This window comes from Cynocephalus volans, chromosome 1 (genome assembly GCF_027409185.1).
Source record: "Cynocephalus volans isolate mCynVol1 chromosome 1, mCynVol1.pri, whole genome shotgun sequence".
Lineage (NCBI taxonomy): Eukaryota > Metazoa > Chordata > Mammalia > Dermoptera > Cynocephalidae > Cynocephalus > Cynocephalus volans.
In genome coordinates, this window is record NC_084460.1 from 285778404 (window position 1) to 285900299 (window position 121896).

Consider the following 121896-nt stretch of genomic DNA (forward strand, 5'->3'; position numbering starts at 1 on the left):
AAAATCAATATATTTGTTTGCATGTATTTGCAATGTAGTGAATTTCCTTCTACCTGCAAAAGTCCTTTTAAAATGTGAATTATTCAAATGATCTTGTAATGAATCTCCACATCTCCAGCTTTTCCCTGGTTCCAAATACCATTTAGCAAACTTCCCAATTAATTTACTGGAAACACTGCTTTCCTCAAGTCCTCTATTTGATTTTAATGACTTCTCATTGCCCAAACATACACCATAAACTTCATAACCTGACATTTAGGACCCACTGCTGTGGAGAGAATTAATCTTCCCTAGATTATCTTCCATTACTCAAATACAGAAACTCTCCACTCTAACCAAAAACATTTGCTCACTGATGCCAGACACACCAAACATTCCCATTTTATTGAGGAGTTTTGACAAGAGAAAGTGTTAAATTTTTGTTGCTTTGCCTCCAACAGATTTGTCACCCCTTTTCCCCTGGGTGACTAAACCACCAAAGATTACTCAAAGCCCATCCTTTCTGAGCAGTGAGAAGCCCCCAAAAGAGGTTAATCTCCTGGAACCCTCAAGATAGAGGCATTCCTTCCATTTGGGAAATTAACCATGAATTGGTGTTCTCTTCCCACATTTATTCTCCAGACCAGGAAGTTATGAGAAGAGAACATAGGTGGGGTTTTTGCTAAGTACAGTTTAACAAGTTTAACAATAGACATTCCATAATGCAATTTTCAAGAAATTAAGTTGATACACCAACAAAAGCTTAATTTTGGCAAACATTCTCTTCTGATAGCAATTTCCCAGTATCTTTACATATCAATCAGTACCCTGTCTGCCTTTGAGCCAGCAACCTTGCTGTGTTACAATTCTCTATCTTACAACAGAGACGATATAGCCTGAGGAAAATATCCTGTCCTTTGCAAGGTCAATATTTGAAACTGTAAGGCTTTGGAAAACCAGACCCTGTGAAGTACATTTGCTTTATGCATACTTCATATCTCCCCCATTTTATTTATTTAAAAGCAAAAGAAAAAGCTATAGATCAGGTTTTCACAGTTAAGACCAAAGCATTTAAAGCAAAGTTGGTATCATTTAGCATGGCAAGTCCTTTTAACTTACTTCAGGTGAGGACTGATGATATCTCAGAGTGGCTGCATAAGCATCATTCCAGGTGCTGTGAATTGGGTGTAATTACCAATTGTTGAAACTCAGGAATGGGATTCTGCTCCATATAATAGTTGATTCTGAGTCCAGAGAGTTTGTTAATGTTCACCTGTCCAGGACATTACTGTTTTTAAAGCATCTAGTCTTTTGTAAAATTTTTGATCAATTACAAGTCTTTTGTTTAAGAACAGGATATCTCATCCAAGTTACAAATACCCTCTTTAAGGCCAGGAAACTTTAGAGGACTGCTTTTGTAGAGAACATGTTATTTCTCCCTTTATGATCAAGGCATTCTTCATAAAAGCATTGATGATCAATATCTTGATTAAAATGGTCTTACTTTTCTTTGTATAAATCCCCCACTGCTGGGAAGCCCTTTCTCAGGTGGTGATCTGTCCCATGTTGGTGGGGGGGGGGGTGAACAGCAGGATGAAGCACCACTTAGGCCAAATTAAGGAAACATGAAAGAGGAGTAAGCAACTTAGAAGTGAGAGATGCTATCTTATATCTAAAGTTTTATATTATATCCTATTATAAAGAGAGACTTAATTTTCATTGACTTTTCAAAAATAGACACATTGCCTTAATAATCATAAGGATACTTAAAGTTATTAAATTTGGGGGGGATCAAATAGGGATAAAACAAATACTTCTATCTCTGTTATAAATGATATTTTACCAAACTGTTGTTAGTTATAGATAGCTTAAGAGAGAGAGTTTTTTTTTTTAATTTGGAAAACAAAATATTAAGAGCACCAGCGGTGTTTCAAAATAAGGAAACTGTAGGGCCGAGCCCGTGGCGCACTCGGTAGCGTGCTGCACTGGCAGCGCGGCGACGCTCCCGCCGCGGGTTCGGATCCTATATAGGAATGGCCGGTGCACTCACTGGCTGAGTGCCGGTCACGAAAAAGACAAAAAAATAAAAATAAAAAAATAATAAAAAATAAAAAAAAAAATAAGGAAACTGTAAAAACCCATAAATCTTTTTAATTAGCTCACTAATTAACCTTTGTTGTTTTGACCTTTGTGAACAATTTCACAAACCCATCGGTTTCTTCATTAGAATTTTGGAACTTTAGTTTAAAGCTATGAACTCAAAGTTTATCAGGAAACTGTACCTATCAGAGTTTTTTCATGAAAAATTTGAAGACATAATATTTTAAAATTATAATTAAACCAAGATTATGACTGATAGCATTTATATCAAGACACAGATATTTAAGAACCTTACAAGATTTTGGAACACATATCCATAACACCTTCAGTACTGACAATGCTTTCTCATATAGTCTAATTTATTAAATAAGCCAATCAGTTTTGACACATTTTTTATATATCCTTTGAGAAGCTCCAGGGCCCTTGGAACTCCTCAAAGTTATTTGAAACCACCAAAAGGTTGAGCTTTCAGAATTTGGTTTTGGAAAGCTTTGTTAAATAAAAAAAAGGCTTAAAACACATAGTTGAATAAAATCACAAATTATTACAAAAATAAAACCAAAGTGACAAAGGGTTTCGAAGGCAGAGAGCACAAGAAATTATCATGAAATAAGTTTCTTAAACCAGTTATCTAAGAGACAAAGAAAACCTTTTACAATTTTGTATTAAGAGCAGTCAAGTGAAAAGACCTCTAGTAATCCTGTTTGATTAGTAAACCCAGGCAATGATGTGTACTGATAAGAACATTTTTATACATTTGGATTAGTAAATAGGCATCCATTTATCAGAGCAAATTATACAAAGCCCAGTTTGAGTTTTAGCTATTTCTACCAAATACATATTTACGGTTACCCAGCCAAAAACTTGGTGTATTAGATATATACCCTTAACAGTTAATGTTAACTAGGGCCTATGCAATATTGGGCATAGGTCTCTTTTCACTAGCCATTTTGGGTCCCAGGTTTACATGTGGCATTTGGAGCTTAAGACAGAAGGCAGTATTTACAAAGATAATGTCTAAAAGATATTGTTTCTCCCAGCATGGCCAGGAGGCAGAGCTGAGATAACAAGGAGACATATTGACTTAGAGACAAATTTAGGTAAAAGGTTTAAACCAAATTTTGAAAATATATTTATCAAAACTTTAGAAAATTTAAGTCACGTGAACTTGAAAAGTATACTTATTTATTTAATGAGCACACATTAATTATAAGCCAATTTGGTACCTTGCACATAACACAATTACATACACAAACATGAACATATAGACATAACATACAGCTTACACATGCATATATGCAGACATAAACAACAAGAACAAACAAGGATATTATGGGTTTGTTCAAGATGTAACAAAAAGCTCACTAGTAAAAAGAACAGTCAAGTTTAGATTGTGTTTTTTTAAAAAGAATTATTGGTGAGGCCTCATCCTGCCTTAAAGAAAGCAAGATAACAAATTTACATTGTAAAGCAAAGTATGCAAGCCTTTTAAAGAAGATGCAGGGAAGATTTTCTTCCTTTTAAGAAAATAGCATAGAATTCTACCATAGAATTTTGTGAAGAAATCCATAGATGAGATTAGAAGAAAATATAGAAGTCTGTTTAAGATAACCAGCTGGGCCAGCCCGTGGCTCACTCGGGAGAGTGTGGTGCTGATAACACCAAGGCCATGGGTTCGAATCCTATATAGGGATGGCTGGTTGGCTCACTTGCTGAGCGTGGTGCTGACAACACCAAGCCAAGGGTTGAGATCCCATTACTGGTCATCTTTAAAAAAAAATAAAATAAAATAACCAGCTGGATGCCAGAAAACTTGAGACCATTTACTTAAACAGGTAGATTTTAGGTTAGTTTTTCTCAAATGAGTTACTGAGCTTAAGGGCTGAGCTATTGAAAGCTATTTGATTGTTGAATTTTTTAAATTTACCCCATTTTCCTCGTGGATAGATGCGTCTTGAATTACCTGTAAGGCTCCAACTATGTAGGCAGAGTCAGCTACTAAACTAAGTGGCTGATTGTAAAAATGTAAAGCTGCAATGGCAGCTGCCAATTCAGCCCTTTGAGTGGACTTATGATGGACAGTAACACAATGTTTCCAGATTCCCTGTTCCTACCATGTTATAGATCCCTTTCCTGATCTGCCAGAACCATCAGTAAACACAGTGAGCACTTGAGGGAGGGGAATAGGGGATAAACAGGATTTTAATTGCATGGGCAGTATTTGGAGTCCTCGTAAAATTTTATCATGGGGTAATGAGAATTGTATCTTACCAACAAAATCAGGCATAGTTATCAGTAAAAACTGACTGTTCAAGGGCAGTGTAAAAATCAGTTTTAGAAAGACCAGGATTAATGATATCAGGATCATACCCAGTAAGTACTTGACAACGGTGTCTTCCCCTGCTGAGTAAATGAATACGTTTGCTCTAATTTAGTATATAATTCCTTTTTTTTGTCAATGGGGTAAGAAAATCCATTCAATGACACCTATTTGAGAAAGAAATTGGCAAAGCAAACCTGTGAGACTATGTGAGGTGCTTAAAATAATGAAATGAATGACTTGAGATTTAAAATTACATGTTAATTGTCTGGAACATAAAAAGGATTCAATGTGTTTTAATTCTAATTTTGCTTCTTCAGATAAGTAACAAGGGAAGGACAGATCAGGGTCTCCCTTCAAGGTATTAATCAAATGTTGTAATTGATAAGTAGGAACACCCATAGAAGGGCAAAGCCACTTAATGTGGCCAAGTAATTTTTGTAAATCATGTAGAGTAAAAGGCTCCTCAATATGGAAAGATATATTTTGTGGCCATATACTTCTCTGAGTGATTAAAAAATAAAGGTATTTCCAAGGCTCCTTTTTTTGAATTTTATCTGGAAATAAACTAGCATTATTAACTTGTTTAATTAAATGTAAATAAACTTGGGATAGCAGTTCTGGATTGTCATGAGCATTGTCAATTTGTCTAGTTATAGCATCTTGAAGAAAATTAATAAAATCTATATAAGTCTCAGTGGGTCCCTGTCTAACTGTAGCAAAAGATTTAGTGGGAGTATTCCAGGGACTATGCGATGGCTCTAAATGTCCCATTTGTAACTGTTGTTTAACAAGTAAAGTAGCTTGATTTAATTTCTCCCCTTTAAGAGGCCACTGTTCCACCCAAACTGGAGGACCAGGGGTCCACTGTAATTTGGATGGTGGGAGTGTGGCCGTGGCCATCATGATAAATTCTGAAGATGTCCCAATATAAACATCCCATTGAGCAGGGAGGTCTTGGCCCCATAGAGTTCGAGGGAGATCTGGAACATGAGTCATAATGGAGGCAGTTTGTCCCTCGGGGCCAGTACACAACAAAAGATTTTTACTTTGATAAGGAATTTTGAACCCACCTAATTTAGTAAGTGTAACTGGTGAAGAAGTTACTTTCCATAATGGAGTCCAATCCTTTTTAGCAATTATGGTAACATCAGCCCCCGAATCTGTAATTAATTTTTGTTCAACAGATAATGTCAACAGTGGCTGAGTCTTATCTAATCTTTGTATCCAAAACGCATCAGGGGAAGCAAGAGGTTGAAGTTTAGATTTTGTTTCAGGAATTTTGTTCAAAGCCTTTATGGCTGCTCTAGTTTTTTGACCAAGTAACATGTCCATGCTAATTTGAACTTCATTTCATAAATTTTTGAGTAAAATACAGCGTAAGGCTTCCCGATATTCTTGTAGCCATACAGTATATTGAGCAGGACTTAAAACAGTTTTTCCAAGTGTTTTCCAAACCCAAGTGGTCATATTATACCCATTAGCAATTGATTCTAAATATCCCTTAGTAAACGTACTATGTAAGCCATTTTCTGTTATGCTCTTTTTACATCTTTCAAACAAGAAGAGTGGGAGGTTTTCATGTCTCAATTGAGTCCCATTTCTTACAATGGGAAAGATATGATGAGCATCAACTCCCATGTTATATCCTTCTTTAAGACAGGACTCCATCATAGGAATAAATGAATTGTTTGCCTTCAAAGGTGGAGGTGGGGGGAGAGGAGGAGGAGGAGGCAAGGATTGTTTTTCATCCTCTTTAATGGCATAAACGTTTTTTCCTTTTGTTAAGGTTCTGAATAATTTTTAGAGCAATTCGACAAAATTTCCAAACCACTATAATCAATAATAATTTAGTTAGATGACGGTTAGTTACTTTATAACCTACTGCCTTAAGGAGACATAGAAGGACTGAACTATGCTGAACTTCCCTCTTAGACAGTAAACTACCCATAATTGCAAGAAGAGACAGAAAATTGAGAGAGTAAGAAAGCAAAACTTCTGGGCAAAGCCCTAGCTAGACACTGCAGCAGGCATTCAATCGCTTAATCAAAAGCCACCTCTGTGATCCCCTTTACTGGGGTGAGTCCCCTTTACCAGGATTTCCCTCTTGAGGGGATGAGTAGACATCCTGTTTCTTTTCTTGGTGTGCTCTTTCTTTTCCCCCTTTTTCAGGGCCTCCCTTTTGTCAGGATGAGTGGCAGATGTCCTGTTTCTTTTCCTTTCCAAGGCTTGGCAGGTCAGTCTCCAGTCCATGGACCCAGAATTTATCACGTCGGGGTCACCATTTGTTGCTTTGCCTCCCACAGATTTGTCACCCCTTTTCCCCTGGGTGATGGAGCTGCTAAAGATTACTCAAAGCCCATCTCTTCTGAGCAGTGAGAAGTCCCAAAAAGGGATCAATCTCCCGGAACCCTCAAGATAGAGGCATTCCTTCCATTTGGGAAATTAACCATGAATTGGGGTTCTCTTCCTGAATTTATTCTCCAGACCAGGAAGTTACGGGAAGAGAACATAGGTGGGGTTTTTACTAAGTACAGTTTAACAAGTTTAACAATAGAAGCTGGTAACATTCAGTAAGACAGGCAAGGTCACATTCCATAATGCAATTTGCAACAAAAGCTTGATTTTAGCAAACATTCTCTTCTTACAGCAATTTCCCAGTATCTTTACATATCAATCAATACCCTCTCTGTCTTTGAGCCAGCAACCTTGCTGTGTTACAATTCTTTATCTTACAACAGAGACTATATAGCCTGGGGAAAATTTCCTGTCCTTTGCAAGGTCAATATTTGAAACTGCAAGGCTTTGGAAAGCCAGGCCCTGTGAAGAACATTTGCCTTATGCATACTTCACAAATTTTGTCAAATAACTTTTCTACATGTATCAAAAAGATCATGTATTAGTTTCCTAGCGCTGCTGTAACAAAGTTCTACAAACTGGGTGGTTTAAAATAACAGAAATTTGTTGTCTCACAGTTCTGAAGGCTAGAAGTCCAAAATCAAGTGCATGCTCCCTCTGAAACTGTTGGGAAATCCTTCCTTGCCTCTTCCTAGCTTCAGGCTGCAAAGCTCCAGTCTCTGCCTTAATCATCAAATGGCCTTTTCCTTGTGTGTCTCTGTCTTCACATGGCCATCTAAGCACATAAGCACAAGTCATAATGTATTAGGGGTCCACTCTATTCCAGTATGACCTCATCTTGAATAATTACATCTGCAACAACCCTATTTCCACATAAGGTGACATTCTGAGGTATTGAGGGTTAGGATTTCAACATATCTTTTTCGAGGGGACACAATTCAATCCATAACATTATATAATTTTTCTCCTTAATCCTATCAATATGATGAATAATACTGATAGATTTTCTAATATTTAACTCCTTGCTTTACTGAAATAAGTCACACTTTAGGAAGTATTGTTTTCTAAATGAGGAGCTGGGTTCTGGCTGCTGATATTTTAAGAATTTTGAATCATATTCACAAGCATATTCTGTCACTTTCCTTTGGTACTATTTCAGGTTTTGAGATCAATATAATCATTTCATAAAAGGAATTATGAAAAATTTCTTCAATGATCTGAATAGGTTAAGTAACATTAAGATGATCCATTCTTTAGATGTTGAGTACAATGCTCCTGTGAAACCATTTAGCCTAATGCTTTTTATGGAGGAGTATTTTAACCCTTCTGTCTTGCTCTTCTATGATCGTCTGGTTAGATTTTCTTTATTGGGGTCCATTTTAGTAAGCTGAGTTTCCTTAAAAATACCTATTTCATTCACATTTTCAAATTTATTTTCATAAATGTGTGCAAAATAGTCTCTAAGGCTTTTAAAATTTTTCCCCTGCCATTTTTTTTGGCAGCCTGCCAGTAATGGAATCTGAACCCTTGACCTTGGTGTTATCAGCATCACACTCTCCCAATCCTCTGCTTTTGATGATTATTTTCTCTTTATTATTTTTAATTTTGTACTTTTGCAGTTTTCAGTCTGTTTTTTTTTTTTTTTGATTAGCTAATGGTTTGTCTATTTTGTTGATTTTTTTTTTCAAAGAACCATATTTTAAATTTTTAAATTAGTTAAAATTAGTTTCATTGTTCTCTTTTTAAATTTAACAATTTATGCTGTCTTTCTTTTGTTTTAAGGTATCTATAATTTTGGCAGATTTGTGAGGTAATTTTGGTCCCAGGTTTGGGAATTACAGCTATGGTACTTGTAGTTTTCTACTTGAAATTAGTCACCTGATGCCTTATTTCTTTTGTTACACTGTTGTTTTCATACTATTGCACTTTTTTTTTTTTCTGTGTGTGTATCTCATTTCTGCAACAGATGGAAACTCTCTGAGGCCAAGGCTAAGCATCATATTTCTTTGGGACAATAAATATTGATATTGCGGCTATGAAGATGGAGAATTAATGTAAATATGAAGAACCTGTAGTCGGCAGCTTCTGAAATGGCTCCTAATGACCCCTAACTCCTAGCATTCACACTCTTTCCCCCACCCCAGCCCGTCCTTGAGTGTGGACTGGACATAGTGACTTGCTTCTATGAAGCAGAATATGAAAAAAGTATTGGGATGTTATCTAGAAGACTAGGTTATAAAAGTCTGCTACTTTGTCTTGTTTGGACTCTTTCTTTATCTCTAGATTTTCTCGTTTGCTTTCTTTTTTGGCAAAAAGGTGAGGTCCTTTCAGGCCAACAGCCTCAAGGAACAAAAGTCTACCAATTATCACTTGAACGGTCACAGAAGCTGATCCTCTTCCAGTTGACTGTAGCATCTACCAATACCTGGTGATGGAGATTAGATGTGTTGTCCCCTCCAAAACTCATGTGGAAAGTTGATCTCCAGTGTGGCAGTGTTGGAAACTGATTGAGTCATAGGGGTGGATCCCTCATGAATGGATTAATGCTCTCCCTGGGGGAGGAGGGGTAGTGAGTGAGTTCTCGCTCTATTAGTTCCTGCGGGACCTGATTGTTTAAAGGTCCCTGGCACCTCCTCTCTCTCTTGCTTCCTCTCGCCATGTGATCTGCTCATACCCACCAGCAGCCTGCCACTTTCCACCATGAGTAGAAGCAGCCTGAGGCCCATGCCAGATGCAGCTGTCCCAGAATCGTAAGCCAAATAAACCTCTTTCCTTTATAAATTACCCAGCCTCAGGTATTTCTGTTATAGCAACACAAAATGGCCTAAAACACCTGGATTGCAGCCTGTGGGAAATCCAGAACCAGAGGAACCAGGTAAGGTGCACCTGGATTCTTGACCCACAGAAACTTCAAGATAATAAATGTTTCTGTAAGCCACTATTTGTGGAGTATTTTGTTATGCAGCAATGGATAACCAAAACAGAGCCCAATCTGTCTTGATCCAGGAAACACTGCCCAGTTGAAAACTGAATTATCTAGTTGTAATTTGGAAGTGACCTGCTCGGTAGAGAGATAACTCTACATCAGAATTTAAAATGCAATAATGCAATTAATCCCCCAATTTTTAATTTAAGAGAAGGTATTTTAACACTTTCTTTTAATTCCGTCATTTTAATTCATTAAAGGTATGTCAGTTGTCTCTTAAAATAACTTATTTTTAGCACCTTCTTTTAAAAATTGTATCTACCCATGAGTATTTAGAATGTGCAAAATTAATGACAGACTCCCTAGATAAAATGTGCAGATCAGGATTGAATTATAACATGGATTTTTATTGCACAACATTTTAACAAACATGAGTTTGTTTCCATACCCTGGTGGAGACTCCTGAGTTGTCCACAAACAAATTTGTCTTCTTCTTCCACCGTAATATGGTTTAAGCTGAACACAAGGCTGTCCTGCTAGAGATGATACTTCCAAGCCTTTCTTGAGGCCATGTGACTACAGTCTCAGCGACGGAATGTCCGTGGAAGTGATCTGTGAATTGCTGCCTCACTTGCTTAATAAGAAATTGCTGCTCAGGACACTTGTCCTCTTCTTTGCAGGTGCTGGACCTCAGATGTGCCTATAACCCAGCTTTAACATGCAAAAGAGGACAATGCCCTAGAGCTCAGTTCCAGGGCACAGTGGTGCAAAAAGGTAAAATGAACCCGAGTCACTGAGTTGAGACATGGAGCAGAGCTTTCTATCAACCTCAGCTGCTTGCCTTGGAACTGTTCCATGAAATAAACATCTGTATTCTTTAAGCCAGTGTATCTTGGAGTCTCTTTGTTACAGCAGCTTAAACTTGACCCTAACTAAGACATCCATCCTTGATTCCTTTAAAATATGTCATTTAGCAATTGTTACATATACACAATTAAGCAAAGTATAAGTAATTTGATTTCTGGGGGAAAAAAAAGCAGTAAAGTGTATTTCTCCCAGGCATGACTAATGCTAAACTATCAAAGAACTACAGGTTATTTCTCCAGCATCACCTTTTTGGGGGGGGCGGGGGGGCAGGGACGACTTCAGGCTTCTATTTAACATCTTCGTACCGCTGGAGCAGTCCTTCAGTCTCTGCTGAAGGTTGATTTTTGTTAGATTGGTTGGGAAACTGACGTTCAAAACATCAGCCTATGCCTTAGAAGGAAGGTTCTGGGGAAGCATACCTACCACCGCCCAGAAGCAACTGGCTTCTCAGACTCACTCAAGAAGTTCAGAACCAAATTCTCCCGAGGATTCCTTTCTAAACTGAACGACTCCAGCACAATATTGTTAATGCCTAATTCACCAGGTGCCTTATAGAGCTTATCCATGGGTTTTCCACAAAAGCCTTATAAGAAAGATAAGAAGCTGGTCCTGAGGCATGGAGCCAGGGGAAGCTGAACCCAACCGCAACTAGACAAGTTGCCGCCACTAGGCAAGCTGCCGCCACTGTCCCAGGTCCCTGTTATGGGCCTCAGGCATGGACCTGGGAGAAGCCAAACCCAGCCACAGCCGGGGCATCCACGACTCTTGTCCTCACTGTTTTCAGTGGATTCTATCTTCAGGAGTTCCAGCAGTACTGGTCCCCTGTTTAACACAGATGAGTAAATCTTTCTAGAAGCTCCTGGCCCTGGCATGGGGAGCAGAGGATGATCAGTGTACTTCAGGATCTCATAATAACTAAAAGGAAATATTTCATTTGATAAATTGAACCATGGAATAAAGCACTTTTAATAAACCAAAGGGGAAAAAAAGTGGGGATTATTTTATCACAGGAGGAAACTGAGACTCAAAGTGACTTACCTGAGGTGACATCACAAGTCACTGGAAGGTGGAGTCAGTACCTGGTCTGCTAAGGAGATAAAATGCTCTGGAAATACAATACTTTGGCATAATACATATGCTACATGTGCCATGTTTTACTTTGCCTCTTTTCTTTTTTTTTTTTTTAATTGAGAGAAAGGAAATTTGAAGCACTAAATTTGGGAGATTCATGATGCAAGTGACTTCGTGGGAGAACATACTTTTTTTTTAAACACATAACACAAAACAGATCCTGAGCTACTACCACTCCAGCTTTTAAAATGAAACTACAGGGTTTGGTCCTAGTGCCTGAATATGACAGCAAGCAGCACTGGGGACAAAGGCTTCTGCCTCCTGAGCCAGACATCTCTGTGTGTGACACAGCCTGGGTGTGGCAGCAGCTCTGTGCATCTTCCGTAAGAGGAAAATGGTATCTTCCAAGAGTTTCATCACTCTCAGCCACCTTAACCTTGCTCACCAGTCAGGACTGCGAAGGAAAGCAAAAACTACTGCAAATCAACCTTGAAAGTTACACCCCAAAGACTTTGGAGCCTAAAAGGACAACTGGATAAACAAGGTAGTGGAACGCGTTCGTTCTTCGTTATTTGTGCACCCAAATACTTAGTAGGCTTTGTATGGGCAGCTAGGAAGTACGCAGCGGGCTGCAGCAAACTGAACACGGAAGGGTTGGATTGCACATTTGCGGCAGGTTGGTCACCTGGGCCTAATATTTGAGAAAGTGCGGAGGTCTTCCTGCCATCTTAGAATCCCTGAGGGAAATTTTGGAGGGAAGAAGAAAAACCAAGGCCCACCCACCCGCAGGCTGTTTCCTTCCATGCTTTGCTGCTGAGAGCGCTAACGCAGGCGCGGTGCGGTGAGATTAACCCTAACCCTAACCCTAACCCTAACCCTCCTCCCAGTCCTTCAGCACCTTGTTCTCTTCGAGTCTAAAGTCCCCCGGCGGCCTTGCTCTGTCTCCCTAGTGTCATTTCTTAAACAGAGGCAGCGCGGAAGGTAGGAGGGAGTGGTGAGCACCTTCGTCCTCAATGCAGAAAGCCGAGAAGGGCGCGCGTCCGCTCCCCATCCACCTACTAGTGTCCCCCAGTTGCCACATCACAAGGGCAGGGGCCGCGACGCGGAGGATGACTCAGGGCCCAACTCGAACCTCCCCTGTTCTTGAGTAAGGCTGAGGGTGTCGGGCCGCTGGGGAGGCGTTGCATCACGCGCTTTGGAAAGAACTTGGCAGTGTTCCCTGGGGGGCTCGCTGTACTTACTGGGAACAAGTTCTGCAGCCGGCGGCAAAGGTCGGGGGCGGGGGCTGTTGGGAAATAAGACTTCACCTTGGGCTCAAGAGTTGAAAGGAAGGTCACTACGGGACCTGCCGGCGTCGGGAAGGGTGGATTTGTGTAGGTGCCCATGTGCTCGGCCGATTCCCGCTAGTGTCACTTCTGCGCCATCCCGGAGGGGGTGGGGGCGCGGCCGCGCGGAGGGAGGCGACCTTCAGCCACCTGTACTTCCAGGTCCAGTTGAGGGCGGGACCCGGAGGTCGCCCGAGCCCGCCCGAGCCTGCCGGGACGGAAGGGAGGACGTGCCTTGCGCAAGGTGGAGTCGGACACCTGGGCGGCCGCGCGCCGGGGCGGGCGCTAGGACCCGGGCGGCGCACCTGTTGGCTGGCCCCGGGGCCCCGCCCGCCCGTCCTCCGCCCCAAGTGCGGGACCGGCGTGTGCGACACGGGAGTGGCTGCGCCAGCGGAGGACTCCGGCCCGGCGTGGCGGCGGCGCGCGGCCCCGGGCTCACCATGGCCGAGCTGCTGCGGAGCCTGCAGGATTCGCAGCTCGTCGCCCGCTTCCAGCGCCGCTGCGGGCTCTTCCCGGCGCCCGACGAAGGCCCCCGGGAGAACGGCGCGGGCCCCGCGGAGGGCGCGGCGCGGGCCCCTGGGCTCGGGCATCTCCCTGCGGCCAAGCGCGAGATTGGCGGCGGGCCGCCCAATGGGCTGCGGAGAGCCGCGACCCCGCAGGTAACCGTGGGCAGGTGTTCGCGGCCACCGGGGAGGGGGCCGCCGTTCCGCAGCCTGCGGACGGGCTGGTCCAGGCGACTCCGCGACGCGGGGACCGCCTTGCGGCCGGCCGGCCAGGCGGAGAGGGCGTCCCAGGCGGCGGCGACTGGGCTCCTGCCGCTGTGTGTGGCAGCGGAGGCCTGGGGGATCCAGTCACCGGGATGCCGTCCTTTAACGCTGCCAGGTGGCATCCAGGTCCATTCAGACTTGAAATGCACCAAGAGCCTTTAAATGCAGTCTGCTTAGAGACTGTGGTAATAAGGAGTTACATCCACGTTCGTGTATGTATATTCCGCCAAGTAGGTAAGGATTACGTAATTGAAAAGAGAGGGGATGTCCTTGGCACTTTTCTGTAAAGACGTTCCGAGAATCACCCCCACCCCACCCCCACGGTGTTCTTGACTTTCCGACCCGTCCTCCTGCCCTGGTCTGCATGGCCGGGGGCGTAGCAGGGCTCAGCGCGCTCCTCACCGTGCTGCACCGCCCGCTCTAAGGAGGGAACTTCAGGTTTACATGCTGCTCGCAGAGAGACTTACGACCTCCCCGGGCCACCCCCAGAGCTGGTGTTCTGACAGCACCTCCCTCTCGCCCTCTCTCAGAGTCTTGGTGTCCCCCCTGCCACGTGGGTCTTGGCACCAGTGACCTTTAGCCGATCCTGTCGGGAGGGAAGCTCACCGCGCACCCCTCTCTGCGGTCAGAGTGTGGTTATACAACCCACTGCGGCTTTGGGGAAACCAGCGGGAGTTGTCGTCGCAGTGCACAGGGACTCCTGGCGGGAGGGACCAGACAGGCTGCGCATGGCTGCTGGGGAAGCATATCTACCCTGGGCACCAGCAGAAGCTGCCCTTTCCCTGCGCAAAATAACAAGTGTGGCAAATGAGGACAGAAGCAACATATTAACAATTCTAATTCCTTTCAAAAAGCCACGTTTTGTTCTTCCTAGAAGGTTTTGCTGACAGGATGGTTATATTTATTTATTTGTAGACTTCTAGTTCTAGTACCTGAGGAATTATGAAGAACCTGTCTTGTTTGTGGAATGGGGTGTTATGGGCATTGGATTACAGAATTTGGGAGGGTGGGGGTGGGTTGTGTGTTCCACTCCAGGGCAATCCTCCTCTATAATAAATTTTCTCCTTTTATTGTTCCTTCTCCATCTCATGTGACATTCTTGTAACTTTTAGATGGGTTTGAGACCCCACATTCCTTGTGTCTTGTCTTAAAAGGGGGGTACAGAAGGGGATAAGAACCAGTCACATGCCGGTAATGCACCTTGTCATTTTCTGTGCATGCACACTGTTTACATGCATGGGCTGCTTTCTCTTGCTCTCTTAAGCTTCTGTCCTGTTTTTCTAATTCAGGAAGCTGAAAGAGTTTTTCCATCAGTGCTTTTCAAAGTGTCTTAACTATTATCCTTGGTAACATTAACTAAATTCTGGAGAAGGATCCTCTTGCCCTTTAAAAGCATGATAAGCAGATTTCTTGCCTAGTGGTGTCTTCTTGTTGCTTGAAGAGCCTGGGTCTTTGATGAGCAAAATGGTGGGGATGTCCCCCTTCCATCCACCACAGGATTTCACCAACTATAGATCATGGAAAAGTAGGAGAGAGATAAAAATACAAGATAAGAAATTACTGTGCCGATGTATAGTGGGGGAAAAATGAACTTGAGAGCATCTGTTAAATGAGTGGTTAATGAAGGTTTTAAAGGCAGATCAGATTCCAAGTGACTTGGGAAGACACAAATACACATAGAGTTCCCAAAAGGAAATGATTGTGTACCTGCCTCCAGGTAATTTACAGGACTTTAAGGTACAGTTGAGAAAACTCTTCTCCAGCAACTGTGCTTCCTCTGTCTGCCTCAGGCCTTTGCCCAAGGTGCCTGTCCTTTCTCTAAATACCCTCCACCCATCCTTCAGTTTTCAGAGCTCAGATCCTCAAGAGGTAACTTCACTGACCTTCCGGGCTAGCTCTCCCATTTTTAGGCTCATTTTGCTTCCTGTGTTTCTTCATTACACCATTTATTGCATTGTATAAATATGCCATTATGTGGACATCTGATTACTGCCAATCTCCTCCTGTGAAGCTTTAAGAATGCAGGACACTTTCTGGTCTGCTCATTATTTTTCTTCCCATGGCCTGGCACATAGTAGGAGCTCTGAATTCTGTGAATACATGAGTGCAAATTGCACTATAAAATCAACAAATTTATTTTAAATTGTAGAGTGAATGCTGAAAATCGAATGATTTTTCCACATAGCTTAGAAGGACATTGATTTAAGACCCTTCAAACAATAGAGAAATTGTTGCCCTCATTTGAGTGACTTTAGATCTCAATGACTCTATTTCACCTCCCATATTTTGTGTATTTGTTTTAGTCCTTAGAACAGGACAAGTGTGGAAATGATTGAATAAGAGCTTCCTCTACAAATTCTTATAACACCACAAACTGCTAGCTTAAAGATTAACTATGTCTTTTACAAATCAGGGCTGGGCTCTGGGTACACAAACCTGTCCGAATAAATTGGACTGTGCCATAGAGATTACCCAGTAACCATGAATTTCACAGAAGACTTGAGTCCTGGGGCGTTAAGAGATTTGTTGAAAACTTCTGAGATATCTGCACAATCAGGGGAAGCCAGATCTTTTGATTCCAAGTCTAAACTTCTTTCCACTGTGCAGTTTCCAGGGAAAATTTTCAGGGCCTTACCTTATCTGACTTACTGAGAAGGCGTGAGGTATTGGTGCTGGCTAGGGGCAGGGTGGAGACTGGGTGGAAAGGGGTGGTATGGCTTTCAGTTTGCAAGGGTAACCATAGGAGGACATTTCTTGGTAGTCGCCTTAGGAAGCATTGCATCGTTATAGTAAACTGGTGATAATCTTTCCAAATATCACTGTGTTCAATAAATACTTTTTGAAAACTGCTCAAACATAATTTTAAAGTTGGGTTGGAGAGGGGATCAAAGATAGGTTGTTTTTAGAAGTCTTTGTATTCCTAGTTTCCATCTTGAAACATTTGGGGCCCTCCAAGTCTGTTAATCTACAAAATCCCATCCTTGATGTGATTGGCTTGCTAAAGTGCAAAGAATACGTCTTGGGCATCAGGAGACCTGAATCTGACTCTGACTCCATGCCATTTTGGACTTCTCTGGGCCTCAAATGTCCTATCTGCAAAATGGGCAGAGTTGGAAAAAAAATGTGGTTCTCCAATTATGGCTATACATTTTGATTACTTAAAGAAGCTTTAAAGACAAAACAAAGAAACAAACAAAAACAACATCCAGGGTCCAGGTCAGAAGTGAGGTCCAGAGAAACTGGCAAACAGAGATAGGAAGCTCTTAATTCTCTTCTTTGGGGATCCACCACCCTTAGTATGTTCAGTATGAGGGTAGAAATGGCTGGAGACAGCTGTCATGGCAGCTGTGACATTTTGGCATCATCATAACTAAATTGGCCATTAGGCCAATCTTCAAGTTTTGATTATCTTTAGTTGGATATTTTGGTTTGAAATGGCAAAATGAGCCACTTTGAAAATGTGCCTTTGGTCATTTTTTTCTTTAGTTACAGATATCATCATTATTCAGAGGAGTAAACTTGGAAAAACACAAAGAAAAAGTTAAATCCATGCCGATTATACCACTGCCTGAAGACAAACCCTAAGTAATGTTCAACCTGATTCTTAATGGCTGTATATTACTTCATAGCATGGATATTCTGTAATTTAGTTGGCCAATTGCTGGGCCATTGGGTTATTCTCAGTTTTTGCATTAAAAATAACAACATCTTTGTGCAAGTATCTTCCACCTGTCTTTGAGTATCTGCTCATTAATATCCAGGCTTGGAATTACTGAGTAAAAGATATGCATGTATTATGGCTTTTAATAGATATTGCCAAGTTGTCACACAGGAAGGGTGTGACAGTTGCTCTAAGATAAACAACTACGAGTGCAGGCTTTCCCACACCCACACCAATATTAGGTATTCATACTCTTTTTACTCTTTGCAGAAAATAGACCACTTCTGCTTCTATCTCATCTTTGCTCCCTTCATTTCCATCCAACATTTATCGATCAGCTACTAGGTTTCCGGGACAGTCCTCAGCCTTAGAGATACAAAGATAAATAAAAATTTAGTTCCTGACCTGGGAAAGCCCCAATAAAATGGTGCAATGCAAAAAACACTAGAATAGAAGGTTGAATACAGGAGAAGAAAGATAATAGTCACTCACTTTCCATTGGGAAGTCTGGAGTTGGGGCTTAAGGAACGAGTAGGAGTCAAATAGACAAAAATGGGAGCTCTTTGCTTTACTGGGATTCCCCTGTGCTGAAACATAAAGACACATGTCATTTTTGGTGAGTGGTGACAGTCTTACTTGGGTATCATCAGGGTCCCAGCAGGCAATAGATGGCCTACTTAAAAAGGATGATTGAAACACTTGAAAATAGTTAAAATGATAAATTTTGTGTATCTTTTGCTGCAATTAAAATCATATAAAATAAGAATAACATAGGCTCTATGTCACCTTTAGGGAGAGGAACCGTAGCTCTCTATGTAAGGACATGTGGGCCGCACATAGTGATATCCTTCCAAAGAACACAATATGGAAAATAGAGAAAAAGTAATTTTACGGTTAGAAACTTGACAGACACTACCTCGGACAGGTGATCAAAGTTAACATCAATAGTGATAAGCCATGTTGATATGTACTTTTTAAAAAATTTTAGTTTATTTTGAATTGATAAATAATAACTATATATATTTATGGGGTACAATGTGATGTTTTGATACATGTATGCATTGTGGAATGATCAAATTAGCCTAATTAGCAGATTCATTACCACAAATATTTATTATTTCTTTGTGGCAAGAACATTTAAAAACCTCTTTCAGCTATTTTTCATACATCTGAGGATACTTCAAAAAATTCATAGAAAAATAGAATTAAAAGATAATGTGAATCTTCCACGGACTTTTTGAAGTACCCTCATACAGTACTGGACCTTATTAACTAAAGTCACCATGCTATGCAATAGATCACCAGAACATGTTCCTCCTATCTAATCGAACCTTTGGACCTGTTGACCAGCATCTTCCCTTCGCCCGTCTACCCCACTGCCTTCCCACCTCTGGAAACCACCATTCTACTCTCTGCTTCTATGAGTTTAACTTCTTTTAGATTCCACACATAAATGAGATCATACAGTATTTGTCTCTCTATGCCCATCTCATTTCACTTAACATAGTGTCCTCTAGGTTCACCCATGCTGTAGCAAAACAGAATTTACTTGGGTTTTTCAGCTGCTGACCAGTATAGGGATCGGACTCTGGACCTTGGTGTTAGCACCACACTGTAACCAACTGAGCTAACCAGCCAGCCCTGTTTTTTGTTTGTTTGTTTGTTTGTTTGGTTGGTTGGTTGGTTGTTTTTAAGGCTGAATAGTAGTGTTCCATTCTGCATATATGCCATTTTCTTTAATTCATTCATCTGTTGGTGGACACTTAGGTTTTTTCTATATCTTGGCTATTGTAAATAATGCTGCAATGAACATGGGAGTGTAGATGTCTCTTTGACATATTTATTTCAAATCCTTTGAGTATATATGCAGAAGTGGAATTGCTGGATCATATGGTAATTCTATTCTATTTTAGGTTTTTTGAGGAACCTCTATATTGTTCTCCAAAATGGCTGTACTAATTTACAGTACCACCAGCAGGGTTCCCTTTTCTCCACATCCTCACCAATACCTGTCATCTTTCATCCTTTTGATAATAACCAATCTAACAGGTGTGAGGTGACATCTCATTGTGGTTTTACTTTGCATTTCTCTGATGATTAGAGAGGTTGAGCATTTTTTGATATATGTGTAGGCCATTTGTATGTCTTCTGAGAAATGTTTATTCAAGTCCTTTGCCCATTTTTAATAGGGTTATTTGTTTTCTCATTACTGAGTAGTTTGAGTTCCTCATATATTTTGGATATTAGCCCTTATCCAATGTATGATTTGCAAATATTTTGTCTCAATCTGTGAGTTGTCTTTTCACGCTAACCTCCCTCCCCCTCTGCCTTTGTCACCTCTCGTGGCCTCAGTTCTGTTCTCTCCTTTTGAAACTCCAATGAATTATTGTTCTTTCTTTCTTTCTTTCACTCCCACTTTTGAGCGAGGACGTGTGGTATTTCTTTCTGTGCCTGGCTTATTTCACTTAACATAATTTTCTCGAAGTCCATCTATGTTGCTGCAAATGGCAGAATTTCATTCTTTTTTATGGTAGAGTAGCATTCCATAGTGTATATATGTCACATATTCCTTATCTAGTTGTCTGTTGATGGACATTTAGATTAGTTCTTGGCTCCTGTAAATAGAGCTGTGATAAGCAAGGGAGTGCAAGTATCCCTTCAACAGGATGATTTCTATTCCTTTGGGTATATACCCAGTGGTGGGATTGCTGGGTTGTATGGCAGTTCTATCTGTAGCTGTTAGAGGAACCTGCATACTGTTTTCCATAATGAAAACTGTCACTTTTTTCTGTGGTCTAGATGGACTTGTATATACTTCGTCCCCAGTGCTCCCAGAGCTAGGAGGTTTAAGATTCAGTCCCTTAGGTAGGACAATACCAATCTACTTCTCAGGCTTTTGGTGGGTTAATACTTGTCTGTCCCTTTCACTCCCCAATGAAAGTTAGTTAGAAGCCAGGCTACCAAGCAGCCCCTTGAAAAGTGTGTCATAAACCCCTTCTGGGGAGAAACAGCAGGCTACATTGTTTAAGCCCCCTCTCTGTACTGCTGCCCTGAAAGTGCTGTCACCCAGTATACAATCACCATTTTTTTTCCTGTGGTCTAGAGACACTCACGTGTGTCTAACCCCCTCAGCTCCCAGAGTTGGTGAATTAAGAGCCAAACCATGGGGGACCTTACAGTGAAAGTGGTATACGTAGGTCCAAACCCTCCTGTCCCTAGGGAGAAGCTGGGCGTTGAGGATTCCTTTCTCAATTTTACAGCGCAGTGCCTAGGGCAGGGTCCATGCCTGAGGGTGCTTCAGTTTTTTCTACCTGTTCCATAGAGATGTTTTCTCAGTTGCCCAGTGGGTAAGAGTCTCTCAGCTGGTCTCTGACTTTCTGTCAGAGGGAACTGACCTGGGAACAAATGTTTATTTGGTGTGTCCGTGGGTGGAGAGAGCATTAGGAACTTCCTATTCTGCGACATTGCTGATGTCACTCTAATAGTATGTACTCTTGGTGTATATTGCAATTACACACTCCTGGTATGTGTTGAGGGACATGCTATGAAATACCTGACCAGTACTCTTCAAAACTGTCAAGGTTATCAAAAGCAAGGAAATTCGAAGAAACTGTCACAGTCAAGAGGAGCCTGAGGAGACACAATGACTGAATGTAATGGGGTATCCCGGATGGGACCATGGAACAGAAAAAAGGACATTAGGTAAAAAATAAGAAGTTCTGTATAAGGTATAGACATTATATCCATATTCATAATAATGTATCAATAATAATAATGCATCTGTATTATAACAAATAATGTGTCGATATTGTAACAAATGCTTCATGCGAATAATGTAAGATGTTAACAACGGGTACCTGGCTGCAGAGTATAGGGGCAGGATGTGGAATATTTGAGAATTCTGTATTATCTTCAAAATTTTTCTGTAAATTGAAAGCTGTTCTAAAAAAATGGTCTATTTAAAATATTTTTCAGGGGAGGGGGTAATTGAAGGGAGTTGAAAGATGGGATCATTGAGAAAGGTGTAGGCAGTTTGGAAAAAACAGACATGGGAGGTTGAAGCATCTTGGAGCAAGCAACTTTAGCCTAGAAAAGTAAGGAGAAGGCATAGAGTTCTGCTAACCCCAGACCAACGAGGGTGGGGGAAATATGTCTGGAACTCATTCTCCGTGTGCCTGCTCTCTCATATCCGCCCACTGCCGTCCTTTGGCCAAATTCACTCAGAATGCTGGAGCTTGAGACCCTGGCTGATGCCATCCATAAAGGTCAGCCTCCCTGGAGAAAGGTAGAGAGTAGACGTGGAAGGACAAATGGAGGCCGTCAGCACAGGTTGCATAAAGAAGTTGGTATGATAATACTGGCTAAAGTCTTGGGCTAGAGCCAGAGTTTTAGGCTGGAGCCTTAATGTGACTTACTGCAGAATTTGGACTTCATCCTGTAGACAGGGGGGTGGCAAAGCAATTTCATCCTGCATGCCAAATTAGAATTTGCAACTTGGAGCCCTGTGTTAAGAGGGGATCTCAGGGTGTCTGTGTGCTTAGTGGGAAAGACTGTGGGATTGATGGTGATGCCTGTGTGGGTATTGAGGGAGCCTGGTGTTGAAGCCCTTAATAAATGCTGATGTTAGATGCAAACAGCAGCGAATATAGGACTAACATGAAATCAAACCTTAAAGTCTCTTTTGGGTTCCTTATGATACTCAAATGTCTCTCTCACCTACAAACACTTTAGGAGGAAAGAGACCACGAATGCTTTCTTAAGAAAGCATAGCTTACTATGCTTTGAATCATTTTGGCTGCACCATCATGGCTATAAGCTGATTGGATCCATGACCAGGCCCTTGAGTCGAAGGCAGCCTTCCATAGGCTGATCCGTGTCTTATGGCTCAGCATGAGAATTTCATTCATCTGGGCTACTGCATGTCAGTTAGTGACCAACAGCCACGCAGAGCCCATCTCTTAGGAATCTGAATACACGACCCAGACATAGGGATATAAATGATAGAGTGCTGATGCACCTCAGAGAAACTGGGGAGGCAATAAATATAAGCTTTGAGGTAGAGAAAACAATAGGAATGCAGAAGGTGAGGTAGAGAGGAGAGCAGAAAGCATGTGGGAATGGTCAGAGCAGAAGGAAAAATTCCAAGTGGAGAAGGAAGCTGAGACTTGAAACTGGTAGATTCCACTTCTGAGCACGAGCTACTAGAGCAACTGTTGAGTGTCAGGATAGGATGTGCCAGGGGACCTCGGGAAAGAGGGCTGACTGTGAGTGCTGGTGCTGTTTCCTTCCTTCTTGAGGAATCATAACAAAACCCTCTCTCTGGAGGGGAACCAGGTAGGTCTCCCGTAAAACCTGAATGTTCTGGTCCCTACCACTGTAGAGGATTTGCACGCAATTGCAACTAGATCATTATTTCTATCACTTTTCTTCAGTTGGAAATGGTGGGTGGTGGGGAAGAATAACAGGAATCATGCCCACCTGTGTGCCCTTGGGGCCTAAATGTGCCTGGAACATGGCACGTACTTAGTACTATGTTGAATGGAAGTATGAAGAGTCTGCCAACCTGCCCTTTCTCTACTTGGCAGAAATGTGATCACCTGCTCTCTCCTCTCACAACAGAGGATAACTTTATCCCTGAGTACTTTACCTGGCTGCATTTTCTTTTAGCTTGAGAGTTTTGTATTGTTTTGTTTTGTTTTGTTTTCTCTAGTGTTGACGCCTTCCTTTTTATCTCGGAGATCAATGAAGTGTTTTGATTAATGAATAACTTTATAATTGCTTTGCTTTCTTCTTTTGGATACCAAGAAGGGAGTTTAGGTATTGCAAAAAAAAGTTGGTTGACAGTGAAACATCTGTCAAGCTTAAAAATATGATTAAATCACTATGATTAGGAAGGCTGTTGACAGCAAGCCTAGTCTAATTTTAACTTTCTTGACTTATAATTAAGATGTCAAGACTTTTACATTTTAAAAAAGCATTTTTTCACTTCTGTTGTTATAGTTTTTGTTAATAATTAAATTCTCTGTTGTCCTGATAAGAATTATGTCTTGAGCAAAGGCATTCTTGCATTTTACCCAGCAAATGTTTTTCTTATGAGAAAACACTGTCACGGTTTCCAGGCAACACATTCACAGTGCTCCTGTCTATGTTAGGAATCTATAAAAATATTAAAATTTGGGACATCCACTGGTCCTTATTATTTTTGCCTGGTAAGATACATTCCACATATTGAGAAAATGAAATATTGAAAAATCCAGTCAAGACTGATTCACAGTTTTGTCCCTTCATTCTTGCTTCAAACACGGTATGGATTAATTGACAAAGTGTTTTCAAAACAAAGAAAAAATTCCTTAGGCATGGACCCGAGTGGATGAAAAGGAAAGGGGTTAACCACCTATGATCTTGAGGGCAGGGCTTGGGAATATTGGGAAAAGGGATAATAGTTCCCTTGAACTATTTTGAATATTACCCCTTCCTCCCCTAATGCTCACTGGCAGTTGTATACCTCTACTGTTTAATTTAAGAAAATAAAATTAAAATAAAACACTGGATTCATTGTTGCTTTTGTTAATGCTGTTTACCTGGTAATTGTGTCTGCATGAGAAATGCCCTCTCTGTAATCTCCAGGTATCTTTTGATTTCTCCAAATGGCAAAAACTTTGTTTCCCTAGAATTTTATGGGTAATAGCCCACCAAAGCAGGAATTCCTAGGGGTTGGAGGAAGAGGGAATGATGGTGAATGAGAAGGTTCCTGGGAATAAAATGCAGGGAGCTGAAAGGACAGGGCTTATTTGGTGCAGAAAGGGCTTAGGTGAATGTTTTATTGTTATGGTTAAAAAAAAATCATCCTCTCTTGAAAGATGACTTAAGGGTATGCTGGTTAGCTCAGCTGGTTATACTGTAGTGTTATAACACAAAGGTCAAGTGTTTGGATCCTCTTACCAGCCAGCCACAAAAAAAAAAAAAAAAAAAGAAGAAGACTTAAAAGGTGACTGTGAAATAGAACATCAAAGATTTTGTTAAAAGAGTGGCAGGTGAAAGGAGGTGCTCTTAGAAGTTCGTTGTCTTTTCCTCTTTCTGAATTTTGATCTTTTGATGATCTTTAGCTAAGAAGATATCAAATTTTTAAAAATTAAGTTTTGTAATTTTCTACTATTAAAGTAATATATGCTTATGTCAGAAATAGTAGAAGACACCGAAAAGTATAAAGAAGAAAATAAAAATTCTTTCATAATTTTACATCCCAGAGAAAAATGTTATGAACACTTTCGAGTTCCTTACTTTACATTACTTTCTTTTCTTTCTATGCGTATATAGAATATTTAAGTTATGAACATACTATGTATATGCAATATTAGAATTAGCTTCTTTCAATCATGTCATGAGCATTTTCTCACATCACTGAACATTCTTTAATTATATGATTTTAATAGTTACATATTTATAATTTTTGTATATGTATTTAGATTGTTTCAATGTTCATCTTTGTATCTTTTTTTTTTTTTTTTTTTGACCAGTAAGTGGATCGCAACCCTCGGCACGGTGTGGTCTGCACCACGCTCAGCCAGTGAGCGCACCAGCCATCCCTATATAGGATTCGAACTCGCGGCCTTGGCGCTACCAGCGCTGCACTGACCCGAGTGAGCCACGGGGCTGGCGCATCTTTGTATCTTAATTTGAGTCTAAATATCAACAAGCTTATCTCACAGCTCTTCACACTTTAACTTCATACCTACTGCCAAATTGCCATCTGGAAAATGTATGTCAGTTATTGCTCCTAACAGCAGCCCAGGTCTGCTGGCCCATGGCCAGTATTTAGTATTATTTTCTTTTGTTGATTTTATTTTTAAGTTGTAATGTATCTTTTTAAAGTAAGTGAGCAGATCTTAAAGATATAACTTGATAAATTTGCTGGATGTGTGCATCCTTATAACTTCTGCGCAGATGAAGATATGGAGCAATTCCAGAAACTCAGAAGGCTCCATTAGGCTCCTGCTGGTCAGTACCATTCTCACTTTCCACCCCCATAACTGTTTTTCCCTGTATCTCTATAAATTATCTTTGTCTCATCTTGAACTTTACATGAATGGAACTATATAGGATGTGTAGTGATAGTGTTTTTATTTTACATGCTATGTAGTATCCATTGCATGAATATATGATAATTTATTTATTTTACTGTTTATGGAAATTTAGGTTATTAAGAATAAAGGGTAGCATCAAGTATTATCTTTAAATTTTTTTATTTTTAACTTTTAAATCATCTCAAAGTGATTTTAGACTAAAAAATTTACAAACGTAGTAAAAAAAATCCTGATCCATGTATTTCTAATGTTGGCATCATATATAAACACAGTACAATTATCAAAATGAGAAAATATTATGTAATCTGTGGACCTTATTCAGTTTTTGCCAATTGCCCTACTGACATCCTTTTGCTGTTCTAGGCTCAGTTCCAGAATCATAAATTGCATTTAGCTGACATGTCTCTTTAGTCCAATGTAGAAACATTCTTCAGTCTTTCTTTGTCTTTCCTTACTTTCACACTTAGTCCAGGCCAGTTATTTTGTATAATATCCCCCAATTTGGGTTTGCCTGATATTTAATCATGATTACGTTCAGATTCTATATTTTTGGTAGAAATAACACAGTGCATCATATCAAAATGCACATAATGTTAATTTATTCCATTACCGGTAATTTTAAACATCTTTAAAATGGTATCTTCTAGGTTACTACTTTTCTCTTTGTAATTAATAAGTATCTTATAGACTGATATTCTGAGGCATTATGAATATCTTTTTTCTCTGCATATTTCCATCCAGTAATTTTGGCATTCATTAGTGAAGTGTTATCTTTTAAAAACTAATCTGCCCATTTGATAGCAAAATAAAAATGTTTTATTATTTTACTTCTGAATTTTTTTTCATCACTAAAGGAGTTATTTTTTTTTAATGTTTAGTAGACACTTGTATTACTTTTTACATGAATGGTCTGATCATGGACTTTGACCACTTTTTGTACTGAGATCTTAGTGATGTTTTTTCTTATTGATTTTTCATAGTCTTTTTTGTTTATTCATTGTGAATCAAAATCTTCTGTTGTCTGAGGGTACTTCAAAAAGTTTATGGAAAAATAGAATTGAAAGATAATGCAAATCTTTCCATGAATTTCTAGAAGTCCCCTCATATATCAGTTAATAAAAGCTCGTGGCTAAAATATTTCCAATCTTTCTTTGTAAAAAGAAAATATTTGGAGTGTGAGGGAAAGAAGAGAGATAAAGAGGGAGTGGAAAATCCCTTCAAGGTGTCTGTGGAGTTAGATAAGTCATGCCTGGTCTCCTTGGGACAGTTCCTCCTGTGCTGTCCAGGCAGGCCCATCACCTGTGTCCTGTGAAATGTTTGTGGCATCTCAGTACCCCTGGGCAGGAACTCAGGATTCTGAGAGGGTTAGGGAAAGCCCATATTCCCTGGAAACTCCATGCCAGGAGGGCAATATATGAGGGGACTTCAAAAAGTTTGTGGAAAAATGGAACTAGAAGATAAAAATAAAAAATATAAGCTTTATTTCTCAACATTAGCTCCATCAAGTTCAAGACACTTTGTAAGAGATGATATCAGCCATTTAGTCCATTGCTAAAAAACTGAGGGTTCTGGTGAAAGCATAAGCAGCAGGCTAGAACAAGAAGAAGAAAGAATTTATGATCTTGATGATAGTCTTTTTGAAATAGCCCAGGCAGACAAAAAAAGGGAAATGAAGAAAATCTAAGTGAGCTAGCAGACAACCTTAAGCACAAAAACATTCGAATCATGGGTGTTACAGAAGGGAAGGAGAAAGGAAGAGGCATGGAATACTTATTCAATCAAATGATAGCGGAAAACTTCCCAGATATAGGGAGAGACATGGACCTTCAGATCCAGGAGGCTCAAAGATCCCCAAACAGATTTAACCCAAAAAGATCCTCTCTTAGACATGATAGTCAGACTGGAAAAGCTCAAAGACAAAGAGAGAACCTTAAAAGGAGCAAGAGAAAAGCATCAAGTCACCTATGAGGGAGCCCCTATCAGACTAACAGCAGACTTCTCAACAGCAACTCTACAGGGCAGAAGAAAATGGGATGATATATTCAAAATACTAAAAGAAAAAAAAAACTACCAGCCAAGAATACTATATATAGCAAGTCTGTCCTTCAGAAATGAGGGAAAAGTAGTGTATTTTCCAGACAAACAAAGGCTGTGGCAGTTCACCACCACACGAACAGCCCTACAAGAAATCCTCAAGGAAGTCCTGCATCTGGAATTCAAAAAACAATAATCACTACCATGAACACACAAGAAAGAGCAAAACCCATTGGTAGAACAAAAATGCAAATGAGAAAGAAAGAAACTAAATCTTCCCACCACAAAAAACCACAATGACAATGTAATAATGCCCCTGCTTTACTTCTGATTTTAGTAATTTTGGTCTTCTCTCTCTCTCTCTCTCTTTTTTTTTTTTTTTATTTTTGGTCAATCTAGATAAAAGTTTCAAAATTTTGTTGATCTTTTTAAAGAATCAACTTTTGGTTTTGCTGATTTTCTCTATTGTTTTTAAATTCCTTATTTCATATATTTCTGTTGTAATCTTTGTTATTTCCTACTAATATTTGCTTTTAGTTTAGTTTGCTCTTTTTCTATTTTCTTAACGTAGAAGTTTACATTACTGATTTGAGATTTTTGTTATTTTTAATATAGGTGTTGACAAGTATAAGTGTTCCTCTAAGCACTGCATGAGCTCTGCATTTTATAAATTTTGATATGTTGTGCTTTGATTTTTATCTCAAAGTACTCTCTAATTTCCCTGTGATTTTTCTTTTTACCCATTGTTTGTTTAGAGGAGTGTTTGATTTCCACACATTTGGGAATTTTCTAAATTTCCTTCCGTTATTGTGGTCAGAGAATGTATTTTCTGTGATCTTAGTTTTTTAAAATGTATTAAGACTTGTTTTTTGACGTAACAAAACAGAACAGAAACCCCAAGGGTCTTGGGAATTTAATCATGTCAACGTGGTCTTTTTTACATTATTAACTGAAGATAAATGGGTGCCCTTTAAAGATTTTTTAACATTAGGAAACAAGAAGAATTCAGTAGGAGCCAAATCAGGACTGGGAGGTGGATGCCTAATGATTTCCCACTGAAACTCACAAAATTGCCTTTGTTTGATGAGAGAAATGAGTAGGAGCATGCCATATAGAGAAGGACTCTTTGGTGAAGTCTTCCTGGCCATTTTTCTGCTGAAGCGTTGGCTAACTTTCTCTAAACACTCTCATAATAAGAAGATGTTTTTGTTCTTTGGCCTTGCAGAAAGTCAACAAGAGCAAACATTTTGAGCATCCCAAAAAACTGTTGCCATGATCTTTGCTCTTGACTAGTCTGCTTTTGCTTTCCCTGGACCACTCCCACCTCCTGGTGTCCATGGCTTTGACTGTGCTTTGTCTTCAGGGTCTTACTGGTAAAGCCATGTTTCATCCCCTGTTACAATTCTTCCAAGATACGCTTTAGGCTCTTTATCCCACTTGTTTAAAATTTCTATAGAAAGCTCTGCTCTTGTCTAAAGCTGATCTGGGTGCAGTAGTTTGGGCACCCGTCAAGCAGAAAGTTTGCTCAACTGTAGTTTTCCAGTCAGAATTGTGTAAGCTGCACCAGTGGGGATGTCTGTGGTGTTGGCTATTGTTTCTACTATTAATCATTGGTTCTCTTCAATTTGGTGACAAATAAGATGAAATTTTTCTTTGTAAATTGATGTGGATGGTCTGCTGCCGCAGGCTTCATCTTCAGCATTGTCTCGTCCCTTCTTAAAATGAATTATCCCTTTGTAAACTGCTGATTTCTTTGTCTCCTAGGGTGGCTTCAGGACTGCCTTCTTGCCATGCTCAGTTATGTCACATCTGTCCTCAAAACAGAATGGGATGACTGTCCCCCAATTCAGTAGTACCTGTATATTTCTGAATAATCATTACTTTTGGAGAGAAGGAACTAACATCCACTGACCATTCGATTTTGCTCCCATCCGTGCGCACATGAAGCCACATGTCATATTTTATTGTCTAAAAATTTTGATCCTCAATAAATTGTCTGAATTCTTTCAGTACGTTGGGCTATAAATGGTCTAGCCCTGATTTTTTCCTGCTTAACACCCCAGTACCACTGCAGGGATAGAAATGGGACTTCCCACGCTCATCCTGAGAACTTCCTGGCTGGCAGGTTGACCTGCACAGATTATCGTGCCCATGTGTTATAATAAGGCCCATAAACCACAATATCCTCTCGTACATTTAGAATGATTTATTTGATAATCAAAGCTTTTTCACCCCCCCACCCCCATGCGACCCCAGGCCCTGTTGACTTACCAGATAAATAATATATTAAGGGAAAATGTTACTTCTGAAAAGAGAAACTTATTTATTTAATATTTAAAAGCTAGTAGTAAACATATATTTACCATGCAACCCACAATTGCACTCGTGGGCCTTTATCACAGAGATATGAAAACTTGTTCACACAAAACCTGTACCTGATTGTTCGCAGCAGCTTTATTTGTAACAGACGAAGACTGGAAACAACTAAAGTGTCCCTCACTAACTGAATAGTTAAATACCATTTGGTCCATTCATACCATGGAGTACTACTCAAAAAGGAATGGAATATTGATACACACAACTTGGATGGATCTCAAGGGTATTATGCTCAGTGAAAAAGCTAATGTCATAAGATCATACACTACATGATTCCATTTATATAACATTCTTAAAATGACAAAATGTAAAGATGGAGAACAGATTAGTGGTTGCCGAGGGTCAAGGATGGGGAGATGACTATGAAGGGTTAATCTGGAGGAGAGCTTTGTGGTGATGCAATAGTTTTGTGTCCTGATTTTATCCACGTGGTAAAATGGCAAGAACTGTTTGAGGGCACTTCAAAATGTTCGTGAGAAAATAGAATTAAAAGATATTATGAATCCCCCCATGAACTATTTGAAGCACCCTTGTAGGAAAGCATTGTACCACTGTCAGATTGCTGGTTTTGACATTGTACTGTCATAGTTATGTAAGATGTAACCACTGGGAGAAAATGGCTGAAGGGTATGCAGGACCTCTCTGTACTACCCTTGCAGCTGCTTGTGAACCTAACGATTATTTCAAAATAAGGAGTTTTTAAAAAATCAATACTGCCTTATAAAAATTGGGCCGGCTGTCTTTCTCACAGCTTTTTCTGCAGGGTCTCTTTGCACAGTCTAGAAGAAACCGAGGACATGTAGAATAGCTTTCTGGAGATTTTCCTCTGAAGCACCTTTGAGCTGGCCACGCTGCTGTGTGCTTCCAGAGCCTTTAGGCTGGCTTGTAAACCTCTGGCTCACTGACCTCTGCTACATGCCAAGGTGAGCACAGAGCAGTGTTTGAGTGTCAAAAAAAAGCACATTTGTCCTTAATTTAGCTTGACTGACTGGTTTTATAGATGCAGGTTTTTTATAGATGCAGGTTTTTTATTTAATTTTTATTGTTTTGGTGTTTTATTTTGTTAAGCTACTTCGAATTGGTGTTGCAAGTAGGTCAAAATCGCACATCGCGTCTGTTCTCTCTTCCAGTTATCTTTTTTTTCCCCTCCCTCTGTCTACAAACATGCTCAAAACCACTAATACCCTTCTTTACCCCTCGCTGTAGAACACCAACTTTTAGTTTAGTGTCCCTGGAATCTGATGCTCTTGCCTTCCTTTAACCACAAAACATCTTTAAAGAGTCATCTGAACTGTGGTTACTAGAGATGGGAAAGGGGGAGGGGGAGGGAGGTTAGGGAGAAATTGGTTAATGGATACTAAGAATGATTACATTTCATAATGAAGAATATGCTAATGATCCTGATTTGATCATCACACACTGTACACAGGTATTGATAATCAACTCTGTACTACACAAATATGCATAGTCAATTATGTTTCAATAATAATAATAATAATAATAATAATAAGTCATCTGAGATCTACACTCCCACTTTTTCACCCATGTCTTGTTCCCGCTGCATGGCTTAGGCTGGTATAGTATGAACTAAAATGAAAACCAGGAGAGTGTATCTAGCGTAAGGTGAAATTTTTGAGGCTTCCTTTGCCCGTGTGTAATTTTATTGAGAATAGCAGACTAATTTTAAATTAAAAATTATAAGAGAATAAAAATTATGAGAGATAATGCTCTTCTGATATATATAAAAAGTAAAGTAGATTCCTCTTTATTTAAACTGTGTTCCAAATGGTCAGGGCCAGGGCTCCCACAAGGAAGCTGACTAACAGGTTCACGGCTGCTTTTCCTAGTCCAAGGTCAACAATATCGATTCCCCAAGTAAGATAACTATTTTTACATTTGTTTAATTGTTAGATTTGTGTTCTTCTCCCACAGGTAATTTTCTTTATTTTATTTTTTCCTACAGATAATTCTCATCACCAAGAAGTATTTGTTAAATATCTCATTGTAAAAGGTTTTTTCAACCATGGTTTTGCAAAGGGAAAAAATTAATCACAATATCCAAAGGATACTATGAAAGCAATTAAAATTCCATGTATTTCTAGACATGGAAGCACAGCCTTGATATACTGTTCAAACAAAAAAAAGCAGATTAAAAACTGAACTTTATAATATGATCAAATCTTAAAACTATAAACATTTGAATATATATTTTTAAAAGGTCTGGGGTAGTAAACCAAATGTTACCAATGATTTTCCTGAGTGTAGTGGACTTAAAAGTCATTTTTATTTTCTTATTTACACCTTTCTGTAACTTCTGCATTTTTTTGCAAAAAAGGCAATAGAAAAAAATAAACCATTTTCTGTTTATAAAAGGAAATTCTCTTATGAGGATGTTTTGTACTTTTGAGGAGTATTAGTTACTAAGATTACTAACATTGTTCCATATTAGAACTTTTTAAAATCATCATTGAAAAATTATCATTTGTAACAAAGACCCACATAACAGCTGCACTGGTTATGATCCTTACCTTGAGGGATGTTTGTTAAACCCTGTGAAGTACTCCAGTTGCCTTCTTAAATGAAACAAGTGGTTCTCCCTATGTCTCTACATAAAGATCTCATATGAAATTACAGTGTATCTTTCCCTGCTCTGTCCAAACAACCATAAAATGCCAAGAGCTTAAAATACTTAATGTTCTGGGCTGACCCTGTGGCGCACTCGGTAGAGTGCGGTGCTGGGAGCGCTGCAGCACTGCCGCCGCGGGTTCGGATCCTGTATAGGGATGGCCGGTGCGCTTGGTGAGGCCTGTCACAAAACAAACAAACAAACAAAAAACAAACATAATGTTCTTCTGCACTAGTGGGGACTTCTTAATGCATTAAAGGATTTTGGCCTTGAAAAGATCTTTTTTTGGCCAAAAACGTATTAGAGAGCTCAGGAACATCTTAACAAAAGCAGATGTTGAGTGTTATATCACCCCCTCCCTCTGGTAAATTTTTGGCATGTATTTTTTGTTGTTGTTTCTTTAAAAGTTGCTTTAGACTATCTCTTTTTATTATTGTGGGTCCTGATTTTAGCTATTTAGTTACCAGCAGGCAATGTCTTGGGCATGTTTGTGTTGGAACTTGGTTCCTTTTAATCCGATGGCAGTGGTTTGAAGTAAAGAGATTTTAAAGTACGAAGATACTTCAGGAAGTTTGTGGAAAACAGAATTAAAAGATAATATGAATCTTTCCACGAACTTTTCGAAGTCCCTCATAGAATTCAATTGAGAAGCATCTCAACTACCATTTTCAAATGTTCAATCTGTTTCTTAATTGAATGGTATAGGGATTTATCAATTTTTATTTTAAAATAAAATATTACTAATTTTAAAAAATATATTGAAAGGCTATTTTCTTTTTTTAAAAAACTAAAATTATAAGAATATAAATTTTTTCACTTTCTTAAAGAAATGTAAAATAATTTGTAGATGATATCGATCTTAATGTAATTTTAATTGGAATTGTATTAAAACTGGATTAATTTGGGCATAATTGACATCTTAAAGACATAGAATCTTCTTATTCCTGACTGTGGTATGTCTTTCCATTTATTTAACTATTTTTAAATGTCTATCAGTAGAATTTTGTAATTTTCTCCATAAAGTCCTGCCAGATTTATTCCTAGATACTTTACTTTCTGTTACTATTAAAACAATATTTGAAGTTGTATTTTTTATTTTTTACTGCTGTGTTAGGATGTAATTGAATTTTGTGTATTGATTTGGCAGCTTTACTAAACTTTTATTAATTCTAACAAATTGCCTCTCACAAGTTTTATTTCTTCTTTTTCAATTTCTATATCTTTTTTTCTCTTTCTTTCTTTTTTTTCTACCTTACTACACAAGCAAGGACCTCCAGTATAATCTTGTGTGGAAGTGGTGATACAAACATTCTTGTCTTGTTTTTAATTTTAAAGGAATGATTTTAACATTTCATCATAAAGTATTATATTTGATGTAGTTTTTTTCCTTTTAGAGCTCATTTGCTAAGAGATGTTTTTATGAATTATGGTTGAATTTTGCTATATTCTTTTTTTGTATCTAATGAGAGGATCATACACTATTTTCCCCTTTAATCTTTTTTTTTTTTTTTTTTAAGATGACCGGTAAGGGGATCTCAGTCCTTGGCTTGGTGTTGTCAGCACCACGCTCAGCCAGTGAGCACACCGGCCATCCCTATATAGGATCCGAACCCGTGGCCTTGGTGTTATCAGCACCGCACTCTACCAAGTGAGCCACGGGCCAGCCCTTTCCCCTTTAATCTTATAAAGAATGAGTTAGGAGATTTTATGTTATTGAATCAATCTTCCCTTCTTGGGATACACTCACTCTTTGTCATAATATAATCAATAGCAATATTTAGTGCTGATAGCAGACATTATAAAAAATTAACTAATAGACATTTTTGTATTAGTGTATTTTGAAAGTTATCTTCCCCAATCTTCTTTGGCTTTGTTGGGTGATGTTTTTTACAAGCTCAGAAAAACATTGGACATCTTAATTGTGTAATTCATCATTATGTGTCCATAAATATTGGACACTGGTATCATAAAATTTGCTTAATTATGCAAGTATCCTTGAACATATTAAATATCCAGTTCCTAGGAAAATAACTAAATTAGTTTCTTTTGGCTGAGAATCCAAAATGTTTTTTAAAAAATTCTTTTGGCAATGTGTTTTCTGTACTGATATTTGAACTCTGAGGTATCTAGCAGTTTATGAATGCAATGAAGTAACATTGGAAAGATTTGGCTCAGGGGACTCCTAACTTCATCCTTCCTCAGAGCAGACATGGTTTTATTGTGCTCAGTATTTAAAGGACTCAGACCACAAATGTAGTAAGAGTCAATAGACCAGTCAGAGTGGAGCCTGGCTGAACAAACCTGAAATCAACATGGTCAGATGTTGAATCACAATATTATACTGAGGAATGCCTCAGAAGGAATTGTCACATTTGTGTGTCGTGACCTTTATAAAATACCCACACTTGAAAATGACACTTTTAGTACTTATTCCTGTAAAAATTGTCACAATTTTAAAATTGAAAATATACCACCAGAGTGGTGATAGCCTTGTGAAATAGAAGTACTGCATCATAAAATCAAAGTACACTTGTCTTTGCCCTTTGAATCATATACTTCAAAAAATTTTTTAGCTTATGTTATTAATGAAGGAAAAGATTTATAAGGAGCCAGCACAGAGAGAAGGAGTAATGGTGATTTTCTTTCCTGTTGCTCTTTCCTGCCATTTCCTCTTCCCAGTGATCTTCTTGGAGATCGGTGTTATGCAGGAGCAGGTATTGCTATAGTTTGTTTTCCACATTTGTGGATTTCTTAACCCTTGGTTTTGGTGGTTTTGATCTGGGTTGTGTGTCCCAAGGATGTTGGTTGTAGTGAGCCCTTCATGGCTGCATGAGCCACTGGCAGAGGTCTGTGTGTTCGTGTCTGTGCTGTTGTTTGGGGGGAGGCACTGTAATGGGCTAAGGTGGTTCTCTGCTTCTTACACGTCCAAGCCACGTCACCTTGGGCATATTACATACCCTCTGCAGCCTGGGTTTCTTTATCTATGAAATGGGGGAAATAATCACATATACCTCCTAGAGTTCTGAGATGTGAATAAGATCATCACTGGGAGTATCCAATACGTGGTGACTGGCATCAAGTAAACCCTCAAAGATTGTTTTCATTATTGTCTCTATTATCCCACCACCACCAATGTTGCTGTTGCTGCTACTACTGCTAACGTTGCTACTGCTATTTTGACCCAACAGGTCTTTTCTGGAATGAATTTCATCTCTTTTGGCGGGGCGAGGGTGGTGGGGGACGAGGTTTAGGTAGTGCAAATCTACTTTCTTAGGCCACTTCAGAATGGTAGACCTGAAAATTTAGGCCAATCATATGCTTTAAATTTTTGCACTGCAGTATAATGAAACATTTAGCCGCATTGTTTTCTTTTCCTAGGATTTGCATGGTAGGCATTTTGCAGTTCTTCCTTCTGATTGTCTGTGGCACCCAATAATTTGCTATAAAAATGCTTTCCCAGGCCCTGCTTCCCCTCACCTGAACTTATCGTTTTATGGAAAGTGTATTTTAGAGTGTTTCTTATTCTGAGATAATACTACTAATATTCAGCCAATATCTGTCAAGTGTCTGTCATGTGCCAGACTCTGGATCAGACTCTGAGTCTTCAGGGATGGATGCACCTGCTGCCCCCTGCTCTGGAAGAGCTCTCAGTCCATCACGGAGCCCAGGTAAACAGATGAACATGACATAAGAGGAAAAAGGACAAATTCCTTCTCAAAGACCATCAAAGTTCAACTTCCTTTCTCAGATTCCTTGGTTCCCTATAAGAAAACACTAAACCAACATTTTGAAAGAAGTTGCTTCTGAGACTTCTGATGGAAACGTTAAGAAGATTTGAAATTTACCCAACATGGAATTAGGAACAGCAGAAGGTCTCAGGTTTTAGAAAACAATGAATATGGACTTTGTATGGGGAAAAAATCTTTGGAGATTTTTCTTATAGTCTATGACATATAGATTTTGTGCTTAAGACTAGAATATTATAAGTTAAGAGAATTTAAAAATGGGAAAAGAAATTGTAGCATGAGCAATAACACAAAGCTTTGAGCATGCAGGCGCATAGGCTCCTGTTAATCTCTGGCCAAACCCCTGACCCAGGAGAAAGTTAACTGTTCAGTGACCAGGAAAAGGAGGATCCTTTACTGGACTTTGATTATGTGCAGAGTTATGGGAGCAAGGCCACCCCTGTGGAGTAATGGTTATCCCATGTAGGGTGAAGATCGTAACGATCTGCTGCTGCTGGGACCCAGCCTTGCTGAAGTTGGTGGCCCTCCGTGAGCCTCAGAACAGGGGTCACACACCAGAAAGAACCAAAAGTTGGCCACATGTTTTGTTCACGTGTGGTTTTATTAATGGGAACTTTCTAGATTTTCTGGCTTCTGTTTTTTAAGAAAATGGGAGATGTGGTGGCCCTGGCTTGCATTCCTGCACAACCATAAGCGGCTGGTTTCCAGCAGCAGTTGTCTCCTTGCATCAAAGCAGGTTCCCGCAGTCCCCACCACCCCCTCTTGTCTCACACCTGCAGTTGCTTTGCTGATTGGCGTGGCTTGCTTGACCCATGTAGGCACTTGAATTTGAAATTCCAGAGAGAAGGAAAATAGCCAGGGTTCCCAGGGTAGAAGCCCTGTGCTACCTTGGGAACTAGTATGACTCTTTCTGGTGCTCTCTAGTATAGGTGGTGGTCCCCTGGGGAGAGGCTCAGAGTCACTCTCGAGTGATTAGGCTTGAAAACCATTGGTGTTGATGGGAGTATATGTGGAAAAGGCTGATGACTGCTGATCGGGTGTAAAGTCTTTGTTCTGTGTCTGCCCTGTGGACCACAGAGCCTTGAGTTTTGTCCCCTCCTCTGAATCCTCCAACACTGCCTGTCTCATCTATGTACCAACTCAGGAACTTCATTCTTGCACTAGGCTTGTGAGAAAGGACACAGTGGGTTCTGAAAAATGTAAAGGATTTGGATTGTTGGAAGAGTCAGAAAGAACATACCAGAAGGAGGGAACCACAGAGAAAAGAGCCAGTGGTGAGAATAAATGTGCCGTGAGGAAGAAACTTTTTTTTTCCTTTTTTTTCTTTTATGGGGTGGAAGAGGAGTTGGTGGCCAGCTGGCTGGTATGGGGATCTGCCCCTTGACCTTGGTGTTATCAGCGCCGTGCTCTACCAAGTGAACTAACTGGCCAGCCTTTTCTATGCATATGTTATATCCATCCTTAACAAAAATGCTGTTTTCAAGCCTGATTTTTCTAATTAACATATCTTAAGTTTTGTTCCACATCAATAAACATTCATTTACAGTATTTAGTGATGTATTAGTCAGGGTTCTCCAGAGAGGCAGAACCAGTAGGATATGTATTTAGATATATGAGAGGGGTTTAATAGGGGAATTGGCTTGCACAATTATGAAGGCTGAGAAGTCCCACAATAGGCCATCTGCAAACTAGATGCCAGTTCAAGTCTGGAAGCCTCAGACCCAGGGGAGCCAGTGGTGTAATTCTCAGTCCAAGGCCAAGGCCTGAGAGCCTGGAGGTGCTGCTGGTATAAGTCCTGGAACCGAAAGATTGAAGAGTCTCAAGTTCTGATGTCCAGAGAAGGAGAGAAGAGTGTATCCCAGCTCCAGCAGACAGAGAGAGAGATTTGCCTTTTCCTCTGTTTTTGTTCTCTCTGGGCCCCCAGCAGATTGGATGGTGCCCGCCCATATTGAGGGCAGACTTTTCCCATCTAGTCCACTTAGGCCCACATGCTTCTCTCTTGTGGAAGCACCCTCACAGACACACACACAAATAGTGCTTTAGCAAGTTTCTACGTATTCCTTAATCTAGTCAAGCTGATGCCTAAAATTAACTGTCACAAGTGACTATATAATATTCCATTTTCTGTCCATGATTTATCAAGATTTATCTTTGCCAATTAAGACCCTTCCCATTTTTTTCCAATGTAATCACTGTAATAAACATCTTTGTGCATACCCTCACAGATTTGATTGAGACACTTTGAACGGATTGACAGGCCTTGGAGATGGATCCTTTCTTTGTCCTTTGTGCACAAAGACAACTCAACATTTTGAGCCTGAAGGATGTGGGACATGACGTTATTGACATATAAATGAAAAATATGGAAAAAGGAAGATTTGTGGTAGTGAAGGAAGACTATAAACTCAGTGGATTAGTTGAGAATTTTTGCTATAGGTAACAGTACATCCTGTTAATAGCTGCTGGAAATTTTAATTTTTCTCATATAGCAAGAGGTCTGGGGTGGGAAATGCTGACATTTGTTTAGCTGTATCACAATGTCAAGGACTCAGGCTGCTTCTTTCTTTCTGCTCCTCCATTCTTAGCTTTTGGGCTTGTTGCCTCATGGTGCTAAGTTAGTTGCTACCGTTCCTGGCATCAAAAACATGTTCAAGTTAGGAAGAAGGTGGAAGTAGTGACAGCTGCCTCTATCCTTTTAATAAAGAAAACAAAACATACCTTGAAGGCATGCTCCCCTCCCTCCACTTCCACTGATGGGACTGGGTCACATGGCCACCCCTAATTGCAAAGGAGGTAAAGGGAGAGGAGGAAGTGGGATTGTCCAGATTGACTTGCTGTATTGCCTGAGGTTTGGCCTGAGTTTAGCTTCTGCTAACAAGCCCAAAGGGGTGGATGGTATCTAGAAAGCAATTAACGGAGTCTGTGTGCTATGCTTGAAGAAACTGAGTTGCTGGGACATTCAGAAGGAATTATTATAGGCAGCAAGGAACTCTGATATCCAGGCCAAGGCTCCACAATGAAAGAGCAGTTCGGAGTGATCGTTGCTTAACTTTAGAGGGAGCCGAGGCTGACAACTCAGACATTTAAGACAAAATAACAGATTGCTTGGTTTGAGGGAGAAAACTATGAGAAGTGAGAAGAGCTCATCTTCATTACATTTCACTTAGGTGGTTCCATTTAATCCTCCTAATGCTAACTTAGTCATTCTACAAATATTTTTTGAGCACTTACTATATGCCAGCCACTGAGCTAGGCACCAGGGACACAGTGGTGAGTAAAACAGGCAAAGCCCTTTCCCTGTTGAGCTTACAGGCTAGTGAAGGAGGCGAAAAAATAACCAGAGAAGCAAACCAAGGATAGTATAATGTCAGGGAGAGGTAAGTGCTGTGAGGAAACTTACAGCTTGACAAGGCGATAGAGAGGGGAGAGGTGTGCCATGAAGCAGCTTCTGCTGCCAACATTTTACTGCCAGGGACACAGAGGCAGGCAGGCCAGTGTCCAGAGCCACCAGGTGGTATTTGGCAGAGACTAGCTTCTGCTCTGGGTTGGACTCTGAAGCACATCCTTGGGAATACATTACACAGCTAGGAATTGGGGGACCATTTCATGTCTGCATGTAAGTAGAGACCAGGGTCTCTCGTGGCACTCTGTATATGGGAAGAATTCAATCTCAGTGACATAGAGCTCTTTTTAATTTTATCTTTGCATTATGCCCGGAGTACGACCCCTGATTTTTACCATGACTTCTTGGTCTCTGCTGGCTAAGTGTGGCTGTTGAAACAAAAGGACTGTATTCGACCATGTCATGAGCTACATCTGGTTTATGTGCAGGATGGAGGGATGGTCAAAAAAGCACAGGCTCTTGAGTCTGGTGCTTGGGTTTGGAAACTTAGTCTCCTACTCATTGGTATATAAATGTGGACAAGTTAGACTTGTTGGGCTAAAGTTCCTCACCTGCAAAATGGGACTGGTCCTAATCGCTAGTGTGTTGCTGTGAAGAGCACGAGAGATGACTCAGATAACGAGAGTACAGAAAGTGCTTAATAAATGCTAACTCTGAGTGTTGTTTTGTTGGCGGCATTTAGAGAATCTGCATTATTTGATGTTATGCTCACATTGCAGAGCTAGCCTCAGAAAAGCATGTTGTTTTTCCATGCAGAAATCTCACATTCACAAGTTTATAAACTGTGAACAGCCTGGTGGCATGACAAGGGACTGTGTTCCCCTGATGGCACATCTCTAAAGTGCAGCAGGCTCAAGATTTTATCTTCCCATTTTACATGCTTTTGCAGACAGCACAATATGGAATTGGTCAGACTCCTAATCATGACAGTGGTCCAGAGCCAGAATCCAATCATCCAGTTGACAAAGAACTTGGAAGAGAGAACAGTGACCAGCTGTTCCCCATTGCCAGTGAGCAGAGAGTAAGAGGAAATGGGTTTAAGCTGCGTGAAGGATTTGGGTTATTTATGGCAGAATTTCCTGATGGTGAAGGTTGCTCAGCATTAGGACTGGATTATGGAGAGAGGTTGTAGAATTCCCATCTGTGGACATTTTGAAAACATCTTCCTGTTTGTGAGATTACTACAGACGCTGCCTTCCAACTGTGCTCTCTGTTTTGTCTCTATCCCTTTCTACCCATATGGTCCTTGTAACCAAGTGAACCTTCTCTAAAAGACTAGGGAGGGGGACGCTGGTGTGTAGGGAAGGGAAGAGGGCTTCCAGTTATCCTGTTAGAATATCATCCACTCTGACCCTTCAATTGCAGGCTTTGGCATTCTGGATGAGAACATACAAATGCAAATTCATTTAGTTAACCTAGGACTGAAAAGCTCACCTGGGGCAGGTGAAAAACAAAAATGATCAGGTTCAGGACTTTGATGAACACAGAGAACACCCCCCCATCCTAAAGGATGCGGCCCTTACTTGCATCAGCCAGTACTTGGCACGAGTCCTGTGGGAATGTGTGCTGTTGCCAGACTGCGATTTCCAAGAGGCGTATGAGATCTGGGGGAGTTTTAAAATTCCACAACTAATTTGTAAAAAATCCATTATGTGTGCACCCAAGTGAGCACAGGTCTGTGGGTCATAATTCCGTGTGCAGGGTGCTCGCTGGTGACCTCCGATCTGTGAGGTCACATTGGCCCCGTTGGTAAGGAGGGGGATGAGCATCTCTTCAGGTTCAAACACAGACTCGAGGCAACAGAATTCCTCTTCTAAAATGAGAACTTCTATATTTACGTTTATAGATTGAACCATAAGAAATTGCCATTTTGTAGATCAGAAATAATCAAGTATTGTCAGTTTCGTATGCTTCAATCTGAAAGTAATTATCCACTGAAGAAAAGTAAGGATATAATATATAATCTGTGTTTGCTCCTGCAGCATCAAAAATTTCTGCCTCCTCTGAGATAAGGAAGCACTCACCTATTAGTCCAGCACCTCATTGTATTTATTAGTAAACTGTGCCTGGCGCATGGAGGTGACACCAGTGATTGCCTGAATAATCCATCACCTCATTTGCACCAGGCAGCTTGAAGAGTCTTCCCTTACTAGCACTGATGGCTTTAGCATTGTCGAAGCTCTTTTAACAGTAGCATAGGAATTTGTGGATATTTCCCAAAGAATCATCCTCTTCTTTTCTCTTTCCATCTTCCACTTAATTATGGGCTACCATTTTCTATAGATATCATTAGTTTGAAATCAAATGGGCATAGCTGAAGGTAAAACAATTGTTATCCAGAGAAAAGTGGACAGATTCCCACTACAAAGGCAAAATGGGTTTAGTGTCATCCAGGATCCACAACTGGAATGATTCAGATGGAAATCAAATTGCTTACTGATGCCATTGTCTTAAACAAAAGGTGTATTTGGGGAGATGTGGCTGGCAGACCTCCTCATAGGAACCTGGAGGGTAGGTTCTACCTCTGGTACTGTCTCCCTGTCATTCCCAGAATAGCTCCTGGGGCTGGGGTGGGGAGGGTGCCAAGCCTTTGTCATGTTGGAGGAGAAAGGCATGAGAAGAACCTCATTCCTCTCTCTGGCTTTCCCGTGTGTCCTAGGACTCTACCAAACTGATGAAAACACTTCTCCAGTTCCAAGAGTTCTCTAGATGAATAGGGTAACAGGTTGGTCCTTCCTTCCTTCCTTCCTTCCATCCATCCATTTGAGATCTACTCCATATTAATTTATAAGTATCAGCCCCTTTGCAGATATCCTTAATAATATAGAAAATATATTTTGACAAAATGCATAATGCATTCTTATTCTCTTAATTAAAATTTTATAACCCCCCGCATTTCTTCACTTTAAGTAGCAGCAAATGAGTAAAAACCATACTAAAGAAAAGAGAGAAGAAAAGGAGAGCTAGAATCAGAGACTTAACAAAACTCCTCACTAGCACAAAACTTCCCAGAAACAATTTTCAGACATTTATGCAATCAATCTGCAGGATATTTTAAAGGAAGAAGTATGATTAACTTATTTTCTTCATATGACCTAAAAAAAAAAAAAGTATAATCTCCTGATCCTACCAATGGTGAATACTTTGAAAATCATATTAATCATTTAGAGGACACCTGTGACCACACATGAAACTCTCCAGCTGCTTCTTTATCTAGTCTAATAAGTGAGTAAAGAATAATTTTGATGTGCCTAAAGAGCCTAAACCCTACGCATTCTGTGTGGCTGACTGAGAAAGTGCAGAGCAGATGCCCGAGGGCTGATGTGCTGAGCCCTGGGCTGACTTGGGAACCACAGCCATCTCCAGATACAACTGAGCGTCCTTTTATTCGAGGGTGCAGAATCCGATGCTTGTGATACTGCAAATCTTAGCAGATTTGTGCCCCCATTTTTAATTGATTGCATTACAAGGGCACTAAAAACGAAGGTAAATATCAAACTCTTAAGTGAATGAAAGGAAGGGGAGGGAAAAATAACAATACGTACATTTTAAAATATATTTTCATGTTTACTAAGCATGGTAGCAGGGATACATAGAAACCCATGGCCTACCAGTTGTTGTTTAATTTCTAATGGGTGGAATAACTATCATTAGTATCATCATCAACCACTTAATAGCATTGTCTAAATGCTTCACATGCATTGGTGCATTTACTTTTCACAGCTCTGTAAAGTAGATATTTTGTTTGCTGTAGTTGAGGAAACCGAGGCACAGAGAGATTAACTCACTTGTCCAGGAACACACAGCTAGTGAATGGCAGAGTAAGGACTGACATCTTGTTTTTTAAACATGGTGCTGACCTACCTCTTTGGATAAGGATGTTAGAGAACATTTGGTTTATTTCCAAAAGAGTAGACGCATTTTGTGATCTTTTTCTTTTGTTAACAGTTACCACTTAATTTTCCTCTATAAGGAGGAGGTCCTTTTGAAACCTCCAGAAATGGGACCTTTTTTACTTCGTGTCTCTTTTGCCAGGGCAAATCAGAAAATTTTCTCTTTAATCTGTCAGCCTGTCAAGATAAAGAGAGAAGAACTGGAGATTTTTACCTTTCCCAAAAAGGTAAGGGAAAATACAACCTGGGTAGCTCTTGGTGGATGCTGTTCCTATTGCCAATGTCCAGTGTTTTTTTATCTTTCTCTCTGGGTTGACTTTGGAGAAAAGCATCCAAGGTGAAACGTGCTACAGCTCCCTGCCAAGGTGGAAACCTGGATACTAGGAGAACTTGGGGGCGGATGGGGGGAGTTCATGGCTAACATGACTCTACTTTGTGCCCTGTCATGGAATGTCCTTCCAAACCCATGCTTCAGAATAGATTGTCTTTGGTGTGAACCACAGAGATTCCACTGATACAGTGTAATTAATAGAGGATCTGAAGCCCATGTAGGCTTGTTCCTGGATAGCTGAGCTTCTTAGACTTGACATCCAGGCTTTTGGCTTGACTGGCTAGAAACTCAGGCAAGTCTGTGCCTCATTACCATCTCTGAAAATGAGGCAATTGGACTAAACAGTGGAGCTTTTAAAAAATAGACCGATTTGGGTCTCACTCCAGATCTAGTAAATCAGATTCTAGGAGTGGGGTCCAGGAGTGTGTATTTACCAGAGATCCCCAGTGGTCATTAGAAACCCCTGTGTGGCTACCTTCCAACCGGAGTGTGTGCTTATGGTGGGCCCACCCTTTGCTTCTCTGCTGGTTCGCTCAACAAGTGTGTACTGGATACTTACTGTGTGGTGGGCAGAACAATTGACATGTGCTGCATGCCAAGAATTCCACAGGAACAGGGCGATCAAGGTCCCTGCCTTCAAGGAGCTTACAGTCTAATTCCGACAGGCAAATTAACAGGTACAAGAGTGTGAGAGTGACATGAGTTTTGGGAGGCCAGGGGCAGAATGATGGAGTTTGGATGTATTGTCTACTCAGAACTCATGTGGAAATCTGATCCCCAATGTGGCAGTGTTAGAAGCTTTTTGAGTCATGGGGATCCGTCACGAATGGATTAATGCTCTCCCTGGGAGTGTGAGGGGGTAGTGAGTGAGTTCTCACTCTATTAGTTCCCATGAAAGCTGGTTGTTTAAAAGACCCTGGCACCTTCTCTTTCTCTTGCTTCCTTTTGCCATATGATCTGCTTGTACCTGCCAGCTGCCTGCCACTTTCCACCATGAGTAGAAGCAACGTGAGGCCTGTACCAGATGCAGCTGCCCCAGAATTGTGAGCCAGATAAACCTCTGTTCTTAATGAATTACCCAGTCTCAGGTATTCTGTTATAGCAACACAAAATGAACTAATATAAAGAGTAAGAGAATTTCAGGTGGGATACAAAGCCTAAAAAATGTAGGGCAGGGTCCTGCATTGGATCTATTAGGTGGTGGCCAGAGAAGGCATCTCTGAGTGGGGACATCAGAGGCGAGGCTTCTCAGAAAGGAGAGGAGCCAGCCAGGAGAGCATGCTCAGGACGAAGGCCATAAGGCTAGGACGTGCTCCACCTGCTTGAGTAACAGGGAATAATAGAAGGCCAGGGTGGCTGGCGCATTAAAAAGGAGGTGGACAGAGAAGCAAGATAGTTAGGTAAGTGGGGGTCAGATCTCAGGCCCCTGACCATGGTCATGCACTTGGACTTGATTCTGAGTGCACTTGGGAGCCACTGGAGGTGGAAGCTGGTTGTTTTGTTTGTTTTTAGAGATGAATTGGTTCTCTCGGATTTACATTTAAGTAAGACCATTTTGGCTGCTCTGTATGATACTTGACAAGGTAGTTATGTAACTATTATTTTATATTTGACCAATTGTGCTTTATTTTTTTAGTTGAGATATAATTCACATCTCACCAAATTTTCCCTTTTAATATGTGTAATTCAGTGGTTTTAGGATATTCACAAAGCCGTGCAACTATCACCAGTCTCTACTTTCAGGATTTAAGAATGAGTTATTTAGGTTGCAGAACTGTGACAGTACCAATGACAGAGAAAAGAAGGCTTGAATGGAACTACAGAGAAAACATTCAAACTCTCACATTCAGCACATCCAGTAGAACTTTTCTGTCATGATGGGCATGTTCTACGTTGCGCTCTCCAAATTGGTAGCCACTGGCGACCTATGGCTACTGAGTACTCGAAATGTGACGAGTGCAACTAAGGAATTGGATTTTTTATTTCATGAAGTTGAAGTTTAAATAGCCACATATGGCTACCATATTGGACAGCACAGCTCTACGGCAGCTTATAAATGCACAGTCTTATCTGAGATCATTTTCCCCGATTCCCTTGCCTCCCCAGTTTCTAAAGTGATTGACATTTTGAGGCATATGCTATACAAATTGTTGTATTTAAACCTAATCCTTCCTACAGAGAAAAAGCTGGAGAGTTCCCACAAGGAATCCAGATGACAGGAGGCATAAAGGATGGGTAGCATGTTCTGGAAATATATGTTGGCACTGGGCACGAATAACATCTGCATGCTCACAGGAGGCCAAAGGAAGGCTGCGAGCTCGGCCTTGGCTTCACAACTCACAGAGAACAAAAACAATCCCCAAAGCAGAGTCTTTTGAGAGGACAATAAGATAAGGTTGTTTCTCCTGCTCGTGTTGTGTATTGCGTGTGAGGACAAGAACGAAACTGCCCCTTCTGGGATTCTGTCACCAAACTATTAGTTAAGACAAATCACAGAGCAATGAAAGGCTCTTTAAACTCTCTTGGGTTAAACTCATTAAGTTTTTAACGCTTCCCAAAGTTCCATTTAAGCTATTTCTGTCATTTAAAAAAAAAGTCTGCAAAGACTTGCGTTTTTTCTAGAGGATTTGTTTTTCCATCCTTTAGAAGAAGAAAAGTAGCCCAGAAGGAGCCTTAAATTTTATTAATGTTATAAAATATTCATTGGTTTGTTTCATTGTTCATTTTGTGTTTTTTTGTTTTTGTTTTAAACTACCATGTTTTGCAAATATGAGGCATATGTGAAGGCAAGCACATTTAAGATGCCTCTTGTCCTAAAACTTCCTATATTGTCTTGAAGCAAAAATAAATCCCTGGTGTCTATTATGTATGAAGTTATGAAAAGATGAGATGGGCTTTAATGAATAATTAATATTTACCTATAAAATATAGCATATTGGGGAGAAGACCAAAAATACTTCATTTCTTGCTTGACAAACTTAGAAGAAAAACGAATCAGGCTGACCTCTAAAATCACACGGTTTTAAGGCAAGCCTTAAAAGTAGACTGAAATTCTACAGGTCAAAATATTTAAGTTATTTATTAAGCTAACACAGCAGTAAATATAATATGTTTTGGCCTTCTACCCTGACGTCTATATCTTCATGGGACCTGAAGAGCAAGGTCTGAATTTAGAATTCTCAGACTTTCCAGAGTTCCATGCTGGAACAGGAACAGTAAGGGAGACAGCCTGTTGTCACCTGTCCAGGACTGTGCAAGGGCTCTGTCCAGGCTCTGTCCGTGTTCCCCATGAGCAGCCATCCCTTGGCCAGGCCTCAGGTCTAGGAGAGGGCACACCAGTGTTGTCATCCATTCTAGGGAAGGTAGACCTGGGGCAGAGATCTGCACAGGCCCAGGATGTGAGCTCAAACATTTGGGCAGGGAGTGCTGTGGTAGTCAGGAGAATGATCTAGAACACTGGGCATCTTCTCTTGCTCTGTGGGGAAGGACGCTGCTGGAGGATTGTCAGAGTGAGGTGTCTAAATCACAAAGTCCAGGACAGAAGCCCTGGTGGCTGGGTCTAGAGGCCACGCTGAACCTTTTCTGTTTTAGAAGCCAGTGACTCAGCGTCTTTTTGTTGAAAGAAACTCTGCTCCCTGACATTGCCCTTGCTAAACCTCACCACGTTGGGACAACAGAGCAGCCACTTGCAAGAGTTACGCTTTAGATCTGGTTCCACAGGTGGTCTCTTTTGCAGTCAGAAGTTTTCAGTTTGGTATTTCCCGGGCTCCTGAGTGCTTTTAATTTGTTTCAAGCTTTATTGAGACAGAGTTCACATAATATGCAATTCACGTCTTTAAATGGTTTTTAGTATATTCACAAAGTTGTGCAGCCATCACCACAATCAATTTTAGAATCTTTGCATCCCCCTCGAAAAAAGCCGTGCCCATTAGCAGTCACTTCCTTTCTCCCCAGCTCTCCCCAGCCCTAGACAACCACTGATCTACTTGCTGTCTCTGTAGACCTGCCTGTTCCTTGCTGAGTGCTTTTGCATTTTTAAAGCAGTTTCCCTATGCACTTGTACATATTAAATAGGCCCGGATAGAATAGTAAAGTCTCAGTACATTCAAGTATTTTGTTTTCTCAACAGATGTAGATGAGTGTGTCTCAAACTTCTATTTTCTCAAACTTTAATGTGCAGGAGAATCACAGAAGAACCTGGTTAAAATTCCCAGTGATCCTGGAGGTCTGGGGTGGGACCTGAAAGTCTGAATTTCTAATGAGTGATGTCCATGCTGCTGGTCTGGAGACCACACTCAAAGGACAAGGACATAAGTGATACTAAAATTATTGTGTTAACTAGAGCAGCCTCCACTTCAGAAAGCGTGTCAGGACCTGAAATTTACAAGTGGCTTAGTATGGCAGGTTCCCATGACAGCAAAGAAAGCAGGGAGGGAAGAGCATGTGTGTGCGTGTGTGTGTGTATGTGTGCACATGTGTGTGTGTGTGCGTGTGTGCGCACGTGTGTGTGTGCACGTGTGTGTGTGTGTGTGTGTGTGTGTGTGTGTGTGTATGAGAGAGAGAAAGTGAGAGAGAGAGAGAGAGGGATGTGGGCAGTGGGCAGGGGCTTGTGTACATGGACCTCTGTCTACTGTTCCGAAATGAGGGCTGTGAGGAACCCAAACATTCTTTTTCTCGCTTCTAGTCTTCAAGTCCATGCTCCTCCCCATCCACCATCATCCTTGTATACCCAGAGACACTGCAGGTTGCTTAACTTGGTCAGGTCTCCTTCCTTATCAAATCCACATTTCTCTAACCATCTCTGACGTATCAGGGTCACTGGTTCTGGTCACACAGCACTTTCTGGAAATTATGTTGTATCTTGTGAAAAGAAATGAGAACCACATTGGCCATACTTTGATATTTTCGATGAGTTCTGTTTGCTCGGGCGTAGGAACCTCAGTCGGTGTTTACAGAGGAGGAATCTGAAGCATGCTGCACTTGGTGACAGAGCTTAGTCACAACCCAGAGCCCCCGGTGTATTCGGGCTGGGTTGCTGCACAGCCTGTGGCATCCGGTTGCTGTCCATGGAGGAAGGACTCACATTCTCTGGGTTTCATCAAATTGTTTTTATTCCTGTGGTTTCTTGCTGAATAACTATCATCAGATCCCACATGGCAAAGCCAAGGCCAAACACAGAAACTAAGCTCTGTTCAACTTCCACGATGGCCCACAGGGACTCCCTGAGCTCCCAGCTTTTATTTCACGTAGGCAACGGTGACATAGGGAGGTTCACAGGGGGCTGCTGGACTATGGGTGGCAGAGGCCAGGTAGTGTGTAAAACCCTCTAGGAACATGATGTAGGATGTGGTCAAGCTCCATGGATGTGTAGCAGCATGCCTGTGACTTCTCCTTAAGACACAGTTGAATCTGAAAAAGTTGAAAACTTACTAAGCAAGGACAAGAATGGGAGTACAACTGTGCCCCTTTAGAGCAGCGCATCTCTGATCATGTCACTTCCTGGCTCAAGCACTCTCAGTGGCTTCTGTCATTGGAATGCTTCTCTCTGGCTCTGATCTCCACTTCTAGCATTGCCTACAGCTGTCCTTATAAATACCTTGCACTCCAGCTGCCCTATGCTGGACTAGGTACTGTTCCAGGGACACTGTGCCTTGCAGCTTCCAAGCCTCTCCTCACACTGTTCCCTTTAGCTGGAATATCCTCCTTCCTTTCTCTCTCTGTCAGAATTCGAGTCATCCTTCTGGGATGAATTACTTGCTTTCTCATCTATGATGTCTTTGTTGTTGTTTTTCATCTTCCTACGTTCTTTCTCTCCTCTGTGTTCCATTATAAATTGGACATTCCCCTGACATTTTCTTATTATTCATATTGTTAATAAAGACAATGCAATTGCAACTACCATTTATTGAGCATATACTGCATGTCTGAGACGGTTTGATGTGGATTACATAAGTGACTTTATTTCATCTTCCAAAAGCCTCGGTAAGGAAGCTGCTGTTGTACCCACTGCACAGGTGAGGAAGTTCAAACTTCACCAGAGTTGCCCAGCAGGTGTAGCATCGGACTGTGCCAATGTCCAGACCCTCTTAGATTCCATTCAGATCCATTTATCTCAGCCAGGGCTGGCTGGACTGGACAAAGGAGGGCTCTAGCTCTTGCACGAACTCCTAGGACTTCCACACCATAGAGGATTTGGCCTTACCTTTGTGAGATGGGTTAGGAGACTGTCCCTCTGCCTCTGTACAGTAAACAGCATGGGCCATGCCCATCCCCAGGTCATTCTTTAATTCTTCAGCAGTGTGGCCCTGAGCTGTGGCCTTTGGGAGTCCTTAAAGTATATACCTAAAAGCTTTGTAAAATATGGCAGAGAGACGTTAGGTCCTTGGGAAAACAAAACAAGCCAATAGCAGTAAGACTGAGAAATTTGAGCAGGTGATTGCAAGAACTGTTGTCAGTGTGGAGGCTTATTTGGTAGGTTAAGGATTGAGATGGGTTGAAAGGGTTCTGTGGGAATGAGACCTCCATGTGCCCTGCCAGAAGAGGACAGGGAGCTCTGGTTAGAAAGATTCTTGGGTGATAAGGTTCATGCTCATGTCAACACCGGTCATCGGTCAACTCTCAGATCTGCTTGAGATAAGTGAATGAGAAGGGGGAATGCAGTGGGAGTGGAGCTCAAAAGTTGAAAAGCCAAGTTCAACCAAAATCATGGTCTAAAATAACATTTAGGGACCTAGGGAAATGCTCACGATATAATAAATACTACTTCAAAATTTAAGATTTGGTGCAATCACCATTTTGTTGCAATGCATTCCACCACACAGTCTCCCATTTATGCACAGGAAAAAGCCCAGTGGGATTTTCAAAGGGGTTGAGAGTTAGGGGTGGGATAATGAGTGATTTTGATTTTGTGTGTATATAGTTTTTGAACTTCCAGCTGTTTCAAATGAAATGTGTTAATCAGAAAAAAAAAAAAAGATAATCATATAATTAGAAAAGAAAAACAAGTGATATTAAAAAGCCCAAAATTTTAACTCAAAAAATTAAGTTAAAAAAAAATCTTAGGGGACAAAACAATCAGCAGTATCATGGACCGGTTGGGCGGGAGGGACCATTGTTCCAACCCAGCATGACTTTCTTCTTAATGCTCTTTTATGTGAGTATACACAATTTCAAAGCTTTTCCTGAGTTTATTTTTGTGACCGGTGGTTTTAAGCTTCCCCAGAGATAGCCTTCCAGTGGGGAACCACCCTTTGAAAATGTGACGGAAATTGATGGAATGTCCCAAGAATCTGTCATGTAGACAAGGCTTAGGAGGAGCGTGGAGAGAGTGACACCCTCGTGGTAAAGTGTCCTTCCCCTTCCTCTGAAAAGTGGGCTGGCTTTAAGAAATAGGGAGAGGGTAGCATGAAGGTACCTTTTTGCTTCATTCTTCTTCTCCATATGCACACACCCCTACCAATGTGATAGTCTTGAATAAAGAAAATCTAAAGCTAAAAATCCTATGCCCACTTAACCCAAATAAGCAAGAAGGAGGGAAACAGGAAAGCCCTCAGATAAAACTTCCTTGACTCCGGTGGCAAATTAGACTTTAGTTTTGTTTTTATCTAAATTTAAATATTTGCTTTTAATGTTTGTACACAAAAAAATTATCAAGGAAAAAACCTTATATGTGCCCGAATAACTTTCTTACATTTTGGTGATGTTTTTCAAAGCTTTAGAAAATGTTTTTTTGAAGGGAATTAGGAATGGGTGGGGGCACGCTGGTAGAGCAGACTGAAATAACCCTCCCAAGTTCTGGATTCTGTGTGTGTGAGCATTGGGGCCAGGGCAGGGGGCCGGGGGCAGGGAGATGGGGTGGGTAGAATTCTTGGGTTAACACTAATGAGCCCAAGTTTATAAGACTCCATCTTGAACATCACATAGCTCTTCCAAATGTCATTTTGATAAGTTAATATAAATGAATCAGAAACATGTGCACCAAAAATCCAGCCGAACACACAAGGGCTTAACAATTAAATGGAAGAATGTTTGGCACAATGTGTTTCAGGTTTTAGTGGATCCAAAATATTTTGAAAAACAGTTAAGTTCTTAAGACATTTTGAGAATTTAAAGGGCAGCTGCTTCTCCCATCCCCTTTAAAAATGGCAATGGTTTTTCTGTTCTTTGTGTCATCTGCCATTGATCTTACTGCTTATGGAGAAAACTCTCCTAGGAGAAAGGCCCGCATCTCTGGTCTCTGATGGTGGCTGCAATTTGCTGTCCTATCCAGATAAATGGCTCACTTCTAACCCTCTCCCAACTGTTCCTAGATCTGATTCCTAAGCAAGTGCTGTGTGTTTCAAGCACAGAGTTTTGAAAGTGCTGATGAGGCAGCGTTTTGTCCAGTTGCAAGACCCATTTCTAGATTCAAGTGGAGCATGATGCCACCATGGGTCACTGTCTCATGATTTCTACATTTGTTGTCCTGTTCACCCTTTCTGATGGTGCCCAACGTGAATGCTGGCCCTTGTTGAAAAGAAAGGGTAGATAGACAGAAGATGAGCTGAAACCTGACAGATTGTCAGGAGGAAAACAGAGCTCAATTTGTGTGAAAGGCTACGCACAACTAAAATGCCACTGTAAATAAATGCCATGTTGGGCTCAGTCCCCTCAAACCTCCCTCTTTATTCTTAGACACAGATGGAGGGATCCCAACAAATGCCAGCTATGCAGACAAAAGTGATTAGCGTGAAGTTCTCCCTTATTTGAAGTTGTCCCTCCATTTATTGACTTTCAGTCTGCCATCTGAAATTTTAATCACCCGAGCACTGCGCAGACATCAGTTAGGTCACCCAACTTGTAATTCTATCTGGATGAAAGAAGAAACCCTTGCACAGTTGCATTCCTTGTTTTCCCCTTCCAGAGACACCATCAATCTTTCTTTGGCTTCCTAAATAATCATCATTTAATTTTCCTTATAGATTGGAAAGTCTTGATTCCCTAAACTTCAAAAAAAAAAAAAAATTAGAGTAATTAAAAGTGATGACAGCATATTAGTAAATAGACTGGTGAATTTGGGACAGACACCCCATGTCTCTGTCGTGGTAGAAATGATGTGACTCGGCCCCCAGTGGCTTTTCAATTCAGCACTGCTAATTAGTGATATTTCCCCACTAAGTGTAAGAAATCAAAAAGCAAAAGAATCAAAGCAGGGCTTCATCCCACTCTTTCTGAGCCAAAACTTGTTTTAGTCTCGCCAGAGTAGATCCAGTCACACACCCATTTAAAACCCTCAGTGACTTACTATTGCCTCAGTCCACACGTTGGTCTGTTGGCTACATCTCCTAGCTCTCTCTTCCACACCTGTCATGCCCCAGCACGCACAGCTGGAGCCTGCCTTTTACTAACTCTCAGACCCTGACAGAACCAGCTTTTCTCCTCATCCAGAGCTCAGCACAAATGGCTGTCCTTGGAGAGCATCCCTCAATGCATATATTTCACTCTGTAGCACACTGTTCTGCTTTAATTTCATCATAGTACTTTTTTTTTCTTTTGAGAATAAAGAATAGTCCTTTTTGTGTTCAGTTTTCTTTTTTCAAATTTACTTATTTTTAAATTGACATATAGAATTGTATTTATTGCATCCAACATGATGCTTTGAAATATATATGTGTTGTGGAATGGTTAAATCTAGCTAATGAACAAACACATTACCTCACATAGTTATTTTTGTGATGAGAGCATTTACCATCCATTCTCTTAGCATTTTTCAAGAATACAATATATCATCATTAACTACAGTCACCACTCTGTAAAATAGAACTCTTGAGCTTATTCTTCCTAACTGTAAATATGTATCCTTTGACCAACATCTCCCCAACCTACCCCAGCCTCTGGTAAGCACCATTCTACTTTTCTATGAGACCAACTTTTAGAGATTCCACAATTGAGTGAGATCATGTAGAATTTGTCTTTCTGTGCCCAGCTTATTTCACTTACTATAATGTCCTTCATATTCATCCATGTTGTCACAAATGACAGGATTTCCTTCTTTTTCATGGCTGAATAGTACTCCATTGTGTATATATGTCACGGTTTCTTTATTCATTTGTTGATGAACACTTAGGTTGATTCCATCTCTTGGCTATTGCGAATGGTGCTGCAATAAACAAACACAGAAGTGCACATATCTCTTTGACATACTGATTTTATTTCCTTTGGTTATATACCTAATAGTGGGATTGCTGGGTTATATGATAGTTTCCTAGTTTTTACAGTATGCAGGGGTCCCCTTTTCTCCACACATCATAGCACTACTGAACAAAATAATATTGTTTATTGTCACCCTTCCATCACTAAATCATAAGCAATCAATAAATGTTGTTTTAGTCCATTTCTGTTGCTTATAACAAAATACCTGAAACTGGGTGATTTATAAGAAAACAAAATTTATTGCTTACAGTTTCTGAGGCTGGGAAGTCTAAAGTCCAGGGAACACAGCTGGTGAAGACTTTCTTTGGCGACTTCAGTGACCTCAGGGTATCACATTGTGAAAATGGTGGAGCAGAGAAAGAGAGAGAATAAGACAGACTTTCTCTTCTTTTAAAGCCCTTAGAACCACACCCCTGACCACCATTTTTAATCCATTCACTACTGCACAGTCCTACAATCTAATCACCTCTTCAAGGCTCCACCTTTCAATTACCACAATAGGATTTCCTACCCTCTTAACAGTGGGGGCTAAGTTTCTAACACATAAAACTTGGGGGATACAATTCAAGCTTCAGTGAGTTTTGAGGGGACATAATTCAATCCACTACAAATGGTCTATGTAGACATGGCCTCTGTTTGGAAAAGATTTGCCACTTTCAATTTTTTTTTTTTTTAATTTGGACATTGCTGGGTTTGTACCTGGTGTGTTAGCATACTAGTTGGTTTCTTATAACAGCTTGGAGAAAGTATGTATTTTATAAATATTCCATCTCTGTGATGTAATGGCATGCCCACCAAAGCCCAGTGGCTTCCTTTCAGAGGGAGGAAGTGGGACTAAAACCCTGCAAAGTCTTAAGTTCTATCGAAAGAGACATCAGATTCCTTAGATTTACCCTTCCCGATGTCTAGGCTCTAGATTAGAATTTATGGCTGAATATACACAAAATATGAGAATCAATGAACAAGGAAATCTAGAATTTTAGTTCTTAATCTCCTTCCATTGGGAACACCACACTGACCTTGGAAGGAATTTTTCTGAGGAGGGTCTGGTCTCCATAAACGGCTATCAATCTGGAGACCATAGGCTGATAACCTGTCTCCTTCCACAAGCACCTGAAGATGTTGCCTACCTTGAGAATGATCTTGGGCAAGCGTGTGACAGTGTGACAGTGTGACACCTCAAGAGGTGATGAGAGTCAGTGTGTAGGCCTATTTAGATCAAGTGTGTATTATTGTAGATGTAGCTAGAAATGACAGAGAATGTCCCAGCCAGGTTGGGTTAAAGAATGAAACGTTTAAAACTTCCAAGAACCATTGATCTTAATGGGATACGCTCCTCTTAGTTTTTATTTTTTCTTTAAAAAAAAAATAAAAGTGAGGCTAGCCGATTAGCTCAGTTGGTTAGAGCGCTGTGCCGATAACACCAAGAGCAAGGGTTTGGATTCTGTACCGGCCAGCTGCCAAAAACCCCTAAAACAACAGCAAGTAAATTGCCGCCTCCGTCTTAGCAGAGAACATAATGACAGAGGTTGCTCCCTGAAGAGGTCTGAGAACTTTATTTCTAAGCCAGGATTCTGGATTCTGAAAGGGGTGCAAAAGCCCTTTGTAGGAAAACAAGGTTTGTCTGTATCATGATGGTCTGAGAGGTTAGGAACACTTTTCAAACCGCAAAGCACCTTCTCAACTAGTTTTGGATTTGTCAAGCAGGAATTTATGTAAAGCCCTCTTGGATCAAAGCAAGCAGCCCCAAGATGGCTTAATTTCTTTTTGCATAATCTGTTGGTCATTTGGTCAGGCTGCTCTTTCAGTGGGGCGTGTCCTATGCGTGTGCCCTTCCCTTTAGTACTTTCTGGGGCACAGGTGCTTGTCCAGGTGGCTGTTGCAGGATCCTCTGCAGAATTCACTAACTATTCCCCTCTGGCTTGTCACCAGTATTTTTGTTTTGTTTTGGTGGCTGGCCAGTATCAGGATCCAAACCCTTGACCTTGGTATTGTCAACACCACGCTCTAACCAACTGACCTAATTGGTTAGCCCTTCACCAGCCCTTCTTTTGCTTTGATCATGTTATCTTATTCTCTTAACTCCAGCTGAGGTTTCCTCTAACACTGAGGATTAAGTCTAAGAGCCTTACTTTCATGTTTAAAACCCTTTGCTGGGGTGTTCTTGAGTCTTGCTGCCTAAAGCATGGCCCGTGGGCTGGCAGTAAGGCAGCATCGGCACCAGCTGGGAGCTCCTTAGAACTCTCAGCCCTGCCCCTCATCAACTGAATCAAATTTGTGTATTAACAGGATCCTCAGGTGATTCATTTGTACATTAGAATCTAGAAGTGCTTTCCGGAATTCCCCACTGCCACCAGTATCGTCCTCACCATCATCATAGCCAACAGTTAAGTGGTACTGAGAAATTTTTTTGCCGAGCTCTGATCCGAGTACCTTGCACACACCCTCAACACTATCTTATTTAATTCTCCTAACCTCCCTGTGTGGTATGGACTGTTATTCTTCCTATTTGCAGATGGGGAAACTGAGGCTCAGGGAAATCAAGTAATTGATGTGTAATTATTCAGGAAGTGGGTGTAGGTAGCCTGCATTTGGTCTGAGACACTGCCTCCAGGATCCATGTTCCTACCCCTGGGCTCTGCAGCCTTCCCTTGCCCTGGCCTCTCTGGGTCAGTCCGCTCCGTATTCATTTGCTTCCTTCTCATCAGTCTGGAAAACTTCTCTAAAGCAAAACCATTGTGAAGGGAATGTTGCTGTTTGGTGCATTCTGTAAAAGAGCTTTGGTTCTTAAAATCATTTTAAATAAGACTGAGTTGCACCTTGTAGAGATTTGATCTCTCTCTGCCCCAAAGAATGAACTCTTTCTACCACTTCCAATTAAAGTGGACTGCTTAGAGCCACAGATGACCGTTCTCCTGGATGCGAACTCATTCCGGCTCTGTTGATAGTACAGTATCAGACTTGACCTTTGGAAGAACTCTTATGTTTATGGCTCTAATCTGAAAGAAACGGAGACAAGTAATATGACCTTGCAATGTCATTGGTCCAGAGTTTATCAAATTCTTTAAAGACTTCAAGGTCAGAGTACCAACAGTCTGTGTATTCAAGGCCAAAGGTTAATTACAGGAAGGTGTATCTGGAGTCTGGAAGAGATTAAGGTCAGTGGTTTTCAAACTAATCACTGAAGTGCTGCCCTGAGGGGATGCCCCAGAGAAAGACTGTTGGGGATTGGGGGGACCTGGCCTGAGATAGGGGTTTACTGGACCTTTCTTCACTTTCAACCAGTTAGTACACACTTTCAATCTTATATAATTTTATATAGTAGGTTCTGGGGTAACATTTTATTTAATGAGCTTTTCCCTGCTTTAAAAAAATTCTTGTATGTTAAAAAGCAACTGGACTAATGCTACTCCACCCTTTACCCTTGAGGCCCTTGAAGGTCAGAGAGGCGAATTGACTTCCCCGAGGTCACACATTGTTTTGACTAAAAGCTATTTCTTGTGTTCCTCCTTTGAAAGCACAAAAACTGGGCCAGCAGCCAAGTCTGCTGGGCATTTGCTCCTCTGCCATCTGGATCAGCCCTTATTATATTCAGTGGTGCTGACCTGGGCATTTTTCCTTTGCACTGAGGACCCTTCAGTGTGTGTTTGGAAAACAAAACACTGTTCAGGTGTTCATGGGCAGAGCTGAGGGCACAGCTGAGTCAAGAAGTCATACATTCATTCTCAGTGCTTTCTCTCTCACACCATGCACTCAATCTGCATGGCTCCCTTTCTTTTCTGATTTATTTATGCATTGCAGGCAGCCTTGCAGAGGACACTGAATACTCTGATATTGGCCATATAGAGAAGCTCTTCGGTAACCAAAAGGCTAAATTACTGAAAACCCCATTTTAGGAAAATATGAATTTGAAGAACTTATGAGCAAAAAGAAAATGGGATTGAGACACTGAGATCACGAGACCCTTTGAAAACACTTTTTGTTTTTTTTTTAACTTTCAGGAAAATATGCCAATAAATAAGATACAGTCATGAGACTATCAGTGACATTTGACAATTAGTAATGATGTATATGTGGGTAATTTCCATTTTATCCTCCCTTGTTGACCAGACACTTCATTTGGCTGGGTGACAGGTGACATGCATACTAAGAAGCATTTTACTTGTAAGAGTGCCTCTCCACCCACCTAATTGTTCAATGCTTTCCTGATCTTTTGTCTAAAACATGAGTTGCTAACCTGCCTTCTGAGTGTGCCCCAACAACTGCGCTAAACCTGGGCATTGGCCCCTGTGTGTGGCCAGCTGGAAATAGGAAGTTGAGTTCTGGGGCTTGGGTTCCTTCCTCTTGCCTCTTACCCGTCTTCTTCTTTCTGCCATTCACTGTACCTACCATGACCATTTCTAACCCCTGTTCCCTCTTTCTCTGATTGTTCCCAGTGGGACTAACACAAGAACTGAAACTCTTTTTATTTCCAAAGATGTTTTGAAGCCATACACACTGAGATTTTCTACAAAGGAAACTTAGCTTCTGGTTTATTTAGGTACATCTACCCCCAAGAAGTTGGAGGTAAATATTGATTGTCAAGCTATGTAATCACATATACAAACAAGTATATAAAAAAATCCTTTGGATGTCTGTCCTACATACATGCTGATATTTTAAATTTCTCCTTTGGTTCTTCTGTTCCAAAGAAGATTTAGAGAATATTTAGCTCTCCCCCCAAAACAAGAATTAAAGCATGTCTAAAGGTATTAATGATATGTAACACCAAAGCAGTTTGCTTTCATCCTTGACAATCTTTTCAGTTGTTTACTGGGATTAAGTATTGAACTCGGACTCAGGTAAATCTCTAGTGTAGGGAAATGATTATCACTGAGTATGTATAATGTCATATAACCCTCGAGTACCATGAAATGACACCAGGAAGGGGTTTGGCCCTTATTAGAGTTTGGCAAAATTTTTCCCTGTAAAGCTTCAAAGCAGGTCAGATTACCAGGTGTCCCTGGTAGCTGGAGGGATAAAATAACTAACCTGTAGGTAAAAAGGGGCTCTTGAACAGTGTTTGCCTCAAGGTCATGCCTGCTGGGTGTATGTTTATAAACCAGAAGCTGCAGAGATTACTTCTTACATCAGATAGTTAATGGTTCTACTCTAGAGAGAAAGAGAGATGAGTTTGTCACTTATTTTTCAAAGTTGTTGTCCTTATTTTGCAAATCAGGCCATAATATCTTAGTAAAGAGGTAAAAATACCATATGGTTCCTTAACTGATTCTTTTTGTGCCTTATTGTCCTTCCTATTTAGGATGGATCTATTGCCATTCTTTCTAATTTGAATTTACTTAGAAGTATAGTTTATCCTCAGTGAGAGAGCCCTTTTTAGTTTACAGCATGTGCTTGCCCTTGACCGGTAACCCTCTCCAGGGTCGTCCCGTGCACCCCTTGGCTTCAGGCTGAATTCTTGTGCTTACCATGACTCATTTAGACAAATCCAGATCCACTTCTGGAGTAGAGGGTGGTGTCAACTTTCTCCTGAGCCACAGGGCCCTGTGGGGGCTATAGAGATACTGGAATAAAATCTGGAACCTCTTAGATAGAGAGGAATGCACACTTGGGAGGCAGCCGACTGTGTCAAGTCAGCTTGAAATTTCCAAGGTCATCTTTCTTTTATTCTTCAAGTGTAATAGTACTCTTGGCCTTTTTTATGGCCTCAAACACAATTATTTCTTTAAAAATTCATTTTCCCAAATTATACTCTTTGACATTCCCCACCAGTCAAGAGCTCCTGGAAGCAGGGCATCGTGCCTGGCTCTTCTGAATATTCTCAGCACCCACAAAGGTGCTGGGTGTCATAGGCATGGGATGCATATTTGCAGAATAAGTACCTTTAACTGGTCTCTGAATCCCGCTGGGATTCAAGAACAGAACAAAACAAAAATCCAGACCTACAAGAGTCTTTGCAGTTATTCTGTAATAGCACTGTCTCTTTTCCATCCCATTTTCAATGTTGGCATTTTACTTTGATTTTATTTTTATACAGTTTATGACTACCTTAAGTAGCATAAAATTCTGCTTTTGATATTTATTTAACAAGGTGACAATGGTTTCGTTTTTTAACTTGTTGCTAGTGTACCGTAATATAAGGGTGTTTACCATATTTTCAAATAGATTGTCTGCTTATTCCTGTTTTAACTCCCTTAAGTCTTTTCTTTTTTTTTCTTTCTGCACACTAGGATAAGCAGGAGGGAAAGGATGATAGGAAATAGGGCTGCATTTTAACAGGCCCCATGTGTGCTTGCCGTAAGTGTTTCTCACCCCATCACTGTCGTGGGTTGACTTTACTAGTCCTGTTTAAAATGTAAACTTAAAAAGTTCAGAGGCAAGTGATTTTTCTAAAGCTTTTTAATTCATTATCTATCACTGCCATAACAAGATACTACAAACTTAGTGGCTTAAAACAAAAATGTATTATCTTATAGCTCTGGAGGTCAGAGGTCCAAAATAGGTCTAATTTGGCTAAAAATCAAGGTGTCTGCAGGGCTAATTTCCACCCGGAGGCTCAGGTGGAGAAGCTGTTTCCTTGTTCTTTTCAGCCTCTGCTGGAAGAGAGGCTGCCTGCATTCCTTGATGCGTGGCCCCTTCCTCCATCTGACTTGGACCTTTCTGCGTCCTTCTCCCATTTTTTTAGGGGCCCTTGTGATTACATTGAGCGTGCCCAGATAATCCAGGATAGTCTCTCCATCTCTAGATCATTAATTTAATTACATCTGCAAAGTGTCTTTTGCCATGTAAGGTAATATAGTCACAGGTTCTAGTGATTAGGGCATAGAAGTCTTCGAGGCGAGTACTATTCTGCCTGCCATATTCAGAGACCCATGTAGTGTCCTAACAGAGTTTACCTCACTCAAGTTTCTAGCCTTCTGTATACACAAGAAAAACTTTTTAGCTTTTTTGTGTGTCTTTGCCTGGTATTTCTGTTTGGATGTCCCCTGTTAATTTTATGAAGAACTAATGCATTCAGTATTTATTTGGACAAATTGAGGTTGATCGTGTTTAACAACGGTGTAGACTGATAGTAATGACACCATAATAACACAACCAGAGAGGAGCCAGCACCTTGGCAGTGGAGACCTACAAGTTTTAGATGGAGATTTTTAAAACTTGCCACATAGTGACATGTTGAATGAGCTCACAGAGTCTTCTAACTTTTATCTTTTAGGCTTATGTGCAGAAGTACATTGTGAAGAATTATTTCTACTATTGCCTATTCAAATTTTCAGCCGCCTTGGGTCAAGAAGTGTTCTACATCACATTTCTTCCATTCACTCACTGGAATATTGATCCTTATTTATCCAGAAGACTGGTCATCATATGGGTTGTGAGTATTATTATTACTTATGAACAACCGCTACTTCTAAGACAAATACCTGCTTTGGCATTTGAGTTCTTTGTGCATGTGTCCTTTTTTTTTTTTCTGCCACTTAGAGTTGAACTCGTTGCCTAATTTATTTTGGAAAAATTAAAAAGCTATGAATGTAACTTGTTTTGGGTGAATAAAAACTAGAAGAGAGGAGAAGTGACGAGCAGAGGAAAAAGGACCTTTCTAAGAAAACGTGTAGAGTATAAAATGCATTCTCCCAAGGGACCCATGGAAAATCTGATCAAAAACCAGACTTAGAAGCTGTTGACTAATAATTTCCAGCAGTATTAAGTGACTACTCTATATACATTGGAGACACCAAAACATGTAAGACAAGGCTCCTTCCTTGAGGGAACTTCTAGTGCAGTGGGGGCCACAAATACACAGAAACCCAGGGACAATTCCAGGTAGACAGGTGGAGACCTGTTCTGCTGTTTTGCTCGGGACCCTATGACTTAACTTTGTTCAGGGCCAAAATGAGGCCTGAGTTTTTGCTTAATTGGGGGAGATGGTGGTATTTGCAAGGCAGCGAGGCATGCTGGGAATATACAGGCCTTGGTGTCAGACAGGCCTGGGTCAAAATGCAGCTCAGCAACACCTGTGCACCCTGTCCTGAGCCTTACTTCACTCACTTGTCAAACGGAGTAAATAATGTGCATCCCCAGAGTCATCAAGACAGTGTCCCGAGTGGGCACAGAGCTCGGGGCCTGGCATGGGGGAGGACTCCACAAGTCACTATTTGAGTATAATGCATAGTGACTAGTCTGTGAGGGTGAAGGAGTCCTAAACATCAGCCAGTTCTGAGGTCAAAGATTGTTTAGCTCAGAGCCAAGATTGTTTCCCTGACTCAAGATTCTCTGCTAAAAGCAGAGGTTCAGAAGCATGTGGTTGGATATAAAGGAGAAGCTGTATGATCTTAAGCAGGCAACTTCCCCACACTTGGCTTTATTTTTCTCATTCATAGAACAAGTTAGAGTGGACTTGACCGGGGCCATAAATGCAAATGTCCTCATGGCAGGGGAGAGAAGTAACAGCAAAGTCCCAAGTGGGGAGGGGCGTCCATGCGAATCTTTCACCATGTGGCCACCTGGGGGCGCTAGGGATCACCTGCCCTTCTGGTCCACCTGTGACTTCCCTGAAGAAAAATGGGCCGAGTTGTGAGATCTTCCCATTTTTCATATGAGATCTCCCAGTTTTTAATTGTAAGCTTACATTTTAAAAACATTACATGCCAACTGAACAAAGAATCCTTGAAGTCCAAACATATGAACTGTGCTTTGAAGCTTCTGGTGTAAAGGACCACTAAAGCTTATAGTTATGATTATTTGACCCAAATTCTTCCTGACTCTTTCATCCTTTTCTTTCTAAAACTACAAGCCACTTTTTCTTTCCTCATCCCTGTGTCCTGCCTGGCCCTCTTCCCAAATCTAGCTTCTGTCTGAAAGTATGATCTGAGAGGTTGCAAAAGCATATACATCTTGCAAAAATCATGAAGGAAATGTCAACCCAACTGTCCCTTTCCCGAGCTGAAGCCTGCTTCTGTGTCTGCAAAGCAGCCATGTCTGCTGGAGCAGGCAGGATGGGGGCAGGAGAGAGAGGGAGCAGGGAGCATCCCCTCAGTTCTTAAGATTTGAAAACACACCAAACACCCAGGGTGCTTCAGTTTCTTTCCTGCTGTCATTTGTTTTCTGAGATAAAAAAAAAAAAAAAGACTCCCAAAACTTTTATGGTGCTTGGGTGAGACAAAAGTACTTTTAATAACTCAGGAGTATCTTATAATATGTATATTGTCATCTCAAAGCTGATTATCTCCTCCACTGAGAGTGGAAAACTTTTGCCCAGAGGCTGGGAAGACCTTTAGACTTGATAGGAGGCTGTGGTGAGGGGATGCTCTGATTGTCATTTTTGGTTGTCACTTTATTCTCTTCCTCATTTCAAAGTGCCCAAAGTGTGTGTTTGAGGCAGAATGACAAGTCTTTCGTCAGATAGTGAGCAAATAAAATCTTTGCCTGAGAAAGAAAGAGCAACCTTTGAGTCTGTGGTCTGTCCTGAGGTTTGGTGACCTCTTACTTGATTTTTCTAAATGGGTGCATAGCCTGGTCCACAAGGCACCCCTGCAGAGAGTCCCCTGGTTACTCTGGGTGTTCAGCTATATCCGTAAGGGCAGCATGGACAGGGTCAGGTAGAGTGCCAGTTCCTGGTGAAAAGAATTGAGGCCATTCCAAGGGGAAAGAGGGGGAGAGGGACGGGTGTAGGCGCACGTGTGTGTGTGTGTTTATGTGTGTATGCATGCATGTGTATGTGTGTGTATATGTATGTGTGTGTTGGGAATCGGGGTGCTCTCTGCTTGGTTGCAGAGGCAATAACGGAGGTTCCGGTGTTGAAGGTGGCCGAAGGGAAGGGAAATTCCTGGTGGCATTTGAGGGGTAGGTTGGGAGGAGCAGGGTGAGGTTCTTGTGTTCAGGCCAGCCAAAGCAATCAGCTTCCTGCTGAGGCTGCCTTTTTCATGGAAGGGATATCCCTAAATTAGTAGCTGTCTCTTCAAGGAGCCGGGGTTAAGAAATGTTAATTACGTAAGGGGCAGAGCTTGTAACTTGTAACTTTAAACATTTTATCTCACCCAAAATTCATTGGAGGTCAGCTGCGTTCAGGCGTGCCAAACCTTTTGTCAGATATTATATTAATTGGAGAGTTGTCATTGGATGAAGATCCACAGGTTTTATTGCTTTTAAAAATAATTTGTTATATTAGGGGGTGACTCATGCTTTCTGAAGTAGCTTAGCAGAATTTATGGAAGTATTAACTGCTCTCTCTTCACAATCATAATATTTTCTCCCCTCTACCATACATTTTTTATTGCTTTTCTTGGCATCTATGTTCATCATCTTATTTGAGCTTCATAACAATGGGTTAGTATCATTTTATAGATCGGGATAGTAATACTTAAAATAATAATAAGCCATATCATATGTGGAGCAGTTAGTATACATGCCTTTCACTGTAATAGAGCTTGACATATTTTATCTAATCCTGCCATCCATCCATCGCTGGCTAGTCCGTAGATTGACCGTACTTGGTTCAAACAGCTGTGTTAGGGATGGGGATAGACAATTAATAGATGCCACAGATCCATGGCCAGGTTCTGGAACATCAGAGACCTGGACTATAATGCTAGTTGTGAAACCTTGTTCAAGGCACTTCCTGGTTCTGGCCTGCAGTTTTCCTAGCTTTAAGATGAAAGGACCAGCTAGAGGATCCTTGGAGGCTTGTAACATGGTCATGAGTCTTCGTTATGTGTTTGCTCTGTGACACTTAAAAGAGGTCTGTCTGTGGTGTGAAAGAAGAAGGAAAAAACGAAAGTTGGGTGGGATAACAACAAAAGAATAGAAGGTATTTAATGTCTTTTGCAGACATTGCTAATGTGGCTTTACTTATTTTGTCTTGTGTTTTTAATCCCTTCACTATGAGACAGTCCATTTGAAATGCATATCAAATCCATTGCTAAATGATTATTAGATTGCCTTGTTGTTTTGTATTCAACATAATTTAAAAGAAAACATTTAACAGAAAAGGCTTAATTGCTCGGCAAATATCAATTTTATTTTTTTGTAGACTCAAAGTCCTGATGATAAGGAAGCCATGAAAGCAGAAGATTAAAATGATGGTTTTCCACATCTCTCACATTCTGATTATTAGCAACAAGCTTGCTGATAATTATAGTTAAAAAGCAGACCAGAAATTTACATTTAAATCGTGCCTACTGTCCAGATGCCGACTATCTGCTGTAGTGTTTAGGGTATTTTTTTATAAAACAGTCACATAAATTGGTTAAGAGGTGGACTTTGCGATAACATGTTAAAATGGAGTAGTGTCTTTTTGGATGTAGACAGGCTGCCATCTGGCTGTCTCACAGGAGAGTCTGTCACCTGGGTAGGGAGGAGAGGAAAACAGCCTGCCCACATCCCTGTAATTCACAACCCCTCGACTGGGGTCAATTTTAGTGCCGAAAGATGACTTTAAATGTGATTATCTCTTAATCCTCTGTTTAAACCACTACCACCAGTCACTTCAAAAGATTGCCCTGCTTGTTAAATTGGTTCTTGCTTGAGATTAATGAGTCTTTAAAAGTATTCAACAATGGCCAGATTGTAACCCTCACTAACTTGCATTGAGTGAACTAGAATTAGGCGTCAGAGATTCTACCCAGTCCCTCTGAAGTAGAATCTGTAATTTAGCCTTAGTTAAATATTAAGTAAATGTCTCTAGGGGGTTTGTTAAGCAAGCTGCACTGCTTTGGTTTTGAAACACAATAAGGAAAAGTTTGGGTTTTAGGGTTTTTTGTGTGTTGTTTTTAAAGCCTCAAAACTGATCTTGTGTGGTGAACCAAAAAATTTGGATTTTTCTGATTATCGTCATTATTACCTGAAAAGTGGTTTTCTCTCTTTCTCTCTCTCTGTTATGATCATGACTGGAAAATGTGCCCACATTCTTCCCCTTACGATGGTCCCTACTTCACAGCCCCTGAGACTGAGATGCTGTCGATTGAGCATAACTGTAGTCCCCCAACACAGACACCACTGCCCCCCACCCAAGCATCACTTCTTTTTCTTATTTTTAAATTGACAGATAAAATTGTGTGTACTGTATTTGTTGTGTACAAGTTGATGTTTTGAAGTATATATCCATTGTGGAATGGCTAGGTCCGGCTAATTAACAAATGTGTTATCTCACAGTTATAATTTTTGTGGTGAAAACATTTAACACCCACTCTCTGTGTTTTTCAAGAATACAATATGTCGTCATTGACTGTTGTCATCATGTTGTATAGTAGATCTCCTGAACTTTTTCCTCCTGTCTAACTGTAATTATGTATCCTTTGACCAACATCTCCCAATACCCTTCCTTCCCTCACCCACCCCAACCTGGCAGCCACCTGCTGTGAAATCAACTACTTGAGATTCCACATAAGAGTAAGATCACATGGTAGTCATCATTTCTAATGCTTTGTTTAGTTTGTATCATGTGGATGGCTGATTGTTTTAAAGTTTAGCTAGGTATAAAATTTTTCAAAACAACAGGGTCCTAGAGGCAGTATATCGGGAAATCAAATTGGATCTGCTAAAATGATGCAAACAACTAAACATTTCATGCAGAGTTTTGTTGTGGAGTAGTTCTTCTCCCATTCCTTTGGTTTTATTCTAGCTTTTAATTTCTTAATAAGAAAAATAAATAGCCTCTGCCAAGTCATCTCCAGACCCCCAAAAAACCAAGGAGCATCCTGGTTGGCAGAGCAGAGTGTAAGGAATTTAGTTTCTCTCCTTATGGATAACCCTGCCTTCTCCCCCAGTGGCCTGCAGGCAAATCAGTCCCTATGGTCTTTACAAAGGCACAGATTTTATTCCAGCTTCTCTCCCACTCATTGTAGAATGAAAGGACAGAGAATGAACTGATTAATAGGTGGGGTGGGGTGAGTGGCTTTCAGATGAGATTTTCACATAAAATCTTAATTCTCCCTCTCTTTTTAAAAGCCAATCAATTCTATGTGCAAAACTGCATTCTTGAGTGGATATGATTCCCATAGCATCTGCTTTACATGCAGGAACCCCATTTCACAGGTTAGAAAACCGAAGCCCAAAGAGATTAAGTGACATGCCCGGTCGGACACAAGCAGTAAATAGAATAGGTAGAGTTCATGCCTGGTTCTGTCTCTAGATCCCATCCGTTCCTTTTCACAGCACCACATTGCTTCAAATGGTTAAACTTTATTTTTTTCTCCAATCCGATTATTCAGAAGTGTGTTTTGCTTATTTGGTTGGAAAGGCTCCATTTAGCACCCTACCCTCATCTGCAAGTGCCCTGTATGGACAGCAGCCATATGTCACAGGTTTTCCAGACATTCTCCTTTCATTTCTCTGTGCTATGGTCCCTGTGAGTGCCCCTGCCGTGTGTCCAACCGTGTGTTCCTGATTTTTTACACTTACCCGGAAGGCCAGAGCATCACAGGGACCTAAGAGAATGGAAAAGGGCTTTGGCGCTTTTGTTTCAGAGCTGGAGGCCTGAAGAGGGCTGCCTGCTAATCCTGGGGGGTTGTCATTCCTGGGCCTGTGCTCTGCTTCCTTATCCCATTTTGCAAAGCAGCCAAGTGGAAAAGGAGGAATGAGGAAAAGAGTGGCCCTTTGTCCCTATTAGGAGGTGGGGATTTGACCTGAAGGGGACTAGGCATTTTTCTTGCTTCTCGCCTCTGGGTGCCTTCATCTTCCCTGCCTCCCGTCCCGTGCAGCCTCCACCGTGAGTGCTGAGCGCTCAAATTCCTCAGTGGCTCTTCTGTAGCATTTGAGGATCGGAACGTTTCCTTGTGCTGGGGAGGGGAAGGGGAGGCTTTTATCCGTTAAGTGCCCTTTCCATTCACAGCTGGAGAGGCCTCCATCTATTTCAGCCTGTGGAATTTTCTGCAATGTTCGGAAAGCTTGAGAACTACAAGAAAAACCTGGTCCTATTAACCGAATGGCTGTCAGTCATCTCTGCTCTCCCTCGCCTTTCCCCAGTGCGGGCTGGGCTTCCCCAGAGGAGCCTTTTGTAGCCTCTGCACCCAGGGCAGACAGCGTGGGAAGCCCTCTGTAGACAGAGGTCCCTGCAGCAGAAGACCAGCCCTGACCTCCCTTCCCTTCCTTCTAGGCCTAGCTGCCACCAGATGCCAGTCAGGCCCTCTTAAGAGTCCAGAGGCCTCAATGGGCAGGCACCACAGCCCATGCACGGGAAGCTCTGTGTTCGCTATAGGGAAGGCTGGGCCTCAGCCAGCTCTGAGGTTAATCCGGGAAACTGAGGCTTCCCAGCTCTGACTCCAGGGGTGCCAGCCCTCTCTCTCCAGGCCTCTTGCCTGCTCCAGTGATGCCTACCATCTCCTGGTGTCTCAGGCACAGCCTCAGCACTCTCCTTGCTGGGCTGAGTGCAGCTCATGCGCTCTTGTTAGATCCTGAAGGGTCTTGCTTAAGTAATTTGCAAGGAGCCACAGTGTAACTGCTTATGACTAAGTAACATTCTAAAATGTGTCAATGTAAGCCACGTGTGGCTGTGCCTGCACAGTCTATTCTTCAGATGAGCATAGACTATATGGCAGCTTTCAAGACAATAACAGCTCTCAGTGCAGTGATAGCCATAAGTCCTGACTATGTGCTAGACACGGGGCTGTGGCCTTTGTAAATATTACTGAGTGAAGTATAGCACTATTACTATTCTTTTCATTTTAAAGGTGAGGAAACATGAGAAGGCCAGCCAAGCTGACATAGCCAGAGGGAGTACAGTCGAGATTTGAACCCATAACTATTTGGTTCCAGAATCCTAGCTATAAACCTCTGTGCTCTGTGCTAACATTCCCCCTTAATTATGTTAAATTTGTTTGGCTTTTTTGTGTGTATTAAACCTGTTCAATTAATTTTATTTTTTATTTTGTAAGTAGTAAACCACATTAATAAAAAATTAGAAAAATGAGAAAAAAGTTTCCTTTTTATGTGGTATGTGCATAAAAATTCATTGTTTGCATTGCATATGATCAGATTTAACTAGGAAAAGATGTTGTGTTTTTATTCCTTTTAAAATTAAATTTCTTCTGGCATTCACCAGCACTGAGATCAGAAGGGAAAAAAAAATGCTTTATTAAATTTCAAAATGCTTTTTGAACACATAGCTCTTTGACTCTGAGGTTTGGAGAATGACATTCTGAAGGTTTTCCAAAAACCCTAAGATGGAAATTAGCAAGTTGTGAGCAGCTTGCTTCCTTTTAAATTAACACTGGTAAACAAAGGCTAAATGAGTGAAATAAGAGAGGTGATTTCTTTTATTAGGCCAAAATAGAAGATCCAGGCAAAGGAGAACATTAAATCCTACATTTAATACTAACTCTGCAATTGGTAGCACATCTGTAACACGGCTGCCAGTGGGCTGTGAACCCATCCCAGCCAGTCAAGAGGCCTTCTGAACTGTGTGTGTGTGAGGTAGAGGTTGAACAACTTTCAGTGTTTGTCTACATAATTGGGAAAAATATTTAGCTAGAAAGAATGGACACAGGGTGATGGACTGAAAGTCTCCATTTTTCTGTAGCCAACAAGGACTATACTTTGGATGTTTAATTAGAATTTTTTTTTTTTTCACTTGGGTGAGCATTCCAAACAAGCTAAATGTTCTCTGAGGCCTTTGCCTTTTTTGGAGGCTGGATTCAGAAATGTAAACCCAGATTTGTATTGTGGGAAGCATTTATGTTAAAAACTGGGATTTATACTTAGTATACTATGTCTACTAATCTACAAAGAATGTTTGACTATTTGTCCTAGAGGGCAATCAAAAGGGTGTGTCTTTAACACCAAAAGGATTAAATCATTAAAACTCTGTCAAGGCCTGAGTTACAGAAAACCAGGTGCCTGTCTTTATTTAAACTGCTTTAACTACCTAGAAGGAGGTGTTGAAGGATGTGCTCCTCTTATCTAGCTCTCTTATGGTTGTTAATTTTGAGTAGGTTTCTATATTCATTATAAATGTATTTTAAGGAAATTTTATATGAGAGATATGAAACCACCTAGAGCCTTTTTAAGATATCACCTTAAAGATTAAAATATAAAGAGCCACGTATGGGATGTACCCTTGTTCAGAAAATAAGCTTGGTAAGTGGAACAGAGTTTTTGGTGATTAAAAGTATCCTAAAAGCTAAGGTGAACGGGTACCCAAATCAAGACCAAGGCAATGGGCCGGCCCGTGGCTCACTCGGGAGAGTGCGGTGCTGATAACACCAAGGCCCTGGGTTCGGATCCCATATACAGATGGCCGGTTCGCTCACTGGCTGAGCGTGGTGCTGACAACACCAAGTCAAGGGTTAAGATCCCCTTACCGGTCATCTTTAAAAAAAAAAAAAAAAAAGACCAAGGCAATGATAAATACTCTTTTGGGGTTACTTGGACATTTATCAGCCTTAGCAACAGGAAACTCTGAGATCATGAACATTTACACTAGAAGTTGATACAAGCGAGAATATAAGCATAGTAATCTGGAAGCCATCTCATAAAACATCCTCTGAATCTTGTATTCTTGCAAATCCTTCAGGTTTAGGTCTCTACTGGTACTTTTTGTTTTGGGAGTCTTGTAATTATGGGCATCATTCGTTGTTCCTAAACTATGTAAGGGTGTGCCACCTCCAAGTCTGAAGAAAATATAAAAGAAGATTAAAATGTAGTTGTCCCTTAAGATGATGTGATTGTACGTGAGTATAATTGTCTCATGCAGCTTTTCTCCTCTACAGTGAAAACAAAACAGCTGGCCCTAAGCAAACTAGAAATAGGTACTGGAGCATTTCCGGATCTAAACATATGATGTAAATAGGAAAGAAGAAACCAGGAACCATGAGGCAGCTGTTGTTTCTAAAACTAATGTTTATGAAAAGCATACAATTGCATAGATGCTGTAGCACTTCAAAATGTGTTCATATCTGAATCTAGTATTGATTATGTAAGGCATTAATACCGACATTTGCATATGCTGAAACTGCAGACATTCATAACACCCACAGCTCACTCTTGAGCTGGCCCTCTTTTTACCTCATTGTACCATGTCAGGCCTAAAATAAAGCTCTCTTTGGAGGAAATGAAGAGTTCTTGGAAAGGGCCCAAAAAGCTGGACTGTAGAGGGTAGCCATAGAGAGAATATTCATGGATGGGGAAATCCATGAATTTCCCCTTGTGAAAATTCAGACTCATTAGGGAAAATTTGACTCATAAGGGAAAATCTCAGCAGTGACAGCTGTGGCCTCCAGGCTTCCTCGGTGGCTGCCCACACTTGAGTACATGACTTCACTTAATAAATGCATGCTTACAAGCCATGTGCCCCAGGAGCCAATTTGGCCCTGCGTGTGCAGTTCAGCAGCTATCACCAGGTGGTCTCAGTCATCTACATGTCTAAAATTGTATAACTACTCACTATAAGGCATATTGGGCAAATAGAGCAGGATTTAAAGATATTTAAACATTTGGTAAAGCCTGAACTTGTAAGATCTGTGCACTGTGCACAAACCCCACACGTCGGGATGGCTCACCTCACAAAGACCATGAGACAGAGACCGATGCAATCAAGCAAGAGGAGTTTATTTCCAGCATGCTGGGGTCACTCAGCATTCAAGACAAAAGCGACCCCAAGTCTTTAACACAAGAGCTTTATATACAGTTTTTTAGACAGACTTTCACAATAGGATGAGTTGTTTACTGTTTACAGGTTATCAGAGGTGACCTTTGGATTTATTGGTGGGCTTTAGTGGGCTGGCACACCGATAAGGAATAGTGTATTTCCCAATCGTTTATCTTCCAGGTGGCTTTTAGATAAGGAACTGGTCAGTCAGTTCCTGGAACCGGGTGGTGTTTTACTCCCTTCCTGGAATTTAATGTGTCTGGGCCTGCCTTACTTAAAATGGTGTTAGTTATGTTTTCCCATCTTTAGCAAGCATTAAATACAGAAGCAAATTAAGCATGTTAAAGTTATATTTTTTTCTACAAACTTCTCTCTCTCTCTTTTTTTTTTTTTTCCTTTTAATTTTAGGGGAAAGTTTGCCCCTTTCCTCTGTACTGGAAGTTCTGGCTTTACCTAGCCTCAGCCTCTCAAAAAGCCCCTGGTGGCTTTTCTTCAGCTTTCCCTTAACCTATGACCTGCTGGTAGTTTGAGAGCCTGAAGCTAATGTCAGAGCTTATCTTAAACTACTTGCATCAAAGCCCTTTTTAGCCACACTTTCTCCTGCAAATGAAGAACTGATTACATAAAGAGCTCTTGGCTTAAAAATAAAAAAGAGAAAGGAAGGTGACCTTGTTGAATTTTACTTGAGCCCTTTACACCTAGAAAACAGAAACCATGAAGGTAACCCTTCCACCCTTTTTTGTGTTCCAGGAAAGGGTTTAGTACAAGGAGTCCTTCCTCATGTGGCTTTAACAAGACTTGCAGATGCCTCCCTTGCTGGCATCTGACCAGACTCTCCAAATTCCATTCTCTGTCTCATAAATGACTAGCTCATCACTGTCCCCATTGGCCAATCTACCATTGACAAATTACCTGCCGACTTGACTTGACCAAACTTTAGTTAAGTTTCTCTCTGTCTGTAGACCCCTGGTTTTTGACCCACCCTCACTAGCATGCTGCCCCTTTTTAAGGCCCTTCCTAAGAAGAGACTGACCCAAGAGACATGTCCTGGCCACTGTCCTAACCCATCTCTACCTTCAGATGAAGTAGGTACTTCCATAGACCCAGTTCTTTCTAGCCTTGTTCATTCCTCCCTTTTATGCCTAATCTTTGAGACACTTGCAGGTGGTCGCCTTATTGCAGTAGTCCCCCTCTCCCTTCTTGCAAGAATCCTTTAAGTCTCTTACCTAAATCCAGATTTGTTTTTTATTTGACAAAGATAATATAGAAGCACAGAGAATCCAACCCTATAGTACCTCTGTGTGGCTGCACTGTAGTTTTCACTCTCAAAAGCCATTTCATGGGCAAATTTACTTCATACTCCCTTTATGCAACCAACAATCTTTTGCACTGCAGAATATTGGATTCTTTGTTTGTTTGTTTGTTTGCATCTGTCCAGTACAGGGATCCAGTATGGGGATCCGAACCTTGACCTTGGTGTTATAACACCATGTTCTAATCATCTTAGCTACCCAGTCAGCCCTTTCTCTAACCAAAACAACATTTACATAACAAAGATAATTAGGCAAAGGAGTCACTGTAGCAGAGTAGATGGGAAAACTAGGTAGATGTCTCCAGATAGCTGCTCAAACACAAAGTAGTTTTCTAACTTTATTTTTATAGCTCTGAATGCACAGGCATTAGCTGTAACTATATTCAAATGTAACTACAAAAGCACTTTCCACAACCATATATTGTGCTATTTCTCATATCTTCTCTCTATTTTAGAACTAGCTTTCCCAACATTAATGGTGGTACTATACAGTACCACCTTCTCAGCTGCGACCACATGGTCTGTCACCTTTTTTTAAATTATTGTTTCTAATGAATAAATAGTTCATAACTATTGTTCAATAAACAAAAATATTGGTTTGAAGCAGGGCTCTATCATTTTAAAATAATATATGGAAAAATCACTTTTCATTCTGTTAGGATACCCAGGCTGTCGATGAACTGCATCAAATATGTGTTCTGCTTTATCTACCAGTTCCTTCCATGACAAATATAAAATGACTCAATACTACAGACCACATCACAGATTAGTTCAATTAAGGTCATGGAATTTTATATAGATATACAAATATATAGATATATGAGAGCACTTCCAAAAGTTCATGGAAAGATTTGTAATATCTTTCAATTCTATTTTTCCACAAGCTTTTTGAAGTAGCCTCGTATATATAGAGATATAGATGGGTATAGATGTGTATAGAGACAGACAGATAGACATGTATAGAACTAGAAGAATGACTTGTTTACTCTCCTGTTACGATTGCACAGGGAGGAGCTCTTCTCATCAGGAGACCTGAGCTCAGTGTTATCTCAACCATCAACTAACCCTGACACCTTGGGTTGTCACCTCACTAATTTAGACTTGGGTTCTCTCAAATGTAAAACAAGGAGTTTGGATGAGGCGATTGCAACTTTGTATACTGTGATGATATTAACATTAATTGCTAAAAGATCACTGAATCCCTGGAGGCATCATTCATTCATTCAACAAACAAATATTTCAGTGCCTAAATGGTGTCAGGTACTGTTCCAGACTCTGGTCTCCCAACAAGGTAGAACATCCACTCAGGGTGGGGATGGGGCAGATAAAATAAAAAACATATAGTCTAAACCCAAGCAGAGTAAAGTTCTATAAAGAAAAAATAAAAGCAGGTCACGAGAAGAGATAGTGGTGACAGGCATGCTGTGTTAAGTAAGGTGGTCAGGGAAGGCCATTCCAATGAGGTGGCACTTGGGTATAGGACTGAGTTTACTTATAATTTACTTATAACTCGCATTTAAGTTGTTTATGGCAAATTTACAATGTTTGAAATTTATCAACATAAATAATCTTTCTGGTTGATTTCTATATTCATTTTGAAACTAGTGTCCCTAAGAAGTCCAAATAGGCTGGCAAGCAAGACTTCTGAGAAGATAGCTAGATTTTAAAAGTGTAGGGCCCCCTGTGAGTTGGTTTTTCCATCTTTGTGATAAAACATGTGCTGTAATTCAAGACTGGTAAGACATGCATGCATCACATGGTCATTCTGTAGAAATACTTTCATTTGAACACATGAGCCTCAAAATACTTTCACGTGAACCTCAGCCTTTGAGTGGAATGTGGAAACTGCAGAGGGAAGGATCCGAGGAAAGAGTAGGGAATGTGCCTCTTTGCCCCAAGGCAGATGCTGTCAGACTCAAGTCAAGCCTTTCTCATTAAGAAGGGTCACAAGAAGGTTATAGCCCTGGTGACAGTCCTGTGTGGGAGTTGCTGGTGGTGTGATCAATTGCCCTTTCTGATAGAATACAGTTAATCACTCACTGGCCAACTAGAGAGTCAGTGGCTCCCTGCTTCTTCCCAACCATGCTGCCTGTCCGTCCAGCCTCCTTCCTCTGCTCCCTGCAGTGAATAGGCGTCAGGCAGGGGACTCTTGGGGACTCTTAGGGACTCCTGTCCCTTCCTGCTCAAAGACTGACTCTTCAGGGTGACAGTCATCTAACTCCAGGGGTGGAGGGTGTGTTCTTTACCTAGGAGACACCTCACAATGAAGCGACACTGCCGAAGAGGAGGAGGAAGCAGAAAAGAAGGGGATAAGAAGAGGAAAAGACCGTCTTTCTCAGGAAAGACATTACTGCAGCCAAAATAGAAAGGAAACTTGATTTTTGGAAATGATGGACTAGAGATTATCTATGTGTCTACAATGCCTTGTCAAATTCAGTGTAATCTTAGTTTGTAGAATATTTTTATTTGAGGAAATGGTGGATTACATTTTTTTTTTTTTTTGGTTGAGCTCTACAAGCTGATGCCTTTATGTCTATCCCAAACAAGCCCTCCCCACAGAGCTTACTAGACTAGAGGTTCCTTGGCAGAAAGCCTGAAGAAGCAGGATGCCAGTGCTCTGGACTTGAATTTACAATACTAAGTTCTCACCTCGGGCCTGACTAGAGAGGTATGTCTGAAGCCTTTGGTTGGCAGCAAGGTGTTTCCAGCAGGCAGGATTAAACCCCAGGGTTAAGGGAACTGTTTGTACAGTTAGTCTGGCTGAGAAGCGTTCATCCCTGCAGTGTGAGGGCCTCCACCTGGACTTCAGGGCTTAGGTGCTCTCTCATGTACAGAAGAGACTGTCACAAGTTTTAACAATTTCCTAGGAGAGAGAGGGTAAATCTTAGACCAGCAGCCAAGGTGCAGGTTGAGTATCTCTTATTCAAAATACTTGGGACCAGAAGTGTTTTGGATTTTGGAACATTTGCAGAATACATACCGGTCGAGCATTCCAAATCCAAAAATCTGAAATCTGAAATGCTCCAATGAGCATTTCCTTTGAGCACCATGTCAGCACTCAATAAAGTTTTGGATTTGGGGGCATTTCGGATTTTGGATTTTCTGGTGAGGGATGCTCAATCTGGACTTTCACAGGTGAGGGATGAAGTTGGGGTTCCTGGTGGTGGTGATGGTGATGGAGGGGTGGGAGATGGTTGGAAGTATCGGGGGGAAGCAGTTAAGTGAGGACAGTATTGATCCTAACTTCCACCTGAAAGTCTCTGTTTTCCATTTGGAAGGAAGAGAAGTGATAACTAGAAAATGGGGAAGGGGATAGAGGGGTGTAATTGGGGGTATAGACAAACATCCAGCTGATTTGAGGGTGTACAAGAAGATAGTGTGCACAGCTATTCAGACCGTGGACCAATTTTGAAGCACAGAGTTGGCAGCCGGCCCTGTTCATGGTCATCATGTTGACAGGTGTTTGAAATGAGCATGAAATGGACTTTTCCCCGTGTTGATAGCATAACTGAGAATGGAAGTATAGGTCATGTAAAGAAATGGAAGAGTCCCTTGGGCTGTCCCCCTAGATTAGCGGAGCACATACATAACCAGGGTGCCCTCATGAAAACTGGCATCACTGCACTGTCTTAAGTGAATTTTCTTCTCTATATCCCGTGATTATGGCTCTCATAATTTTGTTAGCCTACGTATTGCGTTTTTATTCTTAATGCACTTCCTTAGCTCTCCATTTCCTTCCAAGCGTCTTAACCGGTAATTTAGTTTTCTCGTGGCCTGCTGCACGATAACGCACCTCATCGGGAAATGGTGCCCCCCACCCCCACCGTTCACATATGTGCAGTTCTAGCATGGGGAAATACAGCCTGCAAAACCAGCCTTTGGAGATGAAGCACACTCAGTCCTGGGGGTTTGGGGACGATCATCTACAGTTCTTATCACCATTTGGTTCAGTGTTAAATTACTTGTCATGGAAGAGAAGTGGGAAGGTTTGGGCACTTGTGAAGGGAACTGAATCCAGACAAACAGCAAGCACTTCACCCTTGAGCTTTCTCCAATAAGGACCACTAGGACATGTGCTTCATTAACATTGCTTTCACTGTTAGAAATGGTTCTAGTCCCTCGGGGTTACAGCAGGAGCCATGTGAGCCTGCACCACTAATCCAGATTTCTTACTGTGTGGTATGGCTGACTGGTCATGGGAAAGACAGGCCATTGAGACTCGCCTGACACAAGTTTACCCGGGTGCCACTAGAGTGACACAGGCTTCAAGAAAGGTCTGAGCAGGTAGGTGTTCCTCATGCCACCCTCATAAGTATTCCCATTTGCTAGGCATGCTGTTAAACACAAGTGATGGAATTATGGGAACATTTGTAAAATATGTATGAAATAAGGAAATTGGCCTAAGTGACTTGGGAGATTTGCTCAATTTTTAAAAATCGGGCTGGCCAGTTGGTCAGTTGGTTAGAATATGGTGCTGATAACACCAAATTCCAGGGTTTGATTCCTGTACCCGCTAGCTGTCCAAAAAACAAACAAACAAACAAAAAACCCAACAACCCCAAACAAAAAACAGCAACAAAAACCCCCACCAAGAATTAGGAAATGTACATTAACATGTCATGAGAAAATTACATAAATTTGTTATGTATATTTAACTAGTATCTTATTATCTTAGTAAGAGTAATTCTCTAGGGTCCTTTCAAGATAGCCAGGGTCATTTGAAGATGGAGAATATTGCTTTTCTTTAGTTACTGTCAGGCATATCTCATATTTCCTTCATAATGTAGGTCATATATGGGCTGTTATTAGCAAAGTTGATTTTTAATGTTTAAATGGCTCCTGAGTAAGTGAGGATTTAGATAAAGTAGCTCATTATTAATGCACTGTGCTGAAAAACTCTAGCTTGCTGCTGCTAAAGCCAAGAATATGGGGGAAGTGGGAGATCGTCTTGAAGGCTAACATTAGAAATGGTTAATACTGGAAATGGCTCCGTGACTGACAGAACATTTACTCTGTGTATAAAGTTCTGTCTTTGACTCTTCTTCACTTAGAGAGTTGCATCATCTTTCAAAAATATGAATGGTCATTTGGTTAGAGCACAGGGATAATAACAATGAGGTCGAGGGTTTGGGTCCCTGTACTGGCCCCAGCAGCCAAAAGAAAAAAAAAAAAAAGAATATGAGGACATAAAAAGTTAAAGTACTCTAAGTCTTATTTTTAAGCTGGTTATTAAATGATGTATAATGGGTTTAATGATCTAAAATGGGCTTATTTCTCGTTGAAGAAAAGGTACCTATTCAAAGGACATTACCTAAAACATTACTTTACCTTAATCACCTGCTATAGAACATTCTGCTTTGGGAGGCCCAGGGAAATATTGAAACTTCATGGTCCTGGTGAAAGAATCTCTGTTCAGCTTATATAACCCATTCAAAAACAAACAAACAAAAAGGGACCAAAAAACAGTGAGAACCAAGAGCATTGTTGCTAAGTACAGTGTGGGATGGTCAGGAAGTCCTTCTGTTATAGCCAGAGTTATGCAAGTATATTGAAATGATGATGTATTCTAAAATTTACTAAATATATTATTAAATATTTTAAACATATTAGGGCTGAAATAATATAAGGAAGAAAGAGGGTTAAGTGTTAAGAGCATAGATTGAGTTATATTTATTTTTCCCTTCAAAATCCAAGTCCACCTTCAAGGAAGTTGTGGGACTCAACTCTTGTAGGGCTGTTCCCATTGCAAGATGCCACTCTTGCCACATAAAGACCAAGGACAATGCTTGGCTACTTGGTGCAGGTGATTAGCATAGAATACAGCCAGTTGAGCTGTTCGCTGAAAATGCTTGGGGTGATTTCTTGGGGTGATTTTCCTGAATTTACTGAAGTTTCTAGCCTATGAAAAAGTCCTGTTGCAGGTTTTACTGTTTTCGATGCAGGGAAGAACAGAAGAGTCTTGGGTTAGGAGTCGAGACCAAAGATGGACTTTCCTTCCAAACTGAAAATTCTGAGACTGTATTTAAGATTTGTGGCAGCATGCTTAGAGATGGAAATAGTGTGTGGTTTTAATCTGATGAGAAAGTTGAACATGGCGTATGACTAACATTTATTACATTGTTGCTGTCAAGGGTTTATAAAGATAAAGGTTTCGATCTTTTAGCAGCTTAGTCTTTCTATAGTCAGCAGGACTGACAAAGTACTAAGAAATGTGAGGGAGGGGTCTAGTAAGAAAGAGTTTTCTTAACAATGGTTACATTGTTATCTGAAGCAAACATTTATTGTTTCTTTTTGCATGAAAAACTCAAACAGCAGGAGGAATATTATGCGAAGTATATTTCCTGACCACCCCAGACCTCAATTCTGACACCCAGTGTATCTACATCCAGTTTCTTATGTATCTACGTGCATTTATATGTAAATACTTTTTTAAAATGTATATGAAAATGGGAGCAAAATGTACTCTTACAGACTCTTGCTTTTTTTATTTAACAGTATATCTTATAATTCTTTTTTAACATTTGCATAATTTATTTAACCAGTGTTCTGTCTTGAACATTCAGAGTTGTTTCCAGGTTTTTATTGATTGTGTGAAGGAGGGTGAGTTTATGGATGATTTAGTTTTTATATGTGCTCTGTGTTTCCTAGGACTGAAGACATCCATTCCCTCAATGAGTGTCATTTTGATTGTGACATCCATCCAATTGCAAGTAAAGGACACTGGTCCCAGTCTTTTGGGCTATTGATTGGTGGGATGGCAGGGATCAGCATATGGCAATTTTCTCACCAGGTGTGACATCTTAATCTCTCAGCCTCGGGGCAGTTAGGTGGCCTCCTTTGTGTTCCAGATGGGTCTAATGGATTAAGATTCTAGCACTTGAGTTCTTTAAGGATGAATATCTGTTCTCATGTGTTGTGCTCATGTATGCCTTCACTTGACTCAGAGCAGTCAGATGCTAGATGGTGAAAAGATGGTAGGATTTGGAATTAGAAAACCAAATTCAAGTCCAGCTCCTCTACACTGACAGCATTCCTGTTGGTGAGATACCATGTCTGCATCAATTTCCTCATCTGTAAAGCAGGGATGATGTGAACGTTAAAATAATGTCTGTGAAAGTATGCTCTAAAGAAATCACTGCATAAATGCCAATTATTACTTAACCCAACTCCTTCCTAATAGTGAAAAGGAGGCTCAAGTGGTTCGAAGTGACTTTCCTAAACATTTACATATATCTATGACTTAATTACCAATCTTTGTAACTTTAATGTTTGTCTCTCAAAAACCGATCTGAACTTGAAAAAATGAAGCATTAGAAAGAACAAGAAAATGTTATTTCTTTTTCTTACCTGCCATTTATGCTTTAGTTATTTTTACCTCCATGTTTATAGACCCTGGAATATGTAAAGACCAGTTTTCTGATAGTCTTCTGTGGTCTATGATGTTTGGTCTATAATTTCTCTGTTTTGGTGCTTCAGGCATGAGTAAAGTTTTATTAATTTGAGATTTCAATTGCTTCACCCACCAGTTCTCACACAAATACCCACCCACCCACCCACACACACACACAGCAAAAGGGCCCTGAATCTCAAAAAAATAAATAAATAAAAATAATGCCAAAATTATGAGTGAACATTCGCCAATTGAAAAGCAACGTTTCACACTGAATGGTAAGCAGTAGCCTGTAGAATATTCCCAAATAACCATCACAAAGAATTGCTTTTAATTCACTCTCTGAAGCCAAATAGGAGACCTCAGAGTTTTCCAGGGAGAGAGGGGGAAGAGAAAAAGCAACTGAACACCAATTAAATAAGACAGGCCAGTGTAGTTGGTCTCTATTTGTAAAACTGTTGATTTGAAAAGCCTCCACAGCTAAAAATTGCTCTTGAAATGAATCCCAGGCTCACAGTTTTGTGAAGGTGGATTTTCAACGGCTCTTTGTGGTGCCTGCGCTCACCTGCTCAGTGCCCTGGAACTGGGGCTCAGGGACTGGACAAGACTTTTGAAGAGAAGAATATTAATAGTCCCAAAAGCTTGCTTCTATTGGAATCAATATTTGAAGGCATGTTCAATACCATTTTGGAAAAAGGGACTTTGAAGACCCCTTAGAAGATGTACATCAGGACCCATCTTGATGTCTGGTTTCTTTCTTTTTTAAAATTGAGATATAATTCACATACCATGATAGTCCCCCTTTTAAAGTGTATGACTCAGTGTAATCACAAAGTCATGCAACTGTGAGCCCTATCCAACCCCAGAACATTTTCATCACCCCCAATAGAAACCCCATATTCATTAGCATTCACTCCCATGCCCCTCCCCCAGCCCTAGGCAACCAACCAGTAATCTGCTTTCTGTCACTATGGATTTACCTATTCTGAACATTTCAGGGAAAATGGATCTTTTTGTGTCTGGCTTCTTTCAGTTATCATATGATTTTCAAGGTTCATTTGTGGTGTAACATGTATCAGTACCTCATTCCTTTTTATGGCCATGTAACATTCAGATGGAAGGACACAGCACATTTTGTTTATCCACCTATCAGCTGGTGGATGTTTGGGTTGTTTAAACTTTTGGCTATGGAGAAGAATGATGCTAAGAGCATTCATGTGCAAGCTGCTGTGAGGACGTAGGTTTTCAGGAATGGAATGGTTGGGTGGCGGTGTCTCTATCCAAATCGTCATATTAGTAGCCTGAGAAGGAAAGGAAGGAGCTCAACTTAGAGGGATTCATGAATGGGGTGGGTATGAATGAACTGGTAAGGAAGCTGTGCTCTTTGGGTTACATCTCATTGTTGTCTCCAGCATTTAAAGAATGATATAACTAATGCCTGGCTTTTTTGAAATAAATAGATAGACTGTAAATCCCAGGAGTTCACCATGTTTCCTCCCACGAGACCTGAGGAATAATCAACACACTCCTGTTAGTTAACAGTGAATCACTTGGGTGTGATTTCTCATGATGAAGGGGGCTGTGGGTATAGCCAGGAGAAGGAACAAAGACAATAAAGTTTAGCAATTTTTTATTGTATGTATATGAGGACGTGCAGTTTGAAAAGAGCCTCTTGATGCTTCTGTCATCATGCAGAGGATTTGGCTTTTATTATGGTCACAGTGAGGCCTTCATTCTGTCAGGAGGGAGGTGCTTTGTGGGGTAGAAGACACGCGGAGGTCCGCTAAAATGAATGCGTGGATTTGCTTTTAAAAATCGTGTGGGTGGTTTACTAGTAATAATGTTATTTCATGGATCTTCTGTTTTCTAAGATGTTTAGGTTTTATTTATGCTAGTACGAAGAGTAAAGTCCTGCTAATTGAAGATGTGTTACACATGGTAAGATTTACACTTTGGATTGTAATAGATGGAAAAAGCCACTACACTGAGAATGTGCTGTTTTCTCTGTTGTCCCCATATGAGCCCAGCTATCCAGAACAGACCCAACATGCCAAGTTCTTGCACACTGTGGGGATGCATATCATATGGACAGAATTAGTTAAATAGAAAACCCTTTTGTCTGCCTGGGATCAGCAGTAGGCTCTCTGAGAACAAGATTTTCTTTCTATCTACATGTTTCATTTATCCTGCAATCAGAGCAGAAGTAAAAAAAAAAAAAAAAATAGGCTAATTCCTCTTCATGAAGACCTACCAGGCCCCAGGGCCATCCCTCAGCACCACACTGGGTGACCCAGCCCATTTGCTAAGGCGTTAATGATCAGTAATTGTTTCCTGTGTTGCCTCCCATTGGGTTCTTGCTTTTGTGTACAGGCCTCTAGGGCCTCAGCTCAGAGGAACATGATAGATGATGGAACTTAATTGGGTCCCTTTAGGTAGGAGGCCCTCATACAGACCAAAGTCCTCCATTTAGGGCCAGCCATATTGAGTTAATCATTACACTCTTTAAGTGGGAATTAAGTGGAGAAATAGTTCTCTTCTGCCAAAGTAATTTTTTTAATAGACTTTATTTTTTAGAGTAGTTTTAGGTTCACAGCAATGTTGAGTTAAAAAGTACAGAGAATTCCCATATATCCTCTCCCCACCCCCCACATATAGCCTCCCTACTACCCACATCCTCCATCCGAGTGGTACATTTGTTACAATAGATGACCCTATATTGACACATTGTTATCATCCGAAGTTCATAGTTTACACTAAGGTTTACTCTTGGTGTTGTATATTTTATAGGTTTTGCTGAATGTATGATAACATGGAACCATCATTATGGTATCATACAGAATAGTTTCACTGCCTTAAAAATCCTCTGTACTCTGCATAGTTGTCCTTCCCTGTCCCCAATCTCTGGCAACCACTGATCTTTTTTCCTGTCTCTATAGTTTTTCCTTCTCTAGTATGTCATGTAGTTGGAATCACACAGTATGTGGTCTTTTCAGATTGGCTTCTTTCACTTGGTAATAAGCATTTAAGGTTCCTCCGTGTCTTTTCATGGCTTGATAGCTCATTTATTTTTAGCACTCATATTCCATTGTCCAGATGTACCAGTTTATTTTCCATTCACCTACTAAACAACATCTTGGTTGCTGCCAAATTTTGTCAATTATGAATAAAGCTGCTATAAATGTCTACGTGCAGATATTTTTCTGCACACAAGTTTCCAGTTCACTTGAGTAAACATCAGAGAATGTGATTGCTTGTGGAATATGCATAAAGCAAATGTACTTCACAGGGCCTGGTTTTCCAAAGCCTTGCAGTTTCAAATATTGACCTTACAAAGGACAGGAAATTTTCCCCAGGCTATATAGTCTCTGTTGTAAGATAAAAAATTATAACACGGCAAGGTTGCTGGCTCAAAGACAGGGTATTGGTTGATATGTAAAGATACTGGGAAATTGCTGTAAGAAGAGAATGTTTACTAAAATCAAGCTTTTGTTGCAAATTACATTATAGAATGTCACCTTACTGAATGTTACCCACTTCTATTGTGAAACTTGTTAAACTGTGCTTACCAAAAACCCCACATATGTTCTCTTTCTGTAACTTCTTGGTCTGGAGAATAAATGCGGGAAGAGAACCCCAATCTGTGGTTAATTTCCCAAACGGAAGGAACGTCTATCCTGAGGGTTCTGGGAGATTAACCCCCTTTCGGAGCTTCTCACTGCTCAGAAGAGATGGGCTTTGAGTAATCTTTGGTGGCTCTGTCACCCAGGAGAAAATGGGTGACAAATACATGGGAGGCAAAGCAGCAATTGCTGTATTGTACAGTAAGTGTATGATTAATTTTGTAATATATTGACAAACTGTCATCCAAAGTGGCTGTACGTTTTGTATTCCTGCCAGCATGAATGAGGGTTCCTATTGCTCCACATTCTGTCCAGCGTTACATTTTGGATTTGGCCATTCTATTAGGTAGGTGTGTCATGGTATCTCATTGTTGTTTTAATTTGCAATTCCCTAGTAAGATATGAGGTTGAGCATCTATAGGAATATCTTTAATGTCTTAGACCAAACTTTTCTTTTCCATTCTGTCAGACCTGGTACTTTCTTTTTTTTTTTTTTTTTAAACCTGGGGATGCTGTTTTATTGGACTAATAAAATGCAGAGAAGCTAAGTATACTTTTTGCTAATGTTTCAATTTACATTCTCTAGGAGAGCAAAAAATCTTATCCATCTTGTTCTCCATAGTATTTCCAAAACCAGCACAGTGCCTGGTCCCTAACTAGTTCATTCACTAGATATTTACTGAATATAGTGGGGCTAAATGCCTTCAAAAAGACAGGTCCACATCCTAATCCCTGGGACCTGTGAACATTACCCTTTTTGGAAAAAAACGTCCTTGCAGATGTAACTAAGTCAAAGATCTTGAGATCAGGAGATTATCCTGTATTATCCAAGTGGGCCCATCTAATGACAAGTATCATTATAAGAGAAAGGTAGAGGGAGAGCTGAGACAGACAGAATTGGAGACAGAGAGAAAAGAGGGGACTGTCACCACAGAGGCAGAGATTGGAGTGATGTGGCAACAAGTCAAAGAATACCTACAGCCACCAGAAACTGGAAGAGGCAAAGAAAGGACACTCCCCTAGAGAATCCAGAAGGAGTGGGCCCTGCTGATCCCTTGACTTCAGACTCCAAGCTCTGGGCAACCACTAATCTATTTTCTATCTGTACGTACTTGTCTATTCCAGACATTTCACGCAAATGGAATCATATGATGTGTGGTCTTTTGTGTCTGGCTTCCTAAACCTTGCATAACAGCACCTCCTTTTATATTCTAAGTATTATATTGTAATACTCATTTTACTTTCTTAAAATAAAATTTATAGGTAATGCAGCCTCCTTATATATGTCTATATTTTAAAAAATATTATGCCTTATAATAAAAATGACTTTTAAAATAAGTAAATGCTAGGGCATGTCTACATGGGAACATTTCACAGGGTAGTAGGATCATTGAACCTACTCTCCTGTTTATAAAACTGTGTCATGATGAGTGTGCCAATTACAGCAGCTCTGACCCAGGTATGCTATGTCTCAAATACAATAAGCAGCATTTCCATTGGTGACCTGATTTCCTCAAATGGTGAACAATTCTTCATAAAGTTCCAAATAAACCAAAGTTCAATAGTCCCTCAGTTCCCGGTAGTTATGGTCATGGAAACTTCAGTTGCGAGAAGATACTTGGTGTATACTTGTAAAACAGAGTTAGGCTCTCTGTTTAGAGGATTACAAATAGATTTTCACCCACTTGAATGTCTGGCAGAGCATCAAGAGTCATGTTTGACACAAAAACCAATTTTCAGAGAATGGCACTGTCCTGTGCTTTGGAAGGCTGCCAGCATCCCTGGCCTCTTCCCCTAAATGCCCATGAGGCCTGAGATCACTGGGCTAACTAAGAATGTCCTCCAGGAGACGGCACATCCCTGAGAACCAGGGGCTCAGCTCTCCTCAACTTAAACAGCACTTGCATGAACCTGATCACCTCTGGTTCCATATTCCATCACTTTCTTTTTTCTCTCTTACTTACGTAATTTCTCCTATTTGTCATTCTGCCTGTGCTTATAAACCTGTTCAACATTCTTCCATCTTAAAAAAGGAAAACATTTTAAAAATCTATCTCCCCCTTTCTGCTGCCCTACATCACACCTTTCTCTCTCTCTCACCTGATCTCCTTCTTTCCGGTCCTGATGTCCTCACCCCCACCCTACGTCCGACATGCACATCACGCCTCTGTCCAGAATCTACAAGTAGGCTGGAGATTCACTCTGCACCATCAGCCTCATCGCTGGTCCCACCCTGGACATCTCTTTCTCACATTTGAGAAAACTTTCAGCTACCTTTTGAGGTATGATTGACATACAATAAATTGCACATACTTAGCAGTTTTATACATACTATACAGTTCACCCATTTAAAACATATAATTCAACAATTTTTAGTGTATTCACAAGGTTTGCACATATTCAAAAGTACAATTTGGCACATTTTGTCATAGGTACCTATCCATGAAATCATTACACCATCAAGATGACATCTGTCAGACCCAAACATTTTCTCGTGCCCTTTTGCAGTTTCTTCTCTCCTCCCTAGCGACCATTTATCTACTTCTGTGACTATAAAGTAGTTTACATTTTAAAGAATTTTGCGTAAATGAATCATTTAGTATATACCGTTTGTTTTGTGTTTTGTTTTGGTGTGTCTTTATTCTACATAATTATTTTGAGATTATCCACGTTGTAAGCATATGCCAGTAGTTTGCTCTTTGTTTTTTTGCTGAGTAGTATTCAACTGTGTGATTATAACACAATTTATTTATCTACTCACCTGCTGATGGAAATTGAATTGTTTCCAGTTGGGACTATTACAAAAAAGCTGCCGTGAACACTCCCGTACAAGTCTTTGTGTGACATATGCTTTCTTTTTTAAATTTTTTCTTTTTCAAGTGAAAACAGTCTTTTTACTACAGCATCTAGAGATGGAAACGCAGAATGCAGTGGGATTCCCTTAGAAAAGGAGGGTCCAATCAGCAGCCCAGAGGGGTGGGCCATGACAATGCACTCAATTAAAGTACACAGTTTGCTATAAAGACAAAGCAAAGCTTCCTTTTAGTTCAAGTAAAGGTCAACATTAGTATGTTGTGCTCCCATGTTTATTGCAGTACAATTTACAATAGCCAAGATATGGAATCAACTTTAGTTCCAACAATGGATGAACGGATAAAAAAAAAAATGTGGTCTATATACACAATGGAATACTATTCAGCCATAAAAAATAATGAAATCCTGTCATGTGTAACAACATAGATGGACTTGGAGGGCATTATGTAAGGTGAAGTGAGCCAGGCACAGAAAGACAAATACCACATGACCTCACTCATTTGTGGAATCTAAAAAAAAAAAAAAAAAAAAAAAAAAGGTACTATAGAGGCAAAGAGTAGAGCAGTGGTTACAAGAGACTGGGGGTGGGGGGCAGGGAAAACGGAGAGAGATTGGCCAATGGATACAAAACTGAATTAGATAGGAGGAGTAAGTTCTGATGTACTATTGCACAGTAGGGTGGACTATGATTAACAGTTTAGTTTTATATATTCCATAATTGCTAGAGGAGAGGTTTTTGAATGTTTTTACCACAAGAAATGATAAATGCATTAGGTGATTGATACATTAACTACCCTGACCTGATTATTATACAACCTATATATATATATATCAGAACATCAGAATGTACCCCATAAATATGTATAATTACAATGTGTCAATTAAAATTTAAAACAACAAAAAAAGTAAAAGTGGAAGCATGAGGAAAAGAAGCATGGGGTGGGGGTGGACCATCTAAACAAGAACGACAAGGACGGGCAGGAAGAGGAAGCTAGAAAGAAAGACTGTCTCCTACTGATTGCTGAGCAGAACATGGTGGATAAATGAAGGCACTGAGTGAGTGCAAAGTCACCTCTCATGGGCTGGTTCCTACTGACCAGGCGGCCGCCTCTCAGAGCCTAGGAGGGTGGATTGTGTTAGTCATTAAGGTCCCCTCCCTAATTCCTAAGCAAGAGCAGCTTGGCAGCCTCCTGGGCTTCCCTGGAGTTGCCCACAGTCAACAGCATCACTGACTCCCAGGTTAGAGCTGCCCCAAGAAAACGAAGACCAGGCAGTAGTGCCAGACCATCTTGCTGCCAGCTGCCCCGCCACCGAGGGCCATGCAGTTGGTACCGTGGTCAGCTTATGTGTGTTACATGCGTGTGCCCACAGGCTCAGGAGGAGACTGCGCCCGTGTTAGCTGCACCTGAGACGGAGCTGGGCTTAGCATCAGGTGTGTGTCCTACACATGTGGTATCCCATGTCCCCACACTCAAATACTCACACAAGTATTGGTTTTGTAGGAGGGATGCATTAAACATGGAATGTCAGTAGGAAGTCAACAGGTCAACCTGCCCTGCACTGGCATCATGTTGCCACTGTGGGGGGTGACATAGGATTTCTTTCCTTGTGGGTAAATAACCTAGGAGTGGCATGGCTGGATCATATGATAAGTACACATTTAACTTTTTAAGAAACTGCCAAACTGTTCCAAAGTGGTTGTGCCATTTTGCATTTCCTGCAGGAGTGTATGAGGGTTCCGGGTGCTGCACATGCTCACCAGCAGCTGATATGGCCAGTCTTGTTGGTCTCAGCCATTCTAGAAGATGGGTAGTGGTGTGCCTTGCAGTGTAGACTCTGGTGGTCCTCACCTCTTACTAGCTCCCACTACATACCCCAGTATCACTTCTCCAAGCCTCTCCTCCTGCTGTTCTTGCCATCTGGATGTCTCCCTACCTGTCCCTCATCTTCATTTAATAAACATCTTTCTTTAACACTTGGCCCTGGTACCCTAGGCCTTCCAGGTAGAACCAGAGTCTATCTCTCTATATGCAGGTACTTCAGAAAGTTCATGGAAAGATTAGTATTTCAATTCTATTTTTCCATGAACTTTTTGAAGTACGCTTATATAGGTACCCATTGAAATCTGTGGATATATATTTTTCAAACACCTTTTTGTATTGTAATAAAACCCTCTGTTTGTGTGACTATTTTTGCTACTCAAGGGTGGTGAGCTAATGCAGAGCTTGGCATGTCATAAGTTCACTGTCACAAACAGCTATGGCAGAGACAGGACTCAGCATTGTAAGAGTGGTGCTGTTTCCTTGCAACATAAAAATGTATCTCTAACTATTTTCTCTTGTTTAAAGAGAGCTGTCATTGTGGTCATCGTTATTTGACATTTATTAATCAGAAACAATGTGTAGCTATGGTGATATTTTTAAGTGAAACGGGCAGTTGTCCTGATTTCATTAAAAAAAAAAATCTTTCAAACATAGAAGGCATAATATAAATGAAATCAAAGGAACTCATGAACATCAAAGAAATCAAACTTTGAATGAGGGTCACCCAATCAGTCTTCACTTTATGATTTTCATTTCCTGTCTCTGAGGATTTTAAATATTTTTGAGTGAACTAGGATTAGTCATTATGCTGCAACGTTGTTTATGTTGATGGAAGAGGAAGAGGCGGGGCTGGGAAATATATTTCAAGCAGGTTCTGAGAAATTCTCAGTAGTCAATAATATCTGCAAGTTTTTCAACTCCCCAGATAATAGTCAGTTAGATGTGGTTTTTACAGGTTCACAGGAGGGAGGCAGAAACATAAAAAGAGTGAGCTGGTTTCCAGGAGAGTGGTTCCTGGTAATAAGGGGATGGCAAAGAGGTTAAGTTTCAAAGTCCGATTAGAAATCGCAGCTATGGAATTTGGAATAATTGTCACTGAGGCTTTATAGCCTGTGGATTTGGCCTGCTGTGCACAGGCAGTGGTTCTTGGTTTTTAACCCAGAGCAAAGTGGCAGTGGAGCACAAAAACATGTGCAGCGCCTTCTGGGGGAATACAGGGTGTGCTGGAATAATGCTTGGAATTAACCGGCAACTAAAGAAAGCACCAGAAAGAATGTGGGAACTCCTAAAGCAATCCGGCTGACTAATCAAAATTATTTTGAAATAGTCCTTCATAGTGGGTTTTGTTCCAAAGCCAGGTAACTCCATCCATCACAAGCTAAATAAAGCCCTAGTAAGATCAATACCACCATGGTAAGATGAGAAGCTTGATGATTAAAGCCCATGGCAAAATAACCTGTGCAAAAATACAGTACAGAGCAGTGCTTCTCAAACTTTCCTGTGCACATGAATTTTCCTGGCAATCTTATAAAAATGGAGATTCTACTTCATTAGGTCCATCAATGGCCCTGAGATTCTGCATTTTAAAAGAGCTCCCAAGTGGTACTGGGGCTACCAGTCCCCAGGCCATTCTGTAAGTTGCAAAAATAGATTCTTATGTAAACATGCTGCTCTTCCCTCTTTCATAATAGACTAGGAAACTGTCCTGTAAATCTCTTTGACAAAATAAATAAGTCTGCTGTTAATAGCCCTATTCATTTTTGGAGGGTACGGACATCAAATTCTGATTTCTCTCTTCTGCTTTAAAAAAAAAAAAAAAAAAAAAAAGGAGGGAGATTTCTTCACTAATGGCCTCAGGGAAGAATCATTTGAAAAAACCCCATATGGAGTTGTCTCTATTTGGGGGTTGAAAATACCCATGCCATTAATTTTGCTGATGTTCCTAATTACCAAATGAAGTTAAATTAAATTCAGTTTGTTGCCTACATACATCAGGAGTAACAGTGGCATAAAAATTTTTAACTAGATGTTCTATAAGAACAGTCACTTTTGTGGTTAAAACTTGAAAACAAGGGCTGCCTGATTTGAATATTAGATTATTTTCAGTCCAGGATCATCTTAGGTTTGGAGGTTGCATCAGGTAGTACTTTAATGCACAGACTCTGAAGCCAGACTTTCTATGTCACTTCCAGTTCTGCCACTTACTATGTGCCTATGGACAAGTGTGCAATAGTTTACTTGTCTGTAAAATGGGTCTGCATTCTACAGGTGTTATTGTATTAAGTGAGTTAATATCTGTAACGCTCTTAGAACAGAACCTGGCACATATATGAGCTACGTAAGTGTTAAATATATAACTAAAATAAATAGTCTATGCATTAATGTCATATCTTAGGTGCTCAGTGGTCTTATAAAATCCAGAAACCCTATTCTCTTTTTTACTAACTAAAATATCATCCTACAAGACTTTCCCAATAAGTAGCTGGTCCAAGAAGAAGGAGGCTTCAGCCAACCAAGTGGGAACCTCAAAGTAAATCCACGACATTTAAAAATTCATTCATTTTCCTTATTTGGTTAGGCTTACCTCAGTCTTTTGATTTTGCAGTTGGTGATGTATATTGGTCAGGTGGCCAAGGATATCCTGAAGTGGCCCCGTCCCTCCTCCCCTCCCGTTGTGAAACTTGAAAAGAGAGCGATTGCTGAGTTTGGAATGCCTTCCACCCACGCTATGGCGGCCACGGCCATTGCCTTCACCCTCTTGATCTCGACTATGGACAGGTACCAGGTAAGGAGGCTTGATTCTTCTTCCTTCTAAGTCCCGGAGTACCTATATAAGGAGGGAGTAAAGAGAGGTTGCACTCAGAATTTTCTCTTTAAGCTGCTTTGAGGGACTATATTGCTCATGAAATAAAGACTAAGGGGAACTGAAACCTATCGAGCTGTTGATGACAATTTCCTCATCAATAAAGTGACTGTATAATTTAAATCAGGATGTGCCTGAGAGTGAAAGTGGGTAGCATGACATGGGCTGTTCCAGGTGACCAGCATCTGTCAGCTCCCCCCACCAGAGGGCATTTTCACCCTGAGCTGACTGACTAGACAGCACTTGAATCCCCGCCTCATTCTCTGTTTGCAACAGACTCGAAGAGTTTATGATCCTTGTAAATGTTCCTCCAGGGCTGAGATGATTCCAACAAATCCTTTTGCCAGACTCCCCATGGCCAGGAGCAGAAAAGAGGTGGTGCCCTAAATTAGTCTCCAAGGCTGCTGCTGCTGCTGTTTAGGGCTCAGCCATTAGAAATGACGGCTCCAAGTTTTCTAGAACTGTCTAAATGACAGGAGATTAATATATCTTGAAAATAGAAGAATTTCACTTAATATCTGCTTAAATGCCAATTATAGTAAGACTTTAGAAAGTTATAATAAAGTACTTCAAAAAGTTCATGGAAAGATTTGTATTATCTTTTTAATCTATTATTCCACAAACTATGGAAGTACCCTCTTGCTCTAATTTTGTGTTTGTTTATTTTTTTCATTTTTTTTTGAGGGAGGAGGTTGGCCATTATAGGGATCCAGCCCTGGACCTTGGTTAATTTTGTGTTTAATTTAATCAATTTTACCTTTTACCTGTTGGAAGTTTTAGATTTCATTAAATCTAGTAGTCTTGCAGGTAAATGGCAGTATCATTTTGCTCTGCCTCTCTACCCTAGAAATCCACAGACATGCCATTTTTCAGATTGTGCAGAAACAGGGGAGTCAGACTGACGTGGTTGGAAGAGGTCAGGACTAAGTATCAGGTCCTCGCTCTACTGCTTCCATCTTCTGCCTGGTCACCTGGGTTTAGACCTTTGTTTCCTAAATGGGAAGGGACAGTTATAAGAAATATATCTGACTAGATATAATCTTTTGTCATAACTTACTTAAATGTGATGCCAGGATCAAAAAATATCTGAGCCCCTCAGTACTGTCTGAATTAACTTAATACAGATTTCTGAGCTTTGTTGTACCCAATGTCAACTGCCCCAGAACGCAGTGTACCAAGCAGCAGCCCCCCTCACGGTACTCTCAGTATCCAGAGAGGTCTGTGAGTGCGCTGATGCTCCTTAGGAAGAAAGTGGCAAGAAGAAGCTGGCTGCAGGAAAATAACAATAGCCACCACCATTTATACACTCATTTTAAAGCCACTTAGTGCTGTTTAAAAAATTATTTCAGCCCACATGATGCACCAGTTTTCATAAGTTTCATGAGTTGTATTGTAAATTTCTTTCCTATTTAATTTTTAATGATAAAGATATTTAGCTATTTGAGTTACTTGCTTGTAAACCGCTCTAAATATGGTTTTATTTATATAAATATGTGTTGAGGCTAATGTCCAAACACTGTTTCCAAATACTCGTTAATCTTTAAAACCTTTCAATTAAAATCTGAGACTCGGTCAATGATAAATCTTAAGAGATGACATACACCCAGGTGTTACCGTACTCCTGTGTTACATGGGAAAGAACGAACTGGACTTGGACTCAGAAGGCTTGGCTTCTGGTTCTGACACTGTCTCTTACTGGCAGTGTGACCTTGGGCAAGTCATTTCACCTCTCTGAACCCTGTTGTGAGGATTGAATGGGTTGAATGATGAAAAAGCATTTTTGTGATAAAGTTCAATACTAATGTTATGCATTATCGTGGTTAAGGGCTTCCTTATAATAACAGAACCTACTTCACAGAGTTATGTGAAGACTAAATGAGATGGTGGCTATAAAGGGCTTTTCTAGGCTGGCCTGTGGCTCACTTAGGAGAGTGTGGTGCTGTCAACACCAAGTCAAGGGTTAAGATCCCTTACTGGTCATCTTTAAAAAAAAAATAAATAAATAAAATAGATAAATAAATAAATAAATAAATAAAGTGCTTCTCATGCTATAGACAGTGCTCTACTGTCTTAGTCCTTACCTCTATGGAACAGCATGGACGTTAGTATGTGAAGCAAGTGGATATATCTCTACGTCTCGTTTGTAAGCAGAATATCTGTGTGTTCATTATATGACTTTGCAGGAGCCAGATTCCTCCAGATGCTATTATTTCCCACCAGCAAATGTTGAGATTTATAGACATTACTTTGACATCTGTCCCTAAATCCACCCATTCTTGGTTTGGGCCCATTGCCCCTGGGTCTTCTCCAAAGGATGAGAAGTTGCTCGTTGGGACTTCCAGGTTATAGCACGGACCATCTCCCTTGCCCCTTGGCCGAATTGCTTATTTCTCAAGTTCTAATTTAAAAATAGGTAGAAATAAAAACTATTCACTCCACTACAACTGCCAGCACAGTAGTTTGGTCATGAGCCTTAAAACAAGTTCTACTATGTCTTATTTGCATGTTTATATATTGTGAAACTTCCTCCTGGAACCATATTCCTAGGCATCTTCCCCTTCTCTTCTTCCATTTCCCATTTAAAAAATGTTTTTAGATAATTAGATTGCTGGCCTAGGGAATGCAAGATTCAGATGAGCAATTACTGCTGAATGAATCCTATTCCCACCTATGACATCAAATTGTCTATGTTGAGTGTGATCTCATTTCCTTGTTTTCTCTTCTCTCCCTGTAGTATCCCTTTGTTTTAGGGCTGATGATGGCCATGGTGTTTTCCACCCTGGTGTGTCTCAGCAGGATCTACACTGGGATGCACACAGTCCTGGTAAGTCTCTGGGGTCAGGTCTTGCAGTGATGGAATAGTGTTAAGGTCATTGTGTCAGTGTGTTCCTCATATACTTATTCACAAAATCATTTGCATATGTAATTACATTTCTCATCAGGCCAATCCAATGAGTTAAGACATTATTATGTTAGGGTGCATGCATAATAACAGTAATGAAACATTAAGATAATATCAATGAGGCTGAGTTAGGCTAGACCCTCAAGACTTTGAAGATGGACTGGAACAGCAATGGAGACTCGGGTCATTTATTTTCACGTTGGTTTACTGATGATGCAGCAGGCATTGCAGAGAAAACACCTGGGGTCAAGGATGCAAATAAGCAGTTCCCCACTTTGGTCTTCACAGAGACAGGCCTGAAGTTCAAGGGTTTCTGCTGCCCTTGTCGGGTAAGGGTCCTGCCAAGTCAGAGGAGTCCAGAATCATGACTTTGCTTTGCTAAATAAAAATTATAGGAGTCCACGTTTTGGACTATGCTCCTGTGCTAGGCCCCAACAACAGACCAGACTAAAAATCAAAATGAAGTCATCACTCTTGATAAAGTTCCATGAAGCAAGCAGAAATTGAGTTGTTATCTGGCCTTCAGAGGAATGAGGAGAGAGAGAGAACAGCCTAATTTCCCAGCACAGACCAGTTTCACTGGTGTGATAACTTAGCTCCCTCTGTTTTAATCCTTATCCTGAAGTAACTTGATGTTAACCTATCAGTTATTTTTCTCTTGTCTGTCTCCCTGTCCCTGCCTTACAAGGAAGCGACCAGTCTGCTTTTTGTTCTTTGTTTCTGTTTTCTTTAGCCTCTTCTGTCTACAAAAGCAACCCCCTCTGCTAGATTCATTGGAACACTTATTCGACTTTATGAATAAAGTATTGCTTGATTCTAGAAACACAAATAAAGCCAACCGAGGTCTTTAAATTTGGTGCAATTTTGTCTTCGGATGGCTTCCTTCCACAGGCTGGAGGTGGTGGTGGGAACAGGGAGACAGATCTGCATTTAAAGGTCTGTCCACCCTTGCACCATACTAGAAATTTTTTACAGGCTGCCACAGTTAGCACAGTGAAAATTACTTGAGAATTCTGTTTCCAAGTGTGCCAGCGGCTGCCTTGAAGTTCCAGAGGGTAAAGCTGGCCGTGGTTTACCACAAGGACATTACTTACCATCATAATCGGTACAAGAAGGATTTCTTTTACAAACAAATGGGCCTTCGCCCCCTGTGTGCATCCTAACTATGAAGCTCAAACATTACTTTAGCCAAAAATTACCTTGGAGGGACTCTCCCTGGTGTCTGGTGTGGGGCATCACGGGGAAAGTGGAAGGGATGGGAGCAGAAAAGCAGAAGAAGCAGAGAGAACAGACTGAGGGAGCTCATTTGTGACAATGGGCAGAGGCCGGGAACTGAGGTAAACCCAGAGAAGGGGTGTGCAACTCCAGAGAGTGTCAGAGAGCCGCATCGCACTCTCCTCTTAAAATGCAAAGGGGGTTGCTGGAAGCAACTGGACTCAGGGCCAGGCCCTGGCGGCGGGGTGGGGTGGGGAACAGGCAAGTGAGCACAGAATTTAAGGGGTGCCAAAAAACTCAGTAATAAAGACAAATAATTTTAATGCAATATTTTTTAAAAAAATCTTTGAATTAATGCCAGAAAAAACCTATGATGAGCAAAACATGCAAATTTTAAATCTGGACAAGATCCAACCCTGTATTTGCACAACCCTGCCTCTCCAGCCTCACCTAGCCCTGGCCTGACTAGTCCTGTGTGGGTGAAAGGCTCCCAGATGCTGGAAATGCTGATAGAGCAATTAAGGGCCAGTCATACTATTCGACCTATGGAGGCATTTCCTTGCTGTCCCCATCCTGTCTGGTGGCTGCTGAGAGGAAGGGGAGAAGAGGAGGAGAACATTCTTGATTTGCTACACCACTGCTTCGCATTACAAAGAGGCTCTCTCCAAACACGTTTATAGACTGCAATATGGAGTTAAGGAGAACTCTCGGGTGTTTCGGCATTTCTTTTATCTGGGGCTACTTTATAATTTCCATAGGTTTCCATACAAAAGGATCTCGGGAACTCAGGTTAAAATTAAAAGCAAAGTAAACAGGAGAATGTGGAGCTATAGACATGAATAAAGAGCACAGAAAACCCACCTCAATAAAAATATAGCTAATTTTTTTCTTTTTACAATGGGTTGTAGGGATGGAGAAGTAGAGACCTGTGGGAAGACAGAGGAGACCTCTCAGGCAGGTGTAAGGAACGGCTACAGCCCCCATTTCTGGAGCATCTATCCCAGAAGAAACTGGAACGAGGGGCCACAGCAGCTATTCCCCTACCCGCATCCAGCTCTACTACTGTTGGGGCCCAGGGCTGCCTTCGCAATCATAGTTTTATTTTATAAAGATCTTAGACTTGGGCTCAGGCCCAGGTATGAGTCAGGCTGTAGGACCAGAGCATGGCCCAGGGTATGATGGTGCATGACTTGTAGTAGCAGAAGGGAATGAGTGGTTTTAATAGTAGGGTAGAGTTAAACTAGGGATTCAGAATTTTTATTCAGCAGCAACTTGATAAGCTTCTACAGGCTTGGAGCTAGATCTGGGAGATATTGAGATAAATGAACCTACCCCACCCTCCTGGGTCTGCATGTCTGTGGAAGGAGACAGACGTATAAGCTGCTGATTACTTGTGATGAATCCTGTAATTAGCGTGGAGCAGCTGGATGGATCTGACTAAGGTAACACGTGCATTCCCCAGACCCCTCACAGTCTCTGGGGACTGCCATGTGTCATGGCTCTCAACCCTAGCTGCATGTTCAAATCCCATGGGAAGCTTTTAAAAAACATCTCTGGAGATATTTGTACGCCCGGTTCAGAGCAACTTTAGTCACAACAGCCAAAAAGTGGAAGCAACCCAAGGGTTCATCAACAGGTGAGTGGATGAACAAAATGTGTGATATACATACAATGAAATATTATTCAGCCTTGAAAAGGAAGGAGGTTCTGACACATGCTACAACCTAGATAAACCTGGAAGACATTCTGCTAAGTGAAGTGAACCAGTCACAAAAGGACAGATGTTCTATTATTTCACTTATATAAGGTACCCAGGGTAGTCAATTTCATAGAGACAGAAAGTAGAAATGGTGGTTGCCAAGGACTGGGGGAAGGGGCAAATGGGGAGTTATCGTTTAATGTGTATAGAGTTTCAGTTTTGCAAGATGAAGTGAGTTTTGGAGATGGATGCTGGTGATGGTGGCACAGTAATGTAATTGTTCTTGATACCACTGTATACTTTCAAATGGTTAAGATGGTCAATTTTATGTTATCTGTGTTTTATTACTATGTCTATATGCAGGGTCTTCAAAAGTTCATGGAAATATTAGTATCTTTTAATTCTGTTTTTCCATGAAGTTTTTGAAGTACCCTTGTATCTGCATCTATATCTGTATCTGTCTTTCTGTCTGTCTATATCTGGAGGTGAGTCCTAGGTTTTGGTATTTTTTCAGAGCTCCCTGGTTGATTTTAATGTGCAGCCAGGGTTGAGAGTCATTGACTGGATCCAGGAAGATAATCCTCTGGCGTGGGCCATGGGCCTGCACCTGAGCAAGGCTGGGGTGGCAGGTGGAAGGAAGGTGGAGACATGCTGTGCAGGCACCTACCATGCCCACACCATGTGCCACGCTGATGGCAGACAGCTGTGATGCTGGCAGAGCATACAGTCGTCATTCAGGCAGCTGCCTGCTTTGTGTAAGTGGTTCTCTGTTCAGAAGCAAGAAGAGCAATTCATTGAGGGAAACAATTTTCTTATCTCACCCATTAAGAAATCTTCCCATCACAGGCAATTTGCTCCATGTCAAGGCTTTGCTGACAGGCTGCAGCCAGATTCCTGGACAGGCTGGCGGGAAGTGTGGGGAGGCACTAAACGTGCAGGGTGGTGTCAGTGTCTCACCAAACCAGCTCTGGCCCCGCCTCAGGGAAGGGTTTCTCCACCTATCGAAGTGCCCAAGCAAGAAACTCGGGCGACACCCTGGCTCCTCCCTTCCCACGCCTCTATCACCCAAGTCATCACCATGCAGTCATTTCTGCCTCTTAGCATATCTCAATGCCATTGTCATGCCACTGCCAGGATGTCACTTCCAAATCTGATCATACCACTACATGCACGGGAGAGAAGCTTCTCTATCTCCTGCTAGACATGAGTGGTGACACAGATAGCCCAGCCCCTGCTGGGAGCGGCAGCCACTTGGGGACTTTAAGGGAATTGACCTTTGAAAGAAGTCATCACTGTTCATGCAAAATGTGGAAATAAAACACTGAGGCTCTGATGACATCACTCAGCTGCTGATGATACCATGCGTGGGGCCGCCCTACCTCTGGGCTTGCCATTTAAGGTAAAAGAAAGTTCCTGATTGCTCAAGCCAGGTGTCTCAGTAGGTAGAATAATTTTTTAAAAAGCATTATACATGCCACAATGATTTACAGAAACAGTTTTTTGGTGTATAATTTCATGTTCTCTTGGTCTGAAGAATAAACCAATAGCAGGCAGCTGAAAGAAAAGAGAGAGACAGCATGTAGAATGTCTTGGAAGAACTAGGGTGGCTCATGGAATTCAAGACAGGGTCAAACAACTAAGGCCCAGTAAGGACCAGAAGCAGGGTGGCTCTGTGGAGTGTCGTATTCTTCCCTTTTGAGTGCCACTGTTCACATAGGCCAGCTCCTGACAACTCCTCCCTCAGATCAAAACTCTAATGTATGGACGTGAGACTTTGGTTGGACTGGCACTATCCTTGGACCAGTGAACCTTGGCAGGGGGACAGGGTCACAGAGCAGAAATGGGCCCCTGGGAGCCACCCCTGGGTCTTCAATGGCAGTGTTCTGAGAACAGGGTCTAGGAAGAGTCCGACAACTTCACCACAATTGAACGCCCCCAAATGTCCAATGGTTACCGTCCGTATTAGTCAGGACTTCTTGATGCAAAGAACAGACAGCAGCTCGAACTAGTTAAGCTTGAAGGGAACTTTATTGGTTTTTATAACGACAGTATAAGGAGGTCAGAGATGCAGTCGGCCTTTGGGAGAGTGGGACCCAAAGTCTTGACCTTCATCAGAAGGTCCCCCATACCATTCTTTCCCAGGCTCATCTCTGCATCTCTCTGCATGGTGGGTTCATGCTCTCAGGCTGCTACTCTTCCTGAGGCTAGACCCAGGGAGCTGTGGGCTTAAATTCTGGAGAGTTTCAGGAAAGATCTCTAATTGGCCTCACCTAGACAGTGATTCCACTTCTGCAGCAAATGCTGTCCAAGGGATGCCAAGGACTGAAATTGGACCAGCTGGGTCAGGAGCCAGCCTGTGCGAGCAGGGGCTGGGATTGGCAACAAGGATTAGGGTTAGGATTGACATGCGGGAGGGGAAGTCCTACAAAATAAAGTGCCTCCTGTTACCAGAAGAAGAGGGCAGACAAAGCCCCAGTGATACTCTTTCTACAGCAACATCATGGCATTTTTTCCTACTCTTTTGAAGACTCGAAAACTGGGCATAAAATTGTATTTGTGGGGCTGGCCAGTTAGCTCATTTGGTAGAGCATGGTGCTGAAAATACCAAAGTCAAGGGTTCGAATCCCTTTACCAACCAGCCACAGGGGAAAAGATAAATCAAGACAGCTGTTCATAACTATATTTGTGATACCCTAAATTATTCAACTTACCCAGAAATGATTTTAAGTCATTTGACAGATAAAGCAATCATCTCAGATATATTAACGGTAAAATTCGCCAGAATATTTGTTGTTATATTAGTGAATATGTGAAACATGGGTAAACAGTGAATGGTTGTTCTATTATTCTGAGCTTGAATTAGTTGAAGTGCTGCTGTGTTTTATTGTCCCTAAACTGTTTGATCTGTAGATAATTATATAGATATTTTATTTGCTTACTCATTTACTTCTCCTGCTAAGTATTGCTTTAGTTTTGGTTGAAGTTGGAGTATGTTGAAAAGACTTTTCAAATATTAAATTATCTGTGGGCCATACAAAATAGTGACAGGATTTGTACTAGAGCATTTTGGGTGTATTTTTTCAAGTTGTTTTAGCCACTTTTAAAAAAAAAACTTACTTCAAACTGCCTTACTTAATATGGAGGGAAAAGCCTATTGTAATAGAAATTATACGCTACCAAGCCTTGCTTTTTGTTGTACCCTGTTGGTTGAGTTAATTACTGAGATAAAAAGGGAATTTGGTATGTTGCCGAGCGTCACTTACCATGTTATTATGCCTATTTTCTCTCTACCCTGAAGAGAAATATTTTTACCCTTTTGTAAAAATAGAGAATTATTTCTGGTTTCAAAAGTAATGAATACTCATGGTAAAACATTCATCCCCTCTTATTTTTAAAATTGGGTGTTTTTTTTTTTTTTTTGAACTTCTGCATAGGAGAAGTTTAGATAGCCATTACTGGGGGTGATATAAAGGGAAATTAAAGCCATTTTATGCTTCTGTATTAGTGGAATCAAAATTAAGGCTTAGCACAATTTCCAGTAAGAACTGCTTGTGGTATCAATTTCTAATAACAAACACAGGCAAATTAATTTTTTATTTCCTTTCCCAGCACTGTCCAAAAAGCTACACCTGGGACGTAGTTTTCGTCCATTCTGTAAGTGTGGGGAGAAGAGGCTATGCACTTGCTCTAAATCTAGGAGGGGAGCTGGAATGAGTCTTTCATCCCATAAAAGATGTACAGAGATGGAAGGTGGTCAGGGCCCCAGAATTATGCAGAGATCAGAGGTCCCTGCATGGCAGTAAGCCAAAATCTAAAGGGTTGAAGCAGGCCCAGACTGACAGTGGGTCAGTTTGCTTCACACAGAAGCCACTTACATCCTTCCTGCTGTGGCAGAAACAGGTTGGCCTCTTACATTCTGTGGTCTGGCATCTCAGAGGCTGTTCCAGTGTGGAACGTTGTCAGACCTGAAGGAGTGTGATAATCAACCGACAATTAGCCTGACTGGGAAGGGAAGATGGTGCTGATGGCTGGGCAGCCCAATGGGCTGGTACTGCAGCTGCAGAGATAAGTCCACAGGGCTTGAGACGGGTAGTCGGGGTAGCTATTAGGAAACAGGTAGTTTATGTCAGTGAGAAAGTGTTGCTTTGCCTCTCACAGATTTGTCAGCCCTTGTCCCCTGGGTGATGGAGCTGCCAAAGATTACTCAAAGGCCATCTCTTCTGAGCAGTGAGAAGCCCAGAAAAGGGGTTAATCTCCCAGAACCCTCAAGAGAGAGGCATTCCTTCCATCTGGGAAATTAACCCTGAATTGGGGTTCTCTTCCTGCATTTATTCTCTAGACCAGGAGGTTACAGGACAAGAACAGAGGTGGGGTTTTTGCTAAGTACAGTTTAACAAGTTTAACAATAGAAGCTGGTAACATTCAGTAAGACAAGCAAGGTGACATTCTATAATGCAATTAAGTCAATCTACTAACAAATCTTGATTTTAGCAAACATTCTCAATATCTTTGCATATCAATCCATAACCTGTCTTTGAGCCAGCAACCTTGCTGTGTTACAATTCTTTATCTTACAACAGAGACTATATAGCCTGGGGAAAATTTCCTGTCCTTTGCAAGGTCAATATTTGAAACTGCAAGGCTTTGGAAAACCAGGCCCTGTGAAGTAAATTTGTTTTATGCATACTCCACATCTCCCCCTGTTTTATTTATTTAAAAGAAAAAACAAAAGCTATAGATTAGGTTTTCACAGTTAAGACAAAAGCATTTAAAGCAAAGTTGGTATCATTTAGCATGGCAAGTCCTTTTAACAGCCTTAGCAGGAATCCATAGCAGGCCTGTGGGTGAGAGAACAGATGCATACCCTCTCCCCTGTGTTAAGAATTCAACAGTTCTCAACCACTGTGTTCCCATAGGCAGGTGACAGAATAAAACCAATGGTCTAGGTCTCTTTTTAGGAAGTATAAAGTGTCGTTCTGTGGCTGTTAATTTTGGGGAGTTACAATTTTAAAAGTTTAGCGTAAACAGAGCTTTAAAGACCTGTCCATGAGAGGCCAGTCCTATATCTATATTACCCCTCCTTTGTTTACCTATTTGAGATTTAGGAAGGCCATTAGCTCTTTTAGCAATTGCTTGGCCAGTGGGGTTAAATGGGATTCCTGTGACATGTTTAATGTTCCAGTTGTCACAGAATACTTGAAAGATTTTGGAGGTGTACACCAGTGCATTATCTGTTTTAATTTGATTTGGAATCCCCATGGTGGCAAAGGCAGAAAGCTTACGCACCCTGATGAAAAGGCAGAAAGCTTAGCCAAAGCTTATGCACCCTGATGAAAAAACTGATGAGAATCAATAGCTTTCTGTAAAACATTATTACACATAACAAAGTGATCAGCGATATCATTTCCAATTGATAAAGGGCCAGGAAGACCAGAATGAGAATGCGTGTGAGTTACATAGAAAGGATGATGTCTTTTTTGAATAAGTTTTTGTAAATGTCAAAACATTTCAAATAAAAGAAAATCATTTCCCTCGTGGATAGATGCATCTTGAATTACCTGTAGACTCCAACTACGTAGGCAGATTCAGCTACTAAATTAAGTGGTTGATTGTAAAAATGTTGTAAAGCCGCAATGGCAGCTGCCAATTCAGCCCTTTGAGTGGACTTATGATGGATAGTAACAAAATGTTTCCAGATTCCCTGTTCCTGATCTGCCAGAACCATCAGTAAACACAGTTAGCACTTGAGGGAGGGGAATAGGGGATAAACAGGATTTTAATTGCATGGGCAGTATTCCGAGTCCTTGTAAAATTTTATCATGGGGTAATGAAAATTGTATCTTACCAACAAAAGCAGCCATAGTTATCAGTAAAGACTGACTGTTCAAGGGCAGTGTAAAAATCAGTTTTAGGAAGACCAGGATTAATAATATCAGGATCATACCCAGTAAGTACTTGACAACGGTGTCTTCCCCTGCTGAGTAAATGAATACGTTGTTCTAATTTAGTACATAATTTCTTTTTTGTTGATGGGGTAAGATAAGCCATTCAGTGTCTCCTATTTGAGGAAGAAATAGGCAAAGCAAACCTGCGGGACTATGTGGGGTGTTTAACATAATGAAATGAGTGACTTGAGATTTAACAATATGTGTTAATTGTCTGGAATGTAAAAAGGATTCAATCTGTTTTAAATCTAAATTTTGCTTCTTCAGATAAGTAATGAGGGGAGGACAGATCAGGGTCTCCCTTTAAGGTAGTAAACAAATGTTGTAACTGATAAGTAGGAGCACCCACAGAAGGGTGGAGCCAGTTAATATGGCCAAGTAGTTTTTGTAAATCATGTAGAGTAAAAGGCTCCTCAACATGGAAAGATAGATTTTGTGGCCGTGTACTTCTCTGAGTGATTAAAAAACAAAGGTATGTCCAAGGCTCCTTTTTTTGAATTTTTTCTGGAGCTGCTTGTAAAGCAGTATTATTAACTTGTTGGATTAAATGTAAGTAAATTTGTGATAGCAGTTCTGGATAGTCCCATCATGAGTACCATATTCAGACTAATGGATGAATCTTGTCAAATCTGACTCAATAAAGTCAAATACAATATCAGGGGCGAGGCCACTTTGCCTCCACCAGAAAGCCTCCTACAAGGGCGCTTCAAAAATTTCATGGAAAAAATACAATTAAAAGATAATGTGAGTCTTTCCATGAAATTTTTGAAGACCCCTTGTATGTTCTTCTTATTGTCTCATAAATCATTCAGAAAAATTAGAAAAAAATGTAAGTGAATACTTACGTAAACTGAAAATAGAAAAAGACCTTTCTGGGTATGATATTAAATGTATAATCCAGAAAAGAAAAGATTAGAAGAGTTGATTAGAGAAGATTAGAAGAGTACATATGATTTTTTAAAAACCTTTGCATATAAAAAAAACTGGAAGTCATCTTTAAAACCATAAATGTAATAATTGGTGATAGGCAAAGGATTAATATAAGGAATCAATAAGCAAAGCTGAGCGTATCAATAGACAGGAACAGGCAGTTCCTAAAGGAAGAAATAAAAATATCCCATAAATATAAGGAAACAATTCTACCTGTACTTCTAGAAGTATAATAAAAGTAATAAAAGTAATATAAATAAAAGTGAGAGACCATTTTTTAAATTTTTGCCTGTGAGATTGGTAACAAAAGAATGATGGCCCATGTCAATAAGGGATTGAATAAAGGGACATTCTTGGGGCTGACTGGTTAGCTCAGCTGTTTAGAGTGCGGTATTACACTACCAAGGTCAAGGGTTCAGATCCCTGTATTGTCTGGCTGCCAAAAAATGGGGGGGGGGGGATTCTTATAAAGGGACATTTTAATGCAATATGTATCAAAAGCAGTAAAATGTGTGACGCATACCTTTCAACCTAGGAATCCTTTCTAAAAATTTGCCCTAAAGAATAATGGAACAACTACATACAGACCCTTGAATGAGGTTATAGTGCAACAAGGGAAACAGTCTCATGTGTAACAATAAGGACTTAAACAATTAAATAAATTATATATGAAGATCTGGAACAATATTCAGCTCTATAATATTATGTAATTAAATATTTATTGATGTAACAGCTTTATTTCTAATCTCTAAAAACTGGAGACAACCCAATACCCTTCAACTGGTGAATGAATAAACAAACCATGGTACATTTATTCAACGGTTGCTACTCGGCAATAACGAGGAGTAGGCTACTGCATGCAGCACATTGGGTGGTTTGCTTTGAATTACGCTAAATGCAAGAGGCCAACTCGGCTACATACGGTTTGATTCAATTTCTGTGACATCTGGAAAAGGCAAAGCTATAGTGATGGAGAAAGATCAGTGGTTCCCAGAAGTTGGGGTGGTGGGAGGACTTGTCCAGAAAAGGGCAGCATGAAAGAATTTGGGGGGGATAATGCAACTGCTTGTTGCGGTCGTTACCTGATTGCGCATTTGTCAAAACTCATAGAACTGTACACCCAAAAGAGTGAATTTTATTTAAAAATTAAATTGTATTCCTAAATAGGAGAGAAAGGGATAGGAATAGAGAGGTCATTTGTCAAAGAATAATCAATAAGGGCTAAAATAGACTTTAATGAAAAAAAGTTTTTGTAATAAATCTGACACAATGTATCATTGAGTGAAAAAACCAGGGTGCACCTCTCTGTTGCATTTTCTACAGTGTTCCATAAAACAGTACCCATGAGATTCTATGCTGAGAAAAAAAGGGATGCCTCAGACAGTTTGTGACAAGACTTCTGCCCCCTGCTCAACGCAATGCACAATTGTATATAAAAGTTCTTAAGTATTTTGAAATCAAAGAAACTGGTTTGACATTGCTCAGCCAAGGCTGTGTGCTCAAGCAGAAAATAGAATCTGCTCTAGATATCTTAAACCAAATCGAATTTAATATACGGAATGGGGTGCTTACAAAATGTTGGAAGGGCTTGATGAGTAGAGAGGCCGTTGCTTTTGCTGCGGCACTGTGGGCACCACTACCAGGATCTCCACCTTCCGCCTCCCATGTCTCAGCACTCACCAACCAGATGACCAGGCACTGGGCTGTGTTCAGCTGCTGCAGCTGCCCTAGTTGCTCCTAGAAAACTGGGAGCTGGTGACTAGACACTGGAATCTCAATCCTGCTGCTGCAACTCACATTTCCATGACTTTGCCAGGTCACAGGAACAGCAGGAGGAGATGGCTTTCACCTCTGTTTCACCTTCCAGACCCTGTAAGAGGTCACCTAACTGGAGAAACTTCATTTCCACGCGAGCCTAGGGAATGCAGCTTTTATCTTTCCAATATCTCCGGTTCAGCTGGGAGGTGGGAATGGATACAGGGTGCCAGGTGATCACATCCATCACACTTTGAGGCCCCCTTTTCCCATTAACATCTAGTCTCTTCTCAGCATACTATGGGAACCATTGTTTAGGATAATTTCCTACAAATGGGCATCTTCGGGAAAATGATATGCACAATTTACCAACAGAAAAGACTAGAATGTGAATGTCCTGATGTTTGTTTCTTTTATTGTTAAATATAAATATTTCTATTTCAATAGATAAAAGGACATTTAAGAGATTTTCATTCAAAGTCACTTAGGTCATATTGCATTTTAGTGTAAAAATATCGGTTTATTAGCAGGAAGAGCAAGCTAGGATACTGGCATATGGTTGGTTATATTCATGTCTGTCTGTCCCATTAGATTGCCAGTCCTTTGAGGGTAACAGTCTTATTTTCTTTACCTTTGCATACCTCCTCCCCACAGTTCCCAGCAGAGAGCCTAACAGTAATGCCCAGTAAATGTCAAGTAGATTGCAATAGATATCATCTGTCATCTGTTGATAAATCTATTTTTTTCTTGCTTATTTCTTTGTACTTTATTGAGTCAGATTCAACAAGACTCATCCATTAGTCTGAATATGGTATTCATCATGGGAACTCAGGCCAGATCATACATCTAATTTGTTTTCCAACATTATTTTCTTTTGCCTGTAGGAATAAACTTTAACTTGTGAAAAATGTAACAGAAGTGTCAAGCAACAGCAAATACCGTGCAAGCATAGACGCTTGCTTTTGTGCTTCTAGAAGTTCCTGACCTTAGTGTGGCAGGTGTAGTGATGTGTAAGACAGAACCATGGAGCAGTGGGTAGCAGCACGAGGCTTTGGGGCTTCTTGGGTGACGAGTTCTTGAGAGAGGGGAGACTCCTGGCATTTCCATTAGTCTATTTGTCTATCTTCATGCCAATACCACTCTCTTATTTACTGTAGCTTTGCAATAAGTATGCATTGATGTCAGGTAGTGAAAGTCTTCCAACCTTGTTCTTCCAAATTATCTTTGCTTCTCTTGGCCCTTTGTATTTTTATATAAATTTTGGAATCAGCCTGTTATTTTCTCCAGTGCTGGACTTTTCATTAAGATTAAATTGAATCTATAGATCAATTTGGGAGAACTGGCATCTTTTGCAACGTTGAGTATCCCAATACGTGGGCGCAGTGTATCCCTCTATTTAGGTCGTGGATTTATCTCAGTAATGTTGTAGTTTTCTGTGTAGAGGGCTTGCATATCATATTTAGATGTATTCCTGAATATTTGACCTGCTAGGCAGCATTCTAAGTGCTTTACCTATGTTAACTACTTCACAGGGTAGTTAACAGCAGCCCTGTTATATGAGGGATGTATTACTATTATCCCATTTTTACAGATGAGGTACAGAGAGATTAGGTAACCAAGTTTATGTAGTTGGTAAAAAACTGAACTGAGGTTTAAAACCAAGCAGTCTGACTTTAGAAATGCATGCTTTTAATTACCAGTCTCTGTTATACCTCCAGGATGTTCACAAATGCATTTACTAGCAAAAAGGAAAACACACTAAGTGTCCATTGGTCAGATCTAGTTAAATAAAGTATGGTATTTCCATAGAGTGGGAAATTATACAGCCCTTAAAATAATATAGTTCTGTTATTATGGAAAGGTGTCTGTGATATATTTATTGCTAATAAAAAAAAGCAGGTCACAGAACAGCTTGTACAGTATGGGGCCACTGGTTGTCAAATCGTGTGTGTGCTTGGAGGGGTGGGGGTTTAGTTATAGACAAAGGGCTCTGAAATGCATTGTTAGTGGTGAGCCTGACTTGTTATTACAAAACAATAGAGCTATTTTCGTTTAGTGGACAGAGACTATGTCTTATTCTCCCTCTATCCAAGTATATTTATTGGTAAATAATAACCAATTAAAAATAAAAGCACATGATAGCTATTGAATGATTGAATAAATAATTATTTGAGCTCTATTATTATTTACTTGAGGATTTCCTAGAGGAGAAGGAAGATTTTAGACCTTACTGTGATGAAAGATAACTTTACTTCTTCCATTGGGTACTTGTATTTCTTATGATCTCTGTCCTTGAGCTGTGTTTTTTAAATGGAACAATACTTAACATGGATTTTGGCAATCAAACAAATACATAGATCTCAAAGAGGTTATGTCTTTTGTCCTTTTATTGTTTGGGAATCAATTTTAAAATTCACAAAACATTGATTTTCAAAAATCCTCTTCATGGGCCGACCCCGTGGCGCACTCAGGAGAGTGCGTGGCTGGGAGTGCAGCAGCTCTCCCGCCACAGGTTCGGATCCTATATAGGGATGGCCGGTGCGCTCACTGGCTGAGCGCGGTGCGGGCGACACCAAGCCAAGGGTTGTGATCCCCTTACTGGTCACAAATAAGACAAAAAAAAAAAAAAAATCCTCTTCATCATTGCAACCCTACTTCCCAAATGCGATTGAAAAAGGGAACCAAGTTCTCAAAATAATTAACATCCACCCTTCCCTTTTCTGTGGTGTTGCTTCAAAATGAGATACTTTACCTTACAGAGTTTAGAGAATTGAGCTGGACCGAATTGCCTGTGGAGAGTAATAGCAGTATCTAGCCAGTCACAAAAGGGCAAAAGGACTGTTTATCCATCACAGCCATAAAACTGCCTGAGAACTGGTCTCATTACCGAAATATGTCCTGCTGGTGATCTGATGAACACTAATTGGGGTGCAGCAGACAGACATAGAAGAGTGAGGTAGCTGGCTTACATCTATGCTCTGAAAATCAGCTAAACGCCTAGAACTGAATTTTAATTTCAAAACATTACTGAGGTGTGTGTTTATGTGTGTCTGTGGGAATGTTCCTTAAAACATGCTCACTTGGGAAAGGAAGTAAACGCTTCATGTATCATAAGTTTAAATGCACCCAGGGTTTCCTGAAAGTGCTGTGATTTGTTTGATTTTTTTAAAGCCCTGACACATGCATAAAATTATTCCATGTGCATACGTCTACGGCATAGTTTGGTTTCCACACCACACTACTGAGCTCTCACCACATTAGTGAAAACAAAGGGTCACCCAAGTGCCATAATCTTGTACCTCATTTCATCTTTGACCTCACTTTTCCATTATGATAAGTTAAGTGACTGTACCTTCTTCTCACTTGACACATCCTTAATGACAAGGAAGTGACAATCTCTGCAATTGAGATTGTATAGCCTTATCAAAGAGAGAACATGGCCATATCTGACTTCACTAGAACAGTCTGCAAAAGAAGACTGATATTTTAAAAATTTCTAGTAATGTCCAGTTTTCAATATGGTAGAGGGGTACAAAGTATTCCCTCAGGGATCTCTGCTTTTGCACAGGGAGCCAGGCCTTAGGGTACAAGCCGCCATTCCCCAGGGTCAGTGACAAAACACTGGAATAGATTTACTTTTCCTCTAAATGTGAACACCCTTGTCACCAGGTCTACAAAGAATTTTCAGATCTTTCTCTTGTTGCACTTCTTTGCACACAAGAATTTCTACATCAGAATATCACTTTAGGACTTGCAAAGACTACAGTATCACTTTCAAGTACAGCACTAATGTAATTCAGTTTTTATTCTTTTATGCATGTTTCAGAAACGCACACTGGAAACTCTGGCATGCCATGTGCAGCATGAAAAGCCCACGTTGGCCTCTGTGATTTAGTGAGGTGAGATGGTCTCCACTCTTCACCAGTATGATCCTTGACCAGTGGCCTCAGCAGTACCTAGGAGCTGGCTAGAAATGCAGACTCTCAGGGCCCACCTGGACCTATTGAACGAGAACCTGCATTTTAATGAGATTCCCAGTGGATTTGAATGCAAAATACAGTTTGAAAAGCACTGAAATAGTCTACTCACATGTCCCAGCAAATACGGTGACAGTGTGAATTAAATTTCAACCTGCGTGGGCCTGCTTAACAATTATATTGCAGTGAACATGACTCTCTTCTGTTCTCTCGTTGCTCAGAGGCCCCTGTGCCCATGCAGATTTGAGAAAAATGGCTTAAATGTTTGACAGTGTCTTTTGTGTGTTCTAGTAGATTGCCCTTCCCTGTACTTGCCATTCTTGAAAGCTTCTTAGAAGTTGTCAAAGATGATGTTATAACCTGCTCGGAAGCTTGTTTGATCTAGTGCCATAATCCTATTGACCTGCCAAACCCTGTGATTCATTATAGTTAGTTCATATTAATGTGAATTATGGGTGGGGAAACTTTGTCTGTTTTATGAAGACCTACTGTTTGGACTTTTTAGAGCCTGTGAAGCCAACATGCACAAGTGAACACTTCCTAAATCATGCTGCATGTGAAATAAAATTTAGAAATATATAGACCCAAATATCTTTCTAGTTAATATTGATATTATAAAAAGCATGTAATAATACCTTATTATATCATCACATTGAGAAACATAACACCTGTGTTATTTACTTTTTTAGCAAACCAGTGCCTTCTAAAGAGAATATACCAAAGGAAGCAAGATTAAAATTGCAATACGTGGAATATGCATATTCAATCATCTGGGATAATTTTCTTTTTTTATCAATACGTAGTCATATGGATAAACACTGAAATATTTATCTACTTGCAAGAGTATATTTTTTAAATGATGAAATTATAACTATCTTAAAATGTAAAATGAATATATGTCAAGGATTTTATTCAACCCATTCATTAATGAAAACACCAGTAAGATTTAATGAAGGAACTAGTAAATATGTATAGGCAATTTAATGATGAAATATTACATTAAGACTGGTGGGTTATATACAAAACTGGTTATATGTCCTACAGTGTTACTGTCCTACAGGGCAACAAACTGTAACCTTTGGAAGTATGATTTCCACTGAACAGAAATCATTTGCCTCTCAACAAGACAAAAATCTACTGGCTAACCTGTCACTACACTCAGTCTGTGACCTTCAATCAACTGTGAAGAGCAAGTTGGACAGAGTACTCTCCCTTCTATAATTTTTGGGTAGCCTTTGTCCCCATATGACATAAAAATGAGGTTTTGCCTTATATCCATATTTTGTATAATATTTTAATACACTTATAGAAAACCATTTTCTATTAAAACTGTCAATGTAATTTCTACTGAAGGTTTAAATATGCTTACTTTCCAAATAGGCATTGATTCTAAAATTACAGAGGGTGAAAGCTGGCATACTTTTTCTACCCGAGCGTCAGGGAGTTTTCAAAAAGTCTTTTTCAAAGTCTTTTCTTTTTTTTTTTTTTTTTTTTTTTTCGTGACCGGCACTCAGCCAGTGAGTGCACCGGTCAGTCCTATATAGGATCCGAACCCGCGGCGGGAGGATCGCCGCGCTCCCAGCGCCGCACCCTACCAAGTGCGCCACGGGCTCGGCCCCAAAGTCTTTTCTTTATAACCGTAGATTTTCATGCCTAGCAACCCTTAGTCCTAGATTTGTAACAATGCTAGGGTATTTGAGGTGGCTCACAGGATAGTGGTGACATGGAAAGGAAGGGCTTCAGTGTCAGAATGCCCACTCACAGACCCATTAATGCCAGGAGAGTCTACTGCTTGCACGCACAGCACGTGGCAAGGTGATGGGCTTCCTGCTTTTGGCTGATCTCTATGGACACTGATATGCTTCCACAGGAAAGTAATATTTTTGTACTTATGCATTCACTTTTTCTCCCCTATACATATGCTCATTACATAACTGGTAGGTTTCTCTCTGTAATCATTTGTGTTCATATTCATGAGTAATGTTGCTTCCCTCTTGCCATTTGGCTGCTATTGAATCTCATCTGCATTATTCTCAGAAACCAAAATAATTGTGAGCTAGCATAGTAAAGAATAAATATTCTGAGTGTGTTCATTAGGAAACATTGATCTGTAACTAAATGTTACATTCGGGAATAACAGTAGGGTTTTGATTTATTTTAGTTTGTTTTGATGTCAGTGTCTGCTTGCATTCAAAGCATTCACAGCATCTGCAAAGAAGTGGGTCTTGGCTTTTACACTGCTCCTGGCTTCAGCTCACTCTGTGAAGGCAGCCAAGGGCAGAGAAGGCCCTTCACATTCTCAGCAGGGGACCTGGCAGAAGGGAAGATGCCAGAATCATAGAGTTCTCGGCATAAATAGTTCCAAGATCTGAATGCATTCTTCCCTAACAATTGAATGAATGGGTTTGTTCTCTCCCCTTCTTTCTAGCTAGCTAACCTTACGTTGTATTGGCCTGCTCAATGGCATTCTTCAGTGAAGATGTTTGGAGATAGAATGTAAATGTGTCGCAGTAAACTGCGTATGGGAATGTGATATAGGGTCAGAATTCACAAATACTGGGAGTTCTAAGGGTAGGGACTGTTGTTGAAATATCTAGAGATGTTTACCAAAAGGAGGAGTGTTTCTGTTTGGCCAAGAATAAAAACACTATTTTATGTGTTTATATAAGCATTCACTACAATTTGTTCTGATGCTTGGGGATAGCTCAAATAGCATTCTTTTGTCTCTATCATTGTTTCCTGTAATGAGATATAATAAAGCTCAAGCTTTTATCGAAATACTAAGTTTTATAACTGAAAATGAGAACAAAAACCAAAGGGATTTATATCTTTCTGCATTTTAATTTTGGTAAAAGGCAAAAGATTCATACAATCTGAAGAGAAACCAGAGTGCATTTTAACTTCGGAAAATGTTAGTTTCCTGTGATGATTTTTTTTTTCCCCCAAATAATTTAAAAGGCTGCATTTAAACCTCGGATGCTAAATTGAATTAAAAGTTGATTATATTTCAAACAATGTGATCTGTGGGGTAGCACTGGCAATGTATCTTATATGCCTTTATTTTAAATGTTACTTAGATCATGGAGGAATGGTATATTGATTATCATGTAGATTCTTGAGGGCATTTAATTTTTTAGCATGATATAAAAATTATAAGCATTAGTTAACTATTTCTACTTTAGTCTATTTTGAAACTGAGAGAAAGTGAGCCGAAATGCCACGTACTGTTCAAGCTTTATTAAAGAAAGAAATCTGCCGGGCTGTGCGCAGGGTGGCAGGCAGCCCGGGGATGCCCTGAAAATGGGGGACAGCACCAGGCATGGGGGTGGTAGAGCTTATATTGGTATGTTGGCGCCAAGAGCCGGGTGATGTAATTCCAGGGTGAGGATTGAGTTAGGTTATGGGGATGGAGAGTTCTGTGCATGCAGAAATGCTGAAAGTTTCATTTTCTCCAAAACCATGAGGCTTCTTGTAAGAAAGAACAGGGGAGGGGAGGGGAGGAGGTGGACGGCGCCATTTTGTACTTGGGCTTTTCTAAGATGGCACGGGTTTTGTGCAGATGTATTAGAAACATTCTGATTTTAACATCCTGATTTTTTTCTCCTTGATTACATTTTGATTATAATAAAAATAACAGGCATTGACTGTAGAAAATGGAAAACACTGCAAAGCATAGGAAAGATAATAGTCATCTGTCATATAGCAATAAAGAAAAAACTACTCTTAACATTTTTGTTTATTTTCCTTTGATATTTTATCCATGCATACTAGTATATATTTATAAAAAATTAGGATCATCTTTTATGTAAAGTTTGTATCCTGCTTAATATATCTTGCTTATGATTACTCTGAAACCATAAGAAAATGTGGTTGCAGAAACATACCTTTTCAAATGGAAAATGTTCCTGCTATATCATTAAATAAGAAAGTAGTATGTATACTTATCTCATTTTTGGTGTAAGCAATATGATATGCCCAATTCTTTCTTATTGTGAGGTATGTGCCATTCTTTTTGCTATTTTGCTTGCTGTGTTTTCTGATTTTTCTGTAATGAGCATGTGTTACTTTTTGGACTTAATTGGTGTGAGCCAAAATAACCCAACAAGAAACATCTCTATATGTTAACTTTCATGAGCAGCTTTATTATCTTCTCTGATTATTTTCTCCAAGGTGTAGAATTCCTGGGTGTAGGTGTTTGAATATTGTGTATGTTTTATGTACTTGTAGCCTAATTCTATCCTTCTATGGAAAGGAATTTTAAATGTTTTTTGCAAAGTAAATAATATTCTGCCTTGTGTCTTTTTTTTAATCATGCCTTTTGCACCACTGTCTTTTACCTATCTTTAGTATATTTTCATCTCCCCCTTTCCACTCCCCACCCCCCAAATCCACCTGTTCAGATAGGAATTATCCCAAGGCCGGCTAGTCTCTCTCCACCTCCGCCTCTGTTCTCTATTACACTGTCATCTGCCCTACAGCTTGCCTTCACCACTCTGTGCAAATGTGAACTGCTTTCCCTCTTGGCCCATGTACTGTGCCAAACACAGTGCAGTTCCAAAGAAATCACGTCCTAATTTTTAATTTGCACAAAAAATCAAAAGAGCAGATTCCATTTAGAGATGTTTTGTGAGCTTTTATAGATACTGGGAACTTAGTAGCTTAAAAAAACTAATGTAAAAAGTCCTCAAATGTTCATACATTTACAGTTCTTATTTTTAGAAGCTGTTTAGAATAACTATTATTATAAGAATTTTAGAGCTGCAAAATAGAAAGCTCATTAGCTATGGTTCAAGTATTTTCCTTACAAAAATACTTAAATATCTTTATTACAATATCACCTTTTATGGCTGAAAATCCAACTGTGTGGTTAGAAGGAAAATCTACACCACCAGCCACATTGACTAAAATTACCTTAACCTCAAGTGCTGGGACTGTGGACCAAAATAGTCTAGTCTCCTAATGCACCGAAGACGAACAGAATTCATTTATAAAGAATATTCCAACCAGATGTCTGGGAATTTGGTAACCATAGTTACAAAGGAAGCGAGAAGGAAGTAGGGCAGATTTTTATTTATATATTGAAGCAATGGGTACTAAATATTTTAGATATTCAGGATGAGAGGAAGGCATTATGTTTTCCCAATCACTGTAACTGATTACAGCATTATGCTAGGAGTTTTGAGGAATAATGCAAAGATGTAAGAGGCCCCACCTTGCTGATCAGACCCATAGCCAGCTCAGAGGAAAAGCATGTAAACACACAGTTGCAGCAAAAGGCAGTGTAAGGGACAGGCTTCCTGCGTGACGTTAAGCAAGAGCCTTCACATTCAGTTCAGGGAGAGGGAGAGAGGCTGTTTCCAACTGTGGTGATTGGTGAATATATTTTGGAAAGGAAGAAGCTTTTGAGCTAAGCCTTAGAGGCACTGATAAGATCTTGATAGGCAGAGATGGTTAAAGTGCACCATACGTAAAAAGAATGTAAAATTATGACGACAGAATTGTATTAGGCATGTTTGGGTAAAGCAACTAGATCTATTTGAGTAGAGTGGAAAGTTCAGATGGGAAAGTAGTGAGAGAAAACCCTGGAATGATAGGTTAATCAAACCCATGTCATGGAGGAATGTGATTATCAACCTCTAGGCTAGTGTTTCTCAAGAGTTTTCTATTTAGACTTGGTGCATCAGAATTCCTTTGGGTGTTAAAACGCCGACTCCTGGCCACACTGTGGATCAGAATCTGAGGGCAGTGACCTGAGTGCATTTTAACACTCCCCTCTTAGGTGATTTCAGTGCACGCTAGAATGTGAGAGCACTTGCTTTTGAAACAGCTTTTGGGAAAGCGGTCAGTGAATGCTTTGGGACAGGAGAATGACAGGCATTGGTTGAAATGAAGATCTGGACTCTGGTGGTAAAGTGGGCATTCAGAGGTGACGGCAGATGGAGGGAGGAGTCTAGGGAACACAGTGGCTGGTGGCCTCTGAGCTTCTGTGACCAGGGAGTCTGGGGTGCTGTCACCAGAAGTATGTCTAATGAATTTCTCTGAAGCTCTAGCCCTCTGCAAAACTCTCTTTTACCCCCACCCCTGACAGAAATTCCCACATGAAATATTTCTGGGGTTTTTAAAGTTAGTCTGGCATGTGCTCATGAAGCAGTCTGAGCCACCAGCACTGTGATTGCTCTGACACCTGTCAGGACAGTTTTGCTGTGACCTTGTGCACCTTGGTCTTGCCCACTGTCCTCCAAGCCCAGCAGTGACCGGATACCTGACCAATAGCTGACCTGCCAGGTGATCTAGGAGATGCTGCTGTTGCTGTGTGTACTGCAGCCCCTGCCAGGCCTCACCACCATCTCTTTGGCAGCCCCACCAGGCAAGCAGTTCTGTGCCCGTGACTGTCCCTGATCCAAGGACATTGAATGAAAGATGTTCTGCCTTTGTTCTGCCAGGTGGTTCCATAATACCCAGAGCCACCCAAACGCCCACCTGGGCCACCTGACTGACAGGTACAAAGAAGAATGGGATTTTCCCTTTGAAAGTGACTACAAGAAGGGTCTCAAAGCAGCATTCGTTAGTGCTATGTTTCATAGATTTAGGCAAAATGACTCTTTCATCCTCCCTGATTTCCTTAGGGCTCAGACCTGAGTCCAGTGCAGCTGCCTGGGAGACAATCTGAGTGGCAAAATCTTGTCTCCACCGGAGTGAGGACAGGAGTGTGTCCTCACATTGGCCACATCCAGCTCATTGTGCCTGGCTCTCCTCCTCCCCTCAAAATTTGTGTTTCTTTAAAAACACACAAAGAAAATGCCCTCAGTCCTCAGCAGGGGATGTTTTATCAGACCATCCCATGCAAAGGACAGAGCTGGGCCCTTGAGACCCACACTCATATGGGAGTTGAAAGGTAGATCCTGTTTAGAAGAGGAAAAACTGAATTTTATTTTACTTTTTTATAAAGGAGGCAGTACATTCACATGGTACAAAATTCTAAAGGTACACAGGGTATCTTGTGAAAAGTCTCCTTTCTGTCTGTGTTCTCCAGCCATCAAAATGCACTTCTTTGTGTATTCAAGTAAAAACATATCTCTGTATTCTCCCAACTTTTTAAAAAATGTAAATGGTAATATATAATACACACTTTTCTGCATCTTGATTTTTAAAATTCCGTATCAGAGCTCTTCATTCTTTTTACAGCTGCGTGGTATTCCATTGTGTGACTACACCTTACATAGTTAAATGTAACTGGCTTTCTACAGATGGATTCGAGGTTATTTTCAGGATTTTTTTTTTTTTTTGGACCGGTAAGGGGATCGTAACCCTCGGCATGGTGTCGTCTGCACCACGCTCAGCCAGTGAGTGCACCGGCCATCCCTATATAGGATCCGAACCCGCGGCCTCGGCGCTACGAGTGAGCCACGGGGCCGGCCCTATTTTCAGGATTTTGCTAGTACAAACAATACTACAATGGATAACTTATAAATACCTCATTTTAGACATGGACACTTATTTCTAGGGTCAAGTCTCAGAGTGACATTGCTGGGTCAGAAGATAAATAAATGTGTAATATTTTAAGCCGTTGACAACAAGTTCCTCCTCACATAGGTTGCACCATTTTGCATTTATACAATTAATGAACAAGAGTCCCCTGCCCCCTACAGTTTCATTAACTGTAAGTGTTAAACTTCCAGCTATTTGTCAACAGGGATAGGTGAGGAGCAGGTAGTCAGCGCAGTTTGCATGGGAAGGTGGAGGTAGGGAGCAGACATGTTGGGAACCTCGCCAGTGTCCACAGCCTACAGCAGCAGGCACCCAGTAATGTCATTCCATGACAACAAAAGGGCCCACCAGCTTTTAAATTTTTGTTTCTTTGTGTGAAATGTATTTTTATTTTTATTTATTTTTTATTTTTTTGGCAGCTAGCCAGTTCAGGGATCTGAATCCTTGACCTTGGTGTTATAACACTGCACTCTAACCAACTGAGCTAACTACCTGTCTCTTATTTTTTCAAATTAACCATAAAATTGGCCTTATTTTTGGTGTAAAGTTCTATGAATTTTAACATGTGTATAGGTTTGAGTAACCACCAGCACGGTACATAACAGGTCATCCCCCAAACTCCTTCATTCATTCCTTCACAGTCACACCCACCCCCCACCCCAGACTGCCTCGGCAACCACAGATCATTCATTTATCACTTTCTTTTAGATATCTTTTAGAGAATGTCATATAAACAGAACCGTACAGTTCTGGGGCTTGGCTTTTTCCGTTCAGCATGATTTCTTGGAGATTTCATCTAAGCTGTTGCAGTAGTTTGTTGCCTTGTATTGCTGAGAAGCATTCCATTGTATGAATGCACCACAGTTTTTTGACCCATTCAGCCACTGAATGACATTGAGGTTGTTTCCAGCTTGGGGTGATTATTAATAGAACTCCTGTAAACATGTGTCTTATGATTTTTGTGGGAGCATAACTTTTAATTTCTCCTCAGTATAGTTTAATTTTCATATCTTATGAGTAAGTTTAGGGACATTTTTATTATTTAAAAGACATTTACATTTCCTTTTCCATAAACTGCTCATTTCCTTTACCTGTATTTCTTTTGGCTGCTGGTGATTGTTATTTTAGACAAGTTGGTTTGGGGGACTGATAAGACATCTGGATGGAAATACTTAGCATTCAATTTAAAAATATAGGACTAGAGTTTGAGAGACACACCCAAAGACATAAGTTTGAGAGTTATACTGAGAGAGAATGGAGAGATGGACCTACACAAGCTCTTCAAGAGAGAAAACACACAAAGCTTGAAGACAATCTCTGGAAATGCCCATGTTTAAGTTATTGAAAGACAGATCTGAAGGAGGATGCCAAGAAAGAGTTTTCTTAGAGGTCAGAGAAGAATCGGGATAGTGCAGGGTAACATTAATAAAAGCTGAATATTAAAGGTGTGCTAAGTAAAGGTTTTAAATCCACAGGACACAGTGTTCAGAGGAAGCAAGAACGTCTCTCTCTCCCAAGAATTTCAGATAAAAGCCCTACCATTCATTCTGATTGGACTGGCTAGGTCACTTGACCTCTCCCCCTCCCCTGCCCTTTTCACTGTGACCAGAGGATACAGTACATTGATTAGCCTGCCTCGGTCACATGCTTCAACTTCATAATTTCACAGAACCTTCTGGATCCCCAAGAGAAAATACGGAGCTCTTGGGTGGAAGACATAGATGCTGAAACAACAACCAACAAACATCTCGTCAGTGGCCTTTGAGAGTAACGCATGATCTAAGTCTAAGAGTTTGACAGCAGCTGTGTGTCAAGTTGGGAAACTGGAGGCCACGTGTGTAGAAAATGTAATCAGAGTTTGGCTGAACTTTGGTAACTAGGAAGCTTAAATGAAGAATATTTCTTTTTTACAAGATTAAGGCAACATCAGTGCATATTTATACACGCAAGACAAGGAACCTTGGGGAGAGAGACCATGGAGACTGTGGAGCCCAAGAGGACAACTGAGAAGAATGGTGGCAGAAGCGGGAGCTGGAGAAGCCCTTTGTGTCACATGGAGGATGTGAGGTGGCACCAGGCTTCCTCTGAGGAGGAGGCAGTGTCCCCCATTCACTCTCTCCCTTCCCATGCATTCTCCTTTCTGTGGTCAGGAGAACAGTCTCTTACAAGTAAAGATCTGGTCATGTTGTTATCCAGTGAGAGCTACCTCAGGGGCTTCACACCGCTCCAGGATACAGTCCTTGTGAAGTGGGCCCTGTACGAAGCGGCTCCTGCCTAGGTTGACTCTCTCCTTTCCAGCCCCAAGGAACCATCCAGATCCACAGGCTGGCCTCTTTCCCTCTTAAATAACAATAATTGTCTCTCCACTAGACTGTAAACTTCAAGTAGGTGGGCACTGTATTTGTTTAGTTCACATGGGGTCTTCTAGCACCATGTCTGGCACGCAGCAGGCACTCATACCTGGTCATTGGAAGAATGGGTGGATGCCCACTAATTTGTGAAGCCTGCCGTGGCCTCAGTGATTATTTCTGAGATCTAATTTTCACCCATCATTTACCCAAATTAGATGCCATTTTATTAGACACTAAGCAAGAGAAATAAATAATAAATGAAGTTATTAGAAAAAGAAAGACCAAGCCTTAGAATTCAATTATGGACATAGAAAAAAAGAATGGAAGGAAACATGCCAAAGTATATATAGTGCTTAACTCTAGGTGCTGGGACTGTGGATCTATTAATTACATTGACTTCACCTTCTAATCAATTTCACAATGAAACGACTAGGGGAACAAGAAAATGTGTGACATCAAGGAGTTAAAGATATTTTAAGCAGGGAAGGAAGGAAAGAGGGAAAGGGAAGAAAGAAAGAACACCCCAATCTATAATGTTCTAAAGAATGGGATTGAGGGCCGACCCCGTGGCTCATTCGGGAGAGCGCGGCACTGGGAGCGCAGCAGTGCTGGGAGCACTGAGGCTGTGGGTTCGGATCCTATATAGGGATGGCCAGGGCGCTCACTGGCTGAGCGCGGTGCGGGCGACACCAAGCCAAGGGTTGTGATCCCCTTACTGGTCACAAAAATAAAAAAATAAACAATAAAAATAAGGAATGGGATTGATTAGTAAAGCGTGGTCCCTCCGTTCAATGAAATTGCATGCACACTGTCTGAAATCCGGTCTCTGAGGACAGAGTAGTAGTGTCCAGACTGGCATGGTGAAGCTTTGGTGCCACCACATCCAAAATGTCTTCTCAAACCACCCCCAGTAAGCATCTCCTCTAGTAACAATGGTGTGCTTGCCGTGGGACTGTGGCTACCCCAGGAGCCAGTTTCCCCCTCCTGCCAGCCTGCAGCCCCAACCCCTGCCTGCCACGAAAGGATGTCACCACCTCTGCGAAAACAGACAATACTTGTGATCTCAGTATTGAAATGCTTATAGGATTTATATAATAAGGTAAGATTGGAGAAACAATGAGATGATAGCTATTCATTAAGAAAACCAATATACAATTTATCCCCAAATACAGAAAAACTGGAAGAAAATGTGTAACACGAATAGCATGATTGTGTGCATTTTTTCCTTTTTTCATTTCCAATTTTTACAACTTTCCACTTTCTTTGAACATGTGCTGTAAAATAAAACAATGCAAGAATTGTATTTTAAATATCAAATCATCCGTATTTGACTCAAAATCACACCTTTCTACAAGGAGGCGCTTGTTGGCTCACACTGTTCTTTTCTCTCCTTCTCAAAGGATGTGCTGGGTGGCGTCCTGATCACTGCGATCCTCATTGTCCTCACCTACCCTGCCTGGACCCTCATCGACTGCCTGGACTCGGCCAGCCCCCTCATCCCCGTGTGTGTCATAGTTGTGCCATTCTTCTTATGTTATAATTACCCCGTGCCTGATTACTACAGCCCAACCAGAGCAGACACCACCACCATAGTGGCTGCCGGCGCTGGAGTGACCATAGGATGCTGGATCAACCATTTCTTCCAGCTGGTATCCAAGCCCGCTGATTCTCTCCCTGTCATTCAGGACATCCCACCGCTCACCACCATGTTCATTTTGGGTCTGACCAAATTTACGGTGGGAATTGTGTTGATCCTCTTGGTTCGTCAGCTTGTACAAAATCTCTCACTGCAAGTATTGTACTCATGGTTCAAGGTGGTCACCAGGAACAAGGAGGCCAGGCGGAGACTGGAGATTGAAGTGCCTTACAAGTTTGTCACCTACACGTCTGTCGGCATCTGTGCTACCACTTTTGTGCCGATGCTGCACAGGTTTTTGGGATTACCCTGAGCCTCAAACACTTGGAAACTAGCCCACTGGACATGAAAGCCAAGACATAGGAAAGTTGATGGGTGGGCAAGTCTTGACAACTTGTTTTTCTTTAAAAAAAAAAAAAAAAAAAGTCTAAGTTATACGTCTATTTTGCTGATATCATGTAAATGATGCTGCTGTGCAGAGGAAAAAAGGTCTCATAGGGACCATTAGTCTGTAAGGGATATGCTACGGTTGAACCC

The 121896-nt window shown here is 40.7% G+C and overlaps 1 protein-coding gene across 3 annotated transcripts; it reads left to right on the forward strand.

Moving 5' to 3' along the window:
• The first annotated feature begins 13386 nt into the window (after window positions 1-13386).
• On the forward strand, window positions 13387-121672 carry SGPP2 (sphingosine-1-phosphate phosphatase 2). 3 transcript variants are annotated; one of them, XM_063080183.1, is made up of 6 exons: window positions 13387-13463; window positions 16370-16376; window positions 61275-61433; window positions 91204-91383; window positions 94196-94285; window positions 121124-121672. In XM_063080183.1, the coding sequence occupies exons 1-6, from the start codon at window positions 13387-13389 to the stop codon at window positions 121670-121672; spliced, it is 1062 nt and encodes a 353-aa protein (XP_062936253.1). The 3 variants fall into 3 exon arrangements, with proteins under 3 accessions (XP_062936253.1, XP_062936261.1, XP_062936252.1); XM_063080191.1 differs by lacking the exon at window positions 16370-16376 and adding an exon at window positions 21249-21257 and having other exon boundaries at window positions 13387-13461; XM_063080182.1 differs by lacking the exon at window positions 16370-16376 and having other exon boundaries at window positions 13387-13605.
• Window positions 121673-121896: the final 224 nt, after the last annotated feature.

Excerpts from the sequence above, each read along its gene's own strand:
- SGPP2 (XM_063080182.1), top strand. The coding sequence starts at position 13,387 with ATGGCCGAGCTGCTGCGGAGCCTGCAGGATTCGCAGCTCGTCGCCCGC. Across the intron at positions 13,606-61,274 it reads GGAGAGCCGCGACCCCGCAG|GCTTATGTGCAGAAGTACAT; the intron begins GTAACCGTGGGC and ends TTTATCTTTTAG. Across the intron at positions 61,434-91,203 it reads GACTGGTCATCATATGGGTT|TTGGTGATGTATATTGGTCA; the intron begins GTGAGTATTATT and ends TTGATTTTGCAG.